At 44.3% G+C, this 121,896-nt stretch overlaps 1 protein-coding gene across 2 annotated transcripts; it reads right to left on the bottom strand.

Annotated features, from left to right (window-relative positions):
- Positions 1-305: 305 nt before the first annotated feature.
- On the bottom strand, positions 306-87,594 carry TXNL4A (thioredoxin like 4A). 2 transcript variants are annotated; one of them, XM_086965195.1, is made up of 5 exons: positions 87,337-87,567; positions 61,119-61,275; positions 40,178-40,350; positions 36,308-36,411; positions 306-1,668 (listed from the first exon to the last, which is right to left on the bottom strand). In XM_086965195.1, exons 3-5 carry the CDS (start codon positions 40,328-40,330, stop codon positions 1,497-1,499), a joined length of 429 nt encoding a protein of 142 aa, XP_086821321.1. In that variant the 5' UTR covers positions 40,331-40,350; positions 61,119-61,275; positions 87,337-87,567; the 3' UTR covers positions 306-1,496. The 2 variants fall into 2 exon arrangements, with proteins under 2 accessions (XP_086821321.1, XP_086821320.1); XM_086965194.1 differs by lacking the exon at positions 61,119-61,275 and having other exon boundaries at positions 87,337-87,594.
- Positions 87,595-121,896: the final 34,302 nt, after the last annotated feature.

Below are 121,896 nucleotides of genomic sequence, written 5' to 3'. Positions count from 1 at the left end.
AGCCATGCAACAGTTGATGTTGCACCAAGGAAATTGTGCTGCACAATTAAATACTTATAAGGTCCAAAGGCGAGACCTATTGGCTATGCCAATGCTTGTTTCTTCTTGTGCTGTAAATGTACTGATTTTATCATAGAATGTAAAGTAAACTTACGTACCTGTACCCAGCATTCTATGTTCCCATCGTTCGTCCTCCTTCAAAGTGCTCTATCCTCTATAAAAAAGAGGTACAAGGCACCACGTACGGGAATATTTATTGAAAGTGAAAAGGACTTTTGAAGTGACGCAGAACAAGAGTCAAGAAATATTTGCACCTGAAGTTTATTTAAACCGCAAGCGGAAATTAAATATTTACCTGCAGGCACTCTTTATGTTTTTCATTTCTGTATATTACATCTTTCTAAATATGGTGTGCGCTGGGGAAACGGTGTTGTCAGCTGGTTAATAGGTTATTCAGGTACATTTCAAATGGGTGCACAATCAAATGAAGTTCTGGATGGGTAGAGTAGTAACAGCCTCCAACACTTCCAAAGTTAAGTCAATGTTCACCTATTTACTCAATAACACTCGGGAGTTTTAAAATGAGCCCGTATTTCACACAAAAAAATCAGGTGCAAATCAAAAAAAGATATTAACAAATTAGGATATTTTAGGATATTACAAGCCCAAACAAAGTCAAGTCCTACATGGACGAAATACACACATGCCCTGAGCCCTAAAACACTGGAACCTGAGCCCACACCAACTCTAAAACTTGCCACACAAAGCGAAACACAGCCACCTACTGAACAGTTAGATGGCAGAGTCTTGCATTGTTAAATCTTGCGTGAAAATAATCTATTCAAAGTAAAAAATGTGTAGTAAATGTAATCCAAAGTAAAAACTTTGGAGTAAAGGCTGTTTCCCACAGTCAACTGTCTTGTGTTAAAAAGTAGATCATAATACTCAGGAGAGTACTCTGCTGCATCAAATGACCCAGGGTATCCGACCTTGAGAATGGTAAACGCTTACAGAGCTATAAGAAACGGAGACATTGTTAGCTACTTCTGTGTGGGTTTAAAAATGTTTACAACTCATCAGTTTATAAAAGTAACAATTAGCAAGCATTTCATTAAAAACATTTTGTTAGATGTGTACCACCACTTTATTGATACAGCAAAATATGCTCAATTTAAGAACTATAAAAAGATCTGTATGGGATTGTACAGGAATTGCTAATATTAAATAATACTCCAAATGATTAGTTTATCTAAAAAAAAAACTGTGCTAACTGCATATTTATCTAATAAACACAGGTCGTCTAGTTTCAGTATGTAGGACATACTCTGCAACTTGAACGTCGAAGGTTAACAGATCATGAAGCTTGTAAAGCCAATAAACTTGATCTAAGAACTTCCGAAGACAGATGGCACTGGTTTAACATCACACTTCTGAGAAATGGCTCCAAGTTTAATAAATACAGGAATACAAAAAGAAAACAAATCTAGCGAAGAAGGTCAGTATCTGTATTTAGTTGAGTAGTCTTTTGGAGATACCACCAGACCGCGACCTTTACGGGCTCCTCTATAAACTGTTTCCACAATGTCAATCATCTCTTGCTTGTCCTCCATTGTCCAGTTAATCTTGTTATTGTTACCTGTTCCTAAATCAATCATAATGTGTTTGTTCCTGAGGGGGAAAAACAAGAATAGGTTAAAATCGTGATTACTTCATATTGTTCTAGCCAGAAGTGAGTCAACATCTCTCAAGCAGAGATTTACATAACCTGCATGTAATGCCTTTAAATCCTAGCAGACTTACTAAAGATGTTTCTTCAGACGTCAAAACAGAGTGCCTAAGAGCTCACAGTTGTGACTGTAGGTAGAGTGGCCTGCAATGGCTGACCTGGGATTAGCAATACAGAGTGTTTGCTCTCATATATAGATCTACAGCCATAATGAACTTGGTCATTCGCCAATTCCACACATCTGGCACTGGTTTTCGGACATGGACACCTTCCACAATCTCGCACTCAGCACTCTCAGACCTATTGCATAGCCACTATACCTCAAGGGCAGCTCAGCATCCTTTTCCCAAAAAGGATGGATACGCATGTTGCATGTATATCGCTGCCATGATACCCAAACCAATGGTACTAGCATTAGCTGATCTACAATGGGATCTTTCCAATAGTCACAAAAATGCATTCCGACCATCGAGGTGACGAGACAGACAAAAAGGTATCTATCTAAAGACATTTCAACCAGACTGCCTCACCAACTCTGTCATCAATGTTATCATTATATTACTACAGATGTTGCAATAGCATTCTTTCATATACCAGTTATAGGAATATAATTCAGAATATCTGAGTTCAAGACTTTGGACTGTTCCAAGTGTTTCTGAGGAGTCCCAGGAGCCTTCTTGCAGTTAGCAGATAATATTTGATAAAGGATTTTGTCCACCCAGAAACACCTGGCTAAAACGTGGGTTTCCATGAACAGAAAGCCTAAACTGTGAAAAGAGTTAACAAGGTGCCAAGAATGCTTCAATGTGTTCAATATGGTATTTTAGTATCCCCTATGAGCACTGAACGTTAGCACAAGACCAATGGACGAGGAAGCAACAAAGGCAATTAAATCAACCAACGGATGTGGGAAGCTTAATCAGCTCCTGTAGAAATCCAGGATAAGGTTCAGGGAATTCTGAAAAACTAAATAACGTGTCAGTCAAATGAGTATACCACGTGCTTAGTCAGTGGACCATTATTATCCATATAAATACTCTTTGTAAGGAAGGAGTAGGTTGCCAAATATATTCTCAAGAGTGAGGTGCTGGACCTATTAACTCGTTCTCAAACGGGGGAGGGCAGAATAGGTTAGCAGGAGTCCTAATGTGTGCTTTTGTAGAGTTGAAAGGTAACTGATATTTTCTTAAATAGGCATGACGAGGTATTACCTTTGGCAACTGGGGTCAAATATTCTCTGGTAGAACATATTTTCCCTTTCAAGCATGTGGAAATGGTCAATTTGCAAAATGATGGAGCAAGTGCTTCATTTTTTGCAGCTAAGTCACTGTGGCATATTGTCTTTCACTGATGAATACAGAGAGGATTCATCTATCAGGACCAGGCTGGTGCGAATACGGAGATTAATGGATGGGCAGAGGAGATACAGGTTTTAGAGACAAAAAGGAGCAAATATGTATTTCGCTAGCAAGGGTGGGGAAACTGATTCCAATTCCTAAAAAGCATAAGGAAATTGAGCAAATATTCCTTTACCCGACAAGGATGGATGGCTGATCACATTTTCACAGGCAGGGTTTGATTCGAAGTAATTGCCATTCCAGAAGGAGCAAAATAGAGGCAAGGGGGCTAATTAATTTCACATGCACTGGCAGGTGGTAGATAGTCCCATCTTTTGAGGGGACAGAGGCTGGGGCAGATTTCACTTCACAGCAGATAGTTCCATTTGTGAACGACAAGTTACAGGGAATATGGGAGAACATATTTCACAGGCATTATTTGAAGGGGAAGGGACAGGTGGCAGATACTTGTTCATAGTCGGGGGAAGAGAGGGGAGACGGGGCGCTATTAAATATCCCCTTTACTGTAAGAGATAAGGACAGAACGAGCTGCAATGTTAGATAGTCCTATTCCTAGCACGGTCAAGGATAGAGGCAAATGCAGTTTTCGTAGGCAGGGATTGGTGGCCGGTATTCCCATTCCTGGATGCAACATTAATTGTAATAATTTTTTCACCTTCCTCACACTAAGCACACGTACATTGGTTTCTTGCAGTGCAGTTTCATTGTTACAATTAGCAACAAGCTGTGCAGATTATTGCCCAGAATGTATGTTTTTAATACATAATTACACCATCTAGCTTGACATTTCATATTGTGTTATCATATTTTTAGGTGTATTAATAATCACTGCGAAGGGTGAAAATTACTTTTCGGACAAATGAATGCTCCAGGTAATACTAGGCATCCATCCTGCCCTGATAACGCCATTGACCAAGTACTGGCACTTGACTGGGCTGAAACATGTTGGCGCCACTGAGGATAACAGGCCATTATAACCAATTTTCATCAGTCTTCACATTTTCTTACAGTCATACCCTAGGTACCCACTAATGAAAGTATATCCTTTGGGTTTGCCGCAAGGTACTTTAATTTAATAATCCAGATCCCGCCACTACCCAGTATTCTCTTTACCAAGAACTCCTTCACATTCAGGTGGAGTCCACACTGATACCATCATCTTATCAGGGTGAGATGTATTTATTTATTTTAATGTATACAGCACACTGCTACTCCCAGGAGTGTACCCGCGCTAGAGACAGACGGCATAAAGGTATGAAAAGTATACAGATTGTGTGAAAAGCCAGGTTTTCAGTTTCTTTTAAAAAACGGGAAGGTCCCCGGTTAGGCACAGTTCCCTTGGGAGCTTATTCCAGTTGAGTAGCCCTAAATAAGAGAATGATCTGCCACTTGTTCTAAGTCGGCCGATAAAAGGGACTTCAGCCATGTGTTTCGAAGAGGAGCGCAAGGTTGGATCCTCTCTCTCGGATAGTTGGCTCCTGAACCATACAGGGTTTTATGCATTAAAACCATGGCCTTAAATTGTATCTTTTTTCTCATTGGAGCCAGTGAAGAGCCTCTAAATGAGGGCCTCTGTGAGATCTAGAGGGGACATTGAGTAGGAGCTGAGCCGCCAAATTTCGTACTGCCTGCAGTCTGCACAGAAGGTACTCCGGGAGACCAAGGTAAAGGGCATTACCATAGTCCAGTCTTGAGGTTATTCGTGCTTGGATTACCCTTTTTCCTAGCAGACTCAGACAGAAGGGGCATGAACTCTTTCAGCATGCAAAATATTCCAAAACAGGAGCTTGTAGGTGCTTCAATCTGAGGTTGAAAGGAGAGGGCACTATCATTTTTTTTGCCTAGATCCTTACAGAACTCTGCTGAGGGCCCGGCTGCAGGGCCTCCTTTGGCCAGCAAGATCTCTAAAGGTTCGGGGAAAATGCACTGAAGATCATGATCTCAGTCTTATACGGTTTGCATTTTAGTGGTGGAAGGCCAACCACTGAAACACCTTGGTCTTACCATCTAGCTCCTCTCCCTTTCCACAGGAGAAGAGAAGCTGGGTGTCATCTGCATACGAGATTACTTTTTCACCCAAAGACTCTGCTAGTACCGGCAAAGGAGCAAGATAGACATTAAACAGAGTAGTGCTCAGCGCTGAGCACTGAGGAACACCAACCGTCGGTGTGCAAGCTTTGGATGAGAAAGGAGGCAGCCAAAGTTTAAGGCTTCCGTTGTTCAAAAAATAGGAAAGCCAGTTCAGAGCAGGGTTCCTAATTCCCTATTGCTTAAAGATGTTCGAGCAGCCTTTGAAGAGGAACAGTATCAAATGGCACTGATAAATCCAGCATAATCAGGATTGTCTCGCCTCCCTTGTCAAGGGTGCCTCCAACGTATTCCACTACTTCCAGGAGCGCTGTTTTTGTTCTGAAGTGTGGAGTGACACCTGACTAGAGTGTAACAGTTTGTTCGCCTCAAGGAATTGGGACAACTGTCTATTAGCTGATTTTTCCAATATTTTGATAGAAGCAGGAAGTGAGGTCTGTAGCTTGCCAGCTGTTTTGAATCAGCTGTGTTTTTTTTTTTTTTAAACGATGCAGCACTTTTGCCTTTTTCCCTTGTGCTGGAACCTTGCCAGATGATAGAGGTGTTTAGTATTTTATTTACAATAGGATTGATGACCTGAGCGACCTTAGTCACCAAAAGGAGATAATGGGCGTAGCACTGAAACTTTAAAGGCACTCGCCCCTAGTCATAGATCTAGGTTGAATCCATCATCGTTCTTTAGCTCACTTGCCACCCCAGTTCAGACCCAGTCATATGCAAATCAGTCTTGACCCTGTTCCTCATGAGAACAGCCTAGCCCGAACCTTCAATCCAGATCTTCTCTTGACCGGAAACAAGCATCCTGGGATCGGCTTTAGGGTAACATCTCATATCAGCCAGGCTAGCTTGAATCCAGTGCCAAAGTGAGCAAGGGACCCATGTCTGGGCATACCCTGCCAACTTAGGGCAAACAAAGCAAACACAAAGAGATGATGGGCAGAGCAATAAAACTTTTGAGACACTCACCCCAAGTCACGGATCTAGGTTGAATTCATCATTGTTCTTTAGCTAACTTCGCCACCCCAGTTCAGACCCAGTCATTTGCAAATCAGTCTTGATCCTGTTCCTCATGGGAACAGTTCAGCCCGAACAGCCAAGCCAGGTCTTTCCTGGACCGGAAACGAGCATCCTGGGACGGGTTTCGGGGTGACACCAGTCATATGTAAATGTAAATGTAAATGTATAGGCATTTATATAGCGCACTACTTACCCGTAGGGTCCCAAGGCGCTTCAACCGCTGCGAAACCCTTCCTGGCTTCCCTGAGAGATGGTCCCTAAATGGGTATCTCCAGGGTGAGACCAGGCATCCCCGGCGGTCTGGTGGGGCCGTTAGTGAAGATGAGGCAAGCTAATGCCCAGAGTTGCCGAGTGTGATCGCTGATCAGAGTGGGCACCGAGGCGAGAGAATTATCGAGTCCGCTGACCCTGGTCCAGAAACCTGCCGCGCCGGGAATCGAACCCTGGTCCCGGGCCGTCCTCTGCTCTCGGGTCTGCCGCCTCTAACCAGTGAGCCACACTACATCACTTCATCAGCCAGGCTAGCTTGAATCCAGTGGCAAAGCGAGTAAGGGACCCATGTCTGGGCATACCCAGCCAATTTAGGCCGAACAAAGCAGACACAAAGAGATGATGGGCGGAGCACTGAAACTTTTCAGACACTCACCCCCAGTCACAAATCTGGGTTGAATGACCTTAGTCAGCATAACAGTAGAGCATGGGTCAGAAGGAGAGCCCGCCTTTAGACTCCGGTTAACTGACAAAGACATCTCCGCAGTGGAGCTTCCCCTTAGAGGGATGGGAGCTTCAGTTAAGTGAGGGAGGTTAGAGACAGACTATGTTTTTAAGGAGCTCCGCCTGAATGGTAGTTATCTTTTCATGAAAAAATAATTCCAGCTCCTCACAACAATCTGCTGACGGTTGGCAATCTCTAGAAATGACAGATCAAGGAAAGGATTTTACAATTTTGAAGAGCTCTTTAGATTTTTTATAGGCCTCTTCGATCTTCTATCCAAAGAAGGCCTTTTTGGCTAGATGCACCTTTGCATGATAGTTCTTTAATGATAATCTACAGGTCGCTTTATCCTATAGATTGAAGTTATGCCCTTTCAAGGGGTTTACATTGTTTTTTTACATGATCTAATGTCCTTATTAAACTAGGGGGTTGTTGGTTTGGTCCTAGATGAAGGGCGTGCAGAGATTGGGGCCAACTCATTAATGGTCTCATGGATCCTACTGTCCAGGCATGTGGCATCCTCTTCGAGAGAGAACCTGGTAGGATTGGGGTGTTCACTACCAGAGCTTGAGTTAGGTCACTATGCTGAACTTTATGGAAGGCCCGGTAAAAGACATGGGTATTTTTCCTAAGGGAGGTCCCCTTTGATGGTCCTGGCCACATGAGTGGAATAAGGTGTTGAATAAGACCGTGCAAGGAGGGTGGTGGTGGGAGGGGCGGGTTGGATTTGAGACCTCCAGACTCACATTTGAAAATGCCTGGTCTGGTGTCTTGCCAGCTTGACTAATTGAGGCGAAAACCTGTTGCTTGAATGCAAAGGAGCTCATGGTGTCTAAGAGTGTGGAGGCCACCGGTTCAGAATGGTTGTCCAAATGAACGTTAAGGTCACCAAGGACTATAAAGCGGGCATGCCTAACGGCCCACTAAGCCAAGACGCAACCTTAAGATTTCAAGCATGAGCCAGCATTGTCCGGAGGTCTATAGATAAGGGCACCCGCCAGAGACTGTTGGGAGGTTAGGTCCGGCAGAAGCCCATTGTGGTCACCTCGACGAGACCCTTAAGTGGAAAGGATACGCATCAATACTCCATTTTGTAGACTAATGCTATCCCACACCCTCTGCCTGTTTCACGTTTTTTTCCAAGGATTCAGAAGCCAGGCGGGATTGCTGTGGATAAGGTCAGGTTGGCAGACTCTGAGAGCCAAGTTTCAGAGAGGAACAGGAGCTTCAAGCTTCCCATCATTTAGCAGGTCAAAGAACTATATTTCATTTTTCTGAAGTGGCCTCACATTTAATAGAGCTGCTGAGAACTGGGCTAGTGGCCCATTGTGACTGCAGGACTGTTACAAGTCCATGCGCAGTCAGGGCATGTATAGTCTTTTGTTAGCTTAAGAGGGGAACCGTGAGGATATAAGGTTCGGTATGATGGAGTATGTAACGTAAGTGTGGGTGAGGCTTCCTCATTAAGTATATACTTAATAACTTAGGTTACCAGGTTGTTGCCCGATCATTGAATAACCCTATGCGCCATTGCATCTTTGTGGTACGGTTTTGTAAGATGCAATGGTTTGACCTCTAACTCTACATAATGATAGAGTAGATATTAGCACTCTGGAAGGACAGCTAGAGCGTGCCAGGCAACCTCTCGAAGAATTCTCCATTAACCAGGAGTGCTCTAGTCTCTATGCGAACCAATGATACTGCTGAGGATTTCCCCAGCATGCCACTACTTAATTGCTGTATTAGGCGAGAGAAACCCCCTTGGTAGCTAATAGGAGTAAAGTCAAGGATTTTTTCAGTAAAAACACCCAAATTCTGCCAAATCAAATCCTGTAATTAAATGTGAGCCTCTCTCTCCATAGCTGTCAGAACCTATTTGGAGGAGAGACATGTTACTGGGCCCCAACCATGGTGGTTTATTCAGTTTGCCTTTGGTGTCTGTGCTGCTAATAACTCTGCACACTTTGATAACCACCACTCTATCTGTGCTTTACTTTTATGGAAGAGTGAGCAGTCATCATTTTCAGGGTGTAGTGTGGCAGGCAAGAGCGCAGAATTCAACAACCAACATTCACAAGAATATAATGTCTGTTAAAAAGGGTTTCAAAGACAACCAGTAACCAAAGACCCTTTTATGTTGCCCGGCGGTATCGCCTCTATGACCCACCAATGTTAATCAATGAAGAAGCAGGCGCTGGAGACTGGAAGGCAGGAAACGAGGATTTTATTCTCTCCGGAGGAGAACACATCAATTCAGACAGCAAGTATCGTCACGAGGTGCTCTAACCACCTCTGAGGCCTGGCCTCTTATACTAGGGTTTATGACCTTTATTGCACATAACACATTCTCGCAACACTTTGATATTTGAAAGAACATCCTCGGAATCTCCCCTTCAGGCCCGTTCCCACATACATTTACAGTTGGATTCCCCACCCCGGTCACAACAGGTGATGGTTGTCGCACAGCAGGGCATTCCGCCGATTCACGGAATGCATGGGGTTGATCGGATCTCATAGGGTGGGGGCTTTGATCGGCTCGAGGGTCTTTTGACGGGGAGGGGAAGCTTCCTACTGTACGGGGTAATAAACAGTATCCGCAGGGCCAGGTGGCGGCCTGGGAACAAGGAAGACAAACGGGGACACAGGGAAAGGGGGTTTGCATCAAAAGGATCTGAGGCCATGAAAGGAATGAGGGGAGGTGTCGCGCTGGGAACAGGATGGGATTCTGTGGTGAAGCTGCGCTGAAGAGGGGTTAATGACCCAAGGCATGAGAGAGCGGGGGTTGTTAGCGTGCGGGGGGGGGGGATGCTTGCGAGGTTAGGAGAGAGAGAGACGCGCTGGCTATCAGCGAGGGGCAGGGAGGCCATGGTGCTCAAAATGGCTGCCGCTTACGCGCACGAATGGGCTCGAAAAGGGGCAAGATGGCGCCGATAATGTTGACGTTTGCAGTCTAATCTTTAACAGTCCTCCCTTTTCAACATATCTTAGCCAACTTGCTTACTCAATGTCAATCTTCATCAAATTCCTAACCTCGGCATCATATATTGCTCTCATATGTTCGTTTCCAAAGTCCACAGTCTTAGGGCAAATACAATTTACGCATAATGTACACAGAGGTGGTAGGCATTGAATTCCTAAGCATAAACCGCATATTACAACCACAGGAATCAGGATAATGGTGAATAGTCTCCAGCCCCAGTTCTTAACGGTGCTCCAGAACCACCCACCAAGCGACCATTCTTCTTGTTCTTGGTGGACTTCTGAAGAGAGTCTATGAAGATGTTCGATGGCTTTGTACACTGAGGGTGAGTTGTCCGGTATGTACGTACAGCAGCTGGACCCAATAATGCGGCATGCCCCACCACGATCCGCAAGAACCACATCTAGGACAAGGCGGTTCTGGAGGGCCACCAAGCGGACCGCTTGAAGTTCAGCGGTGTTGTTAGCAAGGATACCAGCCGTGATGTTCATTGATGTCTCAACTGCTTGAGTCAGATGTCGGATGGCACGGCTGTTTGCCATCGGGCCCCAGAGGGGGACTAGTCCTTTCATAGCATCGATGAACTGCGCTCCTGTTGAGTCGGCTTGTTCAATGTCCTTGGCTCGTTTTTGTCTGTGATGATTTGCTGGTGCCACATAAGTCGGAGGAAGGATGAAGGAAATGAAACAAGTGCCCCCCCAGCCTTTGGGGAGCCAGGTGTAAGCCTTCGTGCCGCAGACGAAATACGTGTTTTGAGATGCCACAAAGGAAGGTGGGTCGGTGGAGTCCAGAGTTCTGGAAAACCGGCAAGCACTGTGGCCTACCAGCTGAGTCCCAAGCCCTTCCATGCACATGTGGCCGGTGACGTTGATGACTGACAGGGCCACAGTCAGAGTGGCAGCCGTTCGTTTTCGCAGGTAGGAGAAGGTGGTTCTGGTTGGATTATTGAACACTTGCATTTCAATTTGTTCTTTGGCAGGGATGTCCAAGTGGATTGTGTTGTTGGTGGTCTGCGGGCAGAAGTGTGTCTTTGTTCTGTTCCGCCAGACCCCGTGGTAGAAATGCGTTACGGTTTTGCTGGAGGTGGCATTGTCCTTAAAGCTTTCTTGCAGAAGCATCAGCCAAGCAAGACAGGAGCCGTGAACTGAGAAAGGTGAAGGGATGAATGGTATCGAGTGTCCAGTGGCGTGGGGTAGCAACCCACAGATCCAACAGTTGGTGGCATTGGTGGCAAGGTTGTGTTGGTGAAGTAGTTGTACGAAGGAGTTATTCCAGAATTCCTTTCGTCTCTCTCTGAGTTGGGGAGAGAGCGAAATCAGATAATGTTCCTTCATGGTGGTAGGCTGGGCAGTGGTCAGGAATGTTTCGTGAGCAGGTGCATTTTCTTCCACAATCCAGAGTGTGGTCATGAGGAGAAAGCAGAAAAGGATTGTGATAAAGAGTGCAATTGTCTTTGAGCTGTGGAGTCTGTCTGCTTTTGGGTTTCTGTGGTGGGTATTTCCTGTTGCCTCCATCATCTTCTTATTTGGCGCTTCCATCATCTTCTTATCTGGCGCTTCCATCATCTTCAAGGTGCTCGGTAGCGGGCAGAACCACAGACTTTGTTTTGCTTCTCTCCGGGTAACCCTTGGTAGTGTTTAGGTCACCGTTCTGAGATTTAACTCAGTCCGTGGTCTACTTAGCCGAGGCTCCCTCCTTTCGACGCAGGAAATACCCTTCTTTCGATGGCACTGTGGGATCAGGGAATTTTGAAAGTTCAAGTGTTTCGGTATCAGGATAGCAGGTTAGTGACGGTCGGTCCTTGTTCAGGAGCTCTTCTTGGTTGTCGATGTTTTCGGTCGAGGTCAGGGTCGAGGAGATCTTCTTACAGTGGTGTGCATGCAGCCAGTTGCGTTTTCCCTCCACCCGAAGTGCTGTTCGGGTGGTGATGAGGACTTGCCAGGGGCCCGTCCACCGGGGTTCCAGACTCTTGGCACGATGGAAGTTCCGGATCAGGACGAAATCCCCAGGCTGGATGGTGTGTCCGGGACCCCTGGAAGTGTCAGGGATGGCATGCAGCACCTGTTGATGGATAATAGACAGTGTTTTAGTCAACTGGCATAAGTAATCAGACATTAGGACGTCCGGGACGTCATGAATGGAAGTTGGTTTCGGTGCAGACCAGACATTCATAGGCCGGCCGAATACAACCTCGTATGGTGTCAAGTGGTGTTTGGTAGGGGTGGAACGCATTGAGAGCAATGCCAGGGGGAGTGCGTCTGGCCATTTCAGTCCTGTGGTAGCTACTATTTTGGCCAATTTTAGTTTCAGTGTGGCGTTATGTCGTTCAACTAGTCCAGCAGATTGGGGGTGGAAGACTGCGTGGAACTTTTGTTTTACACCCAACCCCTTCAAAATGAGTTGGATAACTTCGGCTACGAAGTGGGGGCCATTGTCGCTCCACAAAATTCGACAAAGGCCGTAACGGGGGAAAAACTCCTTTAACAGTACCTTTGCCGTGGCCATAGCAGTGTTGTCACGGGTTGGGTATGCTTCCACCCATTTGCTAAATGCGCACACCACAACAAGTACATATTTCAGGCCTTGACATCTGTCTAGTTGGATGTAGTCCATCTGCAGGACTTCAAAAGGGTGATTTGGGACCCCAAACCCTCCCCGGGGTACTACAGATCCTTTCCCGGGGTTGTGTTGTAGGCATATCAAGCATTGTTGGACCAGACGCTTGGCGGACTCTGTGATCTTATCACTGTGCCAAACTCTGGAGACAAGTTCAATCATGGGGGCTGATCCTATGTGGGCAGGGGAGTGTGCCATAGTCAGTATGGGAATCAGATACGAGTCAGGTAGCAACCATTTGTTTGTGTCTTTTGTCCGCCAGCAGCATTCGTCATCTTTTAATCCCACCCGTGTCCATTCAGTCAGTTCGTGTTGGGTACTAGCCATTTGAATGTCTCTAATAGTGTCCCTAGCGTCAGACCATTTTTCTGCTTGTGACCTGGTCACGTACATGCGTGTTGTCGTCCTATTTTCAGCTGTCGTTCGGGCAGTAGTGTCGGCTAGTGCATTTCCCTGTCCAACAATGTCTGTCACCTTTTTGTGTGCCTGGCATTTGATGACTGCAAGCTTTTTGGGGAGAAGGACGGCTTCGATCAAGGCGGAGACTAGATCCCCGTGCAGAATGGGGGTGCCGTGTGAGGTCAAGAATCCCCTCTCCCTCCAAAGGAGCCCAAAATGGTGGACCACCCCGAAGGCATACTGGCTGTCGGTGTAAATGTTTGCTGTGGTTCCTGCTGCTAGAATACAGGCTCGTGTCAGGGCAATCAGTTCCGCTGCCTGGGCAGATCGTTGCGTTATGCGGGCTGTCTCGACTACAGTTCGAGCCGTGGTGACTGCATAGGCAGCTGAAGTGGTGCCATCGGGGAGTTTGATGCAAGAACCGTCCACCCACAGCTCTCCGTCGGGGTCGGGAAAGGCCGTGTCTCTGAGGTCAACCCTACTTCTGGTCTGTTCGTCTGTGAGGGTCACACAGTCGTGTACAGGGTGCGCATTGGGATCGTTTTCTGGTAAGGGCAGCAGGGTTGCTGGGTTCAGTGTGGTGCATCTCTTCAGAGTGATGTGGGGTGCGAGCAGAGTCAGTTCGTATCCAGTCAGTCGTGCACTCGTCAGGTGTTGCGTTTTGGTTTGGTTCAGGAGGGTGTCAACTGCATGGGGTACCAGTACTGTGAGGGAATTCGAGAGCACGATCCCCTCACTCTGTCGGATAGAGATCGCAGCAGCAGCTACAGCTCGAAGGCAAGCAGGCAGGGCTCTGGCTACAGGATCAAGGGTGGCTGAGAAGTAAGCGCATGGTCGTTGTTTTGAGCTGATGGACTGGGTCAGCACAGATAAAGTGCACCCCTCCCTTTCGTGAGTGTAAAGGGAGAAGGGCTTTGTGTAATCGGGGGTACCCAACACAGGGGCCGAGCAAAGGGCATCTCGTAGTTGCATGAAGGAAGCCTGACACTCAGGGGTCCAAGGGAGTGGGAAAGGGATATCCTTAGCTAGCAGTGAAAGCAGTGGTTTTACTACGAGACTAAAGTTGGGTAACCACTGTCGGCAGAAGGAGGTGAGGCCTAGTAGGGAGCGGACCTGTTTCTGGGTCCTAGGGATGGGGGTGTCGAGAATGGTTTGGATCCGGTCAGGAGTCAATTTCCTTCCGTCTTTGGACAAAAGGTGGCCTAGGTAAGTGACCTGGGGTTGGCAGAATTGCAACTTCTTCTTAGAGACCTTGTGGCCATTTTCTGCAAGGAAATGCAGTAGTTGAATGGTGGCTGTGACAGCTAGTGGAGTGGTGTCGGCTGCCAAGAGGATGTCATCGACATATTGCACTAACACCACTCCATCGGGTAACTGGACTTGATCCAGTTGTCTCTTGAGGGCCTGGCTGTAGATGCTAGGGCTTTCTGTGTAGCCCTGGGGTGCTCGGCAGAACCTATATGAGCGGGCTTTTAGGGTGAAACCGAAGAGATATCGGCTGTCTGGGTGGATGGGGATGGAAAAGAATGCGTTTTTGAGGTCAATGACAGTGAAGGTGGTGGCAGTGGAGGGAATCAAAGTCAGGATGGTAGTAATGTCCGAGACCACAGGGTACTGGGGTACCACCACTTTGTTGATCTCTCGAAGGTCAATGATGAAGCGGTATGCTTTCTCATCTCCCTCTCCCTGTTTCTTAATGATGGGCAAGATTGGGCTGTTGCAAACGTTGCTAACCACTTCCTCTACCACTCCTGCGTCTATCAGTGATTGGATGATTTCTACCAATGCCTTCTCGCCCTCGGGCGATATCCGATATTGTGGAAGTTTTGGGAGTGTTGCATCTGGTCGAACAGTAATGTGCACTGGGTCGATCATCATGCGTCCTACATCCGAATCCGTTTTGGCCCACAGATACGGAGGCAGAGTGTCGAGCAGGGAAGTGTCAGCGTCGGTGATGGAAAACATGCGTCTGGGGGGGCAATGTCTAAGCAGAACGGGATTGTCGTAAAGGAAAACTCGGACTCCATCTTGGGAACATCTAATCGTTGCTCGGAAGTGTTTCAATAAGTCGAGTCCCATAATTGCGTCAGGGCTATTGGAGGAAAGCAAAAACGTGGTGTCAGTGGTGTTGTTTTCTAAGTCAAAGAGGATCGGGGCGGACAAAGGGTTAGTGGAGGGCGTTCCATCGAAACCTGTCGATGTTATTAGTGAGCCAGACAAGGGTGCCCTTGGAATCAGTCGTTTAGATAATGCACTACGTGTTGCGCCAGTGTCTACCAGGAATGGTGACTTTGTACCCAAGACCTTAGCAGTGACATAAGGGCCTTGCTGGTCAACATGGAGCTCGACTGGATCCCTCCCTTGCCCTAGGCAGTCCTATGCAAAGTCATGAACATCATCGTAGTCAGATTGCTGGCATTGGTTCTGTCGGGGTCGGTCAAATGTGTTTGGCCTACCTGATCTATCATTAGTTGCGTCGTTTGGGGGCCCTCGCTGTGGTCCCCTATTTCTTGGTCCACTTGCTGTATCCCTAGGATCTCGATTTCTGATGAGTTCCAAAAGAACTGGGCACTGAGATTTCCAGTGGCCCGTTCCTTTACAGAAAGCACACTGGTCCTCCCTAATATCTGTACGTCCAATGTGGGGAGTCGAAGTACGGTCCTTGGGAGGTGCAGTTTTAGGGACGTTCAGCTGATGGTTTCCCCGGTATTGGTCTCGTCCCATAGTCACCCCTTGCAGTTGAGCCATCATCACCCTCTCCTTTAAGTCTTTCTTCTTTCTCTCTGTCGTTCTATCGTTTTCGTTTTTCTGATGTTCATAATATTGGGCCATCTGGAGGATAGCCGTAGGTTTGGAGGCTGCCCAACTACTTTCGCTGGCCTGCAGTTTCTGCGAGACCTCCGGTGATAAACCCTTAACGTAATTCTGGACAAACAGATGGTGTCCGGTTGCAGTGGTCAGGTCCTGGCCGCTGTAATCGGAGAATACCGTTTCAAACCGGGAGAAGTATTCCGATACATCCTCCTGAGGTTTCTGGCGACAGGCCGTTACTATCGACCAGTCCACTTTCTTTTCTGGAATCAGGGTTTTTAATTTCTGTACGATTTTATCCGGGAGGTCTAAAATGGCTTTCAAAGGCTTTTGTCCGGGTTCTCGTTGTCTGTCTATGCCATCGAGTTGTGACCAGTTATGTCCAAACAGCTCAGAGTGGTCGACTTTCCGGATTTGCTTCCACACATCAGCTGGTAGACATAACCCGAAAAACAAGTCGATGTCAGCCAGAGTCATAATCGTCGATCCTAGGGCTGTACCCAACTCAGTATAGAAGGCAGTGGGGTTTTTTCGTAGGTCAGGCAGAGATTTCCGGAAGGTCAGAATCTCTTGCCGGTCCCATGGTTGGTAGACCCAATTGTACACTACCCTTCCCTTTGCATCTTTGTTGTTTGCGTCATCGTGAGTCCCTTCACCTCGTGGAGGAACCCAGTAAGGGGCAGCCTCTCGTATCGGCATCATGGTGTTAGATCGTTCAGTTTGTGGTTCGGTTGCTACGGATGTTGTGGATTCGATTTTCGGCTTTTGTTCAGTGAGGTGGCGGAAAACCTCAAGCGTACGCGTAAGGAGGTCCGTCACATCACTCTCACTCTCATCCCCGATATCGACCTTCCGGTACAGAGTCGTTAGGCTCTGGGGACCTTTTTCTTGATATCGGTCCTCGTATGCGTTTAAGACGTGGTAACACAGTTGTACAGTAAAGTGTCGTCTGTGACTCCCTGTATAAGAATTAAACACATCCGTGACGGACTCTTCATCTTCCCTCTTCTCTACCAGTATCTTTGCTATCTTATCGACCCCTGCTCGCTCATTTTTGCTTAGTCTGTATGTTCTGGCAGGACCAACCCTTCGGGCCTCTGGGCCGCCCATCGTTGTCGTTTGCGTAGCATCTAATACAAGGAGTTCAGCCGGCACAGAGGCCATGGGGGCTGAAGCCGTGGTGCTACTCTCGCTTGTACCTGGGGGTAGTGGGTGCTGTGCTAAGGGTTGGGAAGGGGCATATGGAGGGGGCATGTGGATGATCGGAGGACCTAGCAGCAGATCATCGTTGGTTCGCTGTTTCGAGTGTAATTCAGGGTAGAGCGTGGAAGGTGTTCTAACCAGACACTGGCTTGACGTTTCTATTTCTAGTGTCTGTTTGGTATCCTCTCTTTCTTTTATCTCTTTCTCCAGTTTCTGGGCCGCTAGGTGGGCTGCTTTCCGCAGCTCTTTTCCCAACCTACTCTCAGTTCTCTTTTTGCGTTGTTCGGCTTCTTTTCGCCACATGCCGAAGCTGTCAAGCATAGTGGGCGTCGTCTTGTTTTTACCAAGGGCTGTTTCTAGTGCGTTTATTCTATCGTCTTCAAAGGATCCTATCAGTGGCCACTGACTTTCTCGATCCTTTTTCGTATATTTATGCCACAGCTGGCTATAGGCTATAGCGATTAATCCATGCTTCATGAACATGTCCTTATTAGGGGTGCCTTCCAGCGGAGCCGGATGGTTCATCTCTAATAAGCGGTCCGGGCTAAACAGGCTACTAACCAGTGGGGAGAAGACAGGCATGACGGATCACAATGGGATAATAGTCAGCACTACCTATCTTATCGCTGCGTGCAAAGACTAGACAGAATATTTCTATTCTACGTTGTTTGCACGTAGTGAATACCTCATGAACCAATCTTGAGCAATCAATGTTAGGTCAAAAATAAAAAATCAATATGGTCAATGGGGAGAATAAGTAGGCTCGCAAAGGTTCGCGTCACCTACCCTTTCACTATCTGCAAAGAGGGGACCTATTCTTCCCTGTTTGCGGACAGAGAATCTCCAGAAAACAATCTATAACAGTTAATCAATGGGGGAGGGGGGGGCAATTGTTCAATGGGGGAGAAAGATAGGTCCGACGGGTGAGTACCTATCCTTCGCTGTTTATAAAAGGGAGAGCCTGTTGTTTCTCCGTTTGCAGACAGCGAATCTCCAAATAAATTAACAAAAAGTAATACTAGTATTTTCTCATCAATTATCAATCTCTTTCAATTATCAATCACTTTCGCAATTCGTCGTGTTTACACGACCTTACCCGGACCGCATGGACAGTTTCTTGTCTTCCGAATCCAGCGCCCGATCGTCCTCTTCTCTTCGTACTTCTCGTGGCACTCCTGATGGTTCCCAGTCAGGACCGCAGATCACTCGAGAGAGGTCTGTTCGGAACCAGTGAAGTTCGGATGATCGGCTGTCAGACGAGGGTCTATCGGACAGGGTACCTTCCGATCGTTGCAGTCGTTCACTGTCGTCAGGACCTCTCCCACTGGATCCACGAGTCGCTGATGGGCCCCACGTTTGGGACGCCAATTGTTAAAAAGGGTTTCAAAGACAACCAGTAACCAAAGACCCTTTTATGTTGCCCGGCGGTATCGCCTCTATGACCCACCAATGTTAATCAATGAAGAAGCAGGCGCTGGAGACTGGAAGGCAGGAAACGAGGATTTTATTCTCTCCGGAGGAGAACACATCAATTCAGACAGCAAGTATCGTCACGAGGTGCTCTAACCACATCTCTGAGGCCTGGCCTCTTATACTAGGGTTTATGACCTTTATTGCACATAACACATTCTCGCAACACTTTGATATTTGAAAGAACATCCTCGGAATCTCCCCTTCAGGCCCGTTCCCACATACATTTACAGTTGGATTCCCCACCCCGGTCACAACAGGTGATGGTTGTCGCACAGCAGGGCATTCCGCCGATTCACGGAATGCATGGGGTTGATCGGATCTCATAGGGTGGGGGCTTTGATCGGCTCGAGGGTCTTTTGACGGGGAGGGGAAGCTTCCTACTGTACGGGGTAATAAACAGTATCCGCAGGGCCAGGTGGCGGCCTGGGAACAAGGAAGACAAACGGGGACACAGGGAAAGGGGGTTTGCATCAAAAGGATCTGAGGCCATGAAAGGAATGAGGGGAGGTGTCGCGCTGGGAACAGGATGGGATTCTGTGGTGAAGCTGCGCTGAAGAGGGGTTTATGACCCAAGGCATGAGAGAGCGGGGGTTGTCAGCGTGCGGGGGGGGGGGATGCTTGCGAGGTTAGGAGAGAGAGAGACGCGCTGGCTATCAGCGAGGGGCAGGGAGGCCATGGTGCTCAAAATGGCTGCCGCTTACGCGCACGAATGGGCTCGAAAAGGGGCAAGATGGCGCCGATAATGTTGACGTTTGCAGTCTAATCTTTAACATGTCCAGCCAATTTCTTTTTTTTTTTAATGGAAAAAGAAAAGTAACCTTTTCGCACAGCAAAACGAAATACTACAAAACACAATTAATGTGGGGTTGGAATTGGTTGCATCGAATAGTGAAGTACTATAACCTCTCTAGTGGCTCTCTCTTTGTCCCCTATGGTTAAGCTTCTACCTCTACAGTTCCCAACTTTATAAGGAGTATACAAAGATTAGGCAAATGCATTTATTCATTTATTTTAATGTTTTATAGAGCGCGAACTTTAACCATGAGGGTATCAGAGCGCTTTACACAGTTACACGGTAAACAAAGCAACAAAGCAAGATAACAAAGCAACAGACTCAAGTGCAGAAATATACAAACTTTGGAGAGGGGTAGAGTAGCGGAGGGGCATAGGATACAGTTATAGTGGGACCAGTAAAAGCAGAAACAGAAGCCCCACAATTACATATCAGGGCGAGTTGGTGAACTGCGGAAGAGGCAATAGTTATGGATTTGATAGACACACTGTGGTAGGTGCAAGCATGTCATTGGCCTAGGAATTTGCCCATGAGGAAGGTTTTGGTCTGCTTCTTGAAGCGTGATAGAGAGGGGATTTTTTTTCGGATGTCAGAGTTCCAAATTCTTGGTGCTGCTCCGGAGAATGCCCTATTGTAGGTTCTATTTTTCTTAAAGTGAGGAGGTTCAATAAGGTCTCTTCTCGTCAACCCTCTGCAAGTTTTTCAACTATGTGGATCACCGTCTTTATATTTCTCTGCCAGTGTCCAATTGCATTCCATTTACTTACTACGGGACTCTCTGAGAGCAACATGTCTTTTTGCTAGAACTAGGGCGAAGCCACACATCTCTAATTTATTGTTTATCTCTTTGGCTTAGGGCGTTGTCCCATCTGGTTGTGCTCCAGGGATTGGTGTGCTATGTTTTCCTCAGCTGCCACCAGATTCTTAAAATGTTCTTGCATGATTCCTCTGTTTTAGAGCATATCCATGACATATTCGTAACCTTTGCACTTGCAGTCTTGCATTAGAGCTAATTTTGGATCTATTATCTATTTAGGGTATTAATTGTTTTAAATTCTTCTGTTTATAGCAATGTCTATGCACTAATTTCCACAGCAGCACCCAGAATCTTAGGTTAGTAGTGGCAAAATGGAGATATTTTAATGTTTCGCTCCATTTTTGTCTGTAAGTGGATGTTGCAGGTCATTATTTCAGTAGCTCTTATTTTCAGGTGTATATGTGGATGTTCATTTGCTAATGCTCTACAGATCTTCCTTTGGTCAGTTATATTGACAGTAGTGGCTGCTATGGGAAGGGGGTAGAGGGACGGCCCGGGGGAGGGGGCGATTGTCGGGAGTGAATTAAAGGAAAAAGACCTACTTGGAACGGCCGACCGCCATCTTGCCTCATTTCTCGTTCTCTTGTTCTTCCTTCTTCCTGTCCCTGTCAGCAGCAGGAAGCACCCGGGCACAGAGGAGATGTGCAGAAAACTCAAAGCAGTCTCACTTCTTTCAGGAGTATTTCAGTTCAATGCCTTCATTAAAAAGGATCAATCGGTGCAACATACTTGCCGGCATCTGTCTCCGTATGCAGACTTAGACCTGCATTTACTTACTCTGCAGAGTTACAGTTCAGCTGTACACTGGGCACCAGACACGTTCGTACTCCTACCACACTGGCTCTTTCTTAATCAGATCAGGGTTTGAAAAGTAGGCTAACAGGGCATCGGTCTTATGCAGCGGTGGCGTTCCAAGCTGGTAGTGGACCTGTGATCGAACTAGCAACTGGTATCTCACGACTGATCCTGACTCCCACTTTAACAACGGTGAAGCTTTTGTCCTTTCCACCAGCAAAAGCAATATCTTCATCCCATCACGGAATGCTGGGTGAGAAAGGAATATTCACTCTGGTGTAATTGTGATACAGTTCACTTGGGAGCTCTGCAGAGAGACCGGGGGCTTTGAAGCACGGGTCAGTGGTAAATCACTCTTTGTTCATCAGCTTCCATTAGATGCTCTGCACACCTGGAACACACATGGCCTCTTTTCCTGGACAGTGTCTTTTTATGCATGGCTAGGCACACTCCTTCCCTCTCTCGGCAGGGAGGATGGCACACGGCTCTTTAGTCAGATGCTCAGCTCTTCAAAAATAGACGTCCCCTCAAGGTTTGGGTAAACACAAGCCATGGTTACACAGCATATCTTTGAGTACTCTGCATAGGATGTCCTTCCTCGGTCAAGAAAAACTTGTGACTGGAAAAAAGTGGGATGGTTTGGATAACACTTTTATACACATTTTCTATTTAGGGGATGTAGTTCAAGTTTCAGAAGCCAGTGGGGCATAGCTCTCTTTCACATGTCATTTCCAGGCTGCTATCCAGACACAACATTTGTGCAAAGGACTTTTACTAGAAGCACATACAAATGCGGCAGGCTCCAAGAAGGAGTACCCAAAACATGGGCACCAGTAAGTGTGAGTTCTCTGCACCAGACAATCATCAACCTTCCTGAACCAGTAGTCTGAGACAGATTAAGGGGGAAATTCCTCAACTTAAACAAATTGCAGTCCCAATCTTCACCCTTATCATTTACCAAACGTCAGACCCAATTCCACATATAAGGGATGTAGCCCTTTAACCCCTTGCATGCGGCCGCGATTCTGCGCCTGTGCGGCAAAATCGCGAGTGGGCGGGTTTATGGCGACCCCCAGCCGTCATCAACACATGAGCGCCGTCATCAGCATGCAAGGCGTTAAGTACCACCAAAGGCGGGGTTAACTAATAAATTGAGAAAGTCCCTTCCTTCAGCCAGTCAAATTCTTCTTCAATACCTGTGTACCCAGACTTTATTCTGGTGCTGGTTATCATTTATTTGCAATTATCATTATTTAACTATACCGCAACGCATCTGTGGTTATTTCATAGTAATCCTATTGGTCCACACCGCTGTGCATGGTAGTGAAAAAGTACCAATTCGCTCTGTAAAAAATATTGTTAAAAATAATTAGCCCCTCACTTTCCATAAACATTGGAAAAGTCAATAGAAGCCATTTCCTTTCTTCACTGCGGTTCACATTGATGCTGTAATCTATACTCCTCCACAGAGGGTGATGAACCAAAAAAATGTCCCTTTTCTACAGCTTTAAAATAAAGGTTACAAATTGGTCACTCCTGTGCAACAAAGTTCAGATTTCTTAAAACATGTTCCCCAATAGGTAATGGTGACTTCTATGTTTCAACCTCTGGGGGGCTGGCTTATGGAGGTTTTCCTCAACACTTCCACTTTGAGGAAAGAGAACCCAGTTATACAAACATTAGTAGTGTACAGTTTTCAAAATGTATGCAACTTCATGGAATGAGTAATGCAACATAACACTAACACAATTCGTTGATTCAATCTGAAAGAAAACGTAAGCTTATCAATTTAATGTCCTTATGTTTCAGACATAAAAAAAATTAATTGTTAATTTGAGTAAGTGGTTCTTCTCCCCTGGTCTAATTTTTGTACATAAGACATATTAGACGTTTGTCTATTTGAACTAAGTCAACCTTTACCTGCACTACTGAACCACAAAGGTATCAAGTCAGATCATATGATGGGACAGTCTACATACAAGACAATGATTTCCAAAATAACCATTTACTTAAATATACCAGCATACTATTTTGATTTCAATCACTTCAAATTTGAAATAAAAAACTGGTTGATAAGCTGAATTCACTTCGCATGTTGGTTACAAAAATCCTCAAATGTAATATATCCATGATAACTTTTAATACAGATGATTTGACTTTAGTTTCTCCAAGTATTTGTCTGCTACTCTAATTGTCTCCGCAATTGTGGGTTATTTTGATATATTGATGGTGGGGGAAGGCTTGAGTGGTGGTAGGCTCCACCACCGAACTACTTAGTGCAATGCATTCCCTTCAGACTACTGTGCTACAGAGCTGCTTTTTACCTCTCACCTAGGCAGCGCTTGTGCGGTCACTGTGAGAATGCTGCAAGCAGGATATGGGTTTAAAAAGCTTCGCCCATTTTCAAGAATAGACTTGTTACATGTGTTATTACTCAGAGCTTGTGAGCACTATTTCTTTCTTTTAGCTGGAGACCGGTGCTCATGGTTTACAGAGCTCTGTTGTAAACAGGGCTGTAAATCTTGCACTTATCTTGCCCCATTTTCTGTGCACTGAAAGATCAAGTTCTGTTTTTTATTTCCCCTTGTGCTTGATGCCATTGATGCTCCCCCTGTCCTTATGCCAAACTGATTAATACGTCTGTGAAGCCTCGATGAATGCAGTGGCTAATGTTTAAAATATATGCCTCTTCCCTCGCTCTTTCCTTCTCACCCGACCCATCCCAATCCAACCAGTTGGCCCTCACATCTGAAAGCTCAATTTCTGTAAACAGGGAACCACTAACACTGATTTATGTTCCTGCTAATACTGTTTATGAACATTTTCACCATTTTGGTATTTCTTCTTCTGCAGTTGAAGTACAATTCTTTAATGAAGTTCTGAATCAGATTTTCCTTTCAAGCCAATTGTTTTTACTAACGCCACTTAACGCAATGCAAATCCACTCTAAATTGTACTCCATACAACTGCACTTCACTCTACCCAACCCACTCCACTGTAAACAACACCACTTCAAGCTGTGACACTCAAGGCAAAGCCACTCTACGCAGCGCCACTCCACTCCACACAACTGCACACCACTTCATGCAATACAACTCCACCCGACACCACTCAACGCAACGCCATGCTATGCAACCCCACTCCAATCTATACAACGGCACTCCCCGCAACTTCACTCTATGGTGCACCACTTTAATCTACATAATGCCACTCCACACAACACCACTCAGTACAATATCACGCCATGCAACGGCACCCCGCTCTACGCAACCCCACTCTGCTTTACTCAAGGCCATTCTGCTTCGCTCCACTCTACTCGGCTTTACTACACTACACTCTACTCGGCTTTACTACACTACACTACACTCTACTCTACTCTACTCTGCTTTACTACACTACACTACACTCTACTTTACTACACTACACTACAATCTGCTTTACTACACTACACTCTGCTTTACTACACTACACTCTGCTTTACTACACTACACTCTGCTTTACTACACTACACCACATAATACAACTCAATACAACTCAACACAATTTCACAACACACCACAAATTTCTAATCCGCACCACACAATTCCATATTGTGCCACAAAATTCAACAGCACACCATATAACTAAACTCCACTACATACAACTCCACTACACAAAATACCATTCCCATAATCCCAGTACACTCAATAGCACATATTTACTATCCATATAATTCCACTGCACACCATGCCACATAATTCCACTACACAAATCCAATCTACACCACACAATTAGATGCCACCCAATTAGACAACTACCTAATCCGATCCAACACACCTAATTACACTACACACCACATTCATGCTTTCCATAACACACAGGTAAAAGACATTGCAAATTACAATGCCAATAGCGCCAACTCAAACAAATGAGACTGATTGTATTTTCAGTGCTTGTTAATTCTTTCACTCATTTAGCAAGACTCTGGTGGAATGGTCACTGGCTGCAGGTTGAAATATTCAAGGCTTGGTGTTGAACTATGAAGAACGGCTGTGCAACACCATCTGCTCTTTATGGTGCAACAGCATGTCCTGGGAGCTTTCTCAGGTATGGTGTCACCAAGGGGGTGCAGGCTCTTTTGGCTGCTTCACATTTCAATCAAACAAAGAACTGAAATAACTGATATTTGAAGAAAACTGATATTACTAATGTTGGAAGGTGGGTTATCAGTAGGAGCAGGTAGGTACCTACAACTAGTAATAACACCCCTATCACAAATAAGGGCAGGTCAAGTTTCAATAAATTAATTCTAGCTCACTCCTTCTTAGCTTGGCTGATGAGCAGCCAAGCTTAACTTAGGAGACAAGTGTTTAAAGCAATTAATATCACCAAAACAGTTAAGAAAAACACTGATTTGCATATGGCCATGTCTGAACTGGGGTGGCTTGGTGAGCAAAATAACGATGGATTAAACCCAGATCTGTGACTGGGGGTGAATGCTTTGCCATTGTGTAACATTCCGTCCATAATCTTGTGTGTTTTAATAAGAAAAACACAACACAATAAAAATCCCAAACCAAAATGTTCTGTATTTTTGGGAATTTGGTCTTTAAAATGACACTAAAGCAACAAAAGTCCAATATAAGTAACCAATGATATGAATTTTTGAAGATAAAATGAAAAAAATGTGCTTTCTAGCTCATAATAGTGTAAAGCTGCAACTGCGGCTAACTGGTTGTGCCGGGCAGGGACAAAGTCAAAGTTTCAGGCTGACAGAGATGGAGCGTGCGTTAGATAAATCGAGTGGTTTTGGCCGGTCAAGTTTATACCTTCGCACGTAATCATTTGTGGGGGATTTTTCCTCTCGACGTCAAAAGATCGGACTCCAGTTTGATGATGGTGGCCTGCTGCAAAGCAATGCCTCAGTGAGTACTGGGGGTCTTTGTCTTCTCAGTTGATGAAGAACTACTGAGCTTTCATCGGGGCAAACCTGCACGGTCAGGCTAAATCGTGGTTAGACGTCGCTGGCTTGACTCAACAACATCGATGTCGCTCACCTCAGAGTTTTTCCAAAATAAGTTGTCAGAAAGTTCCCAAACTTTCAGAACTTCTTCAGAAAGGTTCTTTGAGGGTTCACAACACCAGCCAAGGGTCCAGAAGGTATGATTTGCCTCCTGCGGTTTAGGGATTAACTTCCCACAATGCACCCGGTTAATTCCAGTAAAATCCAGGTATCGCTGGCTCGCCCGAAACTTTGAGGCCTACGGACGTGGAAGCCGGGACCCCGAGTTTGGAGGGTCCGTAGTGGAGTGCGACAACATCGGCCTCTGGGACCGGAAGTGATCGGTCGGATGCTGGTTCACCGCAGGGGAGTCTTGGCTGAGGTGTCCTGAGTCCACCTATCTTGGTCTAGGGTCACATTGCTGAGGAAGTAGCCAGGACCCTATCGGTGGTGGCAATGGCGTCAAGAGGAGACCCTGAGAAGCCCCAGTCGAAGTAGTCGAAGAATACACGTCAGATTCAGACCAACAAAATAGAGTATGCCCTCTCCAAGGGGTCCCAGGTTGATGCGAAGCGTACCCAGACTGGTGGTCGGGATGTTGATTCGGTCGTTGAGGACCCTACAATGAAAGGCTTAATGGCAGTGATCACCGGGGTCCACTCATCCTTGGGCAAGATGGACACAAAACTGAACTCGGTGTCGATCGAAGTGGGCCTCATAAGGGCTGACCTGACCAAAACGGCGGAAAAGGTTAAGGGCTTGGAAATGAAGACGACGAGCCTCATCGAGGATGTGTCGGAGCTCCAGAAGGAGGTGCGAGATCTTAAGGCGGCCCGGACTCAATTCGATCGGAAGCTCGATGAATATGAAGGACGGGCGCGCCGCAATAACGTCCGTATCCTGGGAGTACCGGAGGGGTTGACTCCGGACCTCTTTGTCGAGGAACTCGTCCTGCAACATCTAAAGCCTAAGGGCCTCAGTAACTTTTTTACGGTTGAGAGGGCCCATAGAGTCCCTGGTGGTCGCCCGAAGACGGGGGCACCTCCTCGCCCCATAAAAGCCCGGGTCTTGAACTTTCGGGACCGAGACGCTATCCTGCAAACGGCAAGATCCACGGGCCCGCTGGCTTATGAGAACGCTTCACTATCGTTTTTCCCGGACTTCACTCAGTTGGTGCAGAGGCAGCGGCAGAACTTCAATGCTGTACTGGATGGTGAACTAGACGGGTAGCCCTCCCGTGTGCTTTTGCCTTCCCGTAGATGGCTGGTGGATTTTACTGCCGCATCGGGCTTGGTGGATGGATGGCGCCTTCGGCACCCTAGTGATGTGAGCTATACACTCGCCTCCGCAGCGCATTACTCACTCTCTAGGATAGACTGTTTTGCTACCGGCATCTCAGGCGGCCCTTTTTCAGGAAGTGACTCATTTGGCACGGGGAGTGTCTGATCATTCACCGATATGGCTTTGATTGCGGATGGGACAGGGTGATGTGGGTAGGGTGGCACCGATTAATGCATAGCGCCTTTTCTGGAGAATGAAGGTTCGGTTACATCGAAGTGTTCCCTGTGGGAAACATATAAAACTGTTGCAAGGGGGGAGGTTCTCTCCCTAGTATCTGGGCAGAAGAAGAAGAGCAGGGCCGAAATAGATAGGGTGGAGGCGGAGCTATTGGGCTTGGAAGCGTCTGTCTCCTCGGGGAGTGACCCTGGGGCGAGGCACCGCCTCGGGCTGCTTCGGGACGAGTACAGGACCCTGACACGTGACAGAGCAAAGACGCAACATGCTACCACGCAGAGTAGAATCTATGAACATGGCAACAAGGCCGGGAAGTTAATAACCTGGCTGGAAAAGGGTGATTGGGGATCTGGGTTGGTGCCGGAACTGAGCATCGCGGGTGCGGCGGTTTCGTCGGACCCTCAGTTAATTGTTGACGAATTTGTCCGTTACTTTGAAGAGGTTTATACCTCGGCAGGGGACTACACAGAGGTAGATGCAGATATGATTCAGGATATTCCGATGCCGGTTCTGTCTGCCGAACACAGGGAATTTCTGGACTCCGCCCTTACGAATGATGAGGTGGCGATGGCTATCAGGGGGGTACACTCCGGCAAGGCTTCGGGCCCAAACGGTCTCCCCATTGAATTGTTTAAGCTTCACGCCTACCGTTTGGCCCCGCACCTGAAAGACATGTATCTTGAGAGCAGGGACTGTGGCGAGTTACCTTATGATCAACGCATAGCTAATATCGTGCTTATTTATAAGGATGGTAAGCCGCGTCTGGAGTGTTCATCGTACTGCCCTATCTCCCTGTTAAACGTAGAGCCTAAAGTGTTAGCCAAACTGCTCGCCGCCAGACTAGTGAAGGTCATCACCACGCTGGTGCATCCGGACCAGTCCGGTTTTATGCCGCGTCGGAACACCGCCCTCAATCTCAGACGGCTCTACGGGGTGGTGGCGGGTGCATCTAGCATCCATGAACCGGCGGTGGTGTTGTCCCTGGATGCCACAATGGCCTTTGATCGCGGGAAGTGGCCATACCTCTTTGCGGTTTTGGCGAAGTTGGGGTTTGGCCCCAAATTTATTGGCTGGGTTCGCCTTCTCTACTCAGCTCCCCTGTCTCGTGTGGTCGTTAATCATAGATCCCACGACTTTTCACTTGGGAGGGGCACTCGTCAGGGTTGCCCTCTCACCGCTCTTGTTCGGCCTCACGCTGGAGCCGCTTGCGGCCTGGGTGCGATGGGACCACTCGATTAGAGGACTGCGTTGAACATCAGAGTGGGAGGATAAGATCTCGCTTTATGCTGATGACATCCTGTTGTATCTGACCTCCCCTCACAGTTCTCTGGTGGTTTTTATGGATATCCTCGCTATCTTCGGGAGGCATTCGGCTTCGCTATTAACTGGGTGAAGTCGGTCCTCTTTGTGTTAAGTGGAGATCCACCTAGAGTGCCGGTGAACTGCCCGGTGAAGTTGGAACCGATCAGTTTTCGTTATCTGAGGATCCAGATTTCGAAGGACCCCAAGGTACGTTTTAGCCTGAATTTATTACCCCCATTGGCCAGACTACGAGGTGATGTCGCTAGCTGGAAAGGATTGCCGATCTCTTTGTTGGGCCGCGCGGTCCTTTTCAAGATGATGGCCCTCCCACGCTTTTTGTATGCTCTGCAGAATTCCTTTGACCCGGTGCCTCCGTCATATTTTAACGAGATTGAATCTTTGCAGCGCTGCCTGCTGTGGGAGGGGAGGCCGTGTATTGCATTGTCAAAATTGATGTTGCCCTGGTATGACGGGGGTATTGGTCTGCCTAATATCAGGAAATACTATTGGGCGCCCCAATTGGCTCCTATCAACCATGCCATTTATGGCTCACCGGTTGACCCGGGCTTTGCCATGGATCGTGGCCAGGTGCCCGGGGGAGAGTATACCAGAGTGTTGTATGCGAGGTGCGGTCGTTTCCCTTTGGTGGGTCCTCCATTGACGGCGACAAGGGTGTGTCACGAGGCCAATAGGGCCCTCAAATGGGGGGCGGGGGAAATAACGCTAGCCACGCCTTTGTGGAGTTCGGGGATATTGGGCACTCTTTGGAATTACTCAGGTGCGTGATGTGTGGGGTAAAGATAGGGTGTTGACGTTTGAGGAGTTACAGGCCAAGTACCAGCTGCATGATACGGAACTGTTTAGATACCTTCAGGTGAGTCACGCTCTACATGCTGTAATCCCCAGTGGAGTGACACCCCCAGTAGCCTCCCCGCTGGAAGACAGACTGTTGGATGGTTATCTACCCACCAATGCAATATCGCCGACTTATAGAAAACTCACTAATCATACTGAGGATCCCCTGGTGCGGCTCAGGGAACAATGGGTGGCAGATGGCTTGGTCCTGGATGAGGAAAATTGGAGGGAGGCGGTGTCATCCCCTAGGGTAGTGGCGGTCCCAATGAGACTCCGTTTGGTCCAACTACGGATTCTGCACCGCTCCTACACCACTGGTCCTGGATTGTTGAGAATTGGGTTGCCCGTATCTGGGGATTGCCGGTGAGGGTGTGGAATGCCTGGTACATTCCTTCATATCCTGTGGGAGTGTGAAAAGGTCAGTGATTTTTGGACCAGGATACATCTGAAGAGGAGTGAAGTTTGGGGAGTGCGGATCGAGTTGGAGGCGCGTCGCTGTCTGTTAAATGTTTGGGAGCCCTCCGATCTCTCGGGTCATGGCAAACTTTGGGTTACACTTGCTTGTGCGATAACCAAAACGCAATATTGCACAACTCTGGGGTGCTTCTCGAGCGCCTCGAGTTGGGAAGTGGATGGAGGACCTCGACTGGTGTATGTTCCGGGAGAGGTCTGTGTATGTGTCAAGGGGGCAACATTGCAAGTGGGGCAAGGTCTGGGGAGTTTGGAACGCTTACCGGGGTGACATCTGTACGCCACCTGATGTAGATCATGACAGTGTGGAACCGGAGGACACCTGAGTCCGCTCTCTATATTTTTATATTCTGTTTATTTGTCTCTGGTGGAGGTCTATGTTCTCATTGTATACATTTGCAGTCACTCAATGCGCTCTGGTCAGTTTTGAGTTGTGTAATGTATTATTATTGTTTAATAAAAAAGATGTTTAAAAAAAAAAAAAAAGAATGCACATCTCTGCAAAAATCAAAATGGAGAATATCTCTCCTAGGAGTTCAGGTCTGGCTAGCCCAACCCATGGACACAGCTAACATTTCCCTACACTCCCCTTACAGTCCCTTTCCTAGTCTAATTAGAGTGCAGGACGTGGGGGTGGGGCTGGCTCCTGTACTATCTGTGCTTCTCCCTTTGAAAACCAGTTTGGCTAGATAGCCCCTTTCCTGGCATTTGCAGACATCAGATCTCCTCCCACAAACCATATTTAAAGAATATGTTGCTAAAGTCTAATTGAGAAAGTCACTTATGACAACAGTGGAGTCACTAGGGATCCACGAATATGAAAATGAGGTGTCATCTGGTGAATCAATCTAATTTGTTACCAGATGCTTCTATTGTTTCATACCCAGGCCTCCTCACATCTAATTCAGGGAGCAGCTTGGCTCAGGCTGGTCAATCAACAAAGGCTGGTCAATCAACAAAGGTTGTTGAGGTAAATTCAGGAAAGCAAGTTCCAAAACTACTTTCCTTCAATAGTTATAATAAATCAGACCATGGCAACTTGTTTGATTTATCGTAACTATTATTTTGATTCTTTGAATTATGTTGCCACCTTACTCCTGTCAAAAGTAAGACTTTATTAAAGTTTAATAAAGCCTTCCCATGTTAGCGTATAGAGCTAACAGCACTACAACTGGGAAAAAACAAAATTGGCAGTTTTCCCGCACCAGGGTATATAAAACATTTTGCAATGTCCCTGCTTTTAATTACAAGGCCTACTCTGGGGGCACCTAGGGCAGACCTAAGGGGAGACGTATATGTAAAAAAAGAAAAAAAGGTAGTTGAAAACTTTGGAAGTTCTTTTAATTCTAAAGTCGAACATTGGATAGTTTTGTTTTAAAAGCAGCCTACAAAGCAGTGCTGGCTTTAAATTGACACTAGACACCTCAGCAGTGCACACTTAAGTGTGTTGAACCCACTGGTGTCACTAAACCTCACTACCCTATTATATACTAGGGGATCACAGTTGGGTTGCCTGAATAATTATAATTATTCCAAACAGCATATGTTTTTAAGGGCAAAGAACTGGGCCTGGTTAGAAGAGCCCAGGGCACTTTGATACAGGTGGTTATGGAGTCGGAGTCAAAAAATGGAAGTGATCCGAGCAAAAAACAGATGAGCTTCCTACAACTGAAAAAATGAAACTGCCCCAGATTATTTTTAATGTGATGTGACAGGAAAAAAGAAAAAGTGAAGAGTCAGATGTTGGGTACCAGGAGTAATGGAAACCTCCAAGCCATATTTAAAGAATACATTGCTAAAGTCTAATTGAGAAAGTCACTTATGACAACAGTGTAGTCACTAGGGATCCAAGAATATAACAATAAAGTGTCATTGGTGAATCAATCTAATTCTATTAACAGAACTGGAGGTCCAGCAAGTGTTAAGATAGTCTGAGAAAGTTAACTCAGTGAGAGCTACGTGGTTTATCTCCACACATGATCTTTCAATACAATACTAATATGTCCTCAAAGATACAGGGAAAATGTATAAATTTGTCAAAACAAAAAAACTCAATAAAAGAGAGGTAATATAGCACAAAGTTCTGTTCACATGTTGTAATTTGACAGCGATTGGATTAAGCATTAGCAGAAGACATCTTAGTTCTAGCCGTTATCTTGACATTTAGCGGACTCCACTTTGTATTTACGGCAGCCATCTTGTCTACTACATGCTGCCTTGTGTCAACCATGTGCTTTGTCCTATCTTCCTGTCCACAGCGCTTGAAATCTGCCCGGCAACAAGTTACATTTAGCATACCTCACTTTCGCGCATGTCAAGTAGGGTCCACATCTGTTAGTGATTAGTTCCAGATAGGAATTTGTTTGTCGACCCCCAAAACTGTTAGCTCCTCCCACTGATTGATTGTGCCTTTCGATATTGCCTTATATGTACATCAACTGTGCTCTTGTGTTTGTACCGCCTTCTTTTCGAGCCCTTGTGCGGGTATGAATAAAACATGCTTTCTTAGCTCGTGGTGCTACTTCTTGCAATACCGAAGGGTACTGTTTGTGTCATAATTTTTGAACCGTAGCACCACCTCATGAGGTGTAATAAATGTTACTTTTTCTATTCCAGTTTCCGTGCCAACTTCTTCCTATTGGTCTGAGGACTTTGTGCAGAGAAGGGAAAACCCCTTGCACTAGCTGGTCTGGCTGAGGCCTGCTATGACACACACAGTGGCAGGAAAAATGTGCACTGTCAGAAACTGGAAGTGAAATGAAAATAAAGGGGCAAACCTATGTATTTTGCCTTACCACACACAGCATGCAAAGATGTACTTCTTTGCTAAAACAGAAGAGGAAATGCCTTATTTAGGGATGTAGCTTAAAGTATTTGGGTTTTCTTGCATCACTAAAGCAGATGTGACGTAGATGGGTATGCCTAACCATGCTGTGACCTATTGTATTTTGATAATGGACTTTAAAAGCAATATATTTAAATGCAAAAAAGAGCAAGACACTATATAGGGCTCCTTTATTATTCCGATGGTTGGCACATTCCTCCTTCCCTTTTAAGATTGCTTTCAGTGCTCTAGTGTCTCATTACTGCAATAGAGGAACTGTCCGAGCACATCTTTTTATCTGGTACTTCATTTTTCACAAGTAGGGACTTTCTTCCTTCAATGCTGATTCCAGCCCTTGTTGTTGAGAGTTCAGGCTGGTACTTTTTGCAAGTACGAACTGCCATGGGAGGCCATCACCCTTCGCAATCTCATCTAGGGTTCTTATTTATAAGTGACCAGGCACAAGCGGTTTCTTGTAGCAGCACTAGTGCCACGGATAGGACTGAGGACCACCTAGACTATTTATTCCTCATTTTAGTCTGCATTTGTCCCAAGCACATGAAAAGCAAAAAATTGTTGAACCTCATAGCCCCCCCCAAAAAAACAACACCAACAAAAACTATTTCGGTCCTTCAAAATTAGCTATTTGTATGCTTTATCATCTAAAAACTAGTAAAAGGTTCTGAGCTAGGTAGCTGTCAAAATGTCTGGAAGAAAATAAACTCCTGGAAGTTAAGATCAATTCACAATATGGGGCAATGTTGATGTCCTCCTGTTGGACCTTTGAGCTATGCTTGGTTGATATACTCATTGAGAGCAGATGGAGATGCACCATTCTGGAATGGTTTGCTGGGTTATCGTTATGAAGGAGAGAAATGATTGTCGTACCACGTTTTTAGTTTGCTTTTCCTCAAGTTATGTGCACAGTACCACAAGATTCCACCAGTCTCCAATTTTAACATTTATCAGCCACAGTTGAGGCCTATAATTAGATCCGTAGCTCTATTAGAATTGCACCCAGTTTCTTATCTGATTGGATAAGTAAACAAACACAAATGTTGATAGTCTTTAAGACTGCCTAGCTCAGTGTAACTTTTTTAAAGGGAGGCATATGTAATTAAAGGGGAGGGATACATTCAAGCTTCAGCTATGGCAACTCTTTGTAATTAAAGATGCAGAATATACAATAGATTCAAAATGTTCACTTATGCACAGCTTGAGGAGCTGGGATCGCTGGGATTGCTGGCCATTATACAGGCTTCCCTGTCTAGAGAATGGTAATAAGAGTTTAAGAATATGTATAAACATCAAGTGCATTCCTTCCATGAAGAACAGTGGTGGATTTAAAGCATTATCTCTTGGTGTCTGCAATCTTGTCTAAAGAATTTTATGAGTTCTTGATCTGTGTGTTTGTGTTTTAGATGCAGCTTCTATGATGGATCCCTTTTTGGTAAAGGAATACTCTATGGAAGCAAAAGTATCTCTAGGGCAGCTGTCAGCGGGGGTTGGTGCAACCTGGTACAAGAGAGGAGAACTACAAGAGCTATCTTCGTGCATTAAAAATAAAAGGTTCACCTTTGGCCAACAATGAATGCTTTATTTATTTAAGTATTTATATAGCGCACTACTACCCGGGGGCGTCTAGGCGCTTGAAGAGTCAGCACACAGGGTGTATTCAATGTCATATTTCCAGTCCTTACATAGTGTTACAGAGTAAAGAGCCATGTCTTTAGTTCCTTTCTAAAAGACAGCAACTCAGAGCATTCCTCAAATAAAATGGTAGCTTATTCCACTATCTTGTAGTAATGCTGAAAAAACTTTTACCACCCTATCTCTGAAGATGGAACGTGGGCTCGGTCACTAACTTCAGTGAAGTCGAACGAAGTGTACATCCAGGGATATGCCATTTAAAGCGCTTTATCAGGTAGCTAAGACCTGAGTTTAGTAATGCTTTAAAGGCAATGCATAAGGCTTTAAACCTTATGCGCTTCTCCATCAGTAGCCAATGCAGAGTGTTGAGGGCATGTTTAGCTGATGAATATTTGGCTAATCCAAAGAGCAGTCTTGCGGCGGAGTTCTGAAGTACCTGTAGCTTTGCTATGACCGATTTGTTTGCTCAAACCAAAAGCCCATTACAGTAGGCAAGTCTTGATAACACCAAGGCTGACAACAGTTTTCTGTAGGCTTGTTGGAATAAATGGGAGCACTTTCCTCAGGATTTTCAAGGTGTAATAAATAGATGCCGAAGGCATTTTTATATGCTGGAAAAGGAGAGGGTGGAGTCCATAATGACACCAAGATTTTTTGCCTTGGTGACTGAACGGGGACTGTTACCAATTCTGATGGCCACCAACTTGAGGACCAAAATGTTGTATCCTGGCAGAAAAGTAAAACCTCTTTTTTATTGGAGTTTAACTTAAGGCAGTTTTCGGCCCTCCATTCGCTAACAGTTCTCTTGCACTCCTTAAATTTCAATGCAGTATCCTGTTTTTTGCTTGAAATTGATATAATAATCTATGTGTCGTCTGCTTATGATACTAGTTCAAAACCACGAGTTTTGATCATACGGGCCAGGGAAGCAACATAAATGTTGAAAAGGGTAGCGCTCAGAGATGAGCCCTGGGGCACCCCACATGGGAGCCTGATGCATTTTGATTTAAAACCTCCTAATTCAACAAATTGTTCCCTACCACGCAGAAATTACTAAAGGAGTGTAAGGGCCACACCATCAACTCCAGCCTTTGTTAATGTAGAATGTTTCAGTGTCCTATGTTGCAATCTTGAAGGATGTCTCGATGCCCAAGAAGTTCTCCACATCAAATTCTTCACCTTTTTTAATGACAAATGGGTCCCTTAAGTAAACCCTTTTATTCACGGAGAACACATACCCGTCCTTCACCCTTTATCTTGAGAAGGAATTATAAGGTTATTTTATTAAATGCCTCCGATCATCTTCTGCGGGGGCCCTGTGAAGGTGCCGTATGATCTGACACCTGCGTTTAATGTACAACGATATCAAGGAATACAATTTTTAGCTGCAATATCACACATTGTTTCCCTTAAATTTAAATCTGGGCACAAGATAGAAAAGGGGTCTGGGGATTGGAGTGTTAGCATTTGTAGGGAAGTAGATAAAATGGAGAATCCTTGTTTCATGTACAAAGATTTGGTGAGAAAATAAGTAGCATGGGGGGAAAAAACAGCACAGCGAGTCCACAAAGTAAATTTTACTTCATAAAGAGTGACTGTCAACGCCTTCCAAACGCAATGGTGTTTTTATCAAGTTTTATGACATCGTCATTTGCAAGTGCACATGTAACTACTGTTCAGCTCTGAACTGAGGGAGCAGGAGTCGTCTCAACTACAAGAAGTATATTTGCCTCTACGGAATAGCATGAGAAGACAGAAGCTAGATTTGTCGTACAGTGTGAAATGAGACTAGGTTGCAAATTCGAGAAAGCAGTTATTAAGAAGAACTTATTGCACACTTCCAGTTTGCGTGCAAAAAAGAAATATATATGCTTGTATTCAATGCCAATTAACATAAGAAAAGATCATTATTGATTACCTGAAAAAAAACATGACTGTGCATGGATCATACAACTCGTACATCTTATTGAAATCTGGCACTTCTGTAATGTCAACCAGATAAATAACAGCAAAATTCTTGACCTTAATGGAAAGAAAAAAGTTGTTAGTGACTTAAGTGAAAGTTATTTCCAGTGATATTGCTGTAAAAAGTATTGATAACAAAAGTAGCACAGAATGTATAACTCAGCACCTATGAGAGCCAAGATCGTTTAACCTGACAATATGAAACTACTAAAAACATTTTAAAAAGTTAATACACCTCTGAAATATCAGAAGCAAGTGGTGTTGAATTACTAAGAGAACGTAGATGTTGTTTATTGAATATTTGGTCGCCCACTGACATGAATCGGGGAATGCAGAAATGGGCAACATTGGGCCTAGCCCTTGCTAAACGGAACATTGCCAGGAACTGGGGCTCAGGTGTGGGACCCACATGCACATCATGGGGAAGAGATATGGACGCAGCTATGCTGGCAGAAAAGGCAGTATATGTTAATCGAGGATGCCCCAAAAAATGGACTAGGATATGGGGGAAATGGAACGAATACAGAGGGCAGCTGTGTGACCCACCACAAGAACTATCCGATCCAGAAAGTAGTCCATTAAGAAGATAACCCCGAAATGCTAATGATACGAGAGCCTGGAGGTGTTATTCCTGAAGGGAGGGATAGAGACCCTATATAGCTCTTGCCCGGTGTGATGGGGGGAGAACAAATGTCAATGATTCGAAGATATCACTCTTCTCAGAAGATCTAATCTCAGGAGTACCCATGGCCAGATAGGTTGGGAAACTTCCAGACTTGAATAGAAAAGTAAGGAAGTATGCCTGATGTATGAAACGGAAACATACATTGCAAAGAATATATGCATGTATCCTATAATAGAATCGGAATGCCAAGTGTTATGTGTGATATGTAAAAGCCAATAAAATATGTTAATTTAAAAAATAAAAAAAAAAGTTATTACACTATTAGCACATTGTAAGATAGGAAACAATACAAACCTGTTTGTTCCTTCTTCTAGAAGCTGAATACTCTATATTCTGCAAAGTACTACAAAAACATGCTGCTGCATGCAGCAAAATGCTGTTTAAAGTAACAGTATTTAAAGGATGATCATACTTTGAGGAATGTAGTACCACTTTTTAGATTCTGTACCTAAACATATTTTAGAGGAGTCCTGGGGCTCGATTTATACTCAAATTCTAGGTACTTTACACAACCCACAAATATGTATTTTTTTAGACATATAATCCACTTTGAACTTGGAAAATCAGAAAGGTATACTTTCCATCCAATTGCTGCAAAGGGTAATTTCAGACCGGCATTAGCCGATGTTTTGTGGCAACATTTCAGCATGGTTAACATCTATTCAAACTAATTACTATAAACCAGCAGAACAAAGGTGGACTATAGCAGCCACACTTCACTATTTTGTTTCTTATTTATCCGTGTTTCACACAACTGTGCACAACAATTCCTGCACCTGCCATCGTTTGGTGCAACTACAACGCAGAATAGAAATCTCAATTATTTGGAATGGTACATTACAAAGCTTCTTTTCCAAGAGTCCATACGAAAATGTGTACGAACAAACGTTCCTTTATGGTTTCTCCTATATTTATACAAATTAAAGTGTCTGCATCAACGTACAACATCAAGCCAACGCGTTTCGTTAATTTTCACTTGAACTTCATCAGGGCTCCTATAGTAATGAATGAGTAGAAAGTCCAGTTTAGGTCCCAAAAGACCATACTATAGCACATGTAACTTGAGTTTATTCTCCATGTATATGTGTATCACAACCAGAGCTGGTACACGTAAAAGAAAACCGGCCCCACATTAGGGACCCAGGTGTGATAGCCGGTCACAAATACCACGAAATCGCAGTAATATGTCAAGTCTCCAGCCGGGTCGAAATCCAAAGCTAATTACTAGCTGGGAGAAGCTGAGGAGCCAAAGCAAATTAGCCTTTCGGAACTTCAAGTAGCGGAAAAATTTAACTTTCTAAAAGTTGCTTTTCCTTAATATTTCTGACTTCCATATTGAATTGATTTTTAATAACTACTACAAATAGTAGTTTGTTTTCCTAGCTGTTCCCATTCCTAAGATACAGTGTTAGGATTTTAATCTGTACTCTGGGTTTCTACATGAGACTGCTAAACCTGCCACAGTAACTTGAGAGGAGCCATAACGAACTTCAAGTGTCAAGCTACAGGGATAGAACAAGCTACTTTCCCTGATAAAAATGGTACCTCACATGTGTGGGTAGGCCTAGTGCCTGTGACAGGAAACGGCTCAAAATGCAACGTGGACACACGATTTCTACAGTGAAAACTGACCCTTTTTTTGAAAAGTGCCTAGCTGTAGATTTTGAACCCTAGTTCTGCCGGCACCTAGGAAAACCTAGCAAACCTATTTATTTTTTTTAAACTAGACATCCAGGATGGGGTGACTTGTCTGGCTCTCACCAGGTTCTATTACCCAGAATCCCATGCAAACCGCAAAATTTGTAAAAAAAAAAAATCCTCACATTTCTGTGGTGGAAAGTTCTGGAATCTGCGTGGAAACACACCATTCCACCCACCCGCATTCCCCAAAGTCTTCCGAGAAATATGGTACCTCCCTTGTGTGGGTAGGCCAAGTGCCCGAGACAGGAAACGGCCCACAACGCAACGTGGACACACCACATTTTCACAGTGAAAAAGGACCCTTTTTTTGCAAAGTGTCTAGCTATAGATTTGGACCCTAGCTCTGCCGGCACCTAGGGAAACCTCGCAAACCTTTCGATTTTTGTAAACTAGAAAACCAGGGAAATCCAGGATGGGGTGACTTGTCTGGCTCTCTCCAGGTTCTGTTACCCAGAATCTCTTGCAAACCTCAATATTTATAAAAAAAAATAAAATTAAAAAAAAACATGTTTTCCTCACAAATCTGTGGTTGAAAGTTGTGGAATCTGTTTGGATCCACAAAATTCCACCAACCCGCATTCCCCAAAGTCTTCTGAGAAAAATGGTACTTCACTTGTGTGGGCGGGTCAAGTATCCGCAACAGATCAAGGCCCAAAACAGATTGAGGCAACATCAAAATTAACTATCACAAAACAATGTAGAGCGGGCTACTAAGTTTCTTTTTTTATCACCTTCCCATCTATATTACCCACACAATACATAACACCCTTTCCTTTCTTTTTCTTTGTAATGCTAGCTTCCTCACGCCAGGGTACACCGGATAGCTGCCACCAACATCGCTACATAGCCTGGACAAAGGAAATTGCATGATCCATGTTAAATGGCATCACATTTTAAGTAGACCACATTTCGAGGAGATCGGAGGGTTGCGCTAGTGAAGACCTCACCAAAAAACATGCCAATCACCTGCCAAAAGACTCAGGATGAGTCTTCTGTGGAGAAATCATACAAAGTTCATCAGAAATAATGGAATCTCCAGCAAATCTGTACACAGATATTGCACTAGAGACGGGCACACTACAGTTAGTTATAGGAAACTGATGCACAGGTTACTATTATTCAATTAGAACTATTGTTGAAAACAAGTTGGTGACAAACAGCTGCAATACTCGGGCATGTGAACAGGAGTATAAAACAAAATGCGAGTAGTAACTAAATAAAAGAAGAAGTTCAAAGCAAAACCTTCAATTTCGTTTTTAGATCCGACTGCAGCCTCAATGAGCCACTAGCACATAAGACAAAATTACAAAAAGTATCCCTCCTGGGGAAATATACATATCAGTATACAATTGCCTTTATTTTTTATAAATTGACATAACCTTAAAATAAAGTGCTAAACACATGAAAAAAGCATGCGTCGTCACCAAGTACACATACCTTCTCCGCTATACTATACAAAACTTCATCCATTTTCATGCACGTTGGATCCCAGTCATGGCCAAAGCGGATAACCAAAACACGATCTTCTTCTGAAAGGATGGCCTGATCTACTTGCCATCCATTGTGCAGATGAGGGAGCATGTACGACATCTTCACCAATTTGTTCTAAACTAGAAAAACAAAATCAGGACACTGTAAAATCTGAATGCACCTAAAAAAAAATATTTTTTAAAACACACCTTGGAGACAACTCGCAATTTATATTGAGCTCAATATAGGTAATAGCAAGGCAGTCAATTCTGATATAATTTATAAATGAATAGCAAACAGGTAAGGCCTTATTTTGAGCAAAGTCCAAGAGTAATGCAGAGTGAATTGTAGATAATTAAACTGCACATTGGCTAACTTTTAATTAGGGCCTCAGCTGCAATGAAGTCTGCAGAGGTCTTTAATACGTCTTCATTAGATTTATGGCTTGAAAACTAATTGAAATCTTCCTTAATCAATGAGGAGAAGAAGCAGTTTACTGGCTCATCCCTTGGCATTCCTTTCCATGAAGTCTGTTCTACAAGTACAATTTAAATGCGTTGATGTAAATAAATGTCCAAAAGATGTGGACATCATCCTAACACTTAAAATCCGATTACAATACAAATCTTTGTTAAGCACTTTATTCTTGAGATTTCCCTGCTGCAATAAAAATAGCTGAAGAGACTGCACCACTGCACCTATGTATTGCAACAACAATATAGTGTGTAAAAGACAGGACAAAATCATGTGCTTTCTTTAAAAACATTTATTTAGACAATCATAGTATCGGGTGTTGCTTTGTAACGGTGAGGTGTACCTCCTGTTGGGTGACATCATTAATTTTATTTTGGTAACACCTTTATGACAATGAGCATAGATAAAACCCAGTGATTTTTTTCTGCAATACATTGTGGGAGCAGAAACATCTTACCACTATAAGCTGCCACAAGCAGCTCCAGCAATGGGTGCCTTTTGTCTTCCAATCCAATGAAACTCTACATACTCCCTTTCTACTGATAGGAGGAAGCAGGACCAAACTATCATTAACCTGAGGAGACAGTTTTGTTAATCTCTACGACCTTAATTTGCTCTCGCTCTCTTCTTTTGCATTGCTGGAGACACACAATAACAAACGTACTGCCTATCTAGATACTCCCTACCCTCAAAGTGCAAGTCAAAGGGTGAGAGCAAGAGAGGAATTGGGGTGGTGTATACTGACAAAATGCTGGGAATCGTATGGACTGTATTTACCAAAATGTCATCGCAACCCAGATAAAATGGCTATAGTTAAATTTTTTCTGCCATAGCTGCTTTCAGACACCACCCTTTTAGCCACACACTCTGTATCAGCCTAGGTATTATGCATAGTCAAAACAGTAAACATTCCAGCTGTATGGAGTACTGCTAATTGTAGTTAAAGTGTCGACTGCCTCCAGCCTGATCACTACCGGCAAATGCTCCAGCACTCCCTGGAACATGCAGTATATCAGCAGGAGCCACATCCCCATGCTATTTTTTCCAGGTACGGGCAGCAGCACTGCTGAACTACTGGGCTGAGCAGTTTTTAGGTAGAGCCTGGGCTGGGCATGTGCTGCTGCAAGGCATGCAGTATTGGAGTATGGCTTTGAAGCCCCGTCCACTCTCCATTCATATTTTTAATTGGTTTGGGTCATCGTCCTTCATAAGCGCTGGCTTCCGAGTCATTATTAGCCTGGTTAGTTCCTCCTTGGTACTGTCTTGTTTCCATTTGTTACCTCCCATAACGAATGGACCTTTTACTTGTCTTGTTACACGGCCTGATTTTTCTTGGCTGCGAGCATTATTTTCTGTAATGATTTGCCCCTATACCACCCACTACGTCGCAGCAAGCCACCCACTTTTATTTTAATTATAATTACTAATGGCGGTCCGCTTTAACTAGAGTGGCTGTGTTTCTTTCTTTTTTTAGCAGCGCAGTCCGCTTTAAGTATAGCTGCTGCTATATTGTTTACAAGCGCTAGTGTGTCGCTTTCACATTCATGTAGGAGTGCCACTTTCTTTAGACAAGCCACGCCTAAAGAAAGGTGCGCGGCTGCAATAAAAAAAAAAGTGAAAGCGAGGCATGGGCACTTTTAAAAGAACAAAACTGATGCTTTTTTTCGTCAAAGCGCCCCATTCCCCGGTTTCACTTTAATGTCGGCCAAACCCCTTTCTTTAGATGCGGATTGTCTAAAGGAAGGGACGCAGCCTCCATGAAGGTGAAAGCGCCGCATGGGCTTTAGTAGTTTGCAATGCAATAGGTCTCCCATTTGAGAGTGTTTAAGCTATTGCATTGCCAATAGCTCAGACTCTAATACATGTGAAACCTATTGCATTGCAAATGCTTGTTGTTTTTGTAGCTCCAGATCATTTCTCTGCTAGTGCCACCAAGGTCAAGCATTTTTTAAGCTTCCTGCAACTCATCTGCCAACTCGGTAGTGAACTATTTCGCTTAACAGAGGTTTAAGATTGCGGATTACTAAGCCCTGGCATTAACATGTCTACTGTAGACGCAGTGGCTCATGCCATCGCCATCCTCAACATATAAACAAAGCAAAGGGGCTTCGAAATATTCATGTGGGTGGTGAACATACAAGCTTCCTGAAACCTCTTTAAAGAATAAAGCTGTCCATTTGAGTCCTAAGTTTGTGTGCTGTTGTCTTGAGAACAATGCTTTTATGTGATTGAGCAGTGAGATGTGGCTTGACGTAGCACAGGTGGCACTTACAGAGGCATGCCAAGAACTAATGTGGTAAAACAACAACTGAATATGGTAGCATAAGTGGCAGCACATAGTTGAAGCTAACAAACCTCACAGTTACACTGGTAAAAAGAACAATGTAAACTTTGTTAACATTAATTGCATAGTGAAGGTAACTACAGTGTAATACTATGTATTGTAACTACATTATGAATATAACAGTATGGCCTTACAGAGCACAAACAACAACTCACGAGGAGTCTCTTGATTGTAGATTAGAAACTTTGCATGAAACATGAGGTCACAACTGTTCACTGGATATCCATGTACTAAACAGTTTACATCTAGATGGAATGCAGATTATTGAGGAAAAAGAAATGTAAAGAGCTACCAGACATTTTTAAGACTAAGCTCACCATTGTTCTCTGTGGAGATATCATTCCAAATGTGCTGTCCCGAACTTTAAAAAAAAAAAACAAGTTCCTCTGCATTTCTTTTTTTCCCCCTAAAACAAACTTTAAGGTCATGTTTTATACATCCAGTGTAATAGCAACGAGAACATTAATCCCCTGAACGACAGTTTAATGATTTTGCAATGTCAGGATATTGTGAACTTTACGGGTTGCAGCAACACCAGCAGCTTCTCAGCAAAAGTGATAGAGTATGGCAGTACAGGGACTCAGCATCTACTACAATCAGGTGAAAAACGAGTCAAGCAGTATTCCAAGAAAATCTGCCACCAGTGGAAGGCCCAATTCACAAACCTACTGTCAAGCATCCGTATAATCGACCATTGAACCCCTAGAGGATTGTGTCTAAGATTTCTAATTAGTTTTCTTAGAAATCATAGATTTAAGTCATCTGGTTTTTGAAGTGATCTGGCCTAGTTCTATTCGCCACAAATTCTTTGCATGCTTTTGATAAGATCGAATAATTAAAATACAAATTATTTAGATTAACAGTTAAAATATGCAATGAATAACGTAAGCTTCAAAGCTGAAATAACATGCATTTAAAATGTCCAAACTGCAATAGGGCAGTCATAGCAAGGTAGATAGGCCATAGAAATGCTAAGCAAGCTAGCTTTGTTTAACTAAAAGTGAACCTAATATAGTTGAACTATGCAGAAATAATTTAGAAGTCTGACATTAATGTGGTGTGCTTAGAAATGTTAGTCATAACTACAGAATGTTCCAGTTTTAAGCAAATGTACTACTTTACTAAGCAACATATTGCTTATAATGATAAAAAAAACTTCTGATTCTCACCCCATTTCACCTAATGACTGAACAGAATAGTTGCACTTTCAAAACAATGTTTCTTGTTTGTATTAAAGAAATGCATTACTAAACAGTATTTTTTCAGAGAAAGTTCAGTTCAGTTCAGTTCAATAAACTTTATTCGGTTAAAAAGCAAATAACCATAAAAGTAACAGACATAAAACAAAAATACAATGATTACAACAATTACAATCATTACTTCTCATGATTAGTAGTACAGTGAGGTAGATCGATAGGGAGTTTAAGATATTTCAGTTTGAATTTGTTTCCTAAGTTTAAAAACACTTATTAAATAATTTAAAATCACAGTAACAGTTAAAATCGTGTCCATTTTCTGTACTTCTAAAAAAGCTGGGCGACATCTGGTTAAATTCATATTTTTTAAAAAAGGGACTATGATTTTCCTACGTATAGCAGTATAAAATTTGCAGAAAAAAAGGATGTGAATATCAGATTGTTGTGACGTACCATCACACAAACAGGTGGGCAAAATATGATTCCATGAGTTCATGCATGGAAAAGACACTAATCTAAAAAATATACAAAATCTAAAACGAGTTAAAAGAAACCGATCATAGTTAGTCATGGGCAGGGATAAATATGGCTGTACAGTGTTAGTCTCACAGAGGGTAGGAAGGTGAGAGTACTGTAGATTTCAAAATTTCCACTCTCTTCCTCTTATCCAGCAGGTGGTCCAGGCAGATAGTTTTTAGTGTCTTCCTAGGAATAGTATCCATTGAGGTTGGGTCCGAGAAGTATGAATGTAGTCCAATCTCGGTCAGAAAGTGCTTTACGTAACCCAGCCATTCCATTCTGTCCGCATGGTCCAGACTGAGGGTGTCACGTAGCAGGGCCCGGTTCATAACGCATTCGTTGGTAGTCCATATCCTGTGCCACAATAGGATAGGTTGAATTCTGATAATGTCCGTTATGTAAAGTTGGCCAAGTTCAGCGTGACAATTAAATGTGGCCGCACACTGTGGAACTGCTAGAACTCCCCTCAGAAATTTGTTCTCTACCCGCTGGATTTGATCAACATTTGCATATCCCCACAGACCTGAGCCATACATAGCCACAGACAAGCATGTAGCTTTATAGATGGTTAACATTTCTTTTATCGGCTTCCTGCCCAGTTTTCTAACAAAATTCTGTAAGGCCATGATCGTTTTCATAAATAAAAGAGTTCTAGCCTTAATAGCGCTTGTCCAGGAACCTGACTCATGGAATAAAATGCCCAAATAAGAAAAGGTTGGGGTGTTATCCAGCGGCACATTGTTTAAGAAAATATGTTTCATTAGTTTGCCTGGTTTTATGCCACAATTCATTGTGTAGGTCTTGCTACAGTTTACTAGTAGGTCCAGGTTCAACATAAATTTCTCAAAGCTAACTACTAGTTTTTGCAGAGCACGAGGAGTGCGTGCCATGAGTACTGCGTCATCCGCATACATGAGCGCAGGGATTTCCCTCCTCCCCACCCTGGGCATATCCCTACACTCCTGCAGCAGGTGACGCTCGAGCCCATTAATATAAAGAAGGAATAAAAAAGGTGCCAATACGCAACCTTGCCGCACTCCGCGGCCTACACTAAATTGTCTGGAGCATTCTCCTCCCCTGCCGTAACGAACAGAGGCTGTGGCTCCGCTGTAGAGTTCCCTCAAAAAGCAAATAATATTATTGTCCACTCCCAAACCTTTCATTAAATCCCACAATTTAGAGTGTGATACACAGTCGAACGCTGAGGAAAGGTCGACAAAAGTAAAATACAAGCGTTCAGATTTTATCCTTATGTATTTATGCTGCAAAAGCATTAGGTTTAACCCTTGCTCAATTGTACCAATCCCTTTTTGAAAACCAAATTGCAAATCACTAATAATATCATTTTCCTCTGCCCAGCTTTGGAGTCTTGCCAACACAACGCGTCCTAAGATTTTTACTGAGGAATCAAGAAGGGAGATTGGTCTGTAGCAAGCACAGCTGTTCCTATCCCCCTTCTTGTAGATCGGGACAATGACTGAGGTGAACCACGATTCTTTCAGACCCAGTGAAAGAGCTGCATTAAAAAGTTGTACTAACATTGGCCCCCAGATTTCAGTATTAGCTTTAAATAGGTCTGCCGGAATCCCATCTGGTCCGGCAGCCTTACCGCATTTAGTAGTTCCCAAGGCTAAAAGCACTTCATCAATTGTCGTAACCAGGTTGTAACTCTGTTGGGCATCCAGGCTAGAGTTAAGACCCCCACCATGGATATCTTCCTGTGCCGTATAAAGATTTGAAAAATGGTCTACCCATTTGTCTTCATCTATTGCAATCTCGATTCGCGCCGTGTGGGTTTCATAGGGGAAAGGGGTGTTAATTGCTTTCCAAAATGCAGCGGAATCTTTAGATTGCGAGGCCTCACAAAGGGAATCTAATGCCTCCTTATTCAATGCGGTTTTCCTTACTTTCAGGGCCTGAGTATATGTATTCCTACACTCTCTTATTTCATTTTTATCCCTGGGGCATCTGTGTACTGCCGGTTTTAGATTTTTCAAAGCCCTTGTACATGCAGTGTTAAACCAGCTCTTGGGCCCCTTGCCTTTACGTTTTACCTCCACCCTTAGGCTACTTTTTATGTTTGCAGCTATTGTTCCAAAGTGCTCAATAATTTGATCGTTGGTGGAGTTGTCACTTAGGCAAATCCTAAAACTATTTGAGCACTCCTCCCAGAGTTTCTCAAAAAAGGTTGTGGGGATTACTTTACTCCATTTAAGTGTGTACCCGTTTTGTCTCCCAAGGACAACATCAACCGCTGTCTCTACTAGAGGCGCGGCCGTCGATGGGTCTGGGAACAAATCTGCTACCTTAAGAGATTGTGGAAGGTGGTCACTTATGGGTAGTTGGATATTCGTAACCCCCAAGAGTCTATGATTAAGGTTTCTGGAGGTAATAATAAAATCAATAGTTGTCGATGAGCCTCTACCAACAAAAGTCGGAACGAAGGGTGTGGGTTCTAAGGCAGATTCATTGGCGAACCCCAAATCAAACATGAATAATAATTCATTAAGTAAATCCCCCATCAGGGTATGATCAAAATGTGTCAAGTGCATGTCTCTCTCTGTCATTAGGCCACAGAGGCCCTGATTCCTTTTAGTACATAATGGACAATTAAAATCCCCCCCCCCCCATATGATTATTAGCTCCCTTTCATTTCTGTCTACCTCTAACTGAATTTCATTTTTAAGCGGCTTCATTACAACCAAAATATCATCTCTCGGGACATTATTATAGAAATTAATAATTAACACCACAGCTCCTTTATAATTCCGTAAAGTTATGATTTGGAAATAACAGGAATTTAAATGGCAGTGAGCTTGTTTAATTTTGAGTTGGTTTGAAACAAGCGTTGTCAGCCCACCCTTAGCTCTTCCAAAATGACCTCCAACCGCTGGTGTAAAGAAGGTTCTATAGCCACTTACATGGATTGAATCCTGTATCCAAGTTTCTTGCAAGGCCACTATATCCTGACCGTTTATTACTGAATCCCAGGCTGGATTTGTGATTTTTTGCCTAAACCCTGCTATATTCCAAAACAACAGTGCACATAGATCATTCTCTTTCTGGGTCAGGCCTTCTCCTACCTGTTCCCCACCCCTGTTACTATTATCAACTATGGGGGATTGCATCTGTTCCAGGGTATTACTGTTACATGGTAACAAACTGTCAGTGTTAGGGGCCTTTTGTAAGATTGGCTGATTCTGGGGAAGGCCGCTAAAAATCTCAGTGCTTTTAAGGGGAGCTATCTCCTCGATAGAGGGGTGAAAAGCTGGAGGAAGAAACTTATTCCCAACCAGAATTTCTTGAGATGTCTGAGCTTGTTGTCAATCTACCCCGTCCAGACCATTAAAAATCTGGAAACGATTTTGGATAGGTAGATTATACATGGATGGGTGGAACTCACTGTTGTTCCATGGTCTCCCTTGCAGGAGATTGGACTCGGGGTATGGTGGGTATGGGCTATTTATAGGGGGGTATTGATAATCTGATACCTGGTATCTGGGATAGAGCTCCTCCGACCTTTGCGTGTGAATATAGGGGTCCTGAGCATTTACATAAACAGGATAACCCATCAAAGGTGGTGGCCCCATTGAACCGGGCATATCCCATGGTCCCACTTTTCTAAAACCCCGTTGTCGGTATGATGTTTTCTTAAATAGCTGCCTATTCCAACCCTGTTTGTTATAATCTTTTGGTGGTGCATAGGGGTAGAAGTAGGATAAAAGATGTGTGGAGATGGCATCGCTGCTACTGGCATCGAACCAATCTCCAATGTGCCTCACGGCCCTATAATCCTTAAAATTGATGACTATTACATCACCCCTTCTATCCTTAGGTCTGACTCCCACCCAATGGGCACGCCTTACACTTAGGATTTCTCCATTGATGGATGCAGGCAGCGGTCTGTTGTCTCGGAGCCAGAATGTGACCTTATTCCTTAAGGCAACGTGATCTTCCCATTTACCTGCAGGTAGTTCTGGGACCCCTGCCATTACAATAACGAAAGGGGCAGAATCTGGGGGTAAGTCTATAGTGTGGCTCGTTTTTCCTAGGGCAGTGGTTGGTGGATTCTTATTTTTCGGATTAGTTGTTAAAGGGTCTTTTCTACCTCCCTGATTTTGAGATCCCCCAGGTTTTTGAATTTGTTCTTTAGTTACTGGGGCCGCCAGCTGAATTGCAGGCTGTTGCAGTGTGGGAGTTGATGGCAAAATCGTTGGGCTATCCACTCTTCCCTTTTCTTGCACTAGTTTCTTTTTTAACACGGGTGCTGGTGTCTTAATTACTGAAGTTATAGGAGCTGGTGTTATAGGTGGCGCTACAGCTTTAGTTTTTACAGGAGGGTTAGTCTTAACTACGGGATTTGTCTTAGCTTTTCCCGGGCCTTTTATTAGGTCATGTAAAAGGAGGGAATTCTATTCAACCTTTTTCTCTATGATGTCCAAGTGTGTGGACATCAAGTCGGTCTTATCCAAAATCGGTTGCATCACACCCCTGATTAATTCTAGAATTTTGGCCAGCAGGGCCTCTTCGCCTAATAAAGTTTGGCCAGTTTGTGATTGTGGGGTCTGAACTACCCCTTTCCTTATCTTCTGTGGTCGATTACACAATGGCTCACCCCCCCTTTTTTTACTTGTTCTTATAGTGAGGGGTGAGATAGAGGACCTGGAAGATGCCTCAATGGGCATTTTTGGTGATCCTAATAACCTTCCATTATCATTCCCTGTAGATGAGTCTAGTAAAGATGAGCTAGTTGGAGTGCTAGACAAAAGATGCTTACTCATTATAATGGGATCAAGGGGTAAATTATCAGTATTGTCTGTGATCCCTGATTGTGAAAAATCAATGAGCATCACCGAATCTGTGAGTCGACTCTGTGAAGTAGCATCCCCCACTCCTCCCAGGTTTGAAGATCTCAACTGAAGAAGTGGAGGTGCAGTTTCAGGCACACTCCCCCCTCCTTGTGTAATTTTATAACTTGCCTTACTTTGCTTCCCCCTCCGTCTCACTCGGGCTTTCTTAAATTTTCTAGGGGATTCTTTAGTTGCAAGATCATTTAAACCTGTAGATGATATGGCCAATGCTGTGGGAACTGGAGCGCAAGTGATTTCGTCATACTGGCCTGCATGGACCATAGCTGTTACAATAGTTACTTTGCCTGCAGGGACCGGGTGTTCCTTAGCCACAGAGTTATCAGAACCAGTAACTGGGGGTTCTGATGCAATAGTGATGGCAGGTGAGTATTCCAGACCCAGCGAAGCCCTCCTGTTACTGTTAATTTGCGCAACCTTCTTTATAAGGAAATTGTCCATAGTAACCACTTTAGTAGTCATAGTGGCTGATAGTTGAATGCTAGCTGAATACGAGAAGTAATATGATTAAATAACAGGTTCTCACTCACATAATAAGAAGCTGCTCGTAAGATGGAACAAGGGGCAAAAATGGTATGGCCCCGGCCCGGCTCCTCGGTCCTCGGAGGGCCACAGAGGGCCCGCCCTTTGCCCGGGCTTAGCCCGGCGCAGCCCGCGCGCGTCCCGCGATGCGTGGGTGCGTGCGCGCTTTGAGGGCTGGCGCCGGCGCGGTGGTGACGTTGCTCGCGTAAGGTTACCTGGGAGTTGTAGGCGGCGGTAGTGGAGCCGCGATGCTGTTCCCCTCACGGGGCTGTGGTCAACCAACAAGCCGTTCCCCTCACGGCGCTGTGGCTGCTAATGCAGCGAGGGACCTTGAAGAAGTGGCCCAGAGGCAGCCGTTCCCCTCACGGCGTCTCGGCAGGAAGGTGAGCGCGTCCCGCAATGCCTGGGTGCGGGCGCGCTTTGAGGGCTGGCGCCGGCGCGGTGGTGACGTTGCTCCCGTAAGGTTACCTGGGAGTTGTAGGCGGCGGTAGTGGAGCCGCGATGCTGTTCCCCTCACGGGGCTGTGGTCAACCAACAAGCCGTTCCCCTCACGGCGCTGTGGCTGCTAATGCAGCGAGGGACCTTGAAGAAGTGGCCCAGAGGCAGCCGTTCCCCTCACGGCGTCTCGGCAGGAAGGTGAGCGCGTTCAAAGAAAGTTTCTTTTCATCAGCATAGTTTTTTGTGTACACAGTGAAACAATTATTTCAGAAGTCCAACCTGTGATTGATGCCTAAGGTAACTGAGGCTTATGTTTCCAGAACTTCAGAATGTATGTAGCTAACTTGTGATAAGGCTTTGCAATCCACATGTATTTTCGTAGGAAAGTAAGAACGGAACCTGCTCACGAGAGGAGAGCTGTTCCGAGGGGAAGAAACCAGACAATGTCAGGAATATGTATTCATGTCCTTTCATATTAGTGTGTGTTACTGATTAGTTGCCATGCTTTTCAATACCTTTTTGCCCATCCCTTTGATGCCCTATTTCCATGCCCCCCCCCCCCCCAATGCTTTTATTTCACTCCTTACCTACCTTTTGACAGTTGTGGCTCATGCTGCTTCTCTTCATCCTAACTTCATTTTTTTAAGCTTGATTTTAACACACTGCTAATGCCACTGTATGATCATCTACTCGATTGATTGAGACTCTGCCGAGTTTTAACCAAACCTTTTTATGAGATTTCTTAAACTTACTAAAACTTTACTGAGTAATATGAATAGTGAAAAAAGAATAAAAAGACAATTATTACTCTCCTAATGAGAATAACGTTTTTAAAACTCATCTTAAACTCTCTTCATTGACCTGAACTGGGAATTTAATTGCCAGTTTGTTTGTGAATCTGAAACATCTCTTTGAATCATTATGCTGGCTAAGATCTGTCGCCCCAAGAAGAAGAACAGACTGGCACGGAGACAGGGCTTAACCTTGTATATGAGGGTAATTGAAATGGTGAAACATTGTTTAATTTTGGCCCCAATCTGCGTCAACAGTTTTCTGGTAAAAGAGATATGGTTTCTCCTTGATCAAAAGAGCTGTAAACAATTACCCAAATTAGAATTAATATACTCAAAACTTGAAAATCCAATGCCGAAGTAGGAGGAACTGACAGGGTGCAGCTTTTAAGGAAGTTGCTGTTTTGGAGGCGTAAGCATTAAAAGGGTGATGCATCATCTATTGCAATTGTGTGTAAGGTTGTATTATTGACTTGGGACTAAATGGTTTGATGAACGAGGGTGTTTCTATGTAAAGAGAATGAAGAGTTTCAGACTCGTCATAGTGTAAGATTCCAGGATAAGAGACATGAGCCAAGTGGAGAAGCCACTTGAGTCAGCCATCGTCGAATGGTATTTCTTGTTTGCAGGTTTGTGGTGTAGAGTGTGAGATACCATCACCTACACAAATGAGATAGAAATACTAATAATCTGTTTGGTTATTTAATATTGATTGATACTAGTAGCACCTGCTTGAGCAAAATGGCGTAGCTGTATCGTTTAGGGTGATTTCATGCCGGTCAAGATTTCACCTGCGATTGTGGAATTCTTTTGTGTGGCTGAAATACTATTTTCTTTAAATAAGCAAACAAGAAAGGATATATATTTATTTTTGTCGTTTGAAAAGTTTGTTGATGTGTATTAGTACGAGAGAAATTGTAAAGGAGTGCAAGTAGCTGTGAGGAGTGAGGTTAAATGTCAGTGTTTTGCACTGAGATTGGTTGGTTGGGGTACTTTTGCAATGGGAATGGTTGGTAACATAAGTGTGCCGTGCTGCGATAGGTCAGTGTTTATGTCCATGGTGCATTGGTATTTAACAGACCTTCAATAAAATAACAACTGTGACCAGACTGGAGTAAAAAGGATCTGACGCTTACGGAACAGAATCGAAATATTGAATTTCAATGGTTTGTTTCGCGATTTAGCCAGAATCATGAAAGTTTTTAAGGAAATTAAGAGATTTGTGAAGGGGGATGTTGTAATTCCGACACACGAAGGTGAAGAGGTACCTCCTGAGGGTACGCATGCACATTATTTGGCAACTGAATTGGGAATACATACATGTTCATGGCTTCATTGCTGGAGCAAGTTCAATGAAAAGGAAGGTGCATTACGGTTTTCAAAATACGGTAGCTCTGAGACAAAACATTTTGAGAAATATGAACCCATGAATATGTGGGGGGAAAGGCTGCCCGAGAGAAAGAGAAACATCAGAAAAGAACAAAGAGAGCAATGCATAATTATGCAGATGCTCAATGAGTTGAAGGACAGCATAGATGGAGGAAATCCAAAGTTGAAGGCACTAGAGATTATATCCAGGCATTTCTATAAAAACACAGATTCAACCCGCTCTCACGGTGAGGAGAGAATCCATTCTGTGTTTCCGCGACCGCCGCAGCAGCTGATCGAGGACGAGGGAGCCAAAGGAGACGCCTCGCGGCCCCTGCTCTTGCTTCTGCTCCCCCGCGCTACTAGCATCCCCAGAGGCTTGGCGTCCAGGAGGCAGGCGATAGCTGGTGGTGGGCTGCAAGACCGTAGCGACGACGGCGGACTGCACACAGCGGATTGCGAGGGGGGCAGTGGTGTACTGCAGCGCGACGCAGGTCGGGACTCTCTGCTGACCGGAGTGCATCGGTAACAAGCCCCCCTCTCCCCTTATCCTTGCCTCCGCCCTTCATCCTTCACCCCCAGCTACGGCTGTGGACGGGGGTGCGGTGGAGTGCTGGGACGTGCGGGGGTTGTGAGCAGGGGGATGCAGGACGTAGTGGGACAAGGGAACAAGACGTGGTGAGCTACAGACAAGGCGAGCTGAACAAATTTGTAAGCAATTTAGAAGTAATTACGCCAATTGGGCAATGGTGGATAATAGCGATAAATACGCCTAAGTGACAAGGGGGAATCAGTGAGTGGAACCAGCAAGCCAGCAAGCTTGGATGAGGTATGGTAAGGCAAGGCCAGCCGAGCTGAAGTGCCTTTCACCTCTACACCCCCCGAGCTCCTCTCTAACTACCCGGTTGAAAACTGAACAAACAGAAATAACTGTTTGTGGGGATGTGCAGTCACTGGACTGTTCGACGGAACGCTTTCTGCCTCATATCGCCCCCTCCCTTCTGTGTTTACAGCCCGAGGACAACTATGCCTTTAAATGTTCCGAGGAAGCCAGCCATGTGACGGAATCACATGTCGAACAGCCCTTCAAAGCGGAAGACGCCAGGACTGGACAGTGTTCGTTAGGACCGTCTCGTGGATCCTGGGAGGAAGAAGAGACACTCGTCAAGACTTTCTCTGTTCTGACGTGGGACGACGCCGGACCAGCGTGTGCGGAGAAGGACGGATCCGAAGGATCGTTCCAGGAAGCAGAGTCGGAACGAGGAACAGACAGGCAGCCAGACCCTAGCTGGCAACACGATGACTCCCGCCTCGGCCCAGGAGGGACGTGGCTGGACAAGGTACAGGGCCGCCTTGGGCTGCTGGGGCATAGTAGCGCTATCCTTAAGGGTTGGGGCGTAAAGGGAGAGCCGCACTGAGGTATACACCACCTACACTGAGAGGATTAGAAAAATCCTTGCAACACTGGTGGTGGTGGTGATATCTTCCTGTGTCACTCACTGAAGGGAGACACCTTCCTTACCGTTCCTTTTAGTGTGTTCTTTGTTTTTCCGGTCCCTCGCACCCTTGAGCGAACTACCTTCTGGAACCAGCTACTGAAGGGGGAGCACCGACTGCCTTGAAATAACTGCGCTCGGGGCTGGAGTGGGGCTGTGGTACCGGGAAGGAAGCAAGAGGGATTGCAAAAGGGAGTACCAGCAGTCCCCCACCCGCCCTCGGGGAGCCCTCACTGCGCCTCACCGTCCACGGAAAAGTGCTGTGTTGTGTTGGATTGTGCGGGAACTGTAGTCAGAGACTCTGCTGTTGAACCGCCGATAAAGTCCACACCCAGTGTAGGTGTGTGACCGGTGTGGCCTGCTAGTAAGCTAGTCGGCAATCAAAACCTCAGTAACCCCGGGAAAAAAAGGAATAAAGTCGGGAAATGAGGTCTGGAAAGCCAAGGAACTACACGGATCGCGCAAATCCCCCTAAAAGAGCAAGGAAAGCAAAAAAAACAACTTTTAAAAGACCTAATGAATGTCAGCAATGAAGGCAAGGGGAGGGACGACGGAAGGAACGGAGACGAAGAGGGAGAACTTCCCCTGATTCCCCCCGCTTACAAGCCACAAAATTCTGCCAGCTATTAAAGCGGGAGAGCATGCAAACGGACCCTCAGGGAGTAAATCTGGCTTTCAACCTAAAATTTATACAACATTTTCATTTATCAAAGATGCCAGCTCTGCCCTCTATCTAAACAGTCGCAATACAAGCGATCTACCAACCCCCGCTTCAGCCAACTAAGGCAAGTATGGTAACCCACCTGAAGCTAGAATCACAGGTGGGGGTGGAAAGGCACCAAGCAGACCTCAGAAAAGGGGAGAGCAGTGCAAAGGTGGCTGCACCTGTAAGCAAAGAAGAGCCAAACAAGGGGCCATTGAGGAGGGCCTCTTGGAATCAATCTGCGCAGGATCAGGGACGAAGACAGGAGTTGGCAGACTCAAGCACAAAAACAAAAACAAACCCAAACGGCTGCGAGCATGAAGGCACAAAGTAGTACAAAACAGAGGGCCAAAATGCGATCCCAAACCCTAACCTCACTCCAATAGTAAACAGGGAGAGGAGCCCCACAACTCCCACAAGTTCAACGAGATATCAATCACACAGCCTAAGAATACTTTGAATCCTCAGAATCTAAGAAAGGAAGACAAGGACCACTCGGAAACTCTGAGAGACAAGAGGGACCAGACGGAGCAGCAAACTGGGGGCCCGTAATTACACCCTGCAGCGCAAGGGCGACGTGCATAACAGCAAATTCACGCAGTATGGAGACTCAATAACACAAACCGAAACAACACCCTGCAAATACACATTGACAATGCCAGAGGACAGGCAGGCAAGGCATGAACCTAGAAATACGAGAGAACCCATAATAAGGACAGACACATATGTAGTGGGGCAATCGAAGACCATACCTACACAGGAAGCTAGAGCCCAGGGGCAGTGTACATCCCAAATAAATGACCAACAATGTGAGAAACAACAGGATCAAGCCAAGCTAGGAGGTGCCCCAAGACAAACTGAAACAGACCCCCCTAGTCTACCTACATTAACACACAATTTACATCGCCTCGGACAAACAACTTTGAAACCTCGTATCTCACCCCGGAGGAGTGGGAAGAACTGGTAGCATCTTACCCGACGGCGTCGAAGGAGGAACTGCCAGGAGGGACCATCAGTGCAAATCTGGGGAAGGAAACATCAAAAGCAAAAGAAGACATTTGGTCAACACTTTTGCACACAATGCAATTATCGGTAAACGCCATCCAATACCAGTCTGATAAGATGGATCTACAACTCCCTGTCCTCAACTCTATGTCAATATTTGTCACCAACATTGACGGCAAGCTAGCAGAGCTGAACAACTTGGTTAAAAGGGCACAAGCTGACACCCAATTAATACAATCTAACTGCTCCTGCATAACAATTGTGGACAAATTGGTAACACTCCCAATGGCAATGGACAACCTCCTCTCTGACATTAGGGAGGTTGTAAAAAGCAACCGATCAACCAAAGCAGTCAATAAGAGACACGAAAAGGCCACGCCACCGCAAGCTGGATTACAGTCACCAATAATTCAGGAGAGCTCAAAGATGACCCTAGACCTACACTCAATGAAGGAAATTGTAGAAGCAAAGATGATAACGGCCAGCAACAGACAACAAAACGAAGGAACCCAAATGTCACCAACTGCGAACATAGCGCCACCGACCTCTCAAAAAGATGCGTTGCTGGAACACCTTCAACAAGGAAAACAGGGAAGAAAACAGAAAATGAAGGGAAGAAACCAAAAGAAAACAACAGCTGTAATAGCCTGGGGAAAAGGCACCACTAGTGTGAAAGCGACATCTAACCTATCGCAAGATAGGGTGATTGAGACAGGAGATGTTACAGACACTGAATAAAACACACCAGAAATCAGAAATCGGGAAGGGAGGAAAAAACCCAAAAGAAAACCACCAGTAGAAAGAAGGCCTAGCTCTAGCCCCCACTTGATAGCCAGCAAAGGAAAAAAGTAAATGGGCAGCCAAATCGGATCTCAGTTCTAAGAGGGGCTCGGAGTAAAACACCTGAGAACTTAATCTCTTATTAGACTGTTCTCGATGGGCTATCTGCCAATTGCAGTTCTACCTTGCAAATTTGGAGCTGGCTATCGAGAACCCTAAAAGTCAAAGCCATAAACTAATGACATAGTAATGTAAAAGCAAACAACACACCCAACACCCTCAACCTGTGCTCCTGGAACATCAACGGCCTAGAAGACAAATTCTCGGACGCAGATCTAAACATCTACTTCCAAAGATTTGTCATCCTTACACTGCAAGAAACCTGGTCTGACACTCCACCAGTATTGTCGGGATACAATTTAAACATTCTGCCGCCCACACAGAGCTCACTGTTTGGCCATAAGAAGGGAGATCTTGCCACATACAGTGCGTTACAATCCATTGTTGAAGTAGTACCCTTGGCTTACAAGCTAGCTCCTCCAAATGCAATGCAAGCACTGCGACTGACATTCCGCGAGCAGAACAAAAAAGGAGGACATAACCCTAATAAACCTCTATTTATAGCCCAGGGAAAAAACCAAGGGAGCACAACAGCTGAAGGAAGAACTATGAAAACTAATAAAAACTGAGAAAACGAACAGTTTGATCATTACAGGGGACTTTAACTTAAATATGCTCAGTAATCCAGCTTCCGATAGCATCGACGACGAGGACCCCTTTGCTTGGGAGCTAAGCGACCAAGACAGCTCCTCGGGAGGCAGAAGCTCGAAAACAGCTAGGAGTCTACTGCCAAAACTAGAAGAGCTGGGCTTCCGAGCACTCAACTGTAGATTTCCAGGGGATCGACCACAATCCGCTACATTTCACAGCACTACGGCTAGCTCTACAATCGATTTTACATTCTTCTCTCGCAGCCTATATCAAAGGGTAAGAGATTTCCATATCGGTCCAATGGATTACAGCGACCACCTCCCTCAGGAAATCACGATCGAGGCACCAACAACATTAAACCCTCCTGGTGCCAACAGATTAGGCTTAGATTTTTCAACAAATGAAAGACGGATAAAGTGCAAAACTAATGACCCACAAAGCCTATTACTGCAAGCGAAACAAGCTTTAGGAGAGGCACAATCAGCATCCCCAAATCTAATTATATGCTGGGAGGCATTCACAAAAAACTTGAGAGACAAAGCTGAAATAAACAAAAGTGCAAGGACGGGTGGAATGGTCAACGCCCTAAAATACAAGAATCATCACAACTTTAGAAACAACATCCGGCTAAACAAGTTAAAACCCCAGATAAACAACACTCTCCGAAGAGTAAGGACAGACCCCGCCGCCTGCCAAGTGCTGAGACAGTTAAAAGATAGCCGCAGGAAACTGATATGACAACTTAAAAAAAAGATGCTGATGAGGGCTTTTGGGGAAAACTCCTACACGACGCCAACATGAACAACAGCGCGCAGTTTTGGCAAAAGATTAACAGTCTGATCAGTGAGCGAAGCCAGGGGATCGAATCCCATGCCACTGAAGAGGCCTGGATAACTTTCCTTGGTACACACTTTAATGATGCCCAAGAACTGTGGAAAGAATCATGTAAAAACTGTTCCGAAGCACAGAACTCTCCATATAAAGAAATTCCTGCACGTGATGAGGAATTCTCAATCACAAATTTACAAATATGCAATAGAATCTCGAAAGGGAGACGCGAGGGAGCACCAGGCTCAAACGGCATACCCCCAGTTGTATTCAAACAAGAGCCTGAATATTGGGCCATCGTTTTCAAACCAATGTTTGAAAAAATCTTGCAGACTTCAACAATCCCACGATACTAGAGGGGAGCAATTACATCCCCAATCTTCAAAAAAGGAGATAGGAACGATCCAGGAAGCTATCGCCTTATAGCCTTACTCGACAATGAGGCAAAATACTACGCTGGCCTCCTACTCCAAGAGCTAACATCTTGGGTGGAAGAAACAACAGCAATCCCATACAACCAAACTGGCTTTCGGAAAAACATGGGGACGACCACTAACATATTAGCCTTATCGCTTTTGATTGACTCAGCTCTTGCAGCAAAACAACCTCTATACTTGTGCTATATTGATTATAGCTCCACCTTCGATCATGTAAACAGAAACCTGTTGTGGCAAAAACTAAAGAAAATGAAAATTCCATCACTGCTGCTGAACCAACTAATTCTCTTGCACAGCAATACCTGGGTCCATGTCAAACTAGGAGCAGGGGACTTCTCTAAGAAGATCCCCACAAGCACAGGAGTAAAGCAAGGATGCGTGCTTGCGCCAACCTTATTTAATCTTTTTATGGCTGAACTATCAATCTTGCTGAATGAAAACAATTCCCATGCACCAAAACTAGGGGGCATCTAACTGTCCATTCTATTCTACGCGGACAACTTGGTGCTGATCAGCCAGACTCCAATAGGCCTACAGCGGCTGTAATCTTGCAATACTCTAAAACAAATAAACTCAGAATCAATCAAGAAAAAACAGGTCATGTGCATTACTCATAGCAAAGATAAATCAACGCCCAGCTGTTTCCTGGACACAAGGAAGCTACATGTCACAAGTAAATACATATATTTGGGGGTCACTGTAGACCACAGCAGCAGTTTCATGCCACAACGCGAGGAAATAAAAAAGAGAGGACTAATGACAGCTGTAACTCTAAGAAATTCAAAAAATAAGATCGCTGGACCCAATCTCGCCCCTCTAATAAAGCCGATTCAAGCAAAACTGATTCCATCTATCACCTATGGAGCGAAGGAAGGGACGCCAAAACAGTAGCGGGAACAGTAACAAGAGCGATGCGCATGATCTTTGGCTTGCCGAGGTACACTTCACCGGCACAGATTAGACTCGAATTTGGGTTGGCAAAGGAAGAGCCGGCACGTAAAGGAGCATACCTAAAAAGCTGGTAAAAATAAGCAGGGGAGAAGCAAACACACTTAATGCTCTCCTTTGGAAAGAACCGCAAATTAAGGAAAACTGCCCGGCAAGGCTTTTCCTGGAGGAAACAATAAAACAACTGGGGGTGCGACAACTGTGGGATCTACAAGGGCCTAAGGCAGGTTTTAAAAAAGCAGTAAACAACATTGTCAGGAAAGAATCTCTCTTTCAGGACAAACCTTTACTGACGGAGCGAGCACACGGCTGGCTAACTATACAATCTTCTACCAAACTTAGACCACAAACATATCTTCAGACCAGCTACACCAAAAAAAACAAGAGGCATTTTTGAAATACCGGCCAGGACTACTGCTCTCTGCAGACCACATGGCCCCCTGGCTACGCCCCTCAAAGCCAGCAAAGTGCCGCCTTTACGGGTATGACGAGGAAGACATCTTACACCTCATTATCATCTGCAAGGAGCTGCAGCAAGATCGCCGTAACCTTCTGAGACCATTGTTCAACAAAAAAGGGATCAGGTCCTGCAGGCAAGCGGTCCTGGCATTTTTTTTGGGTGACGAAGTTCAAATGGCTTGTCAACTGGTAAAATACATTGAAGCTGCAGAAGCCCGACTCAACAAAAAGAAAGAACAAACAGAAAAAGCCAAGCTGATGGAACAGTGCTGTGAGTTGATTTAAATACCTTCTTTGATACTATAAAACAGACTGATGTGTTGGCTGGGCGTAAGACCGCTGTACAATGACCACATGAAAAACCAGCAAAAATGACATGAACTAATGCTAATCTTCTGTAGAGAAGAAAAAATATGAAGCAGCGATTACTTTCCTGAAAGGAAGGGTGCCTTCCAAACATCTTGACTGACCGAAAATTAATCGACTGACAAGAAGCAAACAAATCAGTTAATGAGTACTATGAGTGGTTGTTACAGGTGTTTCAGAAGCACAGTGGAAGAGAATACCCTGATGAGATAGACATATGCCCAGACGTGGGTCCCGTGCTCTTCATGCCACTGGAGTCAAGCTATCCTGGCTAAAAGCCCGAAACCAGTCCTAGGATGCTGGTTTCCAGTCCAGGGAGGACCTAGCCTGGCAGTTCGGGCTAGAATGTTCCCATTGGGCACAGGGTGATTTTCATATGGCTGGGTCCAAACTGGAATGACATGGTGAGCAAAGAAACAATGGATTTAGGCCCAGATCTCTGTACTAGGGGAATGTATGACATTGTTCTGCAATCTGTCCATCAATTGTTCTTTTTATACGTTTCCCTAGTGGCAAAGCCTTTACTGAGGCTGACACACAAGGATGTGTCTGATCTGCTTCCTTGGAATGAGTGTTTGAAAGCCTTCCTAAAGCTGAAAGAAAAACGTTGTTGTGTTCCAGCAATAGGAATACCAGATTCCAATAAAAATGTTACCTTATTTTGCAGTGAGAGGGAGGGCTGCGTTCTCTCAGTGCTGACTCAAAGACATGGTGATGGTCGGAAGCCTGTGGCATACTTCTCGCCTACCCTTGGCCCTGTTGCCTCAAGTCTGCACAGCTGCCTTAAAACGGTTGCCCCAGTAAGTGCTAGTCTGGAAAAGAATGAGAGCATAGTAATGGTATATAGATCCTTTAACTATAATGGTCCCACACTCTATGGAGCTTCTATTGACACAATCAAATATTTAATATATGACCAATAATAGGCTCACTAAGTATGAGCAGGTAATTTTATCATCAGATAATTTAATTTTGAAATGCTTTCAAATTATCAATCCTTAACCTTTAATGGCAATAAAAAATTCTGTTTGTGATGAAATATAACTTGATTGCCTAGATGTCACGGATTTATGCACCAAGCCTATATTGGATATTAAGGATGAACCCCTAATTGACCCGGGCCATGTAATTTGTCGACGAGGTTTGAGAAATAATTAAGGTACCCCGAGAGCAGCTTAAAATGTGTGTACAATAAATGAAGTTGTTGAAGCGTCAATGGGTTACCTCAAAACAACTTGCAGAATTGATTGCCCTTACCAGAGCCTGCAGTTTGACCGCTCAAATAGCAGTGACTATATTTAAAGATAGTACAGCTTTGGTGCTATGCATGAGTTTGGGCAATTGTGGTCCTAACGAGGTTTCATGAACTCTTCTGGTACACCTACTAGAAATGGTGTCCAAGTGAAAGTTTTTTGGAAGCCTTACAGTTGCCTGCAGAAATGGCTGTAGATAAATGTGCAGGTCATCAACATGTGAATGGCTATACTGCCATGGGTATAATAGGTATGCAGATTATTTATCACAATATTGTGCTTTGTTGGCATGCACATTTAATGGTAATTTCACCTGTGGGTCTGAAGAGGACACTTTATTTTCAATGTTGACTACAGTAACCAATACGGCGGAATTAAAGAGAGTACAGGAAAATGTTTCAGAAGCAACAGAGTTGGATCAGAGCAGGTTGTGTGAAAAATACAAATGACGTATGGATGTCAGCACATGAGAGACTAGTGTTACATTGTTTATTATTCTCAATGACATGATACTTTCATGGCTTCACACATTTAGGGAGGTATTCCATAGTAAGCTTCTTCTGACAGCATTGGTTTAAACCCATGTTTAGGATGCTTGCAGAAGAAGTGTGTCATAGATGTGTGACCTGTCAACAAATCAATGCAGGGAAAAGAACACACATTACGCCGAGTCACATAGGGAGATCAGGGGGTCCTTTCAACAGAATGCAAATGGACTTGATTGAAATGCCGTTTGCAACGGGCTGAGATATGTCCTTGTCATTGTATAGGTCTCCTCAAGATGGGCGAAAGCCTATCCAACCAGAGGAGAGGACAGTCACACAGTAGTAAAACGCAATATTAGAACTGATGTGCGGGTGTGGAATGCTGGTTTCTCTGGAGTCAGATAGTGGGACCCACATGAACAAGGAGGTCCTGAAGACGATTTGCACAGCATTACAGATTGAGCAAAGACTACATTGCAGCTATCGACCTGAGGCTTCAGGTATTGTTCAACAGACTGGCTAAAATCTGTGCTTCAACCTCACTGAAATGGACGGAAGCTTTACCTTTGGTGCTGATGACAATTCAAAGTATTCCTGATAAGAAGACTGTTTTCTCGCCCCACGAGATTCTGATGGGCTGTGCAATGAGGTGGTCTGATGTACCTACCCATGTACTCTTAAATATCACAGATGATATAATACTCAATTACTGCAAGGGATTAGCTGATGTGGTCCATTCTGTTTCTTACCAGATTGCAGCTGCCACTAAAGATCTGCACCAATCCAGGTGATTGAGTTGTGATCAAGAAACACATTTGGAATACTTTATTGTAACCGAGTTGGAAAGGCCCCTTGCAGGTCATTTGTGTTACTACTTCTGCTGTTAAATGCCCCGGAGAGCCAAATTAGGTGCAGGCATCCCATACCAAGAAGGTGAGAAATCTTAAAGAAGAAATTGTGCTCTTCCATCCAGAATGAAGAGCATTGGTGACTGCACCACCACCAGCGGAGACCACAAAGAGCTATGTTACAGAAACAGTAACAAGGTGAAGAAAGTGGTGAAGATTCTCAGGCCGCAACACAAATCCACATACCTGTTGTTTCACTGAGTGGCACTGAACTCGCTAACGAAGGAGAAGCAGAGACTGGCTGACAACATATGTACAGTTGGAAGATCCGGGTGAAGGAAAGAGCACTGAAAAAAAAAGAATCGCTTGTAGAGTTGAATGGCCACAGAACTGTTATCAAGGAAGACTGTAAAAGAGCTGATCGGTTTCCAACAACTTTTGCTGAGGAGACAGAGTCAAGAGATGAAAGTGATACAGAAGAAGATCAACCAAAACTGAGGAGCTCAAAAAGACCTTATCAGAGGCAGTCAGCCTCTGATGAGTGGTCTTACTTCGAGGACCAAGTACTGAATGTCACAATAGATGATTTGTGTGATGTGAGATCAGAATTGTAAGAACCTCCATGATTTCACTACAATACGCATTGTTGGGATAAAGGATACGTGACAAAGATGGACTGTGCAATCATAAAGTCATTGAGGAAAAAAATATTGAAAAGACTGTTTGAAGAGATTAAGAGACTGACACTAACTAATTTTTTATTTGAAAGAAGAGTACCTAGGCCTGAGTCTGCTGCAGAAGAGTAGGGATAACTATTTAGAAGAACATGTCGTAGGATTAAGGAGAATGTATGACGTTACAACGCATACATTCACAGCGCATACCATCACAACGCAACTTTTACAACGCAAGATCCATTACAAACGCATGCCATTACAACGCAGATGCTATTACAACACATGCCATTACAACGTAAGTATAGGTAAGTATATAATTTTATTAATATTAATTTAATTACAATTTTTTTTAAATAATTTAAATTAATTTTTAATTTCATTTAATAAAATTTAATTTACTATTCTTAATCCAGGGGGGTGTAAAAGTAGGGTAAGTGTTGGACAGTGTAGGGGTTAAAATTACTATTCTAACTCCAGGGGGGTGTAATAGTAGGGTAAGTGCTGGAGAGTGTAGGGGTTAAAAGTACTATTCTAACTACTCGGGGGTGTAATAGTAGGGTTAGTGTTGGATAGAGTAGGGGTAAAATTAGTATTCTTATTCTAACTCCAGGGGTGTGTAATAGTAGGGTAAGTGTTGGATAGAGTAGGGGTTAAAATTACTATTCTAACTCCAGGGAGCTTAATAAAAATAAATTTAATTTACATTAAATGTAATTAAAATATTAAAATGTATTATACTAAATTAAATAATTATTTTAAGAAAATGTATTTAAAAATAAATTAATATTATTTTAATTAAATACTTACCCATGCCTACGTTGTAATGGCATGCGTTGTAATAGCATCTGTGTTATAATGGAATGCGTTGTAAAAGCATGCGTTTTAATAGATCTTGCGTTGTAAAAGTTTTGTTGTAATGGTAGTGCATTGTAAAAGTTGCGTTGTTATGGTTGTTTCCCATAAAGGATTGTCTATAAGAAGATTGCGTTGCTGAACGTTACTCATCCTTACGAAGGTACTTACAAAGTTCTGCATTGAGCTTTTGAACTTTGCTGCAGCTCATCTGCTTTTGGAGAAACAAGAGATGCTGTAGAAATAAGTGTAAGTACATTATTTGTTCAGTCTTAATAATAACACTAATAATTATTACAATAGTGCTAGTAGGACTTTACTTAACACCAGAGAAAAGATTCAGAAATGCAGATACAACAAAAACACATACCCGAGTGATGCAAAGCAATTTAAAGCTTCACTTGTTGCTTACAATAGAGAGGACTACTCAACTAACGTCTATTCTACATTAGTACAGGAATACACACACGCCATGGGAGAAAAAAAACATATGTCTGTGGTCATTTACCATCGTTGGTGTCAGAAGGTCACATTTTCACATGCCGTTATCTTATGAAAATACATGTAGTATAATGCTTTCACTTAAATATAGACCTAAATATTTGGCATATTTCTACTCCAATTAGAGCTTAATTCTTTCTTGAGCTCCTTCAGTAGCAAACATGAAATTAAACCTGAGAGCAAAAGAAATGGACACAGCATGGTTCTATTTTATGCCACACAGACCTATACATAGTGTTACAGCTTATCAAAAAAAAAGTAACCTGCTTGACATAACCACTTGAGAAAATGTCCATTATTACTTTAGATGAAAGAAATACTTACCCAACATGTAGTAAGGATAAACACAATGATGTTTTGACAAATGTAAGGAAGATATAAGAAGATAAATTTAGAAAGAAAATGGCTTATCCAAAATTAAGATTTGACAGTCAACATAAAGGAAAGATTTGTGTTTACGGAAGTACACCCAAAAGAACCAGACGTGTAGGGATTAGTACTTGTGAACATACATTTGAAATAACAGGAGGAACATGGCAAATCTGCAATTTAAGGACTTTTTAGGTCTCGCCTATTCTATCACGTAAGTGATAAATAGGACGAGAGTATAGAGGCTCAACCAAGCTCTGAAACCATCGTGGATTTCGTCAAGTACATGTGCTTGTGCACGCGCTCCCCGAGCCGCTTGCCTCTGAGAGCTTGGCCTCGCACACCACATCACCACATCAAAGGCTTCTGCTCCCCCTCACACACACCTCATCCACATATGCTCGCTCCTTCCCTCCCTTCCACTCTTGGAAACTGCTTTGCAGCCCCATGCCGTGCCTTTCACGCGCACAACATGCCATGCCCCCTTTCACTTTGAAAGCGTCCCTCGTTCCTGTTAAGACGGTGCTGTAGAAAGTAAAAGCTCGACTTTCGAAACTGCTTACATGAGCACCAGTTTCGTTAGAGCCGCCATTCCTTGTCTTCGTGTGTTTGAAGTTGAGCGCTTGGCTGCGGTTCTTAAGTAACTTCTATTGCCATCACATTTTTGCACAACGAAGCCCATTTGTGTTCGGAACCGCAGTTGACTCAGCTGCAGCCAGTAAATTAAAGACTGAGACTTTTTCTTAATTTGACAGCTCGTGTCTCTTGAGCGCCTGCCTGCATTTCCATCAAGATAAAGTGACTCATGTCGACAACCGTTCTTAACCCCTTCGATGCTGGCGTGTGCTGATGACGAGCTGAGCTCGTCATGTAACGCGGTATTTTAAAAATTGCCACACAGCCCAAAAATCGCCGCAGCAGCGATGCGGTTAAGCTATTTCGCTGCGCCCTGCAAGCATACCTTAGATGGCAGCCAGTTGAACAGAAAAGCTGATGTCAGCATTTCCTCAGTCGGAATGTACATCGACTCTGTAGTGGCAGTCTACTGCCTTGTCTGTAGATAAAAACCGTGCTATCTACTAAATCACTTGCTACGAACGCTCATGGAGTACCACTTTTTTGCCATATTCAAAATATCATACTGATGCTGCGTAAGTGTCATTTCCCCCCCCAATGTTTTATATAGCGCGAACTAGACTCCAGTCATCGAGTATCAGAGCGCTTTACATGAGCAACAGTTTCGTTACAAATGGACACTTTTTTTGTGAGGCACGGGAGATTAAGTGATTTGCCTAGAATCACAGAATGTTGAGAGTTGTTGCCGAGACTCAAACCCGGTTCCCAAGCTTCGAGGTCAACCACTCAAGCCATAACGCTACACCCTCTTCCTGTTATCTCCAATAACTCAAGGCCATTCAAATGTCACAAGACTGCAGGCCTTTTCCTCCATATTGTACAGTGCTTTGGATAATACTGGTAATTACAGTTTGAGTGGGGGAGTGAAGAAACATGAATGTACAAACATTTGTACCCCACTCCTTTCTTTTTTAGCTTTTGACAGATGCCGTCATTGAGATTTTCCGTTTGTAAGAGACGAAAAAACGTGACTGCTAAATCATTTCAGCAGAGAAAAACCAGATACTGTGACAACTTTAGGAACGGATTATGAATGCATTTTCTGTGCAAAGTGAAGAACATGTCCTTCCATCCCCAATCTCACCACTCTCCACTCTGTCCCCTCCCACCACTCTCCCCTCTCACCACTCTCCCCTCCTCTCGCCCCTCTCTCCTCACTCCCCTCCCTCTCCCCTCTAGCTCTCCCCACTCTCCCCTCACTATCCCCCTCTCCTCACTATCCTCACTCCCCTACTCTCTCCTCTCTCACCACTATCCTCTCACCACTCTCCCCCTCTCCTCTCCTGACTCTCCCCTCCCCTCAGTCTCTCCACTCTCTCTGCCATCCTCTCTATTTTCTCCCCTCTCACCTCTCTTCCCTCCCTCTCTCACCTCCCTCTCACTTCAATCTCCCCTCTCCTCACTCTCCCCACTCTCTCCTCTCACACCACTCACTCCTCCCTCTCAACTCTTCCTCTATTTCTGTCTCACTCTCTCCTTCCCCTTCACGGTCTTGGCCTCTCCACTCTTCCTCAGTTTCTGTTTCACTCTCTCCTGCCCCTTCACTGTCTTGGCCTCTCCACTCTTCCTCTATTCCTGTCTCATTCTCTCTTGCCCCTTCACTGTCTTGCTTCTGTTTATTGTATTTGCACACATCTAATATCTTGGTCTATTCATTTTCAATAATCAGGCATTTTTCACTCTATCCATCGCCCTCACTCTATCCATCGCCCTCACTCTATCCATCGCCCTCACTCTATCCATCGCCCTCACTCTATCCATCGCATCAATCTGTGCAACCATTCAACAACAACTGGTTCAAATATGTTCTCAATGTCTCAAACTTTATTACAATTGTCTCATAAAGATGTTAATATTTCACTTCTGTTCTTGGATTTTCGACTCAATAAAATACACTTAACACAATCTTCACACAATCTTCACAAAAGTTATTTACAAAAGTTTAAGCTATTGCGATTATAAATTACAATAACTTTTATTTAAGCATTAATTATTTTAAAAAAATTAAAAGCCATTGTTATTTGTAATAGCAATACATCTAAGTCACGTAAATACAACACATATTGCATTACATATGCTATAGGTGTCACATTTGCGAAAGTTATAACTATTGGCATTGTAAATGACAAAGCTAATATTTTAGCCATTATCAAAAACAATACGGAAATAAAAAAATTGTCATTTACAATACCAATAGCTCAAAATTTCCTAATGCGAGACCTAGTGCATTGCAAATGCTTGTTGAAAAAATGCTTACTTTCTGCTGCCTGGGAGGGTATATACTATTTAGATGTGCTATTTCCTAAAATGTATTATGTGACTAGTATAGATGCATTAACAAATGCATTTTTATTTATTTTTAAGGTTTTATATAGCTCTGGCTAGACCCGGAGGTATCAGAGCGCTTTACATGAGTATCAGACCATAGTTGCTGGTTACATCATTACAAAGGTTACACAGTTATTAGAGCTTGGCAAACATAGTTACATGTAAGGTCGAGATAAACAAAAAGGACATATACATAAGGGAAAAAGCAGGCATGGGGATAGATTCAGGGGAGGAGGGTGGAGGCAGGGGGAAGAAGAGAGAGAATGGAGTAGGGAAAGAGGAGGGGAGGAGGTGATTGAATTCACAGCGGCAGAGCTACGCTAGGTTTTGGAGCAAAAAAAATATTATGAAGCAACATATTGTTTTGTGATAAATACTTAAGTTTCTCACCTCATTTTCCCTGGTGCCTGAATAGAATAGTTGCACATTGCACATAATATTTCTTGTTCTTATTAATGAAATGCAATACTAAACAGTATTTTTGCAAATAAGGTTTCTTTTCTTTAGCATAGTTTAAAAATTATTTTAGAAGGCCAACCTGTGATCAATGCCTATGGGTACAGAGGCTTATGCTTCCAGAACTTAACTATGCAAGAAAGTCTGTAGCTAACTTGTGAGACGGCTTTGCAATCCTCATGTATTTTCGTGGGCAAGGAAGAATGGAACCTGCTAACAAGAGGATAGCTGCCTTTTGATTGGTCCAGAGATGAAGAAATCATATACAATGTCTGCAACATGTATCCATTTCCTTTTAGATTAGAGTGTGTTCCTAGTTAGTTGCAATGCTTTTCAATACATTTTTGCCCATGCCTTTTCAATGCCTTTTCTCCGTGCTCCTACCTGATGCTTTAATTCCACTCCTTTCCTACCTTTTGACGGTCAAGGCTACTGCTGCTTCTGTTCATCCTTACTTCATTTTATAAGCTTAATTTGTTACGGATTGCTACTGCGAATGGAGACGCTTGCGTAGGACCAGAGAGCGGACAGCCCTGCCTGGTGCCTCTCGAAATGGGGAAGGGCCGTGACCTGGTGCCATTTAATAGTACCGTGGCCTTCGGCTGTGTATATAGTAATTGCACCCAACCCAGGAACGGTGGTGGTATCCCTATATATGCCAATGTGCCAATGTCCCCATTAGGTAGTCCCACTCAAGTAAATCAAATGCCTTAGTGGCATCTAAAAAAACAAGCATTTACAATGCAACGGTCTCTGCATTATTAAAGGTAGAGCTATTGGCATTGCTCTTGATTTTTTTTAAAAAATCATAAATAAATAGCATTGTCATTTACATTGCCAATAGCTTAATCGTTTGCATATGCGAGACCTATTGCATTAGTAGCCACACACAGAGTAAGTAGTAGAGAGAGTAGTTGATAGTGAGTAGGAGAGAGTTATTAGTAAAGAGTATTAGAGAGCGAGTAGTATAAAGTGAAAGAGTGAGTATTATATAGTGAGAGAGTGAGGCAGGATATAAGTCCTATGTAGGTTTATATTAAACACAATCGTTTTCTCAAGCACAGTGCACGTGCTATACAGGTGAAACCTAAAATGAGTTCCAGGCATTAGCAAACGATCACCTAAATGGAAATGTACAGATTTGCACTTCGGCCCTGACAAATTTGGTGGAAACCGGATACTGTAAAATATTCAAAATATATATGTTCACAAACCGACGCACTTACTGCCCTCAACACTCTGCCCTCAACACTCTGCCCTTGAGTATCTTATTAATAGATTGCAGTTGCTCCAGAACGCAATGGCCTGCACCCTTCTGGGCCTGCCTCTGAAAACACACATGATCCCGCTCTTCACTGGCTCCCAATAAAGAAGAGAATTTTATGTAAAACGCTTGTGTTTGTCCACAGGGCTCTCTACCATACAGGCGCAGGCTATCTCAGGGCAACGATTAGCTTAAACGCCCCGATCAGCTAACACCCTCCTGGCCAGAATTCCCAGGATCCGCTGTACCAGGGTTGGGGGAAGGTCCTTTTCTTTCTTAGGGTCGTCAGCATGGAACAAGCTTCCACTTGAGTTACGAGCTATTGCTGCAACCTCCTTTTCAGGAAGAAACTGTCAACATGGCTCTTTAAGTATTTATTGGCTGAAGTACACTTGGCATTGATAGCAGTGATTGGCAGATCGCCAGAACACTCCTAGGAGTAACAGTGCGCTATACAAGTTGCCTTCCATTCATTCAAAGAATTAATAGGAACACCTGGGAACAAAACACTGTGGAAACTTATCAAAATGTAGGTTACTGATAAATTAGCATTTTAAAGAAAAGTTGAATGAAGCAGTTTTCCCTGAAAAGCGCTGCCTCCCACTGAGTCCGAATTTACGCATCTGCAGGCTGAAATTGTGCGACGATTCTTGAGAGGATATAAATAGCTTTTATTCTGCTACATGCCGAACTAAATATTATCTGAGCACGGTCCTACGAAAGAATGAGGCTTATTGCCATTGACATCAATTCACCAGATAATAATAATAATCCACATATGTAAAGCGCAATATCACCTAGCAGCGCCTAGAGACCTAGGGTCTCTAGGCGCTGGTGCCGGGGATCGAACCGTGATCCCCAGATTCCGAAGTCAGTCGCCCGAAACGCGGCGCCGCACCTCTTACCACCACTACCAGGGGTAGTGGGAATTAAATCATTACACATACACACACATATTCTCGCTCACATAAGCACACTCCACTCTAAAGCAAGCATACAAAATATATCTAAAAGCATTTCTTACGTACCTCAGCTGCCATGAAAGGGCATATTCCAGCTTATTGTACTCCATTTTTATTACACTATTAGTGAATATTTATATTTTATTTATTCACTATTAGTGTAATAAAAAATGTACAAAAAATAAAGAGAGTGGAGCCCCAGCTGCCCCTGAATTTGCCACCTCTGAGGCCAGGGGTCGCAAAGACAGTGCTAGGGGTAGCAAAGGGAAAGCCAGGAGTCACAGCTGCGACCCCTAAATAAAGTCCAAGTTTGTTGCCTTCGAAAAACAGTAAAATTAGTTTAGGCGCACCAAATCTGTGAGAAAAGTTAACGGTTCCTGACAAACCTATGTTCATTCTGTGGAAAAGTTCTTACGTGTGGTCGAAATGAGGCTTGTTGTGATGTGTTCGGCAGTCTAATACTAGAATAAATGTTTTGCTCGTACCTCGAAACCCCTGCCACATAAAAAGTTTCACCTGGGCTCTGCTTACAGTTGCACCCATGCATTTCAATGTTCTATAAAATCGCAAACTGCTCAGGCGGTTGAACTCGGTGTATGCAAATGTGAGCTTCGTGACCAGCACACGTTTATTCCCAACTTTGTTGGCGCAAATATAAGTAGTAAACCGCTCTTCACCAGAGCTAACTTTACATAATTTGACTCTAGGTGTTTACGTTTTGGCTTCAACTACTTTTATTCGTCACCTAACGTTGTGTCAGGTGCAACGGGGGAAACTGCTCACGCGACCGGAAATCAGCCAGGGGAGACTACGAGTACCCTAATAAATGACTAAACAAGTAAACAAACATAGTGATGCAACATTCTCCGACGTCTATTTCCGAAGCCAAAATCAAACATTTCCCCAATAGGCCCTGGCCACGAGCACCTCTTAAAGCGTGACCTGAATGAATATTGCAGTAAAAGAAATGACAACTTTGAAATCCCGGTCTTGTCCTCCTGATGGCAGCCTGTCCTAAGATATGCACGGCATGCGATTTATGTCACATCAATTCATCAGTTTTAGCTCTCGTGTTTTTCCGAATATATCTCTCTGCTGTTTTTTATCTCCTATCCCGCTTGGACGTTCTGTTAAATTGATTTCCCTGAGCTCCTTCATATAAAACCATGCAGTGCGTTACAGTTAAGGAAGGGGGCATTTGGAAAAGAGTGACCTGCGGCATGTACAGGTCCCGAAGATGAAACACAGACTGAATCTGCGTACTTCCAAAGAAAGCAAAGAAGGCTCCTTTCATAGCCACTTACTCTCGTGAAACGTTAAGTGGGGTCCAGTTGTGCGCGTGGCAGTCTCACAAGGTAGCAGCGGACTTTCGCTTTTTTAATCCTGGTCTCATCCACCTGAAAGAACCAAAATCAGCGAGAGCAGCCTACCTCAACCTTACCAGCAGCAAAATGGCAGCCTCAAGCTTCCGAAATTTTTCGGATTCAGGGGCGTGTTTTGCTGTCCTGAGTGACGGACGACGTCACGAGCTAAAGAACAGCAAAACGTACGCCCCCGAATCCGAAAGAGACGGGGCTTGTTTGGATTGACTCCCTTCTCTTCCAATGGCTGGCCTCCGTTTAGGAAGCCAGCCAATGGAAGCGAACGGAGCAGAGAGGCGGGTCTAAACTGCCCTACTCCAAAACATCAGATCTCCGGGCCGGAAGCTGCGCTTTGCGCAGCTTATAGGTCCCTCGACCTAACAACTGCCGCTGAACACTTAGGGTCAATATCCTGTAGGACTGCCATCAAGGTTCGCAGGTTGTGGGACGTGGCCCGGTTGGGGACAAATCCTGCCTGGTCCTGCAACACAAGGCGCTCCATTAATTTAAATCTAGTGGCTAAGACTTTCGCTAGGATTTTAGTGTCGCAGTGGAGTAGCGACAGAGGCCGGTAGGACTCACAGTGGGATGGGGGCTTGCCCGGCTTCAACAGGGAAACAATTTGGGCCTCTCGCATAGTCTGGGGCAGCCTTCCCTCTTCCAGCGCTTCACAAAAAACCTCCTTTAGTATGGGGGCCAGTATGCGCACATACGTTTTATAGAAGTCCACTACCAACCCGTCGGAGCCCGGTGACTTCCCTGATTGCATGTGCATGATTGCCTCAGTAATCTTGTCAGTTTCCATATCTAGGCTTAAGAACTTACGTTGTGTATCGCCTAGCCACGCTAGCGCAGTGTCCTCGAAGTACTGTTGCAAGTTGAGAGGGAGCCCCTTTGGGAGGTGTATAATTTAGCATAGTAATCAATAAATATTTGCAGTTGGCCCGGAAGGTTCCTGTGCACCCTACCCTTGTCATCTTGTAGCTCAGCAATATAGTTAGAGAATTTGGGTGCTCGGACCGCATTCGCTAGGACCTTCCCTGGTCTGTCCCCCTCGCCATAAATCCTGGCCCTATGATACTTCCCTCTGAATCTGCACTCTCGGCCCGCCTCACTCGTACGCTGTCATTTTGCTACGCAGCTCTGCTTTCAGCTCCCCATTCTCAGGGTCCATTGCTATCTGCTGCTCTAGGTCCTTAATGTCTGTCTCTATTCTATGTAACTCACTGTGAATGTCCCTCACAATTCCCCCTCCCTTAGAGATACACCAGCCGCGCACAGTGACCACGAAGGCCTCTCACACCGTCGTGAGGCTCGTGACTGAGTCCTTATTTATGTCAAAAAAGTCTTTCATATCTTCCTCCATCTCTGTCCTGAAGACCGAGTCATGTAGGTGCATGGGGATAAGTAGCCAGCTCAGGTAGGGGGGTTGGGCGACCGGGGCCCGGAGTGAAACCACCACCGGTGAGTGGTCGGAGAATGTTCTGGGCAGGTGTGTTGCTTCTAGCGACCAGTGTGCCATGCCAACAGAGACAAGTAGGTAATCTAGTCTGGCCCTGGTCCCATGCACGGCGGAGTGATGCGTCCCCTCTCGCAGCTCTGGGTGTATGTGCCTCCAAGTGTCTAGCAGGAGGTGGGATTCCATTAGACCTTTCAGTGTGCGTTGCATGTCTGTATAGTGTACAGGGGCTGCTCGTGAGCGATCCAGCTGCTGGTCTACCACTGTGTTGAAGTCTCCCCACCAAATGAGGTATGTTGTGCTTATCGCTTGGATTTTGCCCCACAGCTGTAGCATGGCGTGAGTGTCATCTATATTGGGGCCGTAGTAATTAGCAATGGTTACAGCATTCTGATTCAGCTTTCCCCACATTAGGCAATATCTCCCTGCGGGGTCGGACTCCACACCACCCTGCTGGAAATGCAATCCTCGTTTAATATATATGGCCACTACCCTGGAGTATCCTGAAAATGACGCGAAGCATCTGGGAGATGCCCACTTCGCCGCAAACTGAGGGGTTGACCTGGGGTCTAAGTGCGTCTCTTGTAGCATGGCCACTCCCACATTGTGTCTAAGTATCCCAGGGCCTGCCTCTTTTTTCTGGGATCGTTAAGGCCCCTGCCATTCCACGTCATGACTGTGTTTGTCCGTACCCCCTACAGTATCCGCCATGTCCGAAATCCTCAAGTGTTGTCTGTACCTCCATGCATCAACAAAGCCTCAAGGAAACTAACTTCAGCTCTCACAAACCCCCTCCCTCCCACCTCCCACTGCGGCTTCCCCAACATGCCAAGCATATTCCCTATTCCCTCCCAATAGAGTAACGAAATCGAACAGTCAGTTACTTTTCCCCCAACTAGCAGGAGTCAAACGGGGTTCACCCACGTATTAGGGTCGCTAGGGGCCCGCACCGTGTTCATCTCCCACCCATATTACACCCATTCACTGGCCCAGCCCAGTCGGCTGGCAGTGGACATGGGACGGTGGGAGTGTCCGGGACGGTCATTATAAACAAACTTAGCAATTCTTATACATCACCAATTCGGAGCAAGGGAAAAACAGATGTCCTCTGTGTCCGTTATCTATAGGCGGGATCCTCATTTTCATTCAGGGTTTCTCATAGGAGATTGGGATCCGGTCCGCCTCGACGTCTGTGCCTCCGGATGCCGCCCGCCGATTTCTCTTAAGATATTCTTCCGCTTGGTGCGGTGCCGTGAAGAAGTGTTGTCTTCCGAGGTGCTTGATCTTCAGCTTCGCTGGATACAGCATGGCATATGGTATAGCTTGTGTTTGCTACTTCTTTTTTACAGCCGTAAACTTTCGTCTGGCCTCCTGGACGGCCTGCGTGAAATCAGGAAAGAATGCCAACGTGGTGTTCTCGTAGCAGACATTTTGCTTCTCCCGGGCCAGGCGTAACACCCTATCTCTCTCCCTGTAACTGAGGAAACGCATTATGATTGGCCTTGGTGGTGCTCCCGGCGGTGGGCGCGCCGCCAGTGCTCTGTGGGCGCGCTCAGTTATTAGGTGCGCAAAAAAGGCTCCGCTCCAAGACTCTACTTTCGGCCTCCGTGAGCCTGTGGTCGTGCTGTTCGAGTTTATTCACCACTGTGTCCATCAACTCTGCTTCATTCCAACCAGGAGGGTTTTCCAGTCATCTTCCGTTCCTTCCGGCGGCATCGCGTCCTCCCCGGTCCCCAAATGGGCTCCAGTTCTGCGGGATTCAACAGTTAATTTTGCCTGCTTAGAGTCATTGCGACCCATGGTGATTAGTAGGCTATGTGCGCGCAGCAGGCCACGCGCAATCCCCATCTCCAGTCAGCTCTGTCTGTGCTTCCCTCTTAAGTTACTCCCAGCTTGTGGGGGGCCACTGTCTCCGGATGGGGTAAAAGGCCTCAAGGCAATAAGACCCACGCAAGTATCGTACCCTTCAGGTGGCCCTCACCCCCACGACTCACGCTGGTGTATTCGCCGCTGAATGCTCTCATTGGCCCTTGGCCGTACAGTAAGCCCGTTCAAACGACTTGCGACTGCCTCCCCGGGCCGCACTCAGGAGCCGCATGTGATTGATCCGTTGGCGCGGGGTGCGCGAATGATGGCGCCTCAAATGTGGACCTCACTTGACTGTCGGCGCCGCGCCCAGCGTCTGTTCTATGGCTCACCTCCAAATTTCAGGCCAGCACCATGTGCAGATGTATGGTTCTCCGACTCGGCACCTCGTCACACCTTGTTACAATGCGGGCTCCTCACATCTCCCGCGGGCCCCATCCACATGGAATGTCCAGGGTTGTGCCAGTCAAAATGGTGGCGTGCAGTTGACCCCTTCAGGGGGAGGGGGGGGAACCGCGGGGGGGGGGGGGGGGACCGCAGAAGAGTCTGACTCAGGAGGGCGGGTGTTCTGGACGTGTATTTGCGCTCCGGCTCCCAGGCCCCCAGCACTGACCTCCTCTCTCCTGGGCTCCAGATGGTCACGTCGCATCTTCCAACACCGGCAGGCCGCAGTGGGCCTCCTCGGCACTCACGCTGCCCAGGCCGCACTTGCCGTGTCCGCTCTTGCTCTACGGAGCTCCCACCAGAATCGTTCTTTGGCAACTTCACAGCGCCCGCAGCCTCTCCAAGGCCGTCCGCCACCTCCGTAACAGCGCCTAGGGCCCCAGTCTCAGCGCGGCAGCGGCCAAGTGCGCCTCGGGCTTTCCTGTCTGCCCTCGCCGTCTACCAGTCTCTTCCGGCGGGCTCATGCGCGATATCCCGACGGCTCGGTTCTACCACTCCCGGCTCAGCTGCAGCCTTGCAGCTGTGCCGGGACGCACGCCCACACACATGGACAGGTTTCTATACATCAGACTTCGCCAGAGCATAAAGGCCATTACCCCAGAGTTTCCGGCCGAACCGGGCACCTTCCTGCCCCTCCACAGGCTGCTACAGGCGGACACACCCAGGCATGTTATATCCACACTGTACAAACAGACACGAGCTGCGATACCACCCAAAATGTCACGGGCCAGGGCTGCGTGGGATAGTGACTTGGAGACCCCGCCCACAGACGACCAATGGGACACATGCTGCCAGCCGACCGAGGCAGTGACGGGGAACAGCAGGCTGCGGCTGATCCATTACAGGTTCTTACATAGGCTTTATTACACACCGGCTAAGCTCAGTAGAATCCACCTGAGACGATGCTAGATGTGAAAGATGTGGCAGAGAAGGCGCAGATTTTTTGCACTTGGCGTGGCGATGCCCGAGGGTGGAGCGGTATTGGGAGGAGGTCTTTGCTGCCTTGTGGGAGATGCTGGGGATGCAAATAACCCCGACATGGCTGATATCGCTACTGGGGCACACTGCGATCATAGTCACCACACATAAAAAGTGCCTAGCGTTAGGAATGCTGCTGGCGAAACAACAGGTGGCGTGCAGATGGGGACGGGCCGCGGGCCAAAGTTCAAGGACTGGACAGCAGATCTAACCAGCTGGCAGGAACACTTACACAATTACGCAGAGCTCCTACCCCTGAAGTCGAGACCCAAAGATATTTGGGGGCCATTGACAGCTTACCTACTAGACCACCGGGGAAACAATGGGGAAGAAGAGGATGAGGGGAGGACAGAATAGAAGGAGGGAAGGAGGTTAGCCTGAATGAATGCCCTAGTCGCAGAACTAGGAGTGATAACTGATGAGGGAGTTACGGAATATATGGTGCATGATAAGCGGATCTGTAGAATCATCAGATGGACTAGCTGCTGAGTCGCACATGTAGATCACTGTATATCCAGCATTGCTGGCAGAGACTTTGATATGGACATTTGGCGATAATATACGTCTGAAGATACCGGCGGTTACAGGAGCGCACCAGAATGGACACTGCTCGAAAGATGTGACGGCTAGGGGTAATGAGGGAGTAAATGGGTGCAGAGGGGGAGGGGAGTAGGGAGGGAATGATCTCACCATAATGTTGTTAATTGACAGCTAAGCCAACTTGTACCGTACCAAATGCTAATAAAGGTTTTGGAAACTTGAAAGAAAAAAAAAAGCCAGAGTCGGATGCGACTCTCTGCTGTGGAGCCGGAGCCTAACGGGGGAGTTCGCGCTGTGCCTACCCAGCGTCCCGCTCTGTACGGCGACTTGCCCCAGGCGTCCGCAGTGGTCTTCCGTCAGGGACCGCCGCTCCCGCAGTTGTAATTATGAGCCCGGTGGGCACATCTTACATTGTGCACCATTAACTGCTCGCCCTGGAGCACGGAAAGAATATTTGCACGAACGCTGCAAATAATATGTTATGGATGCCACCTGGATAAAGGGGACATAGTAATAAAATCATTTAATGGTGAATCCATCAAAGTTTGTGGTGAAAGGAAGCTGAGATTCAACTTCAAAAGGTAGAGAATCAGATGAGAAACTGTACGTAGCAGCTGTAGGACCATCCGTGCTGGGATGGATGGATCAAGGCGATTTGGGTATCATCCTTGACCCAAACCAGGAAGACCCGGTCCTAGTGGTACAAGGAATTGAGGACTACAGTAAGGCTGTGTTGGATAAGTACCCCAAGGTATTCAATGGTAAAAATCGGAGCTTTAAATGGATACCAGCACAGAATCAGAGTAAAACCACATGCTATACCCGTCGTACACAAACCAAAGAAACACCCGTTTGCAGTCAAGGATGAGGTCAAATCTCAACTGGATAAACTACTTAAGGAAGGAATCATACAACAGGTGAAAGCCAGTGAGTGGGTCGCACCTTTGGTCATAGCCAAACGCCCAAATGGAAAAATCAGGCTATGTGTGGATCTTCGCGACCTGAATAAAAACATTGCTGTAGAACAATTTCCACTTCCTAAGATAGGAGAAATGTTGGCTACCACAAAGGGGGTTAAATGGTTTACAACCATAGACTTGAAATCGGCATACCACCAGGTGCCACTTCATTGCAGCAGCAAAAACCTCACTGCATTCATCACACCATTTGGGTGCTTCCAGTTTACAAGGGTCCCCTTTGGTTTAGCTTCCGCTGCGGCGATGTTTCAAAGACTCATGAGTGAGATTTTCAAGGGACTTTCCAACATCTTAATATTTCAAGACGATATCCTAGTGATGGGAAAGACCAAGGATGAACACGATGGGAAAGTGAAACAGGTATTGGAAATCTTGGAGGCAAAGGGACTCAATGCAGAGTACGACAAATGCAAATTCGCACAAGATTTTGTGAGTTACCTTGGTCACGAAATCACTGGCGACGGAATAAGCCCAAAGAAGGACTTACTTGATGCCATCAAGAACTCACCAGTACCTAAAAAACAAAGAGGAAAGGAGATCATTCTTAGGACTGGTGGAATTTTATGCCAAATTCATATGGAATTGCTCTAGCAAAACATATGATCTTAGACAATTGTTAAAAATGAGAAACAAATTAGAGTGGGACGAAACCTGCCAACATGCATTTGAGAAACTTAAAAAAGAATTGTGCAGTGCATTGCCTTTGCAAGGTTTTGACCCTTTGCTTAACAATACCATCACCACAGATGCAAGTGCAAAAGGACTAGGAGCTGTGTTAACACAACAAGACAAAAAGAGTGATGATAGTACAATCGCATTTGCATCGCGATCCTTGACACCAACAGAGGAAAAATTCTCTGTCATTGAACGTGAGGTGCTAGCATGCGTATGGGCACTAGAACACTTTAGGAACTTTGTATGGGGTAACAAAGTCACACTTTGCAGCGACCATAAACCTCTTACAAAAGTGTTCACCACAAAAGGCCTGTACAATGAGTCGCCAAGATTAGCGCGACTATCCATGCGCCTTTTCGATTACAACTATGAAGTCCACTATGTTCCAGGGGTAAGAAACGTTGTAGCCGATTATCTGAGCAGAATGCCAGCTGAAAAAGCGGAACCTGAAGCAACAAATGAAAGCGAAGAATACTGCATAGCCATCTTAGAAGAATGTCTCCAAGGAATTTCGAAAGAAGAATGGCTATTTGAACAAGAAAATGACGCTGACATGCAAAATGCGATCAAAATGCAGAAAGAAGGATGGACAAACAAAAAGAACATGAGCAAAACTATGAGACATTTTTAGGAAGTAAGGAATGAAATATCGCACAAAAATGGGTTACTTTTAAGAAGGAGGAAGAGCAATGTGACCAGACGCAGACATTCAAACATAATATGGCCCCATCAGACTCTTCAGACTGCGAGTCTGACCTTGGACTCGACAACTCAGGATCCAGGTCACAGAACGCTACGGAGTCTGTCTCAACCAACAATGCGTGCCATTTTCCAAAGCGATGGTACTTACAGGGCAACGAGGTTATTGCCTGCAACTCCTGTACACAATCAGCTACCACAGGGTACCACTAGCAGGTGCTGCAGAAGGGTGCTACCCCGTGTGAAGCTCAGCGACTATGTGTGCGACTAAACTTTAGTTTTTCCAAAACTGTTTTGTTGTTGACATGTTAGCTTTCCACCCTCACCACTCTCAACGGGGGGAGGATGTGTTATGTATTGCCTTGTGCCCATCCTGGGACACTGTAGCAGGCTCCCACCTTGTCCCTGCGAGGACATCGTGGAGATGACATCACCAGCTGTCATCCGGCTTTGACAATTGTCAGCTGGGTGACGTGAGGCGGCCAGTTAGCTTACGCTCCGCTCTTGGAGCCTGTGTTGGTACTCATTAAAGAACCTTGAAATACTACAACCGTGTCATTGTCCGGTTCCTAACATAATAGAAAGAAATGAAAGCACTTTAAACTTACCTGTTGGAGGAGCGCAGGGGAAGCTCACGCGCAGGAGAGAGGAGGGTACCAAGCGCAGGGCACGGGAGGGGTGGCATAGGAGAGATACAACAGTTTAAATCTTCCGACAGCAGCAGGAGAACACCAGTGAATCAGCAGAGGAATTCTTCACAGCGAGGAAGAAAAGTGTAGATCTCGGACCAGGAGAACCTCGACAGGACAGCAAACGGCATCAGTGAAGAAAGCCACATACCTCAAAAAGTAAATGGCATTCAGGAGCTTTATGCTCCCGATTTCGCGGCACTTCCTGCCTTCTGTATTGCTGTCCTCTTCATTGGTGTAACGTCAATGATGACGTTGCTAAGTGCTGATTGGCTGCTGAGCAGGAGTTAGCCGATCCAAAAGCCCCATTTGAAATGGGGAAGAAATACAGGTAGTTGTGGTATCTTCCACATTTAATCTCCCCCGGCGCCTCGCATGTAATGGAGCTGCTCGCGGTGACATCACTTAGAATGTCACCGCGATCAGCATTCCAAGGCGAGCGCCGGGGACTCTGTGAGGCGGCTCGAGTAAGCGAGGCTGTGGCTAGGGTCACAGGAGTTGTGTCTTATCATTAATGACTTCTTGAATTACAACCAGCCTTTGGTCTTGGTCAATGTTGGTGCCCACCACACTGGCGACGAGGGAATACCAACCTGTGACCTCAACACGCCCAGGGAACGTGAAGAAGCACAGCTGACCTAGAGAAAAGGAAGCGGGCGTTGATGTGAGTTTCCGATTTCAGCGGCAAGCAACGGAGACAGTAACGAGGTCATCGAGCAACTGGCAGGGGTGAGCTGTGTGAGGCGTGAAAAGAAGATAACTGCCATGATCTTCAAATAAAGTAAGGTGACTCCTGCCTGCCATCAGCGCGCCCCCTTTGCAGCACTCTGACGGACTTCCTCACGTAGGCGCTGGCATTCTTAAAGCGCTGGTAACTTCGTAATTTAAGTGTGCCTCAGTCTGGCTTGCGTGAAGTAAATATGTCAAAAGGAGCATTTTAGAATATGGGCGCAAGCTCCGCTCGAGCCCCCAGTCACTAACCTGAAGAAAAGACTTTGATTGCGCGCCCCTTTCAACGCGCATTAGGGAAGCGTCCTCGCGGATACTTCAGGAGTGTGTGAGAACCGCAACAGACTCCAGTGCCTCAGCAAAGCGTGACAGCCTTCCGCCTCATTTCAAGGAAGCGCACTGGGGCAGCACGTTAGAAGAGATTGGCGTTTGAAGGCTCTCACCACGTTAGGAGCTGGAGTGTAATGCACCAAGGGGGGCTGCGAGGAGCGTCTGAATAAGAGCGCTGCGGGGAAGCGAGGAACATCCTCGGCGCAGGAAAGGTTATGAGCAGCACCTCAGAGGGCATCAGAGAAGCGCGATGCAGGAAGCAGTGTGGAGCATAGGAGCGCAGCGAGACTAAGCATATGTGCAGAGACCCTCACCGTGATCAACTGACAGCGCAGGAGGAGTTGAGGATAGAATATTAGGAAGAGTAGCCGTGTTTGTTGTGGCACTAATTGAGGGCACGAGAAGGGCGAAAACATTGACTGTGGACGAATTTTTTACTGAAAGTGTTCACCCAGATGCGCAGAGGGATTTTGGACTCTTCTGTCTCTTCACCATAGGTTCTTTCCAGACTACATTGAGTTTTAGGTAGAGCGTAGTGCAGTGCAACAAGAAAACGTAGAAATTTAGCCAGCACCAGTATACGCTTTAAGGTTCTGCACTTCATTTCCCCTACTCTAAGGACTGTGCAAGGGTTATTCTCTCCGTCTCGCTCCTGTTTAATGTCGCAGGGGTAATGTGAAGCAAAGAATTATGTACTTTTTAAGGTGTACGCTAACTTACCTTTTCGTTTTCAGCGTCACTGTGTCCAGTGGGTGTGTGTTTTCACTGGGTGCCAGCAGGGGAAGTCTGAGCAACTAACATTCAGAGTGTGACCCCTCCACCTTTTTTCTTGACCACCCCAGGGGATCCCAATATCCAGTGGAAGAAATGGAAAAAAGTGTTTTTAAATTACGCCACTGTCTGTGGGCCAAACCTGGGCTTAGAAAGAAAGGTTGCATTGTTAGCCTATTATCTAGGTGCTGAAGGTGAGGAGGTCCTGGATCATCTCCCAGATTTAGGAGCACAGGAAGCTAGAGGTCTGAATGAATTTGAAGTGAGCCTTAGGAAGTTAGACTTACACTACCTTCCTAAGACTAGCATGATTATGGAGAGGTACCACTTTGGGAAGAGAGCACAAAAAGAGGGGGAATCTATAGAAGACTTTGTATCCGATCTAAGGGAGTTAGCCGCCACTTGCAAATTTGGTGGAGCAAGTGAGGAGAGTATCAGGGACCAATTTGTTTTGGCGTGTAGGATGGAAAGAGTGCGTGAGGAGCTATGGCTCAAGGACGACCCGCCCCTGCGGGAGGTACTCATTATAGCCAAGCAGGTGGAGCATATGCTCCAATGCGTCAAGGAAATAAAGCAAGACGCAGGGGAGAAGAAAAGTGAAGAAAAGGCCAATGTCAGTGAAGTGGTAACGGAATGCGAAGCAGTATCTGTAGTAAAAGGACAGAAAATAGTGAGCAAAGAACACAAAGAAGGCAGGCTAGGGGGAACGTTTAAAGGCATTTGCTATAGGTGTGGCAAGCAGGGGCACCTAGCTAACGACAGAGAATGCCCTGCTCTCAGATTCACGTGCAACAAGTGTGGGAAGAAAGGACATTTCAAGCAGTACTGCAAGAGTGGGCAGGGAGTCAGCAGACAGAGTAGAGACTGGACGAATGTGGTGTGCGACGAGATCGTTGTGCAGGTACAAGAGTTACTAGCCCCCAGTCCCAGCGACTTTGTGTGTGCGGAAATAGTGGTGCAGGTCGAGGGAGGACAAGTCAGCAGTCCCAAGGACACAATAAAGGTTGGGGAGGTTGAAGTGGAAGCATTATTTGACTCTTGTTCTAGAATTACCATCATCAATGCCAAAGAGTTCTCACAAGTGTCTAAGGGAACGATAACCTTGAAAAGAATGGACCTGAGGCCAGGGGGGTATGCCGGTCGCCCCATCTCTATGAAGGGGTATTTCCTGGGGAAAGTAGAATACTGCAACAGAACAACGGTCTCAAAGGTATATGTGTCCACGGTAGGAGACAACATCTTGGGGTGGCAGGCACAGAAAGAACTGGGGGTCTATTTGAATCCTAACTGTGATCCCCAGATCCTGGTACAAGAAATTGTTGAACACGAAGCAAACATTATAACAGAGTTCCAAGAGGTGTTCAGGGAAGAATTAGGGTGTTTGAAAAACTACTGCCACAAAATAAGACTGAAGGAGAACACCAGGCCAGTCGTGGCCAAAGTCAGGAAACTTCCCATTGCTATCCAGGAGGAGGTGAAGGCTGAACTGGAGAAACTGTGCAAGGCCGGAGTAATCGAACCGGTGGAAGCAACAGAATGGTTGGCCCCCATTGTGGCAGCCAAGAAGAAGGACGGGTCGGTCCGGCTCTGCATTGATTTGAGGGCGCTAAACAAGGAGGTCGTGGTCGACCGCTACCCCTTACCCAACATCACCCAGATGATGAGCATGCTAGAAGGTGCCAAAGTCTTTTCTACCCTCGACCTCACCTCGGCCTATTTCCAAATAAAACTACACGAGGAGTGTCAGGAGCTCACGGCATTTGTGACACCCATGTGCGCATACAAATTCAAAAGGATGCCATTCGGGCTGGTCTCGGCGGCCGCCGTGTTTCAGAGGATCATGGGCAACATGTTGAAGGACATCCCAGGCGTCATGTGCTACCAGGATGACGTGCTAATTTTTGCAAAGAACCATGAGGAGCACGATGGTAGGTTGAGAAGCGTGCTGGGGAGGTTTCTGTCACAAGGCCTCACAGTGAAAAGAGACAAGTGTGTGTTTGGCTGTGCTGAATTGGACTTCCTGGGACACAAGGTGACTACTGAGGGCATATGTCCAAAAGCTGAATTACAAAACACCATCGTGAACCTGACGCCCCCCAAGGGCAAGGACGAGATCAAGTCATTTATGGGGATGTTAGAGTTCTACGGAAAATTCATAAGGAACCTGGCGGGAAGGACATATGCCATCAGGCTACTGTTGAAGAAGGAGAATGAATTCCGGTGGAGTCAGGAGTGCCAGAGGGAGTTCGAGGACGTAAAGAAGGCACTCGCGCAAGCCCCCAGTTTGAAGTCGTATATACCCTACCGGGAAACCATAGTCACCACCGACGCAAGTGCGAAAGGTTTGGGAGCTGTCCTCACCCAAATTGGAGAAGAAGGAGAAAAAACCATAGCCTTTGCCTCGAGGTCACTCCAGAAGTCCGAGAACAACTACTCGGTGATCGAGAAAGAGGCTTTGGCTGTATTTTGGGCGCTAGGAAAATTCAGAGACTTCCTCTGGGGAACTCAGTTCACCCTCCGAACTGACCACAAGCCGTTGGTGGAGGTATTCAGCAAGAAGGGTTTAGATGCCATCTCCAGCAGGATAAGGCGGTGGGTAGTCGGCCTTCAAGAATACACCTTTGACGTTGAATACGTCCCCGGGACACAGAACCTCGCAGCTGATTGTCTATCTAGGCTCGTTGGTGATGAAGGAGCGAGAGAGAAGTTGGAGAAGGCGGATGAGGAAGAAGAGGACCTTCAGATGGAGGATGTCTGCACCATCCAGAGGGCGCTGGGAGAAGAAACATGGAGAAAGGCGTTAGAAGAAGACAAAATTTTGGAGGAGATTTACAAAAGAGTAAGAGGTGGTTGGAAGCACGGTGACAAACAGGATGAAAACCTGCGGCCATACCTGGCCATTAAAGACGAGTTGTCAATAATAGACGGATGTCTATTCAGGGGCACGAGACTTGTCCCTCCTGCAACCGTGAGAAACAACCTGGTCGAACTAGCCCACGAAGGACATTTGGGCATCACCAAAACCAAGCAAAGACTCAGGGAGAGCTATTGGTGGCCGAGCATGGATTTGATCACGGAAAGGAGAATCAGAGAGTGCATTCCGTGCAGCAACAGCGACAAAGTCCTGAAGCAACAGACGCCCCCTATGGTGTGCAGGCCGTCCCCTTCAGGACCATGGGTCGAGCTGGCATTGGACATCGTGGGCCCCATGTCAGGAGAACAGCGGACACCCTACATTTTGGTGCTTGTGGATCTGTATTCCAGGTGGCCAGAGATAAAGTTTGTCAGCGAAGTCACCACCAAAACTGTCATCAGCTTTTTACAGGAGGTGTTCATCCGAGAAGGACTACCTAGCGACATTCTGACCGATAACGGTGTACAACTGTGTTCGAAGGAGATGGAAGACTTCCTGGAGGAAAGAGGCATCAGACACAAGCGTTGCGCCCTTTACCACCCCGAAACCAATGGCATGGTAGAACGCTTTAATAAAACCCTCAAAGAAAGCATCCAATTGGCCAAAGCCAGCGGAATAAGTTGGAAGGAGGAGGCGTGGAGACGGTTGGAAGCATACAGGTTCACGCCACATCAGACGACGGGCGTCACCCCGTTTGAATTGCTCCGCACCAGGATACCCAACACGAAGCTAACCCGAGGATGGATGGAGTGGCACAAGGGGCGGTCAGACCGAAATAAAGATGTAGAAAGCTTGAAGAAACAAAAGGAAGCCATGGAAAAGAGAAAGGAGGGATATGACCGGCACAAAGCCACAAAGGAAGTAGAATTCAAGGTGGGAGACAGTATCAAAATCAGAGCTCCAACAGGGAAGGCAAGTTGGTCGGAGTACACCAACCCCACCAAGATCACCAAACTATTCAAGAAGGCAGTCAAGACACAAGAAGGAAAAATATGGAACCTTGGGAGGGTTGTAAAGTACCATCCACCTGAGAATTCAAGGGGACGGGAGGGAGACCCTAGGCGGGACCCTAGTTCCACCACGAAGAGGCAAACCATAATTCCTCACCCTACCATCAGGCCTAGCAAGAGGGTGACCAGACCACCTAGACATTTTGATCAGTATATAATGATGTAACGGGGTTTGTTTTGTCCACTTTGTTAAACCCTTTCACCAGGCCTAGGAAAATTTGACTGTCCCACACCCAGTTGGGTGTTCCTGTGCCTCCTGGTGCGTTCTTCAGTGCTTGTTATGTTTTTGTTTTCTTTCCGCAGGGAAGGGGGATGTGTGGTATCTTCCACATTTAATCTCCCCCGGCGCCTCGCATGTAATGGAGCTGCTCGCGGTGACATCACTTAGAATGTCACCGCGATCAGCATTCCAAGGCGAGCGCCGGGGACTCTGAGAGGCGGCTCGAGTAAGCGAGGCTGTGGCTGGGGTCACAGGAGTTGTGTCTTATCATTAAAGACTTCTTGAATTACAACCAGTCTTTGGTCTTGGTCATTGTTGGTGCCCACCACAGTAGTAAACGTACTTTCAACGTGGGACATTTAAAAAAATCAAAAGTGAGATTATCAGGTATCGGGTTTCTGGGTGCTTGAATCGGGAGGCGGAGACTAGCCTTCAAATCGGTAGTCTCACGCCTGAATCGGGAGGGTTGGAATGTATGGGCCAAGGAAGAATGCACTGGATGAATCTTTTGGCTAGTCTCTCTAATAAACTTAAGCGAAGTTTTGGCTAAGAAGCAGCTGAAGCACTTTTGTTCACCTACCTGGCTTGAGGAGTCGATAAGCTCCCTGCCTCTCTGGCACAGAGCGACCGAATGAGGGCACGGAGCCTGTAGCAGAGATACCACCTGCACTCCGCCCGTCACTCAGTTGATGGGCTACTTCTCTGCGAACTCGCGTAGAGATCTGGAAACTCCCTGTACACTAAACCGGTGTTCATAGACGGGACTACACCGCAACAGCCACCTCCCGGCTTGAACACGCGTCACGAACGCGACGTCTCAGTTTCTCTGACGTTCTTCCGTAGTGACGTAGAGAGAAACACTAGGACGCCATTCGTCCAGCAGCTTGAATAGCGAGCGCATGCGCTGTGAATCTAAGTAGGAAGTAATGCGCCTGCCCTGGAGAAATCATTGTAATGTATTCTCCTAGCTGAGGTGACCATTTCGAGGGAGTTCTAATACTTTCTGGTGTTATTTCTGTTTCGACTGCATCACGTTCGGCACAAGCCTCAATGTAGCAGCGACTGTATACTCTGCTGCAGTTCTTGTAGCGCCCATCTCACACTTAGAGATGTTATTTTTATAAAGCGCTTTGTAGTGGTAGGTGCGCGGTGTTTCAGGAATGTTCAAGGTAATTTGTGTTCTTTTAATGTGTGGCTCGTTCATGGAGGGTTCGCTCGGTGGAGGTACGAATGGAGCTCGTCAGTTACTGTCCGTACATCTACTCCGTGTGCTGGGTGGAGTTGGATACTAATAAACAGCTTCAAACAAGTCTACTCTCTACTATTTCCATCATTTCACGCTTAGTACCCCCGACTAGGCGTTGCTGTGTAGTACTGATTGACACGAGGCGAGGACCCCGAACCTGACGAAATAACCTGTAAAACCGGGATTCACGCGGGACCTTATTTTTTGTATTTATTTAATGTATTAATTTTTTATTGCTGATTTATATAGCGAAATTCGACCCGAAAGTATTTGAGCACTTTACATGAGCACCAGTTACGTTACAGATAGACACATTTACAGGGAGATTAAGTGATATGCTTAGCATAACAGGATGCTGAGTCAACGCCGAAGCTCGAACCTGGCAGCTTTGTCCATTACTTGCGTCCTTCCACTTCTCATTTTTCCGACACTTTTTTTTCCTGTTTCAGCAATCTTCAAGAAAGCATGTGTATTCTTGGTGTCTCCCATGTTGCTCTCTCTTGCACATGTGGCTCTGCTCTGACCCCTCCGTGATACACTTGGCCATATGGGCTTCTTCTCCCCTCCCTTTGCTTGCTCGCTCGTGGTTCTCCCACCCTATGCTTCATGTTACTGTCCCTGTTCGTTTGTTTCCCTCCCTGCACCCTCCATGTCCCCCCCAACCGGCACCCCCATGTTGCTTTCACTCTATTTTGCCACCCTATCCTCCTTTTGCTTCCGCCACTCTTCCACCATATATAATCTCTACTTTAGCCTCCTCTCCAATACAGTCCACTTGTTTCTCCCTTTGCCCTTGACTCCCAAAAAAGCAGAGGATATTCCGAGCTTCTTTACCATTGAGCAAATGACCTGCACGATTTTTGGATCAACTTCGTTGGAGAGCAAATACTGCATCTCCATTTCTAAAGGAGCATGGCTGCAACAAGTTACCGGTACCTAAACTTATTGTCTCGGTTGTCACAGTAGAGGACATGCCCTCTGCTTTCTGTCACTGAAGTGCATGGCTACCCACTCTGATTTTTAGGTCGAGGTAATATCCGGTCTGCCGAAGGCAGAACCGGAAGTACCGAGATTTAATGATTCTTAGTACGGACTATTTGTCCCGCCTCTGTTTTTGCCTCTCTCCCATTGGCTGGCTTCCTAAACGGAGGCCAGCCATTGGAAGAGAGAGCTGTCCCTCCGAATAGGCTCCGTCCTTTTCGGATTTGGAGGTGTGTTCGGTGTTCTTCTTTCCACTTTTAGGCCACGCCCATTCCGAGAACACCGAACACGACCCCGAATATGAAAAATTTCGGAAGCTTGAGGCCGCCATTTTGTTTCCTTCGCAGTGAAGGTGAGCCGTTCCTCGCTGTCCTCTTGCCTTCTGCGCCGCTGTCCGTGTATGTTTCCCGCCCCCCTCCCGCCCCGCTGTCCGTGTATGTGTCCCGCCTCGCTCCCGCAGGATTCTAAGGATCCGTTAGCATGTCAGGCATTCGAATTACTGCACGTCTGAGCAGCGACTGTTTAACTCAATTAGACAGGCTGCCAGCTACAAGGGCGAGGGGACGAGTAGCGGGGTAAGGTTTACAGGGGAAGGGGGCAGTCTGGGATGTTTAAAGCTGTCTGTGTGAAAAAGAGATGAAATATTCAAGGGCATTCCTAGTTAGCGACCAACCACGAGCACAGCTGTGGCAACACGTCACCGGGTGAAGCGGGTTCGTGTGGTGAATGCCTCTTCAAGCCGTGTGAAGGTGACCTTGTAAAACCTTGTGGAAATGCCACGTCCTTTGATGCTTTTCATTCCGGCGGTACAAAAGGGGGTGGTGATGGACGGAGCAGGGAAGACATGGTTTGGCAGTTCGGGCTGGACTGGTCCCATGAGGCACAGGGTCAGACTGATTTGCATATAGCCATGTCTGAACTGGGGGGGCAGAGTGGGCTAAAGAACGGTGATGGATTAAACCCAGATCTTTTGACTGGGTGTGAGTGTTTGATTGATTCAGATGCTCCGTCCATCACCACCCCTTTTTTGTACCGTTTCATTCCTGCTGGGCCATCTCGGCCGAGAACACAGTGCGCTTTAATATTTCTCGCGCCTACAAATCCCCAACAGAGCGCAGGCGACCGGCACGTGCCCTTGATGCGGAAACCAAAAAACTGGAATGAACACAACCAGGGAAAGTGCATGCCCTGTGTCTGTGAAGGTTCTTCCAAAGAGGCGGATAAACAGTGGGCAATAGAAAGTGTGTTAAGTGCAGGTGGGTGATTAAAACAGCGGCACAAACCATGCCTAGAAAGCGGCGCCCTGTGCCAAGGACCAGGGCGGGCCTCTGCCGGGGTGGGGCGGTGACTCACAGGCGCTGGCTCCGGCCCAGCTCGCCAGCGGTTACCAGATTTGAAAATGGATTCTACGCTCAGCCATGCCTCCGAGCGCGACCTGCAGGAGATCCCCGCACTTCAAGGCGCTGCGGAGGCTGTGACAGTGCTTCCTCAGGCCCAGGAGGCTTCTTGGCGCTGGACGCTGCCGACGATGGTAAGCGGAGGGAAATGGGGGGGATCCTAGAAGTCACAGTGGGGCTATAACTGTGGGGCATGCAGAGATTGCAAATGAAATGAAGGTCGCAGGAGGAAGCTATAACGTGGGTACGAGATTGGAAAAAGTTTTGGAAAGATGTTGAAGAAGAAAGTGTGTATTCAGGGTCCACCTGATGGCACGCGCTCGGGAACAGAAGGAGGGTTGAAGTATTGCCCCCAAATGTCTGTGTTTCAAATCGACTGTTATTGGTCACACCGCAGCTGGGGGCGCTGTCTGGGCGTGAGAACAGGGGTTCACTAGGCCCTTCCCTAGCAGAGCTGTGTGCCGGCAGCAGAGATTTTAGAAAGGTTTCTTTATGCATTCCCTCTCTGCTTGCAAGTTATCTTTAGAAGCGCTCTTTCTCCGTTCATGAAAACCGCCCAGTCACGAGTTACTTGCAGAACGCTGTCAGTTGCTGTGCGCGTGTGACAGTTCTAGAGTAATATGTACGCTTTGCTTAGAATTATCCAAGCATCAGGGCACATGTGGAGCCCACATAAATCAAGGTTCTCGGCCTGTAATCCACATGTCGGAGGAAAAAAAAGCTCAATTTAAGCACGCACACGGTTTGGTTAACAATATGTAAAAAAAAAGAGATTTCTATGAAAATAGTAGATTACAAAAAAATAAGCACAAACGGATGTTTTTTAGAAAATACAATACAAATAAAAATAGTAACAAAGTAGTAGCTAACATGTATGGCGATTCAAAATTAAAAAATGTTTAGGAAATTATTTTAAGCACATATTAAACCTTAACCTAACCCAACCCCTGTCTGTTACTTCCTTATTATAAACTAAACCTAACCTTTTTTCAGTTACTCTATTGTGTCTCTGGTATCTTACTGAAGGACACTACAATTCATTGTGCCATATCACCGTTCTCCAACACCTACTACTTCTCCATCCTTTACACCATCATGTACACCTTCCATCATTCTCGAGCTAACCCAACCCCTGATATTAAACTAACCCTCTCACTTCCCTCAGCCCTAACCTTTTCCTCAATCCTAACACTAACACCCACTCCAAGCCAAACCATAACACCTCGGCTTACACCTTGCGTAATATCATCCATTACACTAACCCTGTGTTAACCTCACCCTTCCTTATCCATTACCTAACCCCATCACTCACTTTTACCTCAATCTTAACACTAACCCATACTCCTTCCCTAACACATACACCCACATTACATCATCCCTCATAATAGCATAACCTAACCCCCTACCTTAGCTTCCTACACTTAAAGCAGGGCTTTAAGTGGGCCGGGTCTCACTGGTGCTGAGCTCCGGCATTTTTAGGTCTCGGACCGACGGCCGGCTTGCCAGCCGGAAGTCGGAGATTTTATGATCTTCAGTGGCGTGCTTAAACCCGCCTCTCTCTTGGGCTCTTTTCCATTGGCTGGCTTCTTAAACGGAGGCCAGCCATTGGAAGAGAGAGCCGTCCCTCCAAAGAAGCTTCTTCTTTTTCGGATTCGGAGGCGTGTTCATGCTGTTGTTTCCACTTTTAAGCCACGCCCCCGAATCCGAAATTTGCGGAGCTTTGAGGCCGCCATTTTTTTTTCTTGTCTGTCGGTGAGGATCGTCTTGTTTTTGAAGATCCCGAGCGGAGCCACGTGGAGGAGGGTGCAAGGAAGTATGAGTATAACGAAAATGCTCACCCAATGTCGTAGCCTGAGAAAAGCAGAGGGACAAATTACCATTTTACCATTTAATCAGTTCTCGTCCGGATAATCGCGGAATCTATTGCGGAGTTTAGGAAGAAGTGTTCAGAAGTGGTGAGGTTCGTCCAGGGTAAGTAATCAGCCCCTGGGAGGCGTGTTGCGGGGAGGGGAGCGAGTCTGCAGGCATGGGGGTGGCATCTGCAGTGCTAATGGAGGCCCCCACGGGCCTCAGCCCACCAGTGGACCTGGAGGGGGTGGGGCAGAGAGCTGCATGGCTCCCACCTCCGTTGCACCACCATGCCAGCTGGGCTGATACCAGGCCAAAGGCCCGCACGGGCATGTTGTTGGGGGTGGGGGAGCAGCAAGCAATAGGGGCTGCCTCTTGATTCTGTCAGAGTGCCCCTCTGTAGCAATATTAGTGTGGCGGGGCCAACGCCAGTGCCTCAGCCGTGCAGGCATGTTGCCAAGAGGCGCTTGAGCTTGGCTCCTTCCCTTCGGAGATTCCGGTGCCCACGGCAGCCAGTTACTCCATCCAGCACGCCGCTGTGCCCCCTGGTCTTGCAATTCTGTGGGGTCGGTTTCAAGCGGGGGCATGTTCTTTCCCTCATTCCCCTGCGGTCCTGACTCCGGCCCACCTGCTGTGGATCCCGGTTTGCCCGGGTGGAACCAGGCGGGAAGGTGGAGGAGGGTGCCTCGCCCCCAGTGTGGCTTTGTGCTCGCACTCCCACAGCAGAGCAGTTTAGAATGATGTTAGGGGTTCCCTTTCCCCGCGGGTCCCAGATAAACTAGCCCCATCACCTTTGCACCAGGTCCGCACAGAGTTTAGTCGCAGGAAGCAAGTTGCCATGCAGGCACCCATCCAGCTACTACGATCCCCGCCTGGAATGCCAAGGCTGATGGGGATCAGAGGCGCGAGACACGGCCCCCAGCTCCAGGCAAACAGCAGAGGAGACTCTCTGCTCCCGCGACAACAAGTGATAAGTGGCGGCAGCTCCGGGGGAAGACCCTGATAATGCAAGAATGAAGCGTGTGCAGCAGTATCGAGTTATGCTGCTGTTCACGCGCAGGCCACAGCGAGAAAAAAGATAGATATACTGGTCCCCCCAGGCTTGACACCCGTCGGTAGTGCAGCAGGCGCCCAGACAAATCGCTCTGATTCCCTCGGAGATGGGTGAAGAGGCTGCAGCAGGAAGCGGAGTAGGCTGAACCGAGTCCAGGCATGGAGGGCAGAACAGAAGAGACACTGCTACCTGTGGAGAAGCGCAGGTCGGTGAGGGGGTGGAGAGCTGTGGGTGTGCAGTGGTTGTTACTAGAAGTTATTTGTCCAGGGCGGGGCATTATCCAGGGTTCCAGCGTAGCCCCCTTAGGGTATGTTTTCAAGAAGCTCGCTCCGTTTACACCCTCGAGCTTTCTCAAAGCAGCTCTCATTGGTCGAAGAGTGGAGTTGATTGGCTTGTTACAGACCACATCTGCTTGTTGCATGCCACTTGTTTATATCCTAGTATCAGAAAAACAGGGTAGTCCCTCTTATTTAATTTAAGAGAAAGGGGATAGACCTTGTTTATATCATGCCACCATAGCTCAAGAGATCTACACAAGTAAAGCCACTAATAACAATTATCACAAAATACAAATACACTTCAAATAAAATATCTCACAGGTTTATTACAAAAGATTTGTACAATATCAAACATCAAATAACTGTGCCACAGTAGTAAAATTAAAAAAGAGTGTCAGCATCATGCACAAATGATGTACATCTCTATAGTATATACATTACACAATTTAAAAACGGCAATAGATTAAAAACCAAGTTGTCGACGCAGCGTTTCGGTTTCCTAAGTTGACACCTTCATCAGGACAGGGTTCTATGCAATAAAGAGACAGCGAATTAACACAACATTTTTTCTTATCCTAGACATTTCCTTCATATACCAGCCCTTTGCTCTCTTTTTTTGGCAGCTTATCTAATATTTACACAACCATATTCTTTTATTTGCAAAGGGACATTTTTCTCACAAGTTAAATGCAGTCTAAGGTAACATATTTCATCTAAGTTCATATTCTAGAGAGCAGTCAAATACCCTGTGGCACACAACACCGTGGCTACTAGATCTCATGAGCTAAGTTGGAGTTATGGTAGATATTAAATAGTGCATAAACTGATAGTCAAGCAGGAGTGGAGTGATGAAACATATTTCTGCGTGTAGTTTTCTATAGACTTACTAAAAAACGGACTCGTGTAGTCTTCGAGCCGTGACTTCCTCTCATTCAATCTGAGGAAAATGGTCCTTAGTGCATCACAGGACACCACATATCAAGCGAGTCAATTTCAATAATTCTAATAGACTCTCCTTATATCTGAAAATGCATAAAACCTTTTATTAGAAGAATTTTACTCATAAAATGCACCTATTGAATTGATGGCATTCTGAGTTTGTATCTCATATTAAGACAGATTACCTTGGTAGTATCAAGGAGATGACTTTGTTATGGAGGAACAAGGAGCCACCGGTATATGGGACTGTTATTTTCTCAAAGTTCCTTTCAAACAAAAAAAATTTTTGGGACAAAAGGGTATACAGATTAGGACCCTGGCTTGATATTTAAATAAAAGTAATAAGATTTCACCATCATTGTGCCATTTATTAATAAACTCACCCTTTTCGGATAAGGGACCAGCAGGAAATGTAGCACGTGACTGGATGTCGTCAGGCTATTTGCATAAACGGGAGGGTTTGATTCCTTGTCAGGGTTTAGGAGGTATTTTTTGCATTCACCACCTGGGAGAAATATACAATCATGAAGCATTTCTCAATTCTCCTGCTTCACCAGTATATATCATGCAACCATGATCTCTATGGTCAGGAGTCAATATTGATGCCATAGTACACACTTTATGGTTTTCACGTCAACGCTTACCAGTATTACAATAGATCGTGGTTAAAGTGACCATGTTCATGCGTCAGCGATCGCATGTACACAAAGTAAATTATTTTAAGATTTGCGAAAAAAACAGAAATAAGACACTGATCAGGCAGATCTCAGTAGTTGCCCAATCTCTAACCATATGGGTTATGGCGGTTTTTGTTTACATCAGATCGGTGCATTTAAGTCTCTCTTTGGCAGATTAAGACAGAGAAAGTGCTCTTTATGTCGGGCTATTTAGGTTGTAGCAATTCAATTTACACAAACTAAGTTCATTCAGTCACATTAAGCATTAAAACCCGAGCTGTTTGTACGCTAATTGGCTATCACTTCTCGCAGTTGCCTCCCTTGTAAAAAGGTAGCGAGTTGATAACTGCGCTGTCTCGTTTTACTAAAAGCGGGTGTTGGCGCTTACCTTTCGTCCGAGATTCGGCCTCCCTGCTCCTTGTTCTCTCCGGGTTCATCGGGTTGTAGCTGAATGTACGAGCACCTCCATTAATTTGAGTCATTCGGGTTCGCGCTTAAATTAGCAAACCTCGCGAGATTATGGCTTTGTTTTCGCGTGTCACTAAATGCGACGGTATGTTTACGAACTACCTGGGTAGTTCAATAATCGAGTGGGAACTTTTTATTGAGATGATCCTAATAAGCTACTGTAGTTGTTTATTACGGATTTCAGAGTACCAGCTCATTTGAGTGCGACTGGGTTTTACGAATTATTTGGTTAAAAACTGAAATAAAAGCGACAGTTTATACAGACTACAGCAGTGGTCTGTTTTCTGTTTCTACCTATCGACTGTTGTAGTGATCTGTTATCAGTTTCTACATTTCGACTGTTATGGCTCCTTAATTTTAATACTACTACTTAGGCTATGTAGAATTAATTTTGACTATAGCTATTTGTGGACATCCTCCCAGGTTGTATGTTCAGTAGTACTATTCTATTGTACATAAATTAATTATTATTTTTGAAAACAGATTTTATAATTCAAAGTTATTTGTTCAAAGATCTACAAATTTTTCGTCAATTCTGGTGACTAAACTACAGCACTTTATTGCACATTAAATTATAGTCTCTCTTAATAAGTGGCTGGTGCTCGTCACCCGTTGGCATATGTTAATAAAAAAATATGGGGTATCAGCAAAGGGCGCACTATAGGAGAATGGAGAACAAATACATTTTCTCTTACAGTACTGAAGTATTCTTTCTAAGATTCGCTCCTAGTTCAGCAACATAATTTATAACATTCGCTCCCAGTCTTCTTTATTATTTAGCCCGGTTCTCACGGTGTTAAATCGGGACATAAAAAATTGTTCCCGTTTTTTTCTTTTAAGGTCTATGTCACCTCCTCTTAGGTTCATTCGGATACTTTCTACTCCACACCAAGCAAGATCATTGATTGTGTGGTTGGCCTCTTGCCAGTGTTCAGTCAAAGGTGCACCTCGTTTTCTGGTTCGGATCGCTGATTTGTGTTCCGTTATTCTGAGTCGTGTTTCACGACTAGTTTCCCCTACATATATTAAATTGCATGGGCATTTGATCATATAGATGAGGTTTTTTGACCTGCAGTTGATAAATGAGTTTATTTTGTGTTTGCCAAAAAGAAAACGATAAGAACTGAGTTACACTCAGATTTTCTTATCGATTATTGTAAACGAGGCATAATTCCAAAAGGCCTCCAAGTCAACAATGAACCTGGCATATTTATAAATAATCAAAAATTCATAGAGAATTGGACCCTGGTGGCCAACAGGTGCAGCCGTGACTGGATGCTTTTAATTATAGAAACAGCTACAGACATCTTAGTCATAGAGAGGCAAGAAATAAAAGATTTGGAACAAAAACTTTCTGACAGTACAGCCTTAGAGGACGCCCGAAAAAAACTAGAAGACATACAGAACGATGTAAATAGCTATAGGGACTACCTATTCAATAAAAAGAGCAATAAATTCGTGAAAGATGTAGAAAAATACAACCCGGAACATGTGTATCCCTATCTTCAAAAAGATTTTTATGATCGCCCAAGAGAGTCCTTTGCCAATCGTAGACCCTGGCAGCAAAACCAGAATCAAAACTTCCAAAAAAACAAAAAAGTAAGATTTTTTGATACCTCTTACTCAAGCACGGACTCCGAGGCTGAGAATCAAGAGGAAAGTAGAACTACAAATAGGGATAGAGAAGGAACATCCAGTAATACAAAAGACACACTTCCTTTTTTAGCACAGCGCCAATCCTACGGACAACAGAGAGGGAGAGGCAGAGGGAGAGGGAGCTATGCCCCTCAACCTCAAGCATATCAACGCCCCTATACCAGGAGCCAGAAAACATGGAACAAGTAAAGCAAGCCCCTATTATAAATCTATCAGATATTACCCTCACAGACACAGAGACTAAACTTTTAGAAAAAGGGCTGGGCTTTGCCATAGCAAGTCCAATAGATAGATTTAATTTGGAAAGAGATTTACAATTTTTTTTTAGAAAAATCAGACTTTTAACATTTTTTGATGGTAAAGAGAGAATTCCATCCTCCAATAAATCAGGTCTCAAACCGAAATCAACATGGACCCCACATATTGGGCAAACTAATAAAGATATAGAGGCCTTTGAAAGGATCGTAGAGAAAAGTGTAATGGATCTTGTAGACCAAAAAAATTGGATTCAATATAACCTAAGTAAAGAAGAGAAAGAGGCTCTTAAACATCTAGAAAACTGCCCCGAATTAACCATTAAACCTGCTGATAAAGGCGGGAGCATCGTTATTATGAATACCGCCCAGTACAATGAAAAAATGACTCTGATGTTAGAGAACAAGGATCATTATCAAAAAGTGAGTAGGGATGACTGGATCCAATTAAAGGAAGTCATAAAACGTACACTTGACCTAGCAAAAGAAGATTCTGTTATCTGCGAAGAAGAGTATAGATTTTTATGGAACAGTAACCCCACCACCCCTGCTCTGTATGGACTACCCAAAATCCATAAGAATATCCATGACCCTCCAATGAGGCCGATCGTGGCAAGCATTGGCTCATTGACTGAGCCACTCAGTAAATACGCGGATATCTTTCTACAACCCTACGTAACAAAACAACAGGCGTATATCAAAGACACAGGGGCCATGATCCAAAAAATAGAAACCTTACCATTCAACCCAGAAACCCAGTATCTAGTGACCCTCGACATCGAGGCACTGTATACAAACATACCTCAAGACAGCACAATAAACATGATTAAAGAACTTCTGTGCCCAATAGATAGAGACCTAAACTCACAGGAAACTTTTATTATTGATTGTGTTAGCCTCGTTCTAAAAAATAATATCTTCATTTTTAATAAGGAATATTACAAACAGACTAAGGGGACCAGTATGGGAGCCACCTGCGCTCCTAGTCTGGCCTGTCTTTATGTAGCACAATTCGAGAACATCCATATTTTTAACCCATCAGCCCCTTTTTATGAAAATATATCGGAGTGGTCCAGATATATTGATGACGTTTTTTTTATTTGGTCAGGTTCCCAGGACACTCTTAAAGAATTTATTTTGTGGTTAAACCTGGGTGATCCAAATTTGAAATTCACTGTAAACTATGACGCCCATAAATGCGAATTCCTTGACATCATTATTAAACATGAAGACCGAAAACTCCTAGTGGAGCTTTTCACGAAAAAGACAGACAGGAACACTATGCTCCACTATTCCAGCCACCACCCACCCTGCCAGAAAGATAATATACCCTTTGGGCAATTTTTAAGATTAAAACGCAATTGCAGTAATATGAGAGACTTCGATAAACATGCGGCCGTACTAACCAAAAAGTTTCAGGAAAGAGGCTACCCCAAGCGCATGATCAGACATGCTCATAAGCGAGCTAAATATTTCAATAGGGAGAATCTTTTTTCAAAAAAAGATAATACACAAGAAGAAAAACGGCTAATATTTGTGACTAATTATAGCAATATCAGCAATAAAATCAAAAATATAATAAATCGCAATTGGAAGCTGATTAATAAACCAAACCAAGAGAAAGTAGCTAAACCGATGTTTGCATTCAGACGCAATCCAACCATCAAGAAAAGTTTGGTTCACACTTATAGAGAGTTACCTAAAACTACACAACTAAGCATAAATAATGCCTCTCTGCCCACTGGCACTTTTCCCTGTGGGAATTGCTGCAATTGTGAAAACATCATCAAAGGAGACCATATAGAACACAACAAGGCAAAACACAAAATAAACTCATTTATCAACTGCAGGTCAAAAAACCTCATCTATATGATCAAATGCCCATGCAATTTAATATATGTAGGGGAAACTAGTCGTGAAATACGACTCAGAATAACGGAACACAAATCAGCGATCCGAACCAGAAAACGAGGTGCACCTTTGACTGAACACTGGCAAGAGGCCAACCACACAATCAATGATCTTGCTTGGTGTGGAGTAGAAAGTATCCGAATGAACCTAAGAGGAGGTGACATAGACCTTAAAAGAAAAAAACGGGAACAATTTTTTATGTCCCGATTTAACACCGTGAGAACCGGGCTAAATAATAAAGAAGACTGGGAGCGAATCTTATAAATTATGTTGCTGAACTAGGAGCGAATCTTAGAAAGAATACTTCAGTACTGTAAGAGAAAATGTATTTGTTCTCCATTCTCCTATAGTGCGCCCTTTGCTGATACCCCATATTTTTTTATTAACATATGCCAACGGGTGACGAGCACCAGCCACTTATTAAGAGAGACTATAATTTAATGTGCAATAAAGTGCTGTAGTTTAGTCACCAGAATTGACGAAAAATTTGTAGATCTTTGAACAAATAACTTTGAATTATAAAATCTGTTTTCAAAAATAATAATTAATTTATGTACAATAGAATAGTACTACTGAACATACAACCTGGGAGGATGTCCACAAATAGCTATAGTCAAAATTAATTCTACATAGCCTAAGTAGTAGTATTAAAATTAAGGAGCCATAACAGTCGAAATGTAGAAACTGATAACAGATCACTACAACAGTCGATAGGTAGAAACAGAAAACAGACCACTGCTGTAGTCTGTATAAACTGTCGCTTTTATTTCAGTTTTTAACCAAATAATTCGTAAAACCCAGTCGCACTCAAATGAGCTGGTACTCTGAAATCCGTAATAAACAACTACAGTAGCTTATTAGGATCATCTCAATAAAAAGTTCCCACTCGATTATTGAACTACCCAGGTAGTTCGTAAACATACCGTCGCATTTAGTGACACGCGAAAACAAAGCCATAATCTCGCGAGGTTTGCTAATTTAAGCGCGAACCCGAATTACTCAAATTAATGGAGGTGCTCGTACATTCAGCTACAACCCGATGAACCCGGAGAGAACAAGGAGCAGGGAGGCCGAATCTCGGACGAAAGGTAAGCGCCAACACCCGCTTTTAGTAAAACGAGACAGCGCAGTTATCAACTCGCTACCTTTTTACAAGGGAGGCAACTGCGAGAAGTGATAGCCAATTAGCGTACAAACAGCTCGGGTTTTAATGCTTAATGTGACTGAATGAACTTAGTTTGTGTAAATTGAATTGCTACAACCTAAATAGCCCGACATAAAGAGCACTTTCTCTGTCTTAATCTGCCAAAGAGAGACTTAAATGCACCGATCTGATGTAAACAAAAACCGCCATAACCCATATGGTTAGAGATTGGGCAACTACTGAGATCTGCCTGATCAGTGTCTTATTTCTGTTTTTTTCGCAAATCTTAAAATAATTTACTTTGTGTACATGCGATCGCTGACGCATGAACATGGTCACTTTAACCACGATCTATTGTAATACTGGTAAGCGTTGACGTGAAAACCATAAAGTGTGTACTATGGCATCAATATTGACTCCTGACCATAGAGATCATGGTTGCATGATATATACTGGTGAAGCAGGAGAATTGAGAAATGCTTCATGATTGTATATTTCTCCCAGGTGGTGAATGCAAAAAATACCTCCTAAACCCTGACAAGGAATCAAACCCTCCCGTTTATGCAAATAGCCTGACGACATCCAGTCACGTGCTACATTTCCTGCTGGTCCCTTATCCGAAAAGGGTGAGTTTATTAATAAATGGCACAATGATGGTGAAATCTTATTACTTTTATTTAAATATCAAGCCAGGGTCCTAATCTGTATACCCTTTTGTCCCAAAAAATTTTTTTGTTTGAAAGGAACTTTGAGAAAATAACAGTCCCATATACCGGTGGCTCCTTGTTCCTCCATAACAAAGTCATCTCCTTGATACTACCAAGGTAATCTGTCTTAATATGAGATACAAACTCAGAATGCCATCAATTCAATAGGTGCATTTTATGAGTAAAATTCTTCTAATAAAAGGTTTTATGCATTTTCAGATATAAGGAGAGTCTATTAGAATTATTGAAATTGACTCGCTTGATATGTGGTGTCCTGTGATGCACTAAGGACCACTTTCCTCAGATTGAATGAGAGGAAGTCACGGCTCGAAGACTACACGAGTCCGTTTTTTAGTAAGTCTATAGAAAACTACACGCAGAAATATGTTTCATCACTCCACTCCTGCTTGACTATCAGTTTATGCACTATTTAATATCTACCATAACTCCAACTTAGCTCATGAGATCTAGTAGCCACGGTGTTGTGTGCCACAGGGTATTTGACTGCTCTCTAGAATATGAACTTAGATGAAATATGTTACCTTAGACTGCATTTAACTTGTGAGAAAAATGTCCCTTTGCAAATAAAAGAATATGGTTGTGTAAATATTAGATAAGCTGCCAAAAAAAGAGAGCAAAGGGCTGGTATATGAAGGAAATGTCTAGGATAAGAAAAAATGTTGTGTTAATTCGCTGTCTCTTTATTGCATAGAACCCTGTCCTGATGAAGGTGTCAACTTAGGAAACCGAAACGCTGCGTCGACAACTTGGTTTTTAATCTATTGCCGTTTTTAAATTGTGTAATGTATATACTATAGAGATGTACATCATTTGTGCATGATGCTGACACTCTTTTTTAATTTTACTACTGTGGCACAGTTATTTGATGTTTGATATTGTACAAATCTTTTGTAATAAACCTGTGAGATATTTTATTTGAAGTGTATTTGTATTTTGTGATAATTGTTATTAGTGGCTTTACTTGTGTAGATCTCTTGAGCTATGGTGGCATGATATAAACAAGGTGTATCCCCTTTCTCTTAAATTAAATAAGAGGGACTACCCTGTTTTTCTGTTGCTCTTTAGCTCCTCGTCCCTGGATTGGTTTCTTGAGGAGACCTCCCTTTCTGTTTTTTTATTGTACTTACGGTTTGTTAACCGGGGAGGTTGGTTTTTGTAACCTCTGGGTAATCACACCCCTCAGTTATTATGGAAGGTATCAAAACCCTTAGCTATAACGAAGAAGAATTTAACAAAATTATTAACGGGACGGTTAAAAATATTTCTACCGTCAGGATAGACAACTCCAATGAAGACGAATGGCGAAATCTCTGGAATGCCAAAAAGAAAACGATAAGAACTGAGTTACACTCAGATTTTCTTATCGATTATTGTAAACGAGGCATAATTCCAAAAGGCCTCCAAGTCAACAATGAACCCGGCATATTTATAAATAATCAAAAATTCATAGAGAATTGGACCCTGGTGGCCAACAGGTGCAGCCGTGACTGGATGCTTTTAATTATAGAAACAGCTACAGACATCTTAGTCATAGTGAGGCAAGAAATAAAAGATTTGGAACAAAAACTTTCTGACAGTACAGCCTTAGAGGACGCCCGAAAAAAACTAGAAGACATACAGAACGATGTAAATAGCTATAGGGACTACCTATTCAATAAAAAGAGCAATAAATTCGTGAAAGATGTAGAAAAATACAACCCGGAACATGTGTATCCCTATCTTCAAAAAGATTTTTATGATCGCCCAAGAGAGTCCTTTGCCAATCGTAGACCCTGGCAGCAAAACCAGAATCAAAACTTCCAAAAAAACAAAAAAGTAAGATTTTTTGATACCTCTTACTCAAGCACGGACTCCGAGGCTGAGAATCAAGAGGAAAGTAGAACTACAAATAGGGATAGAGAAGGAACATCCAGTAATACAAAAGACACACTTCCTTTTTTAGCACAGCGCCAATCCTACGGACAACAGAGAGGGAGAGGCAGAGGGAGAGGGAGCTATGCCCCTCAACCTCAAGCATATCAACGCCCCTATACCAGGAGCCAGAAAACATGGAACAAGTAAAGCAAGCCCCTATTATAAATCTATCAGATATTACCCTCACTGACACAGAGACTAAACTTTTAGAAAAAGGGCTGGGCTTTGCCATAGCAAGTCCAATAGATAGATTTAATTTGGAAAGAGATTTACAATTTTTTTTTAGAAAAATCAGACTTTTAACATTTTTTGATGGTAAAGAGAGAATTCCATCCTCCAATAAATCAGGTCTCAAACCGAAATCAACATGGACCCCACATATTGGGCAAACTAATAAAGATATAGAGGCCTTTGAAAGGATCGTAGAGAAAAGTGTAATAGATCTTGTAGACCAAAAAAATTGGATTCAATATAACCTAAGTAAAGAAGAGAAAGAGGCTCTTAAACATCTAGAAAACTGCCCCGAATTAACCATTAAACCTGCTGATAAAGGCGGGAGCATCGTTATTATGAATACCGCCCAGTACAATGAAAAAATGACTCTGATGTTAGAGAACAAGGATCATTATCAAAAAGTGAGTAGGGATGACTGGATCCAATTAAAGGAAGTCATAAAACGTACACTTGACCTAGCAAAAGAAGATTCTGTTATCTGCGAAGAAGAGTATAGATTTTTATGGAACAGTAACCCCACCACCCCTGCTCTGTATGGACTACCCAAAATCCATAAGAATATCCATGACCCTCCAATGAGGCCGATCGTGGCAAGCATTGGCTCATTGACTGAGCCACTCAGTAAATACGCGGATATCTTTCTACAACCCTACGTAACAAAACAACAGGCGTATATCAAAGACACAGGGGCCATGATCCAAAAAATAGAAACCTTACCATCCAACCCAGAAACCCAGTATCTAGTGACCCTCGACATCGAGGCACTGTATACAAACATACCTCAAGACAGCACAATAAACATGATTAAAGAACTTCTGTGCCCAATAGATAGAGACCTAAACTCACAGGAAACTTTTATTATTGATTGTGTTAGCCTCGTTCTAAAAAATAATATCTTCATTTTTAATAAGGAATATTACAAACAGACTAAGGGGACCAGTATGGGAGCCACCTGCGCTCCTAGTCTGGCCTGTCTTTATGTAGCACAATTCGAGAACATCCATATTTTTAACCCATCAGCCCCTTTTTATGAAAATATATCGGAGTGGTCCAGATATATTGATGACGTTTTTTTTATTTGGTCAGGTTCCCAGGACACTCTTAAAGAATTTATTTTGTGGTTAAACCTGGGTGATCCAAATTTGAAATTCACTGTAAACTATGACGCCCATAAATGCGAATTCCTTGACATCATTATTAAACATGAAGACCGAAAACTCCTAGTGGAGCTTTTCACGAAAAAGACAGACAGGAACACTATGCTCCACTATTCCAGCCACCACCCACCCTGCCAGAAAGATAATATACCCTTTGGGCAATTTTTAAGATTAAAACGCAATTGCAGTAATATGAGAGACTTCGATAAACATGCGGCCGTACTAACCAAAAAGTTTCAGGAAAGAGGCTACCCCAAGCGCATGATCAGACATGCTCATAAGCGAGCTAAATATTTCAATAGGGAGAATCTTTTTTCAAAAAAAGATAATACACAAGAAGAAAAACGGCTAATATTTGTGACTAATTATAGCAATATCAGCAATAAAATCAAAAATATAATAAATCGCAATTGGAAGCTGATTAATAAACCAAACCAAGAGAAAGTAGCTAAACCGATGTTTGCATTCAGACGCAATCCAACCATCAAGAAAAGTTTGGTTCACACTTATAGAGAGTTACCTAAAACTACACAACTAAGCATAAATAATGCCCCTCTGCCCACTGGCACTTTTCCCTGTGGGAATTGCTGCAATTGTGAAAACATCATCAAAGGAGACCATATAGAACACAACAAGGCAAAACACAAAATAAACTCATTTATCAACTGCAGGTCAAAAAACCTCATCTATATGATCAAATGCCCATGCAATTTAATATATGTAGGGGAAACTAGTCGTGAAATACGACTCAGAATAACGGAACACAAATCAGCGATCCGAACCAGAAAACGAGGTGCACCTTTGACTGAACACTGGCAAGAGGCCAACCACACAATCAATGATCTTGCTTGGTGTGGAGTAGAAAGTATCCGAATGAACCTAAGAGGAGGTGACATAGACCTTAAAAGAAAAAAACGGGAACAATTTTTTATGTCCCGATTTAACACCGTGAGAACCGGGCTAAATAATAAAGAAGACTGGGAGCGAATCTTATAAATTATGTTGCTGAACTAGGAGCGAATCTTAGAAAGAATACTTCAGTACTGTAAGAGAAAATGTATTTGTTCTCCATTCTCCTATAGTGCGCCCTTTGCTGATACCCCATATTTTTTTATTAACATATGCCAACGGGTGACGAGCACCAGCCACTTATTAAGAGAGACTATAATTTAATGTGCAATAAAGTGCTGTAGTTTAGTCACCAGAATTGACGAAAAATTTGTAGATCTTTGAACAAATAACTTTGAATTATAAAATCTGTTTTCAAAAATAATAATTAATTTATGTACAATAGAATAGTACTACTGAACATACAACCTGGGAGGATGTCCACAAATAGCTATAGTCAAAATTAATTCTACATAGCCTAAGTAGTAGTATTAAAATTAAGGAGCCATAACAGTCGAAATGTAGAAACTGATAACAGATCACTACAACAGTCGATAGGTAGAAACAGAAAACAGACCACTGCTGTAGTCTGTATAAACTGTCGCTTTTATTTCAGTTTTTAACCAAATAATTCGTAAAACCCAGTCGCACTCAAATGAGCTGGTACTCTGAAATCCGTAATAAACAACTACAGTAGCTTATTAGGATCATCTCAATAAAAAGTTCCCACTCGATTATTGAACTACCCAGGTAGTTCGTAAACATACCGTCGCATTTAGTGACACGCGAAAACAAAGCCATAATCTCGCGAGGTTTGCTAATTTAAGCGCGAACCCGAATGACTCAAATTAATGGAGGTGCTCGTACATTCAGCTACAACCCGATGAACCCGGAGAGAACAAGGAGCAGGGAGGCCGAATCTCGGACGAAAGGTAAGCGCCAACACCCGCTTTTAGTAAAACGAGACAGCGCAGTTATCAACTCGCTACCTTTTTACAAGGGAGGCAACTGCGAGAAGTGATAGCCAATTAGCGTACAAACAGCTCGGGTTTTAATGCTTAATGTGACTGAATGAACTTAGTTTGTGTAAATTGAATTGCTACAACCTAAATAGCCCGACATAAAGAGCACTTTCTCTGTCTTAATCTGCCAAAGAGAGACTTAAATGCACCGATCTGATGTAAACAAAAACCGCCATAACCCATATGGTTAGAGATTGGGCAACTACTGAGATCTGCCTGATCAGTGTCTTATTTCTGTTTTTTTCGCAAATCTTAAAATAATTTACTTTGTGTACATGCGATCGCTGACGCATGAACATGGTCACTTTAACCACGATCTATTGTAATACTGGTAAGCGTTGACGTGAAAACCATAAAGTGTGTACTATGGCATCAATATTGACTCCTGACCATAGAGATCATGGTTGCATGATATATACTGGTGAAGCAGGAGAATTGAGAAATGCTTCATGATTGTATATTTCTCCCAGGTGGTGAATGCAAAAAATACCTCCTAAACCCTGACAAGGAATCAAACCCTCCCGTTTATGCAAATAGCCTGACGACATCCAGTCACGTGCTACATTTCCTGCTGGTCCCTTATCCGAAAAGGGTGAGTTTATTAATAAATGGCACAATGATGGTGAAATCTTATTACTTTTATTTAAATATCAAGCCAGGGTCCTAATCTGTATACCCTTTTGTCCCAAAAATGTTTTTTGTTTGAAAGGAACTTTGAGAAAAGAACAGTCCCATATACCGGTGGCTCCTTGTTCCTCCATAACAAAGTCATCTCCTTGATACTACCAAGGTAATCTGTCTTAATATGAGATACAAACTCAGAATGCCATCAATTCAATAGGTGCATTTTATGAGTAAAATTCTTCTAATAAAAGGTTTTATGCATTTTCAGATATAAGGAGAGTCTATTAGAATTATTGAAATTGACTCGCTTGATATGTGGTGCCCTGTGATGCACTAAGGACCATTTTCCTCAGATTGAATGAGAGGAAGTCACGGCTCGAAGACTACACGAGTCCGTTTTTTAGTAAGTCTATAGAAAACTACACGCAGAAATATGTTTCATCACTCCACTCCTGCTTGACTATCAGTTTATGCACTATTTAATATCTACCATAACTCCAACTTAGCTCATGAGATCTAGTAGCCACGGTGTTGTGTGCCACAGGGTATTTGACTGCTCTCTAGAATATGAACTTAGATGAAATATGTTACCTTAGACTGCATTTAACTTTTGAGAAAAATGTCCCTTTGCAAATAAAAGAATATGGTTGTGTAAATATTAGATAAGCTGCCAAAAAAAGAGAGCAAAGGGCTGGTATATGAAGGAAATGTCTAGGATAAGAAAAAATGTTGTGTTAATTCGCTGTCTCTTTATTGCATAGAACCCTGTCCTGATGAAGGTGTCAACTTAGGAAACCGAAACGCTGCGTCGACAACTTGGTTTTTAATCTATTGCCGTTTTTAAATTGTGTAATGTATATACTATAGAGATGTACATCATTTGTGCATGATGCTGACACTCTTTTTTAATTTTACTACTGTGGCACAGTTATTTGATGTTTGATATTGTACAAATCTTTTGTAATAAACCTGTGAGATATTTTATTTGAAGTGTATTTGTATTTTGTGATAATTGTTATTAGTGGCTTTACTTGTGTAGATCTCTTGAGCTATGGTGGCATGATATAAACAAGGTCCATCCCCTTTCTCTTAAATTAAATAAGAGGGACTACCCTGTTTTTCTGTTGCTCTTTAGCTCCTCGTCCCTGGATTGGTTTCTTGAGGAGACCTCCATTTCTGTTTTTTTATTGTACTTACGGTTTGTTAACCGGGGAGGTTGGTTTTTGTAACCTCTGGGTAATCACACCCCTCAGTTATTATGGAAGGTATCAAAACCCTTAGCTATAACGAAGAACAATTTAACAAAATTATTAACGGGACGGTTAAAAATATTTCTACCGTCAGGATAGACAACTCCAATGAAGACGAATGGCGAAATCTCTGGAATGCCAAAAAGAAAACGATAAGAACTGAGTTACACTCAGATTTTCTTATCGATTATTGTAAACGAGGCATAATTCCAAAAGGCCTCCAAGTCAACAATGAACCCGGCATATTTATAAATAATCAAAAATTCATAGAGAATTGGACCCTGGTGGCCAACAGGTGCAGCCGTGACTGGATGCTTTTAATTATAGAAACAGCTACAGACATCTTAGTCATAGAGAGGCAAGAAATAAAAGATTTGGAACAAAAACTTTCTGACAGTACAGCCTTAGAGGACGCCCGAAAAAAACTAGAAGACATACAGAACGATGTAAATAGCTATAGGGACTACCTATTCAATAAAAAGAGCAATAAATTCGTGAAAGATGTAGAAAAATACAACCCGGAACATGTGTATCCCTATCTTCAAAGAGATTTTTATGATCGCCCAAGAGAGTCCTTTGCCAATCGTAGACCCTGGCAGCAAAACCAGAATCAAAACTTCCAAAAAAACAAAAAAGTAAGATTTTTTGATACCTCTTACTCAAGCACGGACTCCGAGGCTGAGAATCAAGAGGAAAGTAGAACTACAAATAGGGATAGAGAAGGAACATCCAGTAATACAAAAGACACACTTCCTTTTTTAGCACAGCGCCAATCCTACGGACAACAGAGAGGGAGAGGCAGAGGGAGAGGGAGCTATGCCCCTCAACCTCAAGCATATCAACGCCCCTATACCAGGAGCCAGAAAACATGGAACAAGTAAAGCAAGCCCCTATTATAAATCTATCAGATATTACCCTCACTGACACAGAGACTAAACTTTTAGAAAAAGGGCTGGGCTTTGCCATAGCAAGTCCAATAGATAGATTTAATTTGGAAAGAGATTTACAATTTTTTTTATAGAAAAATCAGACTTTTAACATTTTTTGATGGTAAAGAGAGAATTCCATCCTCCAATAAATCAGGTCTCAAACCGAAATCAACATGGACCCCACATATTGGGCAAACTAATAAAGATATAGAGGCCTTTGAAAGGATCGTAGAGAAAAGTGTAATGGATCTTGTAGACCAAAAAAATTGGATTCAATATAACCTAAGTAAAGAAGAGAAAGAGGCTCTTAAACATCTAGAAAACTGCCCCGAATTAACCATTAAACCTGCTGATAAAGGCGGGAGCATCGTTATTATGAATACCGCCCAGTACAATGAAAAAATGACTCTGATGTTAGAGAACAAGGATCATTATCAAAAAGTGAGTAGGGATGACTGGATCCAATTAAAGGAAGTCATAAAACGTACACTTGACCTAGCAAAAGAAGATTCTGTTATCTGCGAAGAAGAGTATAGATTTTTATGGAACAGTAACCCCACCACCCCTGCTCTGTATGGACTACCCAAAATCCATAAGAATATCCATGACCCTCCAATGAGGCCGATCGTGGCAAGCATTGGCTCATTGACTGAGCCACTCAGTAAATACGCGGATATCTTTCTACAACCCTACGTAACAAAACAACAGGCGTATATCAAAGACACAGGGGCCATGATCCAAAAAATAGAAACCTTACCATTCAACCCAGAAACCCAGTATCTAGTGACCCTCGACATCGAGGCACTGTAAACAAACATACCTCAAGACAGCACAATAAACATGATTAAAGAACTTCTGTGCCCAATAGATAGAGACCTAAACTCACAGGAAACTTTTATTATTGATTGTGTTAGCCTCGTGCTAAAAAATAATATCTTCATTTTTAATAAGGAATATTACAAACAGACTAAGGGGACCAGTATGGGAGCCACCTGCGCTCCTAGTCTGGCCTGTCTTTATGTAGCACAATTCGAGAACATCCATATTTTTAACCCATCAGCCCCTTTTTATGAAAATATATCGGAGTGGTCCAGATATATTGATGACGTTTTTTTTATTTGGTCAGGTTCCCAGGACACTCTTAAAGAATTTATTTTGTGGTTAAACCTGGGTGATCCAAATTTGAAATTCACTGTAAACTATGACGCCCATAAATGCGAATTCCTTGACATCATTATTAAACATGAAGACCGAAAACTCCTAGTGGAGCTTTTCACGAAAAAGACAGACAGGAACACTATGCTCCACTATTCCAGCCACCACCCACCCTGCCAGAAAGATAATATACCCTTTGGGCAATTTTTAAGATTAAAACGCAATTGCAGTAATATGAGAGACTTCGATAAACATGCGGCCGTACTAACCAAAAAGTTTCAGGAAAGAGGCTACCCCAAGCGCATGATCAGACATGCTCATAAGCGAGCTAAATATTTCAATAGGGAGAATCTTTTTTCAAAAAAAGATAATACACAAGAAGAAAAACGGCTAATATTTGTGACTAATTATAGCAATATCAGCAATAAAATCAAAAATATAATAAATCGCAATTGGAAGCTGATTAATAAACCAAACCAAGAGAAAGTAGCTAAACCGATGTTTGCATTCAGACGCAATCCAACCATCAAGAAAAGTTTGGTTCACACTTATAGAGAGTTACCTAAAACTACACAACTAAGCATAAATAATGCCCCTCTGCCCACTGGCACTTTTCCCTGTGGGAATTGCTGCAATTGTGAAAATATCATCAAAGGAGACCATATAGAACACAACAAGGCAAAACACAAAATAAACTCATTTATCAACTGCAGGTCAAAAAACCTCATCTATATGATCAAATGCCCATGCAATTTAATATATGTAGGGGAAACTAGTCGTGAAATACGACTCAGAATAACGGAACACAAATCAGCGATCCGAACCAGAAAACGAGGTGCACCTTTGACTGAACACTGGCAAGAGGCCAACCACACAATCAATGATCTTGCTTGGTGTGGAGTAGAAAGTATCCGAATGAACCTAAGAGGAGGTGACATAGACCTTAAAAGAAAAAAACGGGAACAATTTTTTATGTCCCGATTTAACACCGCGAGAACCGGGCTAAATAATAAAGAAGACTGGGAGCGAATCTTATAAATTATGTTGCTGAACTAGGAGCGAATCTTAAAAAGAATACTTCAGTACTGTAAGAGAAAATGTATTTGTTCTCCATTCTCCTATAGTGCGCCCTTTGCTGATACCCCATATTTTTTTATTAACATATGCCAACGGGTGACGAGCACCAGCCACTTATTAAGAGAGACTATAATTTAATGTGCAATAAAGTGCTGTAGTTTAGTCACCAGAATTGACGAAAAATTTGTAGATCTTTGAACAAATAACTTTGAATTATAAAATCTGTTTTCAAAAATAATAATTAATTTATGTACAATAGAATAGTACTACTGAACATACAACCTGGGAGGATGTCCACAAATAGCTATAGTCAAAATTAATTCTGCATAGCCTAAGTAGTAGTATTAAAATTAAGGAGCCATAACAGTCGAAATGTAGAAACTGATAACAGATCACTACAACAGTCGATAGGTAGAAACAGAAAACAGACCACTGCTGTAGTCTGTATAAACTGTCGCTTTTATTTCAGTTTTTAACCAAATAATTCGTAAAACCCAGTCGCACTCAAATGAGCTGGTACTCTGAAATCCGTAATAAACAACTACAGTAGCTTATTAGGATCATCTCAATAAAAAGTTCCCACTCGATTATTGAACTACCCAGGTAGTTCGTAAACATACCGTCGCATTTAGTGACACGCGAAAACAAAGCCATAATCTCGTGAGGTTTGCTAATTTAAGCGCGAACCCGAATGACTCAAATTAATGGAGGTGCTCGTACATTCAGCTACAACCCGATGAACCCGGAGAGAACAAGGAGCAGGGAGGCCGAATCTCGGACGAAAGGTAAGCGCCAACACCCGCTTTTAGTAAAACGAGACAGCGCAGTTATCAACTCGCTACCATTTTACAAGGGAGGCAACTGCGAGAAGTGATAGCCAATTAGCGTACAAACAGCTCGGGTTTTAATGCTTAATGTGACTGAATGAACTTAGTTTGTGTAAATTGAATTGCTACAACCTAAATAGCCCGACATAAAGAGCACTTTCTCTGTCTTAATCTGCCAAAGAGAGACTTAAATGCACCGATCTGATGTAAACAAAAACCGCCATAACCCATATGGTTAGAGATTGGGCAACTACTGAGATCTGCCTGATCAGTGTCTTATTTCTGTTTTTTTCGCAAATCTTAAAATAATTTACTTTGTGTACATGCGATCGCTGACGCATGAACATGGTCACTTTAACCACGATCTATTGTAATACTGGTAAGCGTTGACGTGAAAACCATAAAGTGTGTACTATGGCATCAATATTGACTCCTGACCATAGAGATCATGGTTGCATGATATATACTGGTGAAGCAGGAGAATTGAGAAATGCTTCATGATTGTATATTTCTCCCAGGTGGTGAATGCAAAAAATACCTCCTAAACCCTGACAAGGAATCAAACCCTCCCGTTTATGCAAATAGCCTGACGACATCCAGTCACGTGCTACATTTCCTGCTGGTCCCTTATCCGAAAAGGGTGAGTTTATTAATAAATGGCACAATGATGGTGAAATCTTATTACTTTTATTTAAATATCAAGCCAGGGTCCTAATCTGTATACCCTTTTGTCCCAAAATTTTTTTTTGTTTGAAAGGAACTTTGAGAAAATAACAGTCCCGTATACCGGTGGCTCCTTGTTCCTCCATAACAAAGTCATCTCCTTGATACTACCAAGGTAATCTGTCTTAATATGAGATACAAACTCAGAATGCCATCAATTCAATAGGTGCATTTTATGAGTAAAATTCTTCTAATAAAAGGTTTTATGCATTTTCAGATATAAGGAGAGTCTATTAGAATTATTGAAATTGACTCGCTTGATATGTGGTGTCCTGTGATGCACTAAGGACCATTTTCCTCAGATTGAATGAGAGGAAGTCACGGCTTGAAGACTACACGAGTCCGTTTTTTAGTAAGTCTATAGAAAACTACACGCAGAAATATGTTTCATCACTCCACTCCTGCTTGACTATCAGTTTATGCACTATTTAATATCTACCATAACTCCAACTTAGCTCATGAGATCTAGTAGCCACGGTGTTGTGTGCCACAGGGTATTTGACTGCTCTCTAGAATATGAACTTAGATGAAATATGTTACCTTAGACTGCATTTAACCTGTGAGAAAAATGTCCCTTTGCAAATAAAAGAATATGGTTGTGTAAATATTAGATAAGCTGCCAAAAAAAGAGAGCAAAGGGCTGGTATATGAAGGAAATGTCTAGGATAAGAAAAAATGTTGTGTTAATTCGCTGTCTCTTTATTGCATAGAACCCTGTCCTGATGAAGGTGTCAACTTAGGAAACCGAAACGCTGCGTCGACAACTTGGTTTTTAAACTATTGCCGTTTTTAAATTGTGTAATGTATATACTATAGAGATGTACATCATTTGTGCATGATGCTGACACTCTTTTTTAATTTTACTACTGTGGCACAGTTATTTGATGTTTGATATTGTACAAATCTTTTGTAATAAACCTGTGAGATATTTTATTTGAAGTGTATTTGTATTTTGTGATAATTGTTATTAGTGGCTTTACTTGTGTAGATCTCTTGAGCTATGGTGGCATGATATAAACAAGGTCTATCCCCTTTCTCTTAAATTAAATAAGAGGGACTACCCTGTTTTTCTGTTGCTCTTTAGCTCCTCGTCCCTGGATTGGTTTCTTGAGGAGACCTCCCTTTCTGTTTTTTTATTATATCCTAGTATGACAGCTCAGCATGCTAGTTGCTGTTCCGGTGTGCTTGCATTCCAGCCCCCTGTTCCGGTGTGCTTGCATTCCGTCCCCCTGTTTGTGCTCACTTTTTCTTGCCTCTGCCCCCTGTTTGTGCCTGTTCCCTCGATGTGCTTGCTTTCCTGCCCCCTGTTCTCTCGTTGTGCTTGCTGCCCCCTGTTCCGATGTGCTTGCATTCCTGCCCCCTGTTCTGGTGTGCTTGCATTCCTGCCCCCTGTGCCTCTGCCCCTTGTTTGTGCCTGTTCCCTTGATGTACTTGCTTTCCTGCCCCCTGTTCCCTCGTTGTGCTTGCTGCCCCCTGTTCAGGTGTGCTTGCATTCCTGACCCCTGTTGTGTGGGCTGTGAGAGCTGTGTGGGCTGTGAGAGCTGCGTGGTCTGTGAGAGCTGCGTGGGCTGTGAGAGCTGCGTGGGCTGTGAGGGCTGCGAGGGCTGCGAGGGCTGTGAGGGCTGCGTGGGCTGTGAGAGCTGCGTGGGCTGTGAGAGCTGCGTGGGCTGTGAGAGCTGCGTGGGCTGTGAGGGCTGTGAGAGCTGTGAGGGCTGTGTGCAAATTCTGTAATATTTGGGGACACTTCCTAACTGTTGGCGAGTCCTTCACAGCAACCTATTTGATTCACAGTCTTGGGCTGTCTGTTTGCCGCAGGAGACTGGATTTGGTGAGGGACTCATCATGATGGACAATCACTTGAATATCTTAGTGAGATGACAACATCCTCAGTTTCAGACATTCCCTTAAAATCTGGCTTTTCTCCCAGGCGTATTGCTGAGCTGCCTCACTTCTACTTTTAATTTGTGCGTTGTGTTCCTTCCTATAGCGCCATGAAGCCCCCGGGCGTACGAGCGCTCAAGAAAACATATTAACATTAACATTAACATGACCCTTGATACAACATTTCTCCTAATGATTTCCATATTTTCTTTCAGCGCTTTGCTGCCTAGTTTCTTTCTGCGCCTAACGATCCACTCCCTATACTCCTTTCGTTCTTGCATTGTAACTGCGGTCCCATGAGGCGTGTTGACTTTCCGCTTGCTTTCCTCTGCAGAGTACAAGGACGCTTTCCTCCTCTTTGACCGCAGCGGCGATGGCCGGATCCAGTACAGCCAGTGTGGTGCTGTCATGCATTTGCGAGCGATTAAGCTATTGGCATTGTAAATGTCAATGCCATTTATTTAACGTTTAAGCTATTGGCAATGTAAATGACAATGCCATTTATTTATGATTAAAAAAAAAAAAGTCATGAGCAATGCGAATAGCTCTACCTTTAGTAATGCCAAGACCATTGCATTGTAAATGCTTGTTAACAGTAGCTGTGCTTTTCTCTTCCTAGAGACGCTACAGCACCAATTCCAAGGACTCCACGGTTTTACATCAGGATTTTTTAGGTCTAACCTACGAGACCGCTTAAGCTGCCTCTGGCCAAAAGCCTATTGTGGACCACAGTACTTCAAGTGGGATGAAAAATGTTGGGGACAGGGTCAGTGGGAGAGGTGTGGCACCGCGGCCAGGGTGACTGACGCTGGAATATCCCCGGCGCCGGTGGCAGGCCCTGCACCATGTGACTCTGGGCAATAGCTTGCTTAATCTTCCCGACGGGCCCCAGCGCCTGGAGACCCTTACATGTGATTGTTCGCACTTTTGTTCGCACTTTACAAATGTAGATCGCGCTTTACAAATGTGGAATATTATTATTATTATTTAAAAGGGGCATTTTGTGGTGTAAAACGTGAACTGTAATCCTGTGTTTTACACAGCATGCTGCTTTACCTGAAGTTTGGTGCTTCTTTATGAGTTTTCTGCATTGCATCCAGGAATATCACTCAACAACAAACATATATCTAAAACAAGCCATACCTATTGGTTTTGTGAGTGCTTGTTAGCTGTTGATATAAATGAGTAACCATGATTTTGGTGTACATAATTAGAATTGGTGTTTGCAAAGAGTATATATGTGACCACCACTCTGTGAGCACTAGAGAGAGTCCAAGGACTGGATGAGCATTTTAAATGAACACTATTATGGCCCACTAACTCGCACTACCTTCAGCCTCAACTCCAGATGTCTCAATCATGCCCCATTATAAACACCTTCCCCCAACCAAAACTCACCTGGACGCCTAAGTATGGATAATCTTGCTTGTAAGAATAGAGAGTTCATAAATGTTAACAAATTCTGAGTCATAGATATAAAATGCAAAATACACACAGTGACCTATCATTAAGACCATTGGCAAAGTTATAAGTACCAAAGTTGAGATATATAGGCTTTGCCAATTCTTGTCTTTTTGTCTTTTTTGTCAAACCTGTTCTGTATTGATAAAAAAGCATATTTTTTCTTTTTCTGGTGGGAACAGCATTGGCAATAAGCACTGGTAAAGCCAATAGTTCCTCATTGGTGACATCAACAATGGAGACCTATTGGTTTTGCCAATTCTTTTTACCATCGGAGTACCTTATTGAGGCATGGCATAATGAGCAGGCACTGAAAATATTTGATTAACAAAGTGCCTTAGAGACAGCAAGCAGAGCAATACCCTCAGGCTAGCATTGCTTTGTGTGCTGTCTCTAGGACACTTCAGTGATCTAGTGTTCTTTTCAGTGAATTCAAGGGCCAGCCTGCAGGGCCTTTGCAGCACTGCATGCTACATTTATACTTATGTATATGGAATAACTAAAATTGATTACTTTGAGTGCATTACAACATTTGCATTTTTCATAGTGAGCATGCAGCTGCTGACTCCCACTTTCCTACTATGGTTGTACTAATCTCCGGAACTCACTACCAGTCAAGATTCAAAGTATTCAGGAACATATACGCTTTAGAAGAAAGCTGAAAACGTTGCTACTTCTGAGATAATGATATCATCCCACAAACTTGAGATAGATCTCAGAATTTCAGTTTAATGCCCAACCAACACAATACTTCTTATAACAGGTAAGTTGTTAAAGGCTGGCCCATGGCTAACCTGGGTATTAAATAATAATGGGAAAGTGCACAGGACTAAAAAGAAGAAAAGGCTGCAACTCAATGGTATTCTCTGACAAAGGAAGGATATACCCCAGAAAGGAAATCCTTTACTGAGGAAAATCCTTTAACATCTTAGCTGCTTTGGAACGTCCAGCTCCAGTGCTGAACGTTTCATTGCACAGGTGCAGTTGGAACGTCCAACGGCCGACGGCAGCACTCCCGAGGTAGTGGTGCCGTCGGCCGCTGGTATAGGCGCAGCGCTTAAGAGGCTAAAGGACGGATTCCCATCACTATCTGGTTACTTAAAATGCCTTTATTGTTGCTGGTGCCACTTGCATCACATGTTTGACAGAGGACTTGAACTCCTGAAAGTCAGTTTGTATGGTTGTATTGATTCCAACCTTACAAAAAAGACGGATAGTTAATTTTTATTAATTAATTTTTTTCACATATCACAGTAGCAGTATATGGTCCTGACGAAAGCCTGGGAATCATTTTCTATATGGCTGAAACATGTAGACCTACAAAGTACAGTGACACAGTTATTATTTAAAATTGTTTGCACTGTTTTAATGTGGGTAACAAGAGATACTGATTAAACATATTTTCTCTTGCAATCCACTTTTAATCTCACTTTAATTTCTCATGCACTGCACCCATCACTCTTTAAGAACTGCCCTTTCACATCTGTGACATTACAAAGAGCTTTCTTGTGTATCTTTCCATCTTTAAATAAAACATCCATGAGCTCCCTTCTCAGTGCTAGAAGGTTGTAGCCCTTGGTCACACTAGTGTGTGTCCAGAAGGAGACCCAGATGATGAAGCATGTCACCTCGGTGAGTGATGGGAATCCGTCCTTTTTAAAGGATTTTCCTCAGTAAAGGATTTCCTTTCTGGGGTATATCCTTCCTTTGTCAGAGAATACCGTTGCAGCCTTTTCTTCTTTTTAGTCCTGTGCTCTTTCAGTAGACCCGCAGAATTGGTAATGTTCTAATGTATAGTAGGGGAATCTTTCCGTTCTGGTCTCTAAAATTTCCCAGAGACCCTACTTCTCTCATGTATTGTTTTTGTTTCTGTGCAGCTGAGGCTGCAGGTCTTTTATGCTAACTGTTCTTTTCAGGTTGTTTTATCTTTATAATTTCTCCCTGCTTGTGCGTTCACAACTGCGTGTTCAATTTGAGTCAAGATGGCAGAATTTAGTGGTTTAGCCTACAATGACACATTGTATCAATCGATACTCACTACACCTAGTATTTTAGACACTATATCTAGCTCAGTGATTAACACCGAAGATGAGTGGACGAAACTGTTAGGTCTGAAACAGTCACATTTCCGGACGCTAATACAAGGGGCAATCATGACTGAATACCTGAGGGGCAATTGTGCTCCTATTGGACTGATTGACACCAATGCACCGAGGCTATGTCTCCAGGAGAAGGCCTTTTTGAAGGATGATCCTTAATAGCCTGGAGATGCACGCGTGGCTGGCTTATATTAATTATAAGCACAGCCAAACGCGTAGCTGATACTATACTCATTGAAATACAGCTGCTTGAGTCACAGATTAAAGCGACTATTACAGCAACGCTGTACAAGAAGAATCTAGAAGAAACAAACAAAAACAATGAAGATTTCAAAGAGTCAATTTTACTTACGAAAATTTAGAAATAAACAAAAGATCTGGCCCGTTTCAAACATGAAAGAGTATATCCGTACACAAGCTAGGATTATACTCCGCCTGAATTTAACTGCAAGGGGCGCAGATATAGCTCCACATATTCTGCCACCAGTTCAGAAGAAGGTACGAATGTTTCAGATTCTTCAACCAACACAAGACAACAACACAAAGGATGGGGCAGAAACAATAGGCCCAATTGGAGTAGAGGTCCACAGATACCACAGTTTCAGCAATGGTGGCCTCCTACACCTTGGGGTTTCCCACATATCCTTTCCAACCACCAATGGGCCCATTTCAACCTGGCCTTGGGCACACCTTTAGTTCTTCATAGAAGACTCCATACAACACTCGTTGATTATTGCTTTGATTTTTTACTTTTTCAAAGTTGAAACATAATTCCATTCAATGTTTTTCCTTCATATTAAACAATCCATGTTTTTGCTGCTTAATACTTCCTCATAAAGTGTTTAACCACTCCGATACATTTCGGGCTTCATAGCCCTTTTTCAAGGAGCTCTAAAAACGCAAATAAAACAGTATAGCCCATCATTTCAACATTCAAAGATATCACAAAAACAGTACAAGCATTTAGGTTACATGCAAAAAATATGCTGATGCATTCGCACATTAATGCAAGGTAAGGGATATGTGGTTAAGTGCGCAATTCAATGGGATAATGTGCCCAATACCATTGTGCCGTGTAACAGGCACTGCGGTGAGAAACCAATATGCTTACGTGAATCGGCTTGAACAGGTTCACTAACTATAACAAAACAAAAAGTAAAAGACCGTGGTTAATAGGGGCTAGCCTCTAGGGCGTAGGCTCCAAGAAAAAGTGACTGTGGGCGAAGACGCCGACTTACTTGAAAATTACTGGGGAGTTAGCTACGGGCGGGTAACAGGAACGGATTCCAAACGCATGGCGTCGATTCTTTCCGCGGCAGATAAACGCTAGCCCGCGGGCCTTCCAGCAACAGGCAGAGTGGCGCTGCAGGGGCTCTAATATGAATAATAAAGCTTTATTTGCACGTTAAGTGGTCTTTTAAAGACCCGTGAAGTGCTCGGGTGCAGCTGTTTGTGTGCCCGGGAGCAGTCTGAGCCGGGGCTGACACACACGATGGAAGGGGGCTGGGGGATATTACATCCAGCTATTTGGGTGCAAACCGTGTTTTACAATGCGCATTAAAAATGTATTTACATTCCGAATGATTATAAAAATTGTTCCATTATATAAACACAGCGAATGCTGTTGCAGAAATAATTGCCATACTACGCATTAATAGCATTTCTACCGGTCAAAATTCACGGATACAGTCGGGATATAATCAAGGAGGAAACTGTTGTTTCTTGTTTGCATAGCATGTGTTATCAATGTGCATTCTGTAACAAACATGATTATATCCAGAATACTACAAAATAAATTACATCATTGAGTTGTATCCACTCCACGGAGGGAGGCAAAATCATAGCGAATACAAGTGCAGGAATGCTTGCTATGTTACACACTATTAGCATTTCTAAATACATGAATACAGTCAGGGAGGAAAACATTGTATCATGTCTACATATCAGAGTAAAGGTAGGTAAACCACGATGATGTTAATGCACTGTATTATATGAATATTTGCCAAAATACCAATGCAGGTGTGTGTGGCTACTCATTAATGCAAGAGACACGCTAGTTGGGCATGGCTGACTTCAGATTCATTAAGGCCATTATTGATGGTGTCAAGAAGTGACATGCATTTGCATTCCCTCACATCTAGTATGCGCCCCATATTTCCACACCTTGGGCCCAGAGAGGCCTTTTCCAGGATCAGCCAGCAAAGTTCATCAGGGCTATGATCAGCGTACTGGAAGTGTTCCACCTGGGCATTTGACTTTAAAATGTGTGATTCTGGGCAAATTAGTTGACCTCACTGTGCATAAAATTGTAAATATGTGTGGAATGTAACGTGATTGTAAATATATAAAATGTAATATCACAAATGTGCAAATTTCCTGTTCATGCTCTGTTACCAACCATGTGGGTTTTCTTCAGATCCATACAAACATACGTACATTATCTGGGGGTGGATGTGTGTGGGGGTGTGGATGTGTGTGGGGGTGTGTGTGGGGTGGTGTGTGGGGGGTGTGTGTGTGTGGGGGTGTGGTGGGTTGTGTGTGTGGGGTGGGTTGTGTGTGGGGGGTGGAGGGGTGTGTGTGGGGGTGTGTGTGTAGCTGTGTGTGTGTGGGGATTTGTGTGTGTGGGGTTGTGGGTGGGGTGGGTTGTGTGTGTGTGTCGGGTGGGTTTTGTGTGTGTGGGGGTGTGTGTGTGTGGGGTGTTGTTTGTGGGGGGGGTGTGTGGGTGTGTGTGTGTAGCTGTGTGTGTGTGTGGGGGGGATGTGTGTGTGTGGATGTGTGTGTGTGGAGTTGTGTGGGGTGGGTTGTGTGTGTGGAGGGGTGTGTGTGTGTGGGGAGGGGTGTGTGTGTGGGGTTGTGTGTGTGTGGGGTTGCGTGTGTGGGGTTGGGGGTGATTCGGGCTAGCTCGCTGCGCTAGCTCGCGTTACCGTGTCCCTGAAACTAATTTCACAAAAAGGTGTGTCACCAACATGAACAGTTTGGAAAGATGTGCACTATGGAGCAAAAAACATACAAGAATCTTCAGAAGAATGAACAAATGGCACTTCATTCCTTGACCTCAGATTCCAGGATCATTATAAAACCGGCAGACAAAGGCTGGGCTACTGTCATATTAGACTAGGAAGCATACTGCTTGGAATGTCTACGACAATTGGAGGACATAAGATTTTACCGTTCGCTTAAAGAAGATCCCTCTGATTAGATCAGGAAAACTTTCTCAGAGACAGTAGAGGAAGCCATGAATGAAAGATGGATTACTGCACAAAAGGCATCTTTTTTATAAACTAAACACCCTGTGATGCCATATTTTTATGCACTACC

Source organism: Lissotriton vulgaris, chromosome 4_1, assembly GCF_964263255.1.
Source record: "Lissotriton vulgaris chromosome 4_1, aLisVul1.2, whole genome shotgun sequence".
Classification (NCBI taxonomy): Eukaryota; Metazoa; Chordata; class Amphibia; order Caudata; family Salamandridae; genus Lissotriton; species Lissotriton vulgaris.
The sequence above is the reverse complement of the archived record's forward strand: the minus strand, read 5'-3'. Positions and strand labels throughout refer to the sequence as shown.

Bases quoted from the DNA above. Each gene is read 5' to 3' on its own strand.
- TXNL4A (XM_086965194.1), bottom strand. From the start codon at position 40,330: ATGTCGTACATGCTCCCTCATCTGCACAATGGATGGCAAGTAGATCAG. The intron at 36,412-40,177 runs GTATGTGTACTT...CTTTCCATTAAG, and splicing joins TGTATAGTATAGCGGAGAAG to GTCAAGAATTTTGCTGTTAT. The intron at 1,669-36,307 runs GTAATCAATAAT...TTTCCCCCTCAG, and splicing joins ACAGTCATGTTTTTTTTCAG to GAACAAACACATTATGATTG.